The sequence below is a fragment of the Gordionus sp. m RMFG-2023 genome, chromosome 4 (assembly GCF_954871325.1).
Source record: "Gordionus sp. m RMFG-2023 chromosome 4, tfGorSpeb1-WG-v2, whole genome shotgun sequence".
Lineage (NCBI taxonomy): Eukaryota > Metazoa > Nematomorpha > Gordioida > Chordodea > Parachordodidae > Gordionus > Gordionus sp. m RMFG-2023.
In genome coordinates this window covers 21,005,118-21,149,296 of record NC_088778.1, presented here as the reverse complement: position 1 = coordinate 21,149,296, position 144,179 = coordinate 21,005,118, and the positions used below count along the sequence as shown (strand labels likewise).

Here is a 144,179-nt window from a genome sequence, read left to right as displayed (position 1 = left end):
CTCATATTATAAAGCTTAATAAGATTTCCTATTAATAATAATAAAAATAAGTCGTTTTGACCATGGACGCGTAGTTTTTGTGGACACGTATTTTAGTCATTCCCACATATAACATATGTCTTTTATTGTGCGTAATTAAATAAATAAATTTCTATATTTCAATAAATTTGGGCCAGGCCATAAATTTTTTTTAAAAAAATTTCGGGTTCGAGCCATGCAGCAAAACTTTTTTAAAAATTTTCAGATTCGGGCCAAGCTGGCAAAACTTTTTTACAAAAAAATTTGGGCCAGGCTGGGCTTGAAAAATTAGGCGCGATGCAGTTCACTATATGACATGACACCCCTGTTCTAGAAACATACTTTTATAAAAATTTGCATGGCCTATTACAATTGGGCCTTTGGAGATGCTGGGAAATGTTACAGATCTCTACAGTATTTATATTTAAAAAAATGACTATATTTTTATGATAATAATAATCATTCGTTTTTAAGCAACCCCAGTCTGGGCTCTAATAAGCATGCCAAATCAATATCTGACATGGTAACCAAGGTGGGAGGAGGCATCCTTTGGCTATTTATAGTTTTTGTAAATATCAAAGCTTAAACTATCATCCTAATCCAACTTTGCCCCTCTTCATATAATAAAACAAAGACTATAATATTTTTCAAGTGCAAAACTAAAATTATCTAAAAAAATGTAACTCAGCCAAAGACTTGTAAAAAGTGAAGCTAACATCATACAATGCCTTCCTCCCTTAAAAAATTCTGACTATATCTATGTCTGTTGTGACATTTATGAAATAATATTAATTAGTTTTGTCTGATGTTTAGCAAATCTTTCTACAATATAAGCATTGAGAATAAAATATCCAGAGTAGAAGCATGAATAAAAATATTATTAAAGTAGTAAATTTGTAAAGGTGATCACAAAGCCCATAAAAGAAAATTATTGAATATATAAAAAAAAGGTTAATCAAATCCATGCACATAATGATTTTTTATTCTTACATTTTTAAATAAGTTTTCATGACAGTATGGTTGCAAAAAACAATCATTTGTTGCTAAATAATCCTATTTAAAATCACAATGAAAATAATATTTATGTTATTTATGCAAACCTCAATATAATCTGATTTAATTAATTTATCAAGTATGTCATTGATATTCTTTGATAAATCTAATGAATTTTGAGATAAAACATGGGAAATAACTCGAATTAAAGTTAGTTGAAAAATTATAATGGTTGTTAATATCATTAATAAAATTTTTATTTAAGCCATTTATAGAAAATTTACCACTCCTATTAAAATAAATGTAATGACCATTTTTTACGATTATATAACGTTGGCGACGTTAATAATAGTAATTTGAGGTGTTTTTAAAATTAGCGCCACCTTATCACCTTATCTAAATAAATATCGATCATTCTTTGTATCATGATTAGGTTAAGCCAGATTAGTCTGATGACTAAAATAATGAGTAAGAATTTAAACAATGTACGCTATTAAATATATAATAATTATTATTCAATTTTTATATTATTTCTACTGTAATTATTTGTCAATGATATATATTATATCATTGTTATTTATATAATGGATTTAAGCATTATAATTATAAAGCAGTAGTCTGATTTATTTAATTTTTATTTACATATTTTAATAAACAACACTGAATCGTGATTTATATTTCTGCCTTTACATATTTTATTTCATTTTATATTACTTTTTATTAGAAATATCACAATGTAAATATTTTCAGAGAATAACATCTTTTGTTTAATTCTAGCTAGCCACCTTGTGTTTCTATCAAAATTTATGAATTAATTTAAGTGAACCTGTTTCATATACAGATTGTTATTTTATATATCTTAAATATGTATTATTTTCTTTTCAAAAAGCCTGTAAATTTATTTTTTTATTTATTATATGTGGAATATTAATCAGTAGAGTCATTAGGAGTAGGCGCTCAGGGGCTCGAGCCCCCTAAAAAATTAGAATTGTCCCCTGGAGCAGAAAATTTTTTTTTCTAATGGCTCCTTAATATTCCTCTGAACTAAAAATAAATAGAGTGGAGTAGGGAGGGGAGAGGCGCAGGGGCTCGAGCCCCCTTAATAATTTGAATAGCCCCCTGAAGCAAAATTTTTTTAAAAAATGGCTCATTAATATCTCCTGGATATAAAAATGAATTTTTTTTGATTGCCACCTGAACGATTTCTTTTATAATTCTATTATGTAATATATAGATTTAATTAATTAATTTAAAATTTATAAGACTATCTAAATTTTTAATGAATACTATTTTAATTATTAGATTAGATTAATACATATAAATTATATATCATTGGTCATGCAATCAAATTCTGTGTTAAAAATAGAATATCAATATAACTCACTAAATATTAATTTAGCATTATCAGTTGAAGCTTAATTGAATTTTATTATTTAAATTATTATATACCCTAAATAAATAAATATAATCATTTATTAATTGAAAATTAACAAATATTGTAATTAGCTGAGTTCAAAATTACTAATCAACTATATTATTCATTTTTAAATTTAATTACCATACCTCTTCCTAAAAATATTTTCAAGGTTCAAATAAGTATAAGAAATTTTTTATAAAAAGAAAGTAGGCATATAGTTTATCATAGGCGTAGGGGGGGTGGCAAGGGGAAATCCCCCCCCCCCTTTAGAAATTTATCACTTTTTAATATATCATTTTAGCTAATAAAAAATATCCCCCTTAGTCCTCCTACCGCTCCCTGACCCTCAAATATGTATGTATATATCTTAAATAATAATTTGAAAGAAAGAATGCAAAAGTTGATATTTTTTTATAAAACTATTCATCAAAATTTATAGATTTTGGGAAAATAAATTTATAAATATATAAAATGAACCAAAAATGTTTTTTAATAAATGATATATAAGCCAAAGATAAGTTTTAAGACAGAAGTGAAATGTATTAATTATTAATAATAGATCCATAAAATTACTAAATAATATAATATATCAAATATAATATTTTATAAAGTGAGTAATTTTAATTTATTTATCTTAATAAAAGTAAAATATAATTATAAACTATTGATAAAATTAAATCATAAATTAAAAAAATATTAAAGCACTATACAAACAGTGGAATATTATATGTCGTAGATTTACAGATATCTAATTATCAAATGACAATCAAGTAATTTTTACCAATATAGCGAATTATATATTTTACAGAAAACTATAAAATATTGATAAGGACATCAGAAAATATCTTTTAAAGACATTGTGGGATGAATAATATGAAGATTAAATTTAAATATCATTTTTACTTAAAATAAATAGATGGCGATTGTTGCTATATTTAATATCAAGAGCATTGATTAGTAAAATTTGTTAACTTATTAACTGTAATATATTCTCTAACTGTCAAATATGTCTGTAAAAGTGGAATTTTACCTAGTATTTTATAACTAATTCTATATAATAGAGTAAAATCAACTATATGTCTACTTACTTTTTATAAATAAATTTCTTATAATTGTTTGGTATAAATTATTACCATGATTTTATATTAAGGTATATACAATACAAGTAATTTATTATATTTTCATTTTATATAAACTAATAAAAATATATTTCATATTTGTTTCAGGCTTATATTTTTTATTAACATTTGTTATATTTTATGACTATATATAGACTATAGTAACCCGGCCGAAGGCCGGGGGGGAGGCTGAAGGCCCGCCCAAAAGAGGGTTTGGGGGCGAAGCCCCAGTAATTTTTTAATTCCCCCTCCCCCTTATGAAAATCCTGGCTACGCCTATGTAGTTTATAGTCCTCTGTTATATATAATTGATTATAAAATATTAGGTAAAATGCCACTTCATACGTATTTGACAGTTATATAATATATAACAGTTAATAATTTAATAAATTTTATAAATACTTTTGATAATAAATATAAGTAACAATATTGAAATCATAACCTCCTATGTTATATTCTACTTCTGTAGTCTTAAGGACATAGTACTATTGTCCTTAAGACTCTTAGTGAAGATGTGGACTAGAGGTTTATGGTCAGTAATAATTGTAAACTTGGTGCCGATTAAGTATTCCTGGAACCTCTTTATAGCGAATATAATAGGGAGAGCCTCACGCTTAATATTGGTATACTTCATTTCGGATTTTAATAAAATTCTTGACGCGATGGTTTTTCTTTGCCATCTTTTTCAGTATGAAATAATACAGCTCCTAAACTACATTTAGATACATCAGTAGTAATTCCTATAGGTAATTCAGGATTAAAATAAGTCAAGGCAGGAGGAAGACTAATCAACTTCTTTAGATCATTGAAACTTCTAGAGTGTTTTAAGTTCCAAGCTCATTTTTCTTTGTTGACGATTTTATATAGAGGATCGGCTATTTCTGCTGTTCAAAAATTTTCTATAGTAGTCAACCATTCCCAGAAATGTTGATAATTCAGCAGCTGATTTTGGTTCTGGCATTTTAATTATAGCTTCAATTTTATAGTGGTTAACATGAATCCCCTTGGCGTCAATATCATGGCCCAGGAACCTCACTTTGTTTTTAAAGAACACACCTTTGTTGAAGTTAGGTGCTAACCCAAACGATGATATTCTATCAAACACCTTTGTTATTTAGGTGAGCTTCATCGTTTTTTCCGGTTATAAGTATCAATATAAAATATCATCTTTCATGTCACCGAAGATTTGGTCCATGATCTGTTGGAAGATGACAGATGAGGTCTTTATCCCAAAAGGAAGTCTAGTAAATCGGTAATATCCCATGTGCGTAGATATAGTTAAAATATTTCTGCAACTTTTATTAATCGGGACCTATAAGAAAGCATTTTTAAAATCGATCTTGGTAAATTTTTTTTATTCTGAAAGTTTAGCTATTAGATCATTAATTCGTGGAAGTGAGTATCTGAAATCTTCTAGAACTGGGTTTACAGTGTCCTTAAAATCAGCGCAAAGTCCAATGCTCCCATCATCTTTGTAGACGTCGGTAATAGGACTTGCCCATCGAACATCATTCACCAGCTCAATAGTTTCATAATTTATGCATTTTTTAAGATCTTTGCCCACAAGATCAATTTTTGAATAAGGTAAACGTCTTGGTGGTATAATTTTAGGTTGGGCATCTCTTCTTAAGTGTAACTTGACACTTGCTTTGTTAATTGGTCCGTTAGTCAATTTAGATTCGCACTCTTTAATCAATTTTTTAATTTCATTTTCGTAGTTTGTGTCAATGTTTGCTTAAATTTATTTAAAATATTTTTGAAAGCGTTGATCCACGTAAGACCCAACAAGGCATTTTTCTTGACTCAACGACTGCCGCTTGTAAATATTTCGAGATACCTTCATAAGTCACTTTAACTTGCGTAATGCCGATGATCTTAATTAAATTTCCGTCATAGCCGGTAAGTTGTAACTCGGATCTTTTAACATCTTTAATACCAAGTTTTTTAGCCAATTCATGAGGTATAATAGCATATTTGGAACCCGTGTCGACTTGCATGGTTGTTATAATATCATTTACTTTTAAAGTAGTCATAAATGCCTTATATCATTATGCATGTCCCCAGATAAATTATTAATGTTAAAATCGTTATCATCTTTATTTTTTGTAGAGTCGACATTATCTTCAACAATTTCTTCAATATTCATATTATGGTCGTTGTTGTTATATTGTACTTGCTTTCTCTGATTGTTGTCGCTACCTCTATAATTATTTGAATTGTTACTATAGGATTGGTAATGATTGCGATTTCGATCACCTTATTGGATATGTTTCCTCTGATTATTATCATACATGTATTATTTCTACCGTAATTAGATAGATTATTATTGTTGTAGCGATAGTTGTTGTAGTTATTGTTATTATAATTATCATGGTATCTAGAATTATTATTATCGTAATTCCTATCATAGTATCTAAAATTATTATTACCTTAATTCCTATTTCTAGTGTTGTTAAACGACTCAACCGAGTCGACTTAACTACGACTCAAGTCGAGTTTTTAGTCAAAAAATCGACTCAAAACTCAAGTCGAGTTTTAAGTCGATAAGTCGACTTGTTTTTATGACTCGAGTTATGAACTTGAGTCGTGAACTCAAGTCGCGACTCGAGTTATGAACTTGAGTTATGAACTTGAGTCGTGAACTTATGAACTTGAGTTATGAACTTGAGTCGGGATCTCAAGTAGCGACTTAAATTATGAACTTAAGCCGTGAATTAAAGTCGAGTCAAGTTGTGAACTCATATCTATATACTTGAGTCGACTAGAGGACGAATAGTTTTATGAACTTGAGTCGACGACTATAGGACGAATATTTCAAATTAATTATTAAATAAGATATAATTTTTTTATTTTAGACTTCCTACTTGAGTCGTAAATAGATATACTTGTTGAGTCAATTAGAGGACGAATATTTATATAAATTTGATCGACTAGACTAATATATTTCAAATTAGTTATTTTTAATTACGATATTTTTGTTTTCTAAATTTAAAATTAGATAGTCGAGTAATCATGACTCCGTGTCGAAGTATGAATAACTCGAATCATTTTTACTACTTGAGTTCTGAACTTGAGTCGTGAACTCTATAAATAGGATAGGTTAATTTAAATTTTATGAAACTCTATTACTTATATAACTGTTATTTATTTGTTGGTTTTGTAGGGGCTTGGATCTTAAAATCGACTTAACTAGCTATGAGCACGAACCCCTAGCACAGATCAATATATCTTAAATTGATTTTTCTTGTCCTTATTAATATATATAAATATATGGTTATTAGAGGTATCAATCGCTAGCTAATTAGATCTATTGAATAGGTAGCAAACCATGTCTAGATGAGTGAAGCTATTTCTACGTAGGTCAGGAATTATTTTATCAGCACCAAATATTGATATGATAATGGGTGGGTATCAAATAAGTATAGTTCTACCTTTATATGGTGTATATAATTTTGACCTGGGAGCGGGGTTAAAAAATATGGTCTCAAATTTTTTCGTGAAAAAAATTGACATGTCTATATCTTAACATTTAATTATTAAAAGATAAAAATATCTGCTAGATTACCAAAAATTAGGGTTTAATTTAGGTTCAGGATTTTTAAATTCTATATAACGGAAATTTTGATAACATGAACTTAATCGAAAAAATCAATTCCTAAAAAATTATTGGAAATAAAAAAAGGTTGCTCGTAACATTAAGAACCGTTTGAAAAAACGTTATGTATGTAAATTGTCGTATTTATTATTACCTCTGATTGAAATTGAAATATAAAAGATTATAATCTTCAAGGAGGCAAATTTTGACGATTAAGATGTTTAATTGATATATATTTTTTTAAAAAACTCATAGAATTTATGAACCCCAAACTATCTTCTTTTTTTTCCTGAAATAATGACCTGAATTTTAGTAATTTATTGATTTCTTCAAAACAGTAAGGGCTTGCCTATTGAAAAAAATTATAACTCAAATTTAGTCGACTACGCTTTGAAATTTTTTCATTTTATTTATTTAAATCTTTATAAATCATGGTAAATAAAATTATACAATTACAATAAAAAAATCGAATAAAATATATTAAAAAATCGAATAAAATGTATTTAAAAATCGAATAAAATATATTTAAAAATCGAATAAAATATATAAAAATATCGTCTTGTTCATCTTCATTTGCCAAATCAATCTTTTTCTTCCGGAAAGCTTCAAAATAAATATAAAGATATATTGGAAGAATTAAATAATCATTAACTTTGTGAATTTCTTTGAATTCTTTGTCATATTTTTTATTTAATATGCATTTTGGCATATATTATTGTTTTGTTTTAGGATCTAGAAAGCTAGATATGTAATTTGTTAGAGTACAAAAAAAGCCTTCGTAGGCCTCACATTTAGTCAGCATCAATTTAGCTGCTTTTTTGATATCCTCATTATCATGTGAATTAGATGTTTCTTCTAAAAAATTCCCCATCGAAGCGACGAATAAAACCGCCGTCCCAATAGTTGTACTTTCCGATGAAACTTCACATGTAATCTGGAAAAATGGTCTTGTAGCCGTATGAAGACTGTAGATTTTATCACAGTAGACACATTTCCGTCGAGATTTGTTAGGTGTGTTTATAAACATATCTTTAATATTGAAATTATTATTTTGTATTATTGAAGAAGAAGACGTATTAGCTTCTGAAAAAGAGCTTTGAGTTTGACTCAAGTCATTGTCCTCTTGATCCTAATAAAAATTATGTTTTTAGTAATAAAATATCAGACCTGCCGGGCCTAGGGCCGGGCCGTATTTCAATTTTTTTAAATATATGGGACCGGGCCTATAAAAATTTTTAATAGATCCGGGCCAGGCCGGGCCTAACAAATTTATTACTTTTAAAAGCTAATAAAAGATTATAAATATTTTGATAGATCATTTAATTTAAATAAAACTTTTTGATAAAAAAATATGGTTTTGTTATTACTTGTTCTATATCTGTTTCTGTTTCCATTATCATCATATTGAAGAAAAAATAAAAATTTTAATCAAAAAAAACTATAAGTACGACGATGTTAAAAAACTTTATTTTTATATATTTAACTTAATTCTTAGTATATAATAAATATATTTTTTAAAATTAAAAAGAAAAAAGTTTTTTTTATAATTATAAAAAATTATTATATACTAAATAATTCTCTGAAATAATAAATTTAAATTCATTAACTCCTTGCTGGCACTTAATCATTTAGGGGGGGGGGGGGGAAATAATTTTATTTTTTTTGGATCAAATTTATAAAATTATTTTTTATATGCCCAGCCCCTGATGTTTTTTGTTTAATATAAATTTATTTTAGTTAACAAAGGGGGAAGGGGGGGGGGCGGTGTATTTTTATTTTAATTCGTTCCAACATAATGATGAAGGAAAGGAAAAGTTATTAATTTTTAGAATATACCAGACCACCTAAGGAAAGAAAAGACATTAATTTTTATTTTTAGAATATATATAATACAATACCCATATTTTTATTTAAAATTTTGTAAAAATGTAAAATTTATAATAAAAAAAATCAAGACAATAATTTTCCATATTATCAGGAAATAATTTCAATACATATCGTTTTTTTCAAACGGTTTTTGGGTAACGTATAGATAGTTGCAAATTACTCGAGAAAATTGGTTCAGGGGAAAAAAGTAAAAATGAGAGGAAATAACGGAAAATCAAAAAATAACCACAAAAATACACTTTAAACCTTTCAATAATATTTTTTATTTTTATTGAATAAATTAAATTCGGGGAACTAAGGGAAAATAATTTAACAAAAATACACTCTAAATATTTCATTTTTTTAAAAATAACTTACAAGATGTATTTATAAATTACATTAAAAATTCATGGCATGTTATTGATAAGCATCAACATCAACATTCTCATGGGATGTAATTGTAATATTATCACTTGATATTGAATTTTTAAGGAAGACTTATATCCTTTCAATATTTGCCTTTTTTTTAAAGTTACCAATAAAATATCATCAAATTTTATAATTTAATTATATGTTTGGCTTTTTTGATGATCTTCTTTCAATAAAACGTATTTGGCATAAATTTTTAATAAACAGATTCTAGCCATGCTGCACATCCAAAAGATTCAATAAATTCCTAACTTTGTAAATCGTCATAAATTAATTAAAAACCTAGGTTTTGAAGATGATTTTTGAATACTTTTTAGTCGGTCAATTGACCGGTCAAAATCAGTCAATTGACCGGAGGAGTATTTGACCTGGTAAAATACTCTAAAAAAATTTGAAGAAATAAAAATAAAATATGTTAGAGGGAAAAACGATATAAATATAGTACTTTCTTTCCTTTTCTATTAAATATAAACCCTCTCCCTCCCTCCCTCTTTACTTTAGTAATAATTTTTTTTTCTTCCTTTCTTATATTATTTATAGCTGGCGCCAAAGTTTTTTTATAAATAAAAAAAGTATTTAAAATGAGAAAATTTTCTAAAAAAAGTATTTAAAAATGAAAAAAAAAATATTAAATAACAAAAAATAAATTTTGATAGAATTTCTAAAAAACAATTATTAATACATTAAATTTTTTAGAAATTTTTTGAGGGATAGAGTTAAACAATAAATAAATTGTTGCCAATTCAATAGGTCTTTTAATTATCGATTGATACCTATAATAACCATATATTTATATCTATAATAAGTTCAATAAAAAATTACTTAAAATATATGGGTATCTGTGCTCGGGGTTCGTGCTCATAGCAGATTTAGTCGATTTTTAAAACCAAGCGCGAGGTCTGGATATAACATTATCAACCAATTAACAACACTAGTAATTTAGTTTCATAAAATTTAAGTTAACCTGTTAATTTCATAAAATGAAAAAATTTCAAAGCTTACTCGACTAAATTTGAGTTATAATTTTTTTTAATAGACAAGCCCTTACTGTTTTGAAGAAATCAATAAATTACAGGTCATTATTTCAGGAAAAAAAAGAAGATAGTTTGGGGTTCATAAATTCTATGAATTTTTAAAAAAAATATATATCAAAAACATCTTAATCCTCAAAATTTGCCTCTTATTACCTCATCCTTGAAGATTATAATCTTTTATATTTCAATTTCAATCAGAGGTAATAATAAATACGACAATTTACATACATAACGTTTTTTCAAACGGTTTTTGATGTTACAGGCAACCTTTTTTTATTTCCAATAATTTTATAGGAATTGATTTTTTCGATTAAGTTCATGTTATCAAAATTTCCGTTATATAGAATTTAAAAATCCTGAACCTAAATTAAACCCTAATTTTTGGTAATCTAGCAGATATTTTTATCTTTTAATAATAAATGTTAAGATATAGACATGTCAATTTTTTTCACGAACAAATTTGAGACCAAATTTTTTAACCCCGCTCCCAGGTCAAAATTATATACACCATATAAAGGTAGAACTATACTTATTTGATACCCACCCATTATCATATCAATATTTGGTGCTGATAAAATAATTCCTGACCTACGTAGAAATAGCTTCACTCATCTAGACATGGTTTGCTACCTATTCAATAGATCTAATTAGCTAGCGATTGATACCTCTAATAACCATACATTTATATATATTAATAAGGTCAAGAAAAATCAACTTAAGATATATTAATCTGTGCTGGGGTTCGTCATAGCTAGTTAAGTCGATTTTAAGATCCAAGCTCCTACAAAACCAACCAATAAATAACACTTATATAATAAGTAATAGAGTTTCATAAAATTTAAATTAACCTATTTATTGAGTTCACGACTCAAGTTCAGAACTAGAGTCGTAAAAATGACTCGAGTTATTGCTACTTAAACACGGAGTCAGGATTACTCGACTATCTAATTTTAAATTTAATAATAATAAACAAAAATATCGTAATTAAAAATAACTAATTAATTTGAAATATACTAGAGTCTAGTCTCTAGTTGATCAAATTTATAGAACTATTTGTCCTCTAATTGTCTCAAGTATATAATTCCTATTTACGAGTAAAGTTGGAAGTCTAAAATAAAAAAATGTAATAAATAACATATATCTTAATTAAAATTAATTTGAAATATTCGTCCTCTAGTCGTCGACTCAATTTCATAAAATTATTCGTTATCTAGTCGACTCAAGTATATAGACATGAGTTCATAACTCGAGTCGCGACTTGAGTTCAAGACTCAAGTTCAAAACTAGAGTTGTAAAAATGAGTCGACTAATCGACCCAACTCGACTATTTAACATTACCTATTTCTATTCCTATTATAATTGTTATCTCTATTATCATAATTTTGTCTAGAATTGTTTCTAAAATTATTATTAGGTCTAAAATAATTATTATCATTCCTGCAATTATATCTAGGAAAAATGTTATCGGAAGTGCTATGGTTAACTAAATCTTTGTGCTCATTATTTTTTATACTAAAGTTTTTATCTTTATCGGACTTTTTATCGTAATTAACATAACTTATAATATCAATATCTGATTTACTATTAATGCTATCTAATCTACTTCCTATCTCCATCATTTCATTTAAGGTTATATTAATATTTTTACTCAATTTATATTTTATTTTGTCGTTTAAGGTAGTTAACTTTTCTTTTATCCAACTTTCTTCGGAAAAATAACATTTTTTATCTACATTCTAAAAAAATTTCGTTAGAGTTTTGACATGCTAGTAAATTTATTAATTGAAATATTTTTATCCTGTATTGTTAAAAGGTATCGAAGTTTTTTAATCACTATATTAAGGGTAAAATCTAAATATTTGAAGAAATAGATTTAATATTGTCGAACACATCATCAGATAAATTAGCAAGTAAGGCATTTATTTTAACGGAGTCCGATGATGTGTCGAAAAGTAGTCAAGTACCCTTTCTTACACTTCTGTTAAAGGCTATAAGCTTAAAGAATTTGCAAGGTGTACAATAAGAAATCTCATTGGGTGCCAATTTAATATCCATCTAAAATTTATTATTATCTTTTTTAATTAATTCCTTAACATATTATATTTCAAACAAAAAATTTTAATGTATGTTTTCGTAATACAATGCTAAATAAAACTAAATTTATCATAGCTAATATAACTCCTCCATAATTAATTTTTTATTTAACAGGGCATGAGCTTTTTACCTCTCCTTTTATTTCACATGGGATGTGAGTTTAAGTAAGTACCTATTCCTCTTATGAAACAGTAATAATTATAGTAGAGAAAAATGATCCTATCATTCAGATAGTCCCAATAGGTAGTGTTTTTTAACATTATATTTATATTTTTTTAAGTTAATGTTGATGAAAGATCTGCAGTAAATTTTATTATAATAATTTATTGATCAATAATACTATCTTATAGATAATACATTCAAAAGTACAAAATTTGCAATCTGGTTAAATTTGCTTATATTTTAAAAATATGTATATAATTAATTAAGTAATTTTACCATGCTATTTTAAAAATAAGAAAGAATGCTAATTGTGAATTTAACTAGATTTTTAACATTTATTCAAAAAAGGTGCATTTATATAATATGATAATAAACATGCCAAGAATTGTATCAAGACAAGTACATAGGAATAATCTTTGCACATAATCAGTTGAGGAGTATTACAGAATTGGGATTTCTATAACATTTATAGATACATTTTTCAAATTTTAGCACGCCGCCCCATTACGACATGTACTAAGAACTTTCTAATTTACGAAGGCTAAGAACATATTTGCGAAATACTACCTCGCAAAATAGATTAAATGGCTTAGCACTCATAAATATTCAACAGGAATTGTTAATTCTGAAACAATTATCCAATTCTAAAAGAAAATAGATCCAACATTATAAATTATTACCACGTTTTTGTATTAATGTAAATATATGTAATTTATTATATATTATATAACCTAATAAAAATATATTTCCTATTTGTTACAGAGTTATTTTTTGATATAATCTCTTAACCAATTTCGTATATTTTAAAGATAAATATTTTTTTATTAAAATTAACTTCCTATCTTGTAAAAATATTTTACGAAGTCCCCTCCCCATAAATTTATTAATCCCCTCCCCCTTAGGAAAATCCTTTTCATCATATTACCCTGCTCCTTATTTCCTAATTACTAAATGATTCATTTCTATGGCATCCTTATCATGTAAGTAACTCATGGCGTCATTATATTTGCATAATTATTTCTACTAAAGATTTTTATGTTTTATTTTATCAATTTATCTAACATAATTAACACTGATGATATGAGTTTACATCATGAGCGTCTCCGATCCGATCCCGGTCTAAGACCGTTAGGACCGGACCGTTGACATTCACTACTCATGTCTTCTTAGATTATCTATATATTTTGCGAAAATAAAATGCATGTATACGCATTTCTAATTGAAGAAAAGGATAGGATATTTACTTTAATCTAATCTCAACATTAAGAAAAAAAAATTTGACTTATAATATAGTTGAAATTTAATAGAATATCTTATTTGATACAAAAACTTAAATTTTCAAAAAATAAAAAAATATTTTTTAAAAAAAGCTCTTAAATACGAGTAGGTGCATTTATCTCAAAGCCTCATCGTTTGTTTTACAGATTCCCAATTTATAATAACATTTTATAAAGAAACATATCCTCAAATGTTATATTTTATATATTGAATTTTAATTAAAAAAATTTTTTTTTTATTGTTCGGAGACGGCAAATAATTTATTGCAAAAGGGAGACAGAGAAACTAAAATAACATGATTATTTAAATATATTTTAAAAAATTTTCTGCATAATATAAAATATCAATATGTTCAGTCTATAATTGAATGTTATAATTTTAATAATAAAAAATCTAAAAATAAAGATAAAAATCTAAGAGATATTTGTATCGTTAACAATTAAATTTTTTTAAATTAATTCTAATTCAATTGCATAGTTTTGATATTATTTATTGATTGTAATTATTTAAATATTTTGAGTGTGAATTTATATTTTGATAAAAATAAGATTATAAGGAGCGATAGTGGCATATAAACTAATAATTGTCTGAATCTATATGGCAGCCAAATAACTCGATAAGTTGCAACTAGATTATTTGAATCTATTTGAGTAAATAAAATATTATTTAAAAAAATTGATATTATAATTATATGTTTAATTCAAATAGAAATTTTTTCATCTATTATTTTTTAAATAAAACTTGCTTTAAATGACTATTCAAAGCAAAACTCTAATAAAGGTCTTAAATGGCTATTTGCTTCTACTAATTTAAAAGTGTGTCTAGAAATTATAAAAAACATTATAAATTAATAGCTTACTGAGCGTCGTTGGGGGGGGGAGGCTAAAGCACGTTGAATTTTTTTATCAATTTTATTTTTATAGCCCTTTATTTTAAAGATTTTTTTACATTATATACTTATTAAATACTTATGGTATTTAATTAAAAGTTAATGTTATATAAATAATGTATAAATCAATAGGCGGAAAATAATTCCCGGGAAAATATTTTAATGAAGATAAATGATTAATAATTCCTTGGAAAATAATTCCAGGGAAAAAAAATCCCACAGAAAATAATTCCTCATTTTTTCGATTTAAAAAAATATAATATGGAAAATAATTCCCAGAAAAAAGTGAAAAATAATTTTATTTTTAAATATCAAAGATAAATCGATCAAATTACTAAAAATTACAAATATTTTTTATAAAAGTTCTTTTATATATAACTAAATATTTTGCAATTTCTACACATAAAAAATCTCTCAAATTGAAATCACAATTTATATTAAAAGTTAATCCTCCAAGATTTTTCTCATTTTCTGAAGATTTTTTTCATAACTCAATAAACTTTTAAATTTAAAAAACTATTAAGACAGCAAAATTTTTATAATAAAACAAATTTTCGCGAAATTTTTTATCGCGAATGTTTATTAAAACAAATTGATTTTATAGATAAATATCGCGAATCCACATTCGTATACTATTCATCGAGGACCATAGCAGAACTTTTACCGAGATCTCCTTAGAGCTAATACATAAGAGCGAAACTTATATCGCTAATTTATAATAGCAAAAATCTTATACAGAATGTGAAACTAAAATAAAACTATTTTGCGAATCATATATAGCGAAAATGTGAAGTCAATATCGGGAAAAAAGCACGCAATCAATATCGCGATAATTGATAATAGTGACTATTTTTTTTAAATCCATGAAAAAATTATTTTATTCTTCCATATATTATTATCTTTTAAGCTGATCCTTTTTCTGGGCAATTCCATTTTATATCTGAGCATATATAATTCTGGATATTCAGTATTAGTTCTCTTTGAGTATTCTCAACGTTTAAGAGGTGTGTCAATAAAATCTGGTGGTATCTTTGATAATTATTTAGCAGCGATAACATAAAAAGTATTCAAATAGATTTTTGACATTTTATAAAGCAGCGATAGCATAAAAATTATTCAAATAGATTTTTGACATTTTGTAAAAAATATGGCACCAAATTAAGATGGAGTGGTTATGACGAAAATAAAAAAAGCAAATCCTAAATTAAAAAAAAATAAAGGAGAAATATAAATATAAAACGAGAAGAATATAAGGTAATAAAAATGAGTCTTTGAAGCTTATGTAGTTCACTTTAAGGATGACCATGTTTCAGTCTTTGATGAAGGAAAAAACCTTCATGACGTTCTTCTGTAAGTTTACTAATTTGGGAGCTTATTTTTGAAGAATGCTAGGGCGAGTTTACCAAAAGTGTAGTGTCGATTTCATAGGTATGAAAATGTGTCATTAAAAATCTTTGAATAGAGATTTTATATTATTCCTCGTGGTCCAAGATGTTGAGTGCTTGGGATAGAGCCAGGGGATAAATATAAGAATAAATTACATACTAGTAATTTACCCACTCTTCCATGGATTTTGAGCAATCCCACCAGTAATTAAGAGTTTGATGAATTTTTTGCTTTTCTCAATAAATATAAATATTATTTTCATTAGGTATTGGTGGTATCAGCTTATATACTGTTAATGATTAACATAGGTATAATAATTTTTAATTGAATAAATAATAATTATCTAAAAAAACCAACAAAAAGAGAGAATTAATCTAAATCGTGATTTTTATTAAATTTTTTTAAAAATGATTTATCATTTCAACCTTATTATTAAATAGAAAATATTTGTGAGAATTTTAAGAATTACGAGATCTCACTATTATGAAAATTCAAGTAAGAAAAGGCACCAGGATACCTAAATGTAACCCAGTCGATATTGTTTAAAAAGAGTAATCCCTCGAGTTGGAAAAGGCTAGCAACAGTTTACTTTTCATTCCTTGTTTTTAAACACCATTTTTATTAATGAATTACAAAATGTTTTTATTGAAGTTCCACTCCGATGAGTCACTTAAAAATAAGAAAAGTATATTTTAATCAGAAATATTTCTTAAACTATTTTAATTTAAAAAAAATTCATATATTTTAAAGTCTACATTCCCCTCATAAGAAATTTCATTTTTGTCATGCTTTTATATACCATTCAAATGTAAATTTAAAACTCCTATTCCCGTTTTTTCGTATCCCATTCGATAATTTATAGAAGGCACGGAGATTTCATAAATGTATGTTTGATCGTTGGAAAGAAAAAATTTAATAGAAATAGAGGTTTCAAAATTTTGAACGAACGTTCCTTCAACTTTACTATTTTTAATTCTCCTATAAATGATTCGACTCTATGAAATAAAAAATAAATGTGTGTAAATGATTATCAAATTATACCGTATGAAGATCTCCTGATAGTATCAAATTGGGGGAATATATGCGAGCAATCTATAATAAGAAATAATATAAGATTAACTACTTTATATATTCTTTTTAAATTATCATATCTAATTAAAGCAAGATCAAATTAAGCCTTCCAATTTCTCATTATATTGCTGCTCTAGGTTTAATTATAATACAAATTCCCTAAAAAATTGTTTTTGTGATAGCTCACAATACTTTGCAGTGGCTGAGATTTTTTTTTTCTAATTTGGGCAAAAATTTTTTAGTGTATGTAGGCCAAAGTAAAATTTTTTTAAAAAAATGAAAATATAATCTCATAAGGTATTTCTTTTTTCTTTCAGAATTTGTATGTATTGATTTGAGGAATTTTGGCTATTAATTATAGAATAAAAATAACTCGTTTTGTAACTGCCAAAATGTAGGGGAGACCAATTTTAAGTGGCCATAGACGTCAAACCACCCCCTTTAATTTTTTATATTGGACCAATTTCTATCAAAATAGGATAACAATTTTTTTAATCCCTCTTTCTTGCGTTATTTGTTTTTATTTGATAAAAATTTTACACTTCAAATGTCTGATATACAAATATTATAAGGCTTTTAAAATTATCTATGTAAAATGATCGAAGTGGTATCTGTAGCTATCAATCAAATTTTGAGTATGGTTATCAAGGCATCATGTAAAAACCTGTTGTTTATACTTAAAATCAATTTTTGGAACCCATTCTTTTTTGCCTCTTATGATGAACCCCGATCTCGCAAGATTTTTAAATCAGGTTCGGAAATTTCATAATTTCATTTTTAGAATGGCGCCCCTAAAATTTTGAATATTGGCGGCGCTCTACACCCTCTGATTACTTTTGCAAAGAAAGCCTTGGCTAATCATACCTCGTTTCCCCTATACTATAGGTATGTTTAATTCATCATATTAAAGATATGTTTTCGGGTGTTTTTCCAATTTTTAAAAAAAGTTTCCATAAAATATGATTATAATTTATTGTGGCTCTCGGATTTTACAGGGCGATTTTAAAAAATACAATGTTATCTAGTTAACATAGAACAAGACTGTATAACGGGGGGGCTGAGCCCCTCGCTAATTATTTTGATTTTAGCCCCCTTAGAACTAATATTATAAAATTTCTTAAAAAGAATCATAAATAAAATATTGGAAAATACACAATATTTAAGAGCGAATATAATATTGTTTAAAAATATTATAGCTATTTAAACAGGTTATGTAAATCATACTAAAATATAAAATTAAACATTTTATAAAGATTTAAAAAGTTAAAACATCGTTCATTAATGAAAATTTGATCCTCTTGCAATTACCTCAACTTTTTAATAATCTGTTCTGTATTGGGAATTAAATCTCGATGTATATTAAGTAAAGTTAATCCATTCAATCGATTTTAAGATATCATATATTTTGAGATATGTTTTTATTTTTTTGTAATGAAAAAAAGGTCCTCTCATTTGTGTTTATACTAATTGTATCATTGCCAAAATATACACTAATTTTATTATATTTGGAAAAACTCATTAAATATATTTCAAAGCATGCATGCCTCCAATGTGTTTCTTGGAGAAATATCTACTAAAAATTAATTTTTTATATCATTTAAATTCTGAAATTAACTGGCCTTAGGATATATTTATATCCTCTGAATAAAATTTGGCTAAATATTTAATTTTTTTATATCATTTAATATATTCTCCAGATCAGAGGGAGTTATAAGATATATTTATAAACTAAATAGAGCCATTTGATGAATCATAAATAGTTCATTGATTGAGTCAAAAATGAATCCAAAAGTGGAATAAAAAGGATAATTTTATAATAATCCTCAATTTAAGTACATGTTGATATTGAAAAGATTTGCTTGTCGGTGAAAGTCGAGGCTTGCGAATCTCAAAATCATATAATTTCACTTACGCCTTAATAATCGCATAAATTTCGAGAAATTCTTAGTCGATATTATCTCTATTTGCGATTTCCATAGTTTTGAAAAATATTACATAAAATTGTTTGTGTAATAAATAATTTATAATACATTCCAAAGAAAAAAATAGACATTAAATCTAATAATGCAACAACTTCAGGTGAAATATTTGTTTCAGGCCATTCTTATACTTCTCTAAGGGCACTCAAAATAGACTCTTTTAGATCCAGAAAATGCTGTATTAGCTTGTTGTCGAAGGCTCTATCTAGCCGGGCATGCTTTTTTCAGTTTATTTCTTCCTGATTTACAAGAAGTCTCAGAAAATTATATTCAGCAAATCTTGTCTATTTAGATATCTGAACATTTCATACATTCTAGAAATTTTCTAATCATAGTTATTAGTAGAGATAAATTAAATAGAACTTTTTTAATTGATAAAATTTTCTTATATCTAACCGTGGACAGTGTTTAAGGTTTTAAAAAATGTAAGAAAATAAATTTTAAATTCGTGAAATAAAATATTAATATCAGACCACGCTGAGCCGGGCTGTACATGGGCCGGTCCGTATTTCTTTTTTTTAAATGCCAGGGTCGGACCTAAATTTTTTTTTAAAAATACTCGGGCCGGGCTGTATATTATAAAACCGAATATTTTAAATCGTCATTATTAGCTATAAAAATTAAAAATAAATGTAATATATTTTTAAAAAATCTGAGCAGGAAAATATAAAATAGGGCCGGGCTGAGCCGAAAATTATTTTTAAAATAAATCCAGGCCGGATTGTGCAAAATGATATCTGCAAGTTTATGATTAATAAAAGGAATAAGTATTTAAATTAATTTTAACTTTTTGCTAATATTTATAAATAGAATATAACCTATTTGAAATATAATACTTTGCAATTCACAATTTATGAAAGCCTTTTATATTTTTTCAAAAAAATTTACTATGCCCCTTCCCCGCTGGATACGCGTATTTAATTAAGATTTTATTTATTCTTTGTTTTACACGTGTTGAAATAAATACAATAAAAAATAATTCTAATACTACACTATAAATAAACAAAACAATACAAAAGAGCACAATAGTAATATATTTAAAAAGACAATTATTAATCACTCATGTCATGACATGACTACAATTCACAAGCTATATGGAAACGATGAATATTAATATCTATTATAAGGTTCCACGTCTTTATAGAGAAACCATTATAGAGAATGTATTTTATAGAGAAACATTTATAGAGAAAACAATTATAGAGAATGCATTTATAGAGAATTGTTTTATAGAGAATGTAATTTATAGAGAATGATTTTAAAGAGAATTATTTTATAGAGAATGTCCTTTATAGAGAATGACTTCAAGGAGAATGATTTTATAGAGAATGCCGTTTATAGAGAATGGTTTTATAGAGAATGTCGATTATAGAGAATGATTTTAAAGAGAATTATTTTATAGAGAAGGTCCTTAATAGAGAATGACTTCAAAGAGAATGATTTTATAGAGAATGTTGTTTATAGAGAAGGATTTTAAAGAGAATTACTTTTATAGAGAATTATTTTGTAGAGAATTTCATTGTAGAGAATTATTTTGTAGAGAATTACATTGTAGAGAATTATTTTGTAGAGAATTTTTTCTAGATCTTGATTTTATAGAGAAATATTGTATGTTCAAAAAATTTATGCGGGATTTGAAAATATATCAAAATTAACATTTTAATAATACAATTCAGTTTATTTGTTAGTATTTTTTCGATGACTTTATTTGTTTCAACAATGGTTTTTTTGTAAAATCTTTTTAGTTCATATCAAGGTTTAGCTTGATTATTAACTCAGCTAAACCAACCCTGAAACGATTTGTTAAATATGTATTAACCGTTATTAAAGAGAATCTAAACTGAACCAACCATTTTTAAAATTTTTATATATTGCATTTATATGTCAGCTATCTAAATTAGCCTTTAGAAGGGTTCTTAACTTTACCCTTATGGATATATGACGGACGAGAATCTTATTCTAATTTTAATTAAGAAAAGGTTTTAACCAGTTGTTTGGGTAAAAAATATGTCACATTCCCGTTCGTTCTGCGTTTCGGAACACGTTTCTAAATATAATTTTCTTTCTATTTTATTATACAAATTTTATTCATAAATCTTTTTAATATAGATAACTAAGAATTCATTAATCTCTAATGATACACATTTAGATGTATGCGATGGCTTTAATATATTGAGTGTCGAAAAGTGCCGATCTCTAGGGGTTCCACATATTTATAGAGAAACCAATATTTTTGATTAAATAGAAGCACCACAATTTTGTCCTACCTAAAAAACCAAAACCGTCAATTGAAGGTTTCTATATAAGATATTATAGCGAATGCATTACCGCGAATGCACTATCGCGAATGTATTATAGCGAACGCATTACCGCTAATGCATTATAGCGAGTATAATATAGCGAAAATATTATAGCGAATGCATTATCGCGAATGTATTAGCGCGAATGCATTATCGCAAGTGTATTATCGCGAATTCATTGTCGCGAATGCATTATCTCAAATGAATTACATCAGTTGCGATATCTGGAATGGAGTTTGATGAAAACTACAATTTTATATTTATCGGCCTTTAGACAGACTTAGTTGAACCTGGAAATTAAGTTAAAGTCGGGCTTGGGTCTAAAAATATTTTTTTTTAAAATAGGGTTATTGATTTTTTTGACTCAAAAAATGTAAAAAAGATTATAAGCAATAAAATAGATTTCTCTAAAGATTAGGGTAAAGGAATTAAATTTTTATATTAATTGATTGTTTAAATATGCGTTTAGTTATATTTTCCAATTAAATTTGGGACAGGACAGGCTCAGGCCTAAAATTTAAAATTATGGCTAGGGTCCTAAAAATAAAGATTTTGGATGGAGCTTTGGCCGAAATAAATAAAATTTGCAAGGCACTAAGAAAAAAAGTTTTATTTAAAACATTGAGCCAAACAGATAATTAGACCTTGGATTTATATTATTCTTTGACAAAGAATGCTTTAATTAGTGAGGGATTTAGTATGGACTTGATAAGCATTTTATGATAATAAATTTGTATTAATTGTTTAATCAAAACGACAAGGTCAAAGCTTATCACAACAAGACATGAAACAATATTCAGCATCATAGGTAGATTGTTGAATTGAATTTCTATCCATCTCAGTACTTAATTCGTGTAATCTCTGATGATGAAATTGCCACTATTGTGACTAAGGAATTATGAAAAAAATAGATTATTGATTTCCTTAATTGATTCTTGCTAAGTTCTTGCTTCCTGACGAGTCTTTTTTCTAATTATGTGATCAAAGACAAAATTGTATAAAAATGGATATAGAAATATAAAAAATATAAGTAGAGCTAAAATTGAATGAATTGAACATGCCTCATATATTATTAAAAATAACTTAGCTATTTTTAACACAAATTACAGTATATTTCCATTTCAGTTCAGTTGCTATATTTTTTTAATCTGATGAATGTCATAAATTTTATTAATGTGGCGATAAAAGTGATTGGACATTACTATCATCGCTGAAGATGAGAAAATTTAATGGAATAAAAAATTTACTTTGTGAGTTGTACTTCAAGGAGTAGATACAACCCTAAAAAATCGAAAGGTGGAAAATATCTCTTTTTTACATTTTATATGCCTTCATATTTTTTTAAATGTGTAATTCTTCAAGACTAAAAGAGGGATTTAAAATAAAAGTTTTAAAAGCAAGCATTGATGGATATAAAAATTAATTAAACAAGCTGAAGCGATCATTTATGACTCCTCTTTTTACAGTAGAAAGCAAGGCCCTATAAAAAATATATAAGAAAAGTAAGATATCTGTCTCAGGAAGCGTAGATAATGAAAATCCTTATGTTATGCTGAAAAATAAAAATATTGCTTTTATCATGAAAATTTTTTTATTAAGAAACACCCACCCCTTCCCCCCCCCTCCCAACAGAAAAGTTTGAATAAATAATTAGCCCTAATGATACGAAGTTAAATATTAATGATAATTATACTTGCTTATAACCAGATCTATAGACCGACTACCAATAATAAAAAGACGCTTAACCATTCAAACAATGTTAAACAGGACCTTTTACCACAGGAGAAGGGGTTATAACTCAAGATTGGCATTGAAATTAAAATGGGTAGTTTGTATTTGGTCCGTTGTTCTAATTTTGATGTGGTATAGGAAATGAGTGAAGTGGGGGAAGAAGGTGGTAGTATTATAATATATGATGCAAAATCTTTTGATAATTAGGTATTTAAAATATCTTCTAAGTGTAAAAGAGTTAGTAAATATTGTGCAATCTGCTGCAAATATCAAGCTTAGATATTTGCTAAAGAAAGACATTACAATGCGATGGAAATCAGTGTATATCATGATACAAAACTTCTTATAATCATATGATGAAATTCAAGTTTGTCTGTGAACCAACCATATTTAAACAAATTGGTATCAATAAATATAATCCCTATATGTAAATAAAAAATTTCTTATAAATATTAAAAGTCTGATCTTCGGAATGTTTAACAAGTGCAAAAAACCTATAAAACATTTTAAAATTTGATTCATCTTTCTCTACACTGCTAAGGAGTTTAGGCTTGTAATAAGAAATTTTCATTTTACTAAAATCAATTTAGAGAAAAAAGTGTATTATTTTAAATTTTGTCGGTGTATAATTTTTAGGTAAGGGTTTGAACTATCATCTTGTAAATTCAGATACAATTATTTTCGGACCTTTGACGATTTTGACAGAAATGATCTAACCACCCCCTGGTCTTCCTTGCTTACCCTGTGAATATTAGACAGCTCTAGTGATTTTTTAACTAAACTTAATTTTGGTAAGGCTATAGTTTGATGGGTATTGTTTGTTTTTGTTATTATTTGCATTTAAAATCATTAATTTAGTGCGTTTTATTAAATTTAAAAATCTGATTTTGTCAGAAATGCACCTGAATAAGTGTAGAATGCCCACCCTTAATGTTGCGCAATCGGTTAATTTAGGCAATTCCAAAACGGTTAGCCAAGTTTTTAGGTTAAAAAATCGGCTAAGCATAATTAGGCTTAGCATTAAAATAGGCGAGAACTAATTATTCAAAAATTAGGCAACGGCTAAGGAGCTCGGTTAATCGCCCGTCATATATCGTTACATAATAAATATATTAAATAATTTTAATAAAGGCTAGGCTTAGTGATGCGTAACGCTGACGGGCGATTAGCCTAGCTCCTAGTCCCTACATTTTGTCTAATTAGTTTTAGGCGATTTTTCGGTTAAGCCAAATTAGGTTTAGCTGATTTTTAGGCTACTAACATTACTTAAATTTCAGATTAATGTAAATTAAAATTTCTTCAGAGGTTCAATATAAGATCTTCTGAAATTTATAGGGTGGGTATTCTATACATATTATAATGCATTTTCAGCGAAATCAAATTTAAAATTTAATAAAACGCGCTCAATTTATGATTTAAAATGAAAAAATAAAACAAAATAAAATTATTAAATACAAAAAAATATTGGCGCAATCGTATGAAATTCCCAGGGTAGATTCTCTTCGGAATTGGTAAAATCAGATTTATTAGGGAAATTATAAAAGCGCACTATAAATCAGAGACCTGCCCGACCTTAAGCCCGGGCAGTATTTTAATTTTTTTAAATATACCCGCCGAGCCTAAAATTTTATTTTTTTAAATACACGGGCCGGGTCAAAAAAAGCTTTTTTTTAAAAACTCGAGCCGGGCCATATATTTTAAAACCAAATATTTTAACACCATTATTATCTAGGCAAATTAAAAATATATAATATATTTTTAAAAAATCGGGGCCGGGCTAAGCAGATTAAAATAATGCACAAAGCAACTAAATATTGACAAAATTTTCTAAAACAATTGGTGTAAGGCTGGCTTTGTTGCTAATAGTTTTTTTTTAAATGGCTACTCTACTAGTTAAAGCAAAGCACTAATAGAAACTGATAAAGAAGGAAACATTTTCATAATTTTAGCATTACTACTTCTAATTGTTCAGCGTATTTTAAAAAATAACAACAGAAAACTCAAAAATATTATCATAATTATTCATAAGCAATACAAATCAGGAACGTGAATAATTTTTTTTAAGATTATTTTTTCCCTTTTTTTATTCAAGGGTTCCGAGAATTTATATGACGGCATATGGCTTGTTTTTTTTGAGAAAATTTATTTCTAAAATAATACTTAATTCATTTTCTATAAAATTCTATAAAATTATTCTCTATAAAATCCTTCTCTATAAAATAATTCTCTCTAAAACAATTCTCTGTAAAATATTCTCTATAAAATAATTCTCTGTAAAACAATTCTCTGTAAAATATTCTCTATAAAATCATTCTCTATAAACGACATTCTATATAATTGTTTTCTCTTTAAAAGTTTCTCTATAAAATAAATTCTCTATAAAATCATTCTCTATAAACGAAATTCTCTACAAAATCATTCTCTATAAATGAGATTCTCTATAAACGACATTCTCTATAATTGTTTTCTCTTTAAAAGTTTCTCTATAAAATAAATTCTCTATAAAATCATTCTCTATAAACGATATTCTCTACAAAATCATTCTCTATAAATGAGATTCTCTATAAACGACATTCTCTATAATTGTTTTCTCTTTAAAAGTTTCTCTATAAAATAAATTCTCTATAAAATCATTCTCTATAAACGATATTCTTTATAAACGACATTCTCTACAATTGTTTTCTCTATAAAAGTTTCTCTATATTTGCATTCTCTATAAAAGATTCTCTGTAAAGACGGGATACCCTATTATAAGATGCAAAATAAGCTAAAAGATAGAAATGGTACTTACATCTCCGCCGCCCCGAAAATTAAGATAAACAGGTGGAAAAACTATCGATGAATATTCCCGGAATAAGTCATAAAACTTCTGGGATCTCACCTCCAAATCAATAATATCTTTTATAATATAATACAAATTTAACAAAATTTTTTTATATATTGTTAGAATTAATGGAAAAGGAAAAAATATTATATAAGATAAACTGGATTAAAAATTTTTTAAGATTTAAGGTAAATTATAACAAATACGACCAATATTTCATTTATTATATACTGAAGAATGAGTACCATATCTATATAAGTTTTTCTTTAAGAATGCTACCACCTATGGAAAAATTTGTCTTTTGCTAGAACCCGGAGTTGCCAAACATCTTTTCGCCAGTTTTGCCATAACTAGAAATTGGCCTTGATAAACCGACAGCCACAATAAGTTACCCCCCCCCCTTAAATGGTTGTATATTTGTTATATTTATCTATTCGCCATAAAAGGACTAAAAGTATATTGTATTTAAGATACTCATACATACTTTTGCTATTTTTAATAAGATACCTGTATTATATCTAAGATATATTTTTTGATAAGAATTTTAGATTTTTTTAAATGACCTAACCAACTGTTTTGATTTTTTTAAATGACCTAACCAACTGTGTTCAGGCATTTTTGGTTTAAAAAGACACTTAACAAATTTTACCAGAAATATATTACATATTAGGTTATGATATGACCTAAATATCAAAAATATAATTAAAAACTTTCGTAACCTAAACGAAAAGAGAAATAATCTCTTTTCAATATAAAAATACCTAATTCATTTTTTCGAATTTACCAAAATTTATTAATTTTTTGAAGTTAAAGAAATTATAAAAATTTAATAAATTTTAGCTTAATGAAATTTTTTTGGGAAAAAAATAAGCAATATCAATTTATATTTTTTAAATTATAATAAGAAATGGGCAGTTATATTAATCAAAATGGGAAATATAATAAAATAATCCTTTCTTTCACTCGGACAAGGGGAATCGCTGTATTTATATAGTAAAATTAAGAAGAAACCTGTATGGAGGGAGTTTGGGGTAGCAAGCTGGAAGAGGGTGATTCATTACATTATATTAAGCGAAAAGATTTTTGTTATATTTATACAAAGATTGCAGATTTATAATGCTTATCAGTATCATTAGCATCTATGTGGACACCTTGGCAAGTGGGTGGAGAGCGCTAGCTCAGTGATGAGGTCAGTTTGCTGCCATATAAGCCATCAAATTTTTATAAAATTTCAACCCCCATAAATATTTTATAAGTCGACGCCTCTACTATATTTACGTATAGAATGAGGTTCATCACCAGCAAGTGGTAGTGATAAATGGCCATATTTATAGTAAATTGAGCCGGTTCTTAAAAGGATATAAGCACAATTTTTAAAGAAAAGTATCACCCTAGCCTCGATCGAAGTTTAAACTTAAAGGAGAGTTCAATCTTGAAATCAATCAATTTGTGCAAAAGCGTAGCTAATATTTTATACCCTTAGGATCGAGACGGTTTGACAACCTTCAGGCAAGAAATAGCTTAATTTAAACAAAACCCTTTAAATGTTTAAATAGGAATTTGAAATGTTTAAATAGGTAGGTTGTTAGGATTACTCAATCAACTTTGAAAGAAATAATAAATTGAGATATTAAATATATCTACTGTAAACGAATGCGTTCATTTTGAACGCGTTAGTGCAAGTTCGTTTTTTTGAAATGATGAACGGCGTTCCTTTATTTTTGACAAACTTTGAACTTGAACGCGTTGCTTTTTTTTGACGAAAGCATTCGATTTTAACGTTCGTCCAATTTTAAAAACGTTTTTTATTTTTATTCAAAAAATTTAATATATTTTTTAATCAGCTGTTTTTCATTTTTCACATTTCAATTTTCTTAAACACGCCATTATTATATTTTTTAATTTGAATATTATTGTTTATTTTTAATTTAATAGATTAGCATAAGCATGGATATTATTATTTTATCATCTCATCATCTGATCCTGAAAATTCAAAATCAGATGAATTAACATTACCATGGCCCAAATAAATATTTTACAGTAACATCCTATAATGAAGGAACTAATTCAATACTTACCAAATGCAAAATGTGCACAAGTATATCAGTTTCAAAATCTTCAAGTTCCAATTTAAGAATAATTTATTTTAGATTGTTCTAAGTAAAAATCATTAAATTTTATATATTTATATACATATAAAATGGTTGATTTTATTTAGAATTTATTTTTAAAGTCATTTTTCTGAAATTATAATCTAATCACTATTATTATCAAGGTTTTTATATTTTAATTGTTGAACACCATTTGAAGTATAAATTTATATATTGTAGAAATAATTAACTTTATATGATATATAAAAGTTTCAAAAAATGATTTCTTTGAATCTACTATACCTAGGATTTTATATTTTTATTTACAATATTAAGAAGCTAAAAATGATAAATTTAATATTTTTATAAAAATATTTAACATAAAATAATGTTTATTGAATTAAAAGAATCTGAAAATATCTAATATAATCTCCGTAATCAAGAAATGAACGTTATCGTGTATAATCTTAATGTTATTTTTCTATTAACTTTCCTATCATCTTAAGTTAATTTTATTTTTTCTATCAACCATTGTTAATAAATCGAAGGAAACAATATACCTCTAATGTTAAATTATTTTTTTTTAAGAAAAGAAATATCTTTTTTTTAATTTTTTTATACATCAACGAGATTCGATCTCCAGACTTAACGTTCCATAGGCAAACGTTCCTTCCAACTAAGCCCCCTTCTATCTTAAATGTTGTAATACAATTCTTCTTATATATCAAACTATATTTTGATAAAGTAATTTAATAATATCAATATTTTTTTTTTTATTGGAAGCTCCAGGCTTGGTAAAAAAATTTCAATATTATTATTAGTTGGCAAGGTTTGAGAAATTTTTTTTAAAATTATAATGGGCTTGGAAAATATTTTTATAAATAATATTGGGCTGGGCTTGGGGAAAATTTTTCAAATTATTATCAGCTTGGACACTTGGGGATTTTTTTATTATTACCTATGGATCAGACATTGACCTAAAACAATTTTTTTTGCAGGCCTGGGATCGGCCTGGTCAAAAAATCAAGGCCCATATTTTATTCGAGTTCTCAACTACCAAAATTATTATAATCTTTGGTTGAGGTTGGGAGAATTTTTTCAAAATTATTATGGCCTTGGACCTTGCTTGGGAATTTTTTCATTATTAAATATTAGGCATAGGTGATCAGTAATATTTTAACAAGTAATATTGATATGGGTATCAAGTAAAAGCTTAAAATATATGACTCAAAACATAGCATTTACACTTAGTTTTAATAAATTGGACTTGGCCTGAGGGGGGGGGGGGGGTTATAAAGAATAAAAATTGGATATTATTTTTAAATAAGAGGTAACAACTGAGTAAGAAGAAAATTCTCCTAACTAACGGGAGCTCTGGTACTCTTAGTTATATATTTTCCATTTTGCCCATCAAGAAAGACGGGTTATCATACTTTAAATTAAATATCTTATGAGAGACATTTATTTATATTATATTAAAAAATTTATCATAAAGTTTTGAAGGAACGAATGAACGTAAACGTTCCTTTTTTTTGAAAGTGAACGAGTTGATTTTTGTCAATGAACGTTGAACATATTCGATTTTTAGAAATGTTTACAGCACTAAATTTATCAGATTATTGAGTGTCCTTTTGACAATGAACCATTTTTTACAGATTAACTGATATTTATAAAAATGAAATCATTAAGGTAGTTCTAATGAAAAGTTTAAATATTGTAGATACTTATTCCTGCATTGGTAGATAATTGAGCGAATTTAAGAGTAAAATTTGTTAAATTTTATGTTCATCTATTAATGAACCTTCGATATCGGAGTGTATTCTAGATCCATATATAAAATAAGGAAAAGGAATAATGGCGAGGAAAATAAAATCTTTTCAAAAAATATACTGCCCAAGGGAAAGAAAGAAATGAAATATATAGAGAAAATTGTTTAATTCATATTTATATATTATTTTTTTGCAAAGATATCGGTAGTGTTAAATTTGTAACATTATTTTTAAAATATTATATAAAGAATTTATTCATATTAGCAAATAAAAATTATTTTATACATATCATATTTTTAATAAATATTAAAAAAATATAGACCCCCCCCCCCCTTCTTTCTTTAAAACACTTTAAAAAAATTATACTTTATTACATATAAAAACATATTTAAACATTTTAGATTTTTCCTAAGCATAAAATCTTGACCTTAATTCAATTTCTAGCTCAAACAGAAGTTAGAACCATTAATAAAGCAAATATAAGTTTATAAGATAATTTATCTAAAATGACATTGTTACTTGTTCTATTAATAATGGGTCCTTTGTCAATATCGTCATATGACTTAATAATATATTCGTACTATTTGTTGAAAATATATTTATTTGATTATTTTTTTCTGCATTTGTGTCCTGAGATTTTGAGTATAAATTTTGATAATCTAAAAAATTGATCTAGGTATTAATGCTTATATATGGAAAAAGAGATCTTACTATTTTAAAGCAAAAATTCGGAGCTGCTGAAATTGTGTCTCTTAAAGGAAAATTATTTTGAAACCTTGCTACATTAGTAATTACAGGTAGATAATTGATTTCAAATACATCGTTATCCCCATCAACATATATTCCCTAAAATAAAAGTAGTGTTTTTAGAAGTTACTTTAAAAAGTAACTGTTAAATAGTTACATCCTACATTTGTATTTCAAAATTAACAAGCTACATTGCTAGTTTCGTTATTATTTATATAATTCATCATTTATAATTCAATTTTTTTTTAAATACAAAGTAATTTTGCCATCTATAATATTTTTATAATAAAGTTAATTTAATTGAAAATAGATTTGAGTAAAGAGATAAATGCACTGAAAGAATCATTCGAAATATTATATTTATTTGTACCAAAATATAATATAAATAATAAACTTTATTTATTTTTTCCCTAAAATATAACTTATTAAATTTTTATTTGACTTACAATATACTATTTTCAAATTTGGTATTTAATAAAAAGTATGCTCTTTAGAGAATTGGGTAGGCGCTTAATATAGTGGGGCATTGTATATTTATTAAACAATAATTATAAATATGGGAAATCGTCATATAAAGATAATGAATGATATATATTATATATAAATTAGTTACTCTTATAGTTGCATTCCAAAAATGTGGTTATTAGTTACTTCTGTAAATATTCCAAAAAATGTATTTATCAATTTTAAATTTTTTTAGATAATATTAATTGATTATTATACACTTTCATAAATGAATGCAAGCTTAGTGCTGAAATTTAAGGAACAAATTACTATAAAATGAACAGATATTCAGATACAATTAGCTTGCTACTAAATATGTCACTTTTATCGAGAAATTTTATTGTATCAGTTAAAATAGATCCCTAACTTGCTAAGTTCCTAGTAGTATTATCAATGGGTTTCATTTTTAAAAATGGTTTGATAAGGATTTTAGCCAAAATAATATTATGTAAGCCTGGAGATTTTAATCATAGATAGCATAAAGTAGTGTTGTTAAGAATTCCTATTTAAGTAGATTTTTCAAAACGGCCCGATTAAGATATTAGCTAAAATAATATTATATAAGTATCGAGATTCAAATAGATGTTCAAGCATTTCTGCCTTCTATGAGCAAAATCTTAGGCTTAGTTAATGTTATTTTGGCTATAATCTTAATTGGACCGTTTTTTAAATAGACAAGAATTAGGATTTTAAACAATACTAACAGAAAGGTTAGGACTTCTATTTGCAAAATCTCGCTTACATAATATTATTTTGGCTATAATCTTAATCGGACCGTTTTTTAAAATCGACCTAAATCGAGCCCTTTAACACTAATTCTAGGTCTCTTGGTTACAATACAAGTAAATTTTTTTAAGTATAGTAAGTAGAGATCTGCAAAACTCGGCCATACATGTCCAAAATCCTCACTCACAAACCGGGATATGCAAATTTAAATCAAATTTTAAAACGCCATGCCAGACAACATTTTATAACAAGCTGGGATGGGCCAGACAATGCATAATAAAACACTGTCAGGATGGATTGGACAATTTATATATAAAAAATCAGGCAGCGCCTCACAAATCTCTGATTATTTGTAAAATTTTAATAGGCCAGCCTGGGCATTAAAATTTTGATATATAATTTTTAAATTTCATATTTTGAAATTTTTTTAAATAAATAACCATATGCTTCTTTTATATTTTAAGAACCGTCTAACTAAAATATTAAAACTATAAATAAAGTATTACTTCATAAAAAATCAAACAAATTATTTATATTATTAATTTACAAATACAAAAAAACAGTTATTTTAAAAGAAATTAAATAAGCATAGGAAAGATAAGAGCCTTAATTAATATGGGAAGACTTTTTATAAAAATTTAACGAGCCAGGTTGAGCCTGAGACCCCGATCCTACTTCCATATGCAAGTTTGCATCCTTCATCTATCATAATAAATTTATCACCACTTGGATTTTCTCTAACAAATCATCCAAAGTAAGAATAACATGATGGTCATAGAAAGGGGGGGGGCAATGAAGTATAAACAGAACCTAAACTTAGTTACAACCATGTGTGGTGAACCTGAAAGAAATTGCTAATTTATTATTTTATCACATCAGATAAAGGGGTTACTGGTTACTTGAATAATAAGTAACAAAAGATCCTTTAACACTGCGTTTTTGTTTTAAAGAACTTTTACAGTTTACCTTTTAATACTTAATCTCCTTAAAAGATAAGGTATCAATAGAATCTGGATAACATCCACGATCTACTAATTCTTTTTTTTACCAAAAATTTTTAAAAAGAGGTCTTTATATTGATATTTAGTAAGACTTAAGTTTTGTAAACGAAAATTGGCTCCCCAAGTAGAAAAATAAGGATATTGACATCGAATTTATTAAATTTAACCTTGATAAATTAACCAGTTTTTTTTATCCGCTAAATTACGACCATATGAGGTTAAAATCCATATAAATATTTACCTGTTCATCACCAATAGAAGACTATGGTAGGTTAACATAATAGCCAGTAGATACATTATATTATATTTCATAATTAATTTTAATCAAAGACCTGCAGACCCAACCATGAGCCTGCCTGGAACACGGGCTGCTCATTAATTTTTTAAAATACCCAGGCCACGCAGGGCCTAAAATATTTTCTATTAAATGCATGGGTCAGGCCTAATATTTTAAATTGCCATTATTATCTATAAAAATTACAAATAATATTTATTTAAAATTGTGTATCATATAGAACAATATATCATTCACTTATCATATTTCCATTTTTTGATCCTTAGAAAATATTTCTAATAAGCAACAAAATACACTCAATATTTAATTAATTCTCTTTCTCTTTGGGTTATTCCATGTCAAATGAGCAAAAAAATCAAGATTTTCGACCGACCCCTTTCAATTTCGATAAAAAGTTGTAGACTGGTTATATATGTTCCCATTAGATTATAAACAAAATTTTAGCGCATTAGCAACTATATTAGCGGAGATAATCGGGGTTAAAGGTCCAAAAAATGTCTTTTTTTGCTTTTTACTGATGTCAAATAATTAGTTTTTAATTTAAAACTAAATATGATCAAATATTGAATATAATATCAATAGCTAAGTTAATAATTGATGATTATGGCGAAAACATCAAAATTAATTTTTGATAAAATATGGGTCATCTTATGGTCAGTTGAAAACTTGAAATTAATATTTCGAAATGTATATGATCTCCGATTTTTAATTTTTTTAAGTAATATTATCCGTTTACTATTTTTCTAATAATTTCTTCAACAATTAGCATGGCTGGATATTTATTTAAAAAAATATTGCGATTTTTATACTTTTAAAAAAATAGATGGCGCTATTTATAATAGTTTTAATATGTTAAAATTCATTTTTTTATTGATTAAAAATATTTTAATGTATAATATATCATAAAATTGGATTATATAACTTTGTAAACCTTATTCCCCTGAGATATTCGCAGGATAAAAAAATTTAATAATTTTTTTAATATTTCAATGTAAATTAAAAATAATTAAAAAATCCGACTAGCATACGAGCAAAAAGGCAGGATTAAAGGAGTGCAGGAAAATTATTAAGGGAAAAATCGAAAATCACATTAATTATCAGGCATACCCCCCCCCCCCTGACTAAGTCATACCCATCAAGATCAAGAATGTTATGAAATTGTCATTATCTTAAATTATTAAAATAACCAGAGATAAAGAAAATTTCGAAGATTTTGAAAAATTTTTTAAGTAATAAAAATAAACAAAATTATAGTTCTGATGAAATAAGCCGACTCATGCCTGGAATAAAAGATTGTGTATCTGTTAAAGGCGAGAAAGAATCAGTCCAAAGATTTATATTAAATAAGCTTAAATAAATATTCAAGATGTTTAAGGAAGAATACCCAAATATATCAATTGGATTCTCTAAATTTGCCGAACTTAGACCAAAAAACTGTATTTTAGTTGGAGCTAGTGGCACACACACTGTTTGTGTCTGCGCCATTCATCAGAATGTGAAATTGATGACAAATGTAGAAAAATTTAATAGATGGGGAATTTTTAACAATTCTAGATTATTCTGAGAATTATTCCTTCATTTTACAAGATGAAGTTCAGGGATTTCATTGGAACAACGTGCAGGCCACTATACATCCATTTGTAGCATATTATAAATCTGGAGAAGAATTAAAAAATATAAATTTTGTTATTTTATCCAAATTTAATTCTAAACCAGAAAAAATAATATATTTTTCAGATGAAGCCGCGTCTCAATACAAGAATCGCAAAATTTTTCTGAACATATGTCTTCATAAATACGATTTTAATATTCCTGCCGAATGGCATTTCTTTGCCACTGCTCACCGCAAAAATGCATGTGACGGTATTGGAGGAACTGTCAAAAGATTAGTTGCCAGAGCTAGTTTTCAAAGGCCAAATAAAAATCAAATCCTAACCCCATTAGAATTATATAATTATGCTAAAGAAAATATTAATGGAATTCAATTTGAATATGTATCCAATCAAGAATATATCGAAGAGGAATTAGCCCTTCGTAAAAGATTTAATGCACTGCTTATACATCGGACCCAAAAAATTCACGGGGTTATTCCCATTGATCAAAATAGACTAAAAACCAAAATATATTCTAATTCCAAAAAATATAATATAAAACAAGTTTCGTATTTAAATGAGAAAATTAATTTTTAAAATATTAATGGATATATAACATGTGTATATGATGATAAGTGGTGGTTAGGATATATAATCGATAAAAATGATATAAATAAAGAAGTAAAAATCCAATTTTTACACCCTTGTGGACCTTCAGCCTCATTTAAATTTCCTCTGAAAGATGATATTTTAGTGTTGCCTAAATCTCATATACTCTCGCTGGTCAATCCTTCTACTCCTACCAGTCAAACATATATATTATCTCCCGAAGAAATCTCAAAGCTAGCCAGGCTTTGTATTCCTTTAGATGAAGTAAGATTTAATTAATTTATAAACTATCTAAATTAGGCTAAATTTGTTAAGATTTTAAAAATTTATGATCTGAATTACAAATAAAAATATATAATGGACATTGTAATCGATTTAGTATGATATATATACATTAAAATATTTTTAATCAATAAAAAAAATGAATTTTAACATATTAAAACTATTATATATAGCGCCATCTATTTTTTTTAAAGTATAAAAATCGCAATATTTTTTAAAATAAATATCCAGCCATGCTAATTGTTGAAGAAATTATTAAAAAAATAATAAACGGATAATATTTCTTAAAAAAATTAAAAATCGGAGATCATATACATTTCGAAATATTAATTTCAAGTTTTCAACTGACCATAAGATGACCCATATTTTATCAAAAATTAATTTTGATGTTTTCGCCATAATCATCAATTATTAACTTAGCTATTGATATTATATTCAATATTTGATCATATTTAGTTTAAAATTAAAAACTAGTTATTTAACATCAGTAAAAAGCAAAAAAAGACGTTTTTTAGACCTTTAACCCCGAATATCTCCGCTAATATAGTTGCTAATGCGCTAAAATTTTGTTTATAATCTAATGGGAACATATATAACCAGCCTACGATTTTTCATCGAAATCGAAAGGGGTCGGCCGAAAAGTGATTGATTTGACATGGAATGACCCCTCCAATATTCAGAAAATCATGTATGTTGACATGGAAAGAGTACTAAATGACTGATACCAGTGGCGTATCCAGGATTTTTCTATAGGCGGGGAAATTTTTTGGGGAGTCTTCGCCCCAAAACCCCCTTTAGCTGGCCTTCGGTCAGCTTTTTCCCTGCCTTCGGCCGGGTCATATCTTTGAGCTATTTTCTTAAATTATTCACAATTATAATAATTATATTAATATTTTTAGCTTTTATTTACTAATTCGCGCTTATGAATATTTAAAGGAGAAATAAAGGTTATAACCCAATTTTTTATTAATTTATGTTAGGTATATTATATTAAATATATTATTTTTTTTAAATATAAAATTGAAATAAAGTTTAGTGTCATTTTTTTTTTATAAAATTGGCTTTAAAAACTAGCTTCAGCTTAAATTCTCATACAAATAGAATAAACATTTCTTTATTAAAAATAATAGTTGTGTGTGTAAAATATTGACTAGAAAATTTTTTAAAAACAAGGTTTTATAACATAATCAAATCAATATTATACACAAAATTTATTAAATACTATAATTATAATGCGATTTATAAATTTCGTGGGAAATCTGCCAATTCATCAAGAATTTGGTATTTCGTTGGAGCCAAATCTCTGTGAATATTTAACATAGCTTACCCATTTAGCCGAGATTCGGAAGTAGTATTTCGTAAATAAGTTTTCAACCTTCTCAAGTTGGAAAAGGTCCTTTTATTCGTACATGTTGTAATAGATAAATATGCAAGAATATAAAACAACTTCAAAATATTTGGAAATTGAGCCAAGGTATCCTTACACCGATTGAGCGCATCAATAGCATGATAGCCCAACGTAGTAAACATTTATACTACAATTCGAATTCCCTGCTTAAATGATTTTAGTATCAATATCATATGAATAAAATTTTGCTAAATATTTTACCAATAGTGGCATCAGAAAACGAAGAAGGGTCTTTAGGTAATAAAATTTGAAGATTGCTAAAGACTTGTTTTTTATCTAAAAACCCTATTTTGATTTGCGATAAAAAAGTATCTAAGAATGGGATGAAAATGAATATTTTATAATATTCATTAGTTGATTCAACATTTATATTACATCAATTGCCTAGGTGCTAGAAGAGGATTATATCATAAGACCAGATACATTTAGACATACTTTTATTTAACGCTTTTTTATATTATAAATAAAAATATTTGAATGCAAAATTTACTATATTTTAAATATATATATTAAAAAATATTAAGACTATTATAATAAAAAATAATTTATATATAAAATATTAAAACTTATATATAAAAAAAATATATATATAAATATTCATTAAATATTATGCCCGAGTCTATCAATAAACCAGACAAATTTTGATATTACAATGCATCACAAGGAATCTGCCATTTTTATTATCAATGGAATTGGTTAATTTTATTTTACAAAACTAATTTTTAAAATTTATAGTGATGAAGAGGAAGAAGTAACAATCAATGAAGCATCAACAAGTTCATATATTGTTTTTCCATGGCCAATTTATAGAGCATATTTTAAAATAATATCTCAAAATAAAGAAAACAAATCTGATAGTAAAATGTTTGCCATGTCTAGCAAAAAATATGAAATTTCAGTTAGCATTATCTCAATTTACAACATTGTAAAACATTTAAGGGTATAGATGCTAAATAAATGTTTACAATTGTAATTTTAAATTTTAAGAGAAAACATCAAACACTGTAAATTAAAAAACAATTAATATAAAAATTAGTTGATGAATTATCAAGGTCTTCAACTGATTGCAAACAAATAACCTGTGAAAAAAAAACAAATAATTTATTTCTTTCAGTACCCCACAGCAGCACATATGATTGTTAATAATGATTTAAATCTTGATACTCAACATATTTTAAATAATTTTTTCATTAAAGAATATCCTATATAAAATTGTTATTCATAAAATATAACACCACAATCCCTTCAAGAGCTCTGGTATAAGGCGTTTTATTGTGGCTAAAAATGTCTTTACAGATAAGCGAGGATGCCTGAATGATTAAAATTTTGAAAATATTACTGAAATTTAATAATTATTTATAATCATTTAATCATATATTTTCATATATTATATTATTATATTAAAATCTAAAAATCATTATATTAGTTATATTTTGATAAATGTTATATCTTGTCAATAAAGTTTTTAGCTCATTTCAAGAATTTTCACAAAGAATCCTAATTTATTGTGCAAACCTTGTATAAGAGTATAATAAAAATAGTATCTGTATTTAGATAACTTTTTAGACAATTAGATCCATTTAAAAAGTATCTTTTAACAACTATGATATTAAATTACAAGAGGAACCATCAATCAGTTGAATTAAAAGTCAGGTGATTTAAACTAGAGATCTGCAAAAGTAGGCCCAGCCCATACCCAGCTTGAACTGGGCTTAATTTTTTTAAAAATATTAGGCCAAAGCAATTTTTTGAAATATATTTAGATTTATCAATTTTATATTGAATTTTTTAAGTAAAATAAAAATATTTGATTTTATTTATAGAACTAGGGGATATATAACATATGTCTTTTTTTAAGTAATTATTAAAATTAATTTCTATATTTAAATAAAATCAGGGCTGGTAAAAACCAAGGCCATAGAAAAAATTTACATCCTGACCAAAAATTTTTTTAAAGAAATCTTGGTGGACATCAGGTCAAAATTTTTTTTTCCAAAATAATCTAGGCTGGCCATTCCGTGCCATGCAAATGCTACCTGCCTCTAGTTTAATCAAAGCCAATATAATAATTTCTAGATATAAGATCTAATAGTAATCATTCTTTTTTAATGTTCTCTTTTTTAATAATATAATAATCACATTTATTCCAATATTAAAACCTGACTTTCATATAATGGGAATATTTTCTGAAATCTCTCTACATATTTATTATATGTAATATTGTCTGCTTTAGACCCCTGGTCCATCAAATCTCCCAAAAATATAACATATTTTGGTTTGGTTTTTGTAAAGGCATACCAATATGCCAAGTAAAGATATCTTTATGTGAATATATTTACTTATAAAAGTTAATATATAAACCTATCAGAATCCCATATTGCTATAAAGTCCAAAAAACAATTGTTAAATTCTTTGCCTAAAATTTGAGGATCAGCAATTATTAAATAGTTAGATGAATTTATTACATTATTAAAATGATTTAAAAAATAAAAATTTATATTTTCATACAACATAATTAAAAATATCAAGGATATTAACCATTTTAATATAAGGTACAAATTGATTTTCTTTCTCATGGTAAAAATGACTCCTATTAACATATGCTACTAACAGCTGTACGAAAAAGTTTCCAATAAAAATTTATTTATAATCCTGTCAGATATGACAGATTACTAATAAAAATGATAAATCTTATTAAAAAACCTTTTTAATATAGATTAACCCTAACCCATGTATCTCAAACCTTTAATAAATCCTAACACATATATTTATAACCTTTAATCCTACATACTTTTAACTTTAAATATATTTCATCCAATTAAAAAATTTCTTTGAGTTCACTAATATAAGGTATCAAGTCAATTCGGCGCGGTGACAATTTGGCGCAGCCTCAATTCGCCGCGGCGACAATTCGGAGCATATCTAATACAGGTGCAATTTATTATAAATTTATTGGTATAAAAAAAGGATGATTAAATAGAAGTCATTTTGAATGTTGGTCCTATTAATTGTTTCTTCATATTTTTTGTACAAAAATTTTAATTTTATTTACTAAATGAGTAATATCAATAAAAATTTAATAATATCAAAAAAAATTAACAACCAATATTCTAGAGATTTTGAGCATAGATGTAAGAAAGGTTTATACCTCTATTTCGAATCTTACATATTATTTTGTCTAAAATCTTAATCGACCGTTTTTAAAAATAGACCAAATCGGCCATTCACAGAACTAATGTTGATCCATTTTCAAATTAAGACTGACTCATTTTTTTGATTAATTAAAAATCCATAAAATATTTCTAATAATCTTTTTAAGAAATTTATATTATGTTTAGGCTAATTTTATTTTATTATAAAATAATCAAAAATGAATTAAAGCACAAATTTTTTATTTATTTATAAAATGACTATAGAAAATATAAATATACTATATAAAAATTGCTAAAATATGTTTTTTTTAATAATATTATATAAAAATTAGTATCCTTTACTTGGAAATAAAAAAAAGATTGCTGGATAAATTACCCAAGATCCGCTTAGAAAAAAGTTCTGTCTGGAAATGGTCTTAAGAAGAATTACTATTATTTTTACTACAATAATAATTTACTATTATATTTACTAATTTAAAAAAATATACATGAGGGAATTAAATTTAATATTGCTTATTTTTTTTAATAAATAAAGAGAAAATCATGCGAATGAATTGTGTAATTCTACGTTAAAAAATAAGCACAAGGAAGTAAATAAATAATGCTTATTCTTTTAATAAATAAAAGAATTTTTTTTTCCTTTCTTAAAAGCAATAATTAATGTTTAATTGTAATTATAAAAAGTATCTGTATCACTATTTCAGAATCTGTATATATTTATAGATACTTTTAAGATAATTTTGATATGCTTTTATATAACGCTTTTTTATCTAAAAAATAAAAATATTTAAGTGCAAATTTTATCTTATATGTATGAGCCAATGACATATAATATAAATAATATTATTAAAATATTAAGACTAAAATATATATACATATGTCATATTGGGATATAGAATCCACGGGGATTCAGAATCTCTCTATTTTGAATCATTTACTATGGGTGATTTTGAAATTTAAAAAATCTGATTTCACAGGAATTGTGTTTCAGCATGCGTAGAGTACCCGAACTATAAATTTCAAACAATTTTTTCATGAACTTTAGAACTACTCCTAATTTATATTAATTTTTATATGGATTTTTCATATAAATTAAAAATATAAAAATGTCTATGGCGGAAATTTATAGGGTAAATATTCTACACATGCTAGAATACATCTCCAGATAAATCGAATTTTAAAATGTTTTAAATCTCCCTCGGTAGAGGATTTAAAGTCGAGAGATTCCGAATATCCACGGATTCCATATCCTAATATGACTTATTTATAATATTAAAAAAAGTTATATATAAAAACAAGTTATAAACATTATATTTTTCCCATTATTATCTAGTTCAAGATTGTGAAGGATATTTTTATCATGCAAAGGAATTTATAAGTCCTTACTTAGCCATGATCCCCCATTAATTATAAACAATACCATTGATGCACAAAATTATTTTAAGCAAATAAATTTATTTAGAATTGTGTAAAATAATTTTATAGATATTCCGTAACTTTTAATGAATAAATTATAAGACTAATGTAAAATTTTTTTTTTAAATTTTGAATCTATTCTTGATTTCGATTGAAAAAAACTTATTGAAAAAAACTTATTGAAAAAATTAAAAATCTAGCAATAACTTTTATAATTCAGTACTTGATCATTATACTCAAAAACAACAGTTTATAAATAAATATAAATTTTCTATTGCTTCTTTAATACTAAACTTGACGCTTTGTCACTGTTATATAATATGCATAAAGATAGTCAATATTTTAAACAAATTTATTTTTAATGTGATTATTTGAAATTTCGCTATTATTTTTAAGTTTTTATCAAGGGTTTTATCATTAATAGTTGAACACAATTTAAAGTATAATAAAAAAAATTTTTTTGAAACTATTAGTTTTAACATTCCTAATATATTGGGTTGAAAGATATGATATTTATTTATATTAAATGAAATTTAAAAAAAAATTTATTCATAAAGTTTTGAACGAATGTGAACGCGTTCCTTTGAAGGTGAATTTGAAAGTTAACGCGTTCGATTTTGTTAATAAACGTTAAAGGCGTTCGATTTTTTTTGGGAAATGTTTACAGCACTACTTCCTGATCATTAATTTTTAAAAATATTTCATCAAATAAATAATTTCCTTCAACTAATTATTGAGTTGTTATCGTATTAATTGCAAACCTGGAAACCGACTATTTAAAAAACGATCGGCTAGTGGTGGTAATAAAATTATATTATCTTTAAATATCAATTTAACTTTTTATTAGATAATAATTATCAATTATAATTTTTTTTATTTAGATTTAAGTGAAGCCAAGAAAATTCAAAATCTAATATTTCTATTTTTCATTTTTCATTCCATCAATTATATGAGATGTGAAGCGTAAATAATGATTAATTTTAAATAATAAAAACTTTTGTTAAATCAAATTGTATTTGTAGCTCTAAATTCTGATGTTAAATTGATTGTTTATTTTTATTAGCTGATAACTTAAGATTCTCTGATTCTTAAGTTACATTGGCAGTCACATTCGGCTGGTTTTTCTATGCAAGACAGCATAGATGCAGCGTTTTGTCAGATAAATTGTATTGAGGTAATCATTCACAATTATTATCAATTGATATGTTAATAATGACGGGTTTTTATTATTTCAAAAAAATGTCAAATAATAAAATCATTTTATATAATTATATTTATAATACAATTTAAATAAAATACCTAAAATATTTTATTTATATTTAGCATACTGAAAGAAACTTCTTTTAATTAATAAAACCATAACAAGAATATGATTATCGCTGCCATATTTTTAGCGGCGGCGTTGGCTTATAAATCACTGGTGGAGGCGGATCTGAGCAGTGGCGCATAGGTCTAATTATACGTATTCGTAAAACAAATAATTCAATTTCTTTTTTTTAAAAAAAATTTCAGATTTTTATTTACATAATTTTTTTACATTTTGGCGCAAAATTCATAATCAGACGTAAAATACAATTATGATAAAAATAACTCAATGTCATTTCAAAATAAATTTATAAAAAAAAACATAGGTTTCCCAAATATTTCTGCATTTAAAGATTTGCTATTTTTTGTATTCAACGTCTAAAATAGAAGCTAAGAGGTTAAAAATAGTGGAATTATTTCCTCTTCTATATATTCTTCTAAATATAGATAGGTTTTATTATTTAATTTTGAAATGAACATTGAAAAGTTATTATATAAATAAATTATTCATTACGCGATTAAAATTATATAAAATATATTCTAATCATCATGTGAGATGAGGCTGCCAATGAAGCTGATGCAATTGGCCCTGTGAATAGCTATTGCGAGTCTTTGTCTTAAGAAGAGGCCTTCACGAGGTTCATCTGTTAGTTTGCGGATTAGCGATCCAAGTTCCTTGAAGAAAGAAAGAGCACGATTCCCAAAGGTAGTCAAGGTAGTGGAAATGATGGGAATGAATAAGTGATCTTGGGATATTTCTGAATATTTTTAGAAGCTCCTTGTTCTCCAGAATGTTAAGGGATTGATTGGAAGGAGCCAATGGATCAATACAATAGTAATCCCAGACCAAGAATTGACCTCGCTTCCAGGGAATTTGAGAGATCCCGTCAGGGCGTTTCCCATCAGATCTGAAAAGACCAGAGGGTGCGTGAATAGAAGGAATTTGAGCGGATCTCAGAGCTCTAAGAATTATAGAATTGCAAATGTTATGTCTAACGATGCGGCCTTTACATGAACGACAATGTAGACTATGCCTTCCATTACTCAAAACAGCAGAACTGCAGCCGGCACAGATGTGGGATTGGGTTACTAAGCAATTTAAACGGATGCCTATAGCATGAGTTAGCTCATTTTGGGTCAATTGTAATTGTAAGTTCGCGGATGGAATGGCTTCGAGAAACTCATGTCCAGAACCATTAAGCAGAGAGGAGAATAAGGGACGGTCCAATGATTGCATACTGGAAAGGAGAGATTCGACGCAGCTTGCAATAATGGGCTTATCCCAGTCCTTCTGCTTGTTCGTTTCTGGAATTGGGTGGTCGGCAATGAATCGAGATTTCCATTCAATTATAAAACTATTAAAGGAAGGGTCAGAATTTAAGGAATTAGGATTGACTAAATTTTTGGTTAAAAGACTGCTCGATATAAAGGCAGTTAAGGCAAGATCGGAAGGGGATCTGATGCCTAGTCCTCCCATCTTGGTAGGAAGGGTGGCTTGTGTTTACGCTAATTCATGGAATTTTAGATTAAAAATACTTTCAATTAGGACTTTAATCCCATTTTCATAAATGCCTAAGGAAGTGGGAAATTTAAAAATAGGGGTAGAGCGGAGCGCGTAAAGAATTTTTGGGATATTGAAGAAATTTTTCAGGAGAAAAAAGGCTTTATGAGAGGGGAGAATAGATCAGCCAACTCATTAAGGGTTTCGAGTTATTACATATTCTTACAATAAACATTTATATTAATTTTGTTTTAAGAAATCTTAGATAAGAAATTATAATCACAATCAAAGAATATTAAAGAACTAATTGCATTAAAAGTTAAGATCGACATCAACAACAGTCTTCGATAAATCAATTATTAGGCCTCTTTTAAAAAAAGGCTCGGATACTTAATATTTCAGAACCTTGGAATCTTTCAACAGATTATTGCCTAAAACCTGAATACTATCCACTGGGCCATAGAGAAACCATTTATTGTAAAAGTAACACGCCATTCGTTACCTTCTTATAGAGGTAACGAGTAACGCGTTTCTTTTTTTTAAACGCTAACGCACAACGTTACTTAAAAATTTTTTCTTAAAAAATATGGTAATATTTTATTGTATTATAAAACTATTTTATTTATTTTTTAAATTTTATAAATAAATTGAGCCAAGTTTTTAAGTCAGATTAACCACCGAATTCCTTTATTCTTATTTTAAACTTTCGTTGTTATATTTTCAGTCAAGATTGTTAATCTAATTAATATTGAGTCAATCAAGATATGTTAATCTAATTAATATTGAGTCAACCAAGAACTTATATTCTCATTTTCTAATATTATAATTTATTTTATAAAGAATATTATGTCAATTGTACATATTTCTTCAGATGAAGATGATTTAACCTGCCCTGGCCTCAATATGAAATATTTTACGCACCAATAAAAGAAATTAATAAATGATATATTCAATATAATTTTTTTTTTAGATAATTCGAATAATTGATATTTATGATTTTTAAAAATTTACGAATAATTTTAATTTATAATTCACAAATATTATTTTTTGTTAACAAAAATTTCAGTTTATTTATATTTGGTGATAAGGCATGTCCTTAATTTATTTAAATAAAAAGAAATATGATTAAATTAGTATTTCTTATATAAAATTTATTTTATCTTATATAAGCTAATTTATTTTTTAAAAATATATATTTTATATAAATAAAACATATGTAATATGTTCAAAAATTAAAATCAGATTTTAAATATAAAATATTAAGTAGAAAACTACTCAACAAATTATGTAACTCCCTTAGCAAAATCCAGAGAAAATTATCATTCATTTACGAAAAGCGAGTGTTGTATCAATATTATAAATAGTGAAATAATTGATTATAAAAAATATTTAGCGAGATTAAAAAATAATACAAAAAATATGGGTAAAATTATCAGGAGATTTCCGTCATAACTGAATTAAGCCTAGAAGAGCGCATCTTTTCTAATCGCCTTTCCAAATGACCTATTTTTGTCTCGTATTCTTCTACATTTTGTTTGGTGTCTCTCAACTTTTTGTTATATATTTAAATATTATTTAGAAAAGTCAATAAAATAAAAATAAGTGGGAATTTTGATTTTCTAAAATTATACCTATACCTATAACGAATTATTCGTTACTCGATTCGATTCGTATTTTACGAATAATAAAAATTACATATAAGGAAAGAATATATTATATGAGATTTTTTGCTTATTATTAGAAATTATTTGTAAATATTAGAAATTATTCGTATATATACAAAATTATTATAAAATATTTGAAATTATCCTATATTATTTAACATTTTCTTTGCGGAACCTTTTATTTTTACGTTTTTTAATTTCTAAAATTAAAGAATTCAATTTCCGATTAGAATATTCGATATATCAAATAGAATAATATTTTTATTATTCGTATAAATACGAATCTTGATTTATTTGCATATTCGATTCATATGTTTGTATGTATAATTGAAATTAGTAATTACTCAATTGTGCATGAGTTAAATAATATATGAACATTATTAGTAATAGCAGGTTAAAATGCGTGAAAATTGTGTACCTCTCTTTTAAGTTTTCTATTTTCAGCTTTAAATTCGGATTCACTATTTTCAACCGTTTCTCTGGCTTTCTTTTGGCGCTCACAATTAGCTTCCGATCTTTCCAACTATAAACATATATTAAAAAAATTAGTTGATAAAAAAATATATTCAAAAACATCATATTAGGTTTTTTTATCAAAAAAATTCAAATATGTGTAAAAGGTAATATAGTATATAAACTAGAGATAACTGATTGTAAAATTTTATAGCGACAGACAAAATTATTACATTGGCAGTCATGGTGGTAAGTTCTTGTTCGTAACGTTGTAATTTATATTCATATTCCAATAATTTTCGCCTGGTTTCCTCTTAAAACGGACATAAAAAATTCACATTTAATTTTTATTGAAGTAAAAAATATCTGCCCATAATTAAAAATCAAAATTAAATAAAGAATAAATATTAAACGATAAATTTTTAATTGTTTATTATTTTATGACATTAATTGACAGCTAAATTAATTTAAGAGCTTAGGTAAAAAAAATGAATTATTTTATTTTTCATAAATATACTTTTACTAATTTTAAGCTTATCAAACACAAATTAGACATCAGATCTAAAAAAACATGAATATAACTAACTTATGTCCATTTCAGAGGTCTGGGTTTCTTTATTAGCGTTTAGAGAAGTTTTTATATTTTGAGATAATGTTGGTGAAATTTTAGCTTTAATGCTGAATTCTTTTGTAATTTCATTATCCGTGTCAGTATCGGAAGAATTATTCGATGGCAAATATTTCTGGCGATTCATTTTAGAGGAATTAATTGTTTTATCGGAAAAGGGAATTTGAGCTTGGACTAAGAGATGTTCAAGTTCCCGTGTTTTTGTTTGGAAATCTTCTCGAGAATTTATTAGAATACGAAGACATGAATCTTTTTAATTTGATAGAAAAATGCTATACTATGTTATATGAAAATCATAAAAAACACCAAAAAGGAATATATCATTAATGAACTATAAAATTAGATATATAAATACAATATGATAATAGAATTTCATCAATAGTATCAATAGATCCAAATTAGTTGGACGAGAGGCGAACATAAATGTTTCTAAAAACCCTTTTCTCCATCGTCTTATTTAACGCGAATTTTATAAATAAATGTTTGTAACAACAAATTTATCTATTTTTTGCCGTTTAAAATATTATTAACATTCTAAATAAAACTGTATAATGAAAATACAAAATTCTTATAATATATTAAAAAATAAATAAATTATTTGTAGATAAAAAGATTAATTAAATATATTAACCTAAAGATTCAGAAGTGGTGTTTTTTTTGCTAAAATCACGTAAAATAGATATAGTATCTGTAGTAAGCAGGATTTGAGGTGGCCAAAGGATGCAGGAATCTAATTCATCACGTGAATTATTATCATCGATATTTGTTGGTAATACTGGTGCTAAATATGATTCTGTTTCGTTTACATCAACAATCACCATTCCGGAATTCTTTTAATAAAAAGTTTACAACATGCCAAATTTATTAATTAATATAATGGAAACGTATTATCAGATTTTTTAATTTATGTATTGAGTAGTGATCTCTATTAGGCCGGCCTATTTTTTAAACCCAGACCGATCTGAAATATTTAAAAAAATATTTGTTCAGTCCGGTCTAATCTAATTAAATTTTTTTAAATATTGTCCAGAAAAGCCCGACCTGAAATGTAAAATGATTTTTTTTAAGTTTTTACTAACCTTTTGTTTGTTTTTAATTTTTTATTTATTTATAAAGTATTAGATATCAGGCATTATATTATTATACCCAAAATAAAAGATGGATAGAGCATAGTTTCCTACAAACAAATAAAATGTAATATATTTTAAATAGTAAAAAATTATCTTCTTCATCAACATTTTTCCCACATACACCACATGACCAAGTTTCAGTTTCTTCCTTATTTCTTGGTCCTTCTCCTCCAATCACCAATCATTCGTTCACTTTTAAACTTTATCTAAATTAACATATCCTTTAGCTCTATCTCACTTGTTGCAAGCAGTAAATAATCGTCAGCATATAGAAGTTTCTAAGGTAGTCTTCCCTGCACTTCTCTCGTCACCAAATACATTACTATGAATAATAATGGGCTCATCCTTCTTAATGTAGCCTAATATTTACTTCAAAGATCTCGCTATCACCACCATGTGTTCTAACAACCATTTGGGCATCCTAGTGCATTTCCATCACTTAAGTCCATTTAGTAACTTTATGCGGGACCTTTTCAAACGCCTTCTCGAAGCCTACAAAAGCAAAATAAAGTGCCTGTTTCTTGGCCTCATATATTTATTGCATTTGTCTTCCCATGAAGATTGAATACTTATTTCCCCTCCGGGTGTAAAACAAATCTCTATTACATCGATTTTTACATGATTTCTGTTTCTCTCTTTAAGCTTCTCTCGAAAACTTTCATTCTAAACTCCAGAAGCTTAATAGCTCAATATGAGCCACAATCTAGCGGATCACCTTTTCCCTTGTAAATCGGTATAACTACATAGTACATACACCCCTTTTTTAATCTGCTGGAATACTTTCTTTGAATAGGATCGCATTACATAGTTCTCTATCTATTCCACTCCAATTTCATCAACTGCCTACCACCTTTGTTGAGCCAGTTGCTTTAGCTCTTTTCATTATCTTTAACACTTTCCCATTTTCTTCCCGAATCCAACTTTATCACATCGCACATCTGTATCCCATTCATTTTCCTAATTTAGTAATTTTTCCATACTTCTACGTCTCCTTAATCTCTTTTTTTTCAATAACAACATTCTTAATCGAATTTCACAAACATTGAACCGCCATTACATCCTGTCTCTCTTTCTCGTCCTTTATTTTCAAAGGACATTATAAAGTTTTGATTTCATGGAGCGCACGAATCTAACCATAAAATTTATTTGTCTCCTCAGTTTCCAGTTCATTAACGATTTGGAACCTTTTCAATTCCTGTATCGCCGCCTCCTGGAACCTTATTTTCTAGTTTGTATGCCTCCTTATTGCCCTCCGTCTTTGATTTTTGCCATTTCTTATAACTTCTTTTCTTTTACTCAATTGGCCTTTGGTATATCTAGACGGCCGTTGGCCGGCCGCCGACCTTTTTTGGTTACGCCGAAAACGCCGCCGAAATTTCTTTCTACCTTTTTATTCTAATAATTGGTCAACATCACTCTTGAATTTTTTAATGTCAATCAGGATTTTGATGAATTTTTATTTTCTACTATTTTAAAATCTAAATTATATTGACGTCATTATAGAATTCAATCAATCAAAAATCTAAAATTCCAAAAGTTACCATAATTTTACATATTTTTAAAATGGATGCATCTACTTTAATAATTTAAATAATCTTAGTATCCTAACTCTGGATAATAAAAAATCCATAGTCTGGAAGTTTTTTGCAAAAGAATTAGAGAAATTATTACTGCTCTAAGATATAAAACTGCAGAGGTTGAATTTGAATTCGAGGAATATCAAAGAAAATGCCTAAGTACAATAGATTTAATATCAGACATGTTAGATATTGACAGCATTGATCCATACCCGGTTTCAAATTGGCAATTCAAATGATAATAGTAACAATAATTCCAAGCATATGAAAACCTTAAAATTAAATATCCCAACACATTGGCATAGTATATTAATTATGCTAGAAAGCATATCTAGATTAAATAAGAATTTAATTAATAATGTTTTGAAAAGAATTGGGAAATCTCAAATTATCAAATTATGAATCTGATCTAGTAGAAGAACTATTAGCATTTCTTTCAAAATTTAAAGAAACTGTCGAATTTCTTTCAGTACCAAAAGGGCCTACTTTAAATTTGGCGTTACTTTTTAGAAGTGAAATTGAAACACATTTAATAGTAAATGATAGTGATAGTTCTGAAATTATTTCACGTTACGATTTCCGGTTTGTAATCTGCAAGTAATATTATATAAGTATATTCTTTTATTTTTTATTTTCTCTTTTAGATCCAAGATTTTAAAAATTGACAATTGTGTCAAAGTATTTAATAAAGCAAAATTGCTCAGCTTAGAATTTATAATAAAACATCATAAACTTATAGAGAATGATGATAATCAGGCAGTTATAAACATAGAGAATGATGATAATCAGGTAGTTATATATAGCTAATGAGGATGAAGATGAATTATTAAATTCAAATTATTTGACAAAATTGGCAAATAAACATTCAACAAATATAAATTTTGATTCCAAGTTAGGTGACTTAGAACAAGAATGCCACAGTTTTTATGGAAAACGACATTCACAAGATATGGAGGTTCTAAATTTTTGGAGAGAAAAGAAGAGTGAACTTCCCAATCTTTCCAGGCTCGCCAAAAAAATTCTTTGCATTCCGGCGACTAGCACACCTAGTGAAAGAGTTTTATCTACCGCTGGATTGACGTTAAATTCAAGAAGATCATCATTATGTCTCAAAAATTTAAATAAAGCAATACATGATATTTAAATTACGAAATCGATTTTGGATATAATAAGTTTTCTATTAAATGAATATTAAAAAATATGCCGAGATATATGTAAAAAAGTGTATATTTATTTGTTTTTTTGTAAAATTAATAAGCAATTAAAAAAAATTCATATATGCGTCGATTTTATTGACGGCGGCTAAAAATCGGCGCGTCGCCGGCCGTTTATTAGATTTTTAAAAATTGCGCCGGCCGCCGAAATTTCGTCGGCGCATAGGTCTAGGTAAATCCAATTTCGACCACCATGTCTCTTTGTGTTTAATAGGTCCCTTACTGCAAATCTCTTCCGTAGTTTTCAGCAATACCTTCTTCATTGCTTCTCATGTCAGATGCTTCGGCATAATTCTCGGCCAGGATCATTATAAATTGACTTACAAACTTTATGCCTTGGCACATAATTCCTTCTGATTTTCTCACACCTTTAACCTGGAGGTGTACAATTAAGCCAATTTCTCCTTACCAATAAATAATCCACTATAGTTTTTGCATCACTAAATTCATAAGTCGTCAATTTGCTTTTATCTTTCTTGAAGAGTGTGTTACATATAACTATTTCTATAGCATCACCAAAATCTAGTATCTTCTCTCCTTTTATATTTTACATATCAAAGATAAAGCCTTCATAAACTCCTTCATATCCTTAAGCATGTTCTCTAACAGGTCCATTTAAATAGCCATCTATCATAATTGCCTCCCCATTTGGCACACCTGATATCATTTCTAACAGTCTGTGCCCAAAAAATTCTTAGTTTTCTCTCCTAACTTAAGATGGAATGAGATCATGCTAAAAAAATCTTTTATCAGACTTTTAATATTCGATCTTTATTTTCGCATCCAATGTTTTACGGCCCATTTCTCCGCAACAAGCATACCAATGCTAGAATTGCCCTTATTATATACCGCCAGAAAAACTTGTATTTTAAACCCATACCGCCAATCATTCTAGTACTTTTTCCATCTTGTCTCTTGTATACAGCATAAGAGAAAATAAGGGATTTTTAATAGTTACATCTCTTTTTATGTTTGCAATATATAGATTTGTATTCATTATGTTTTTTTGTAGTTTTGGTGAGTTAAATTAAAATAAAGCAATAATCCAATAATTTGTCTTAAGTTGACTAGAATAAAGTTAGTAATAAAAAGCAATAGTTGAAAATTAAGTAGTTATATAACTCAAAAGAATAGTATAAATAAAATATTTAGCAATTAAAAATCTAAAATAATTATAAAATATAAACATAACTCATCTTTTATTTGGTTAAATAATAAGGGTTTTTAAACATTTTCAAAATTTAAGCAAGGCCCGGACATTTTTTTAAAAATATTAGGTCCTACCTCGTCTGAAATTGATTTTCAAAATTTCTAATTGATAGAATCTATGGTAACCAAGAAAAATTTTAGATTTCAAACTCACCCAGGGGCCGAGATGGTGGCTCAGAATAAAAATTAGTAGATAAATTTATCAATTTTTAAAATGTAAATTTCACTAAACCCTGTATTGCATAGTGTGAATCTCATTCCACATATCACAAATTATATAAATATCTTATAAATAAATTGTATGGTTTGTAATTGAAGCCAAAATCTGTATCTTCGATTCAAATGCTAATTTGGGCCACGTGATCTATTATATATTTTTAATTTCGCATTTTATTATGCCCTATTTTTAAAAAATGGCTATTTTTAAAAATGGTATTTTTATAAAATTGTCTACTCAATTTTCTACACATCGGGAAAAGATAAATAAAATATTTGACAAATTTCAAAACATTAAAATTAGATAAATAAAAGTTAAAAATAAATGTTTAAGAAATTATTTTATATTTATTTATTATTTTTGATAATTATATTTTGTAATGATCATGCATGGTTTTAAAGCCCCATTATGTAATTAAAGTATTTAATTTGAGTTTAATATTTTTAGAATTATGAATTGTGCTAACATACCTAACAATTTTAAAGATTTAAATTTAAGTCTGATGAGGAGTTTTTATAAACACAAAATAATGATTTTGAAGCAATATAACACTCAAAACATAAAATAGGGCTATAAACTCTTTTTAATATTCGGAGATGATAGCCTTCTGCACAATTATTAAGTATATATTAGGAAAATACTACCAGCGGAAGGATTGCCTGATGTTGGAGCAAGTGACAATGTGTGCTCCTTTTAATTTCTTATATGCCGCAGCAAATTAATTATAAATTCTTTTTTGATACTAGTTTTGTTCCCCAAATTAGCAGGCCGTACTCGCTCAAAGAGGGGATATTTTGCGCGGCTATAGTCAGAAGTAATCGACTTCCAAATATCAACTTCCCAACAGTTTAGGAGTTGAAAAAAAGGGCGAGGATTTTTTTTATTTAAAAAAACAATAATAAACGGAGTAAAGCTAAATTCAGTGAAGTGGCACGACAATCGTGCTGTGACTTAATTAAGCATTTTTGTAGGTGCACATCCACTAATAGACTGTGAAGGATATGATAGAAAAAAAAGGATAAAATCATGATAAAATGTCCATATTGTTAAAATTTATAATAATGGATTCTATACTTTCTTTATATAGAATTCATACGAAATCAAGAAAAGAATTTTACATATATTTGACATGTTATAAATTCATGGCTACTATATAGACATGATTATAATTGTATATCAATAGCATACAAAGATCAATTTAGTTTGTACAATTTCAAAATTTCGGTGGCGGAAGTCCTTAGCAAATATGGCAACTTCAAACAGTGTACCAAAACGAAAGTCAGTTCAAGCTGGTGATCGAGAAAAATGTAAAAAAGGACCGGAACAATATTAATCAAATGAAGAGGTTAGGAAAGACCTAATGGCTTTTTGTCCCAAATATAATGATAAGAAGGGTAGATGTAAAATGCCAGGATGCTTATTTACAACAAAAGTATCTTGCAAAAAATGTGGTGTACATTAATGTTTTACGCCCAAAAATAATTGTTTTATAGATTATTTAAATAAAGTTATATATATAGTTTATAATATAATAAAAATTATTGTGGAAAAAATTGAAACTTATTCCTTAATTGCATAATGTGTATTTTAATACACATACCGTTCATCTTCTAAGAAATTTAGAATTTTTTTTAAAAAAGTGAGCCATGATATTATTAATAGTATCGAGAGAAAGAAAAAATCTAGTTTGGTTAAAAAAAATTATTCTAACATAGTGCATGCAATACAGGGTTAAGATTATTGTGATAAAATTATTCAAAGTAGCTCAATACTTTAAAATTATATATAAATTTAATTGACCAAAAAAATTGAGCTAAAATTGGACATCGTTATAAGATTAATTGATACTTTTCGTTGATTTTTTTATAAACGAAATTGATATTCGATTGAAATTACATATTTAAAAAAAATAGGATATATTTCACAAGATTTGGAGTTATTATAATGCAAAGGGATATAGATCAGCCCAGTTAACAAATAATATTATAAATTAAATGCATACTAACTATAATGAGTTGATCCCTTTTGATTATTTGTTCTTTGGCACGCTTTAACTCTTCCGAAGAGGCTTGGTGTAATTTACGCAATACTAAAAGTTCCTAAATAATCATTTCAAATCATTTATATAACACAAAAAACCTTAATAAAATATAAAAGATTTTGAGGCTCTAAAAATAGAATTAAATGCTCACTTTATATAAACACGAGTTTTGAAGATAGAATGAAAAGATTAATCGATAAAATAATTTAGCAATGCAAATTTAAATGTTTTTAACATTGTGTTCCCTTTTGCTATCTCGTTCCAATTGAGAATTTTTTAAGCCAAAATCGTCGACGTCATCTTTGAGAGTTTCAATCTGATATTTGTAGGATTCAATTTCGTTCGATAATTCGGCGTTCGATATCAAGGAAGAATTATATTTCTTTTCTAGGTCTTCATATTTCTATATTAAATGAACAATTTTTATAAATATATTAATAGCCACATAAATTTTATTATGTAACTTAAAAATATAGTGAATTCACCAGTATAACAGATATATCCTAATTACTCGATGTATACTTAGAGATTTAAATAATTGATTCGATTTCGAACTTAATATTTGAAATCTAGACTTTTTGACAACATATTCTTAAATTTCGTGAAAATATAAATAAAACCAAAAAAATTATGAGCATTTAATTGGTCTTTTTTATTGGAACAAATCTTGGCCTTTTGAAAATGTACTCGGCATGAAAGAGTAAAAAAATTATCATATTTATGAAAAAACTTTAAATTCATAATATTATTCAAATCTAATTAATCAGCAAAAAATAACACAATTTCTCTATAAAATATACCATAATCAAGGTTTCTAGGTCGTTTTCTACCCTGATTTTATCACCATTTTGCCCATTGTTTGGCGCATCATAAACATTGCTGTCTACAATCTCGTTTGATTCAATGTCTCTCTTTTTGCGATTACTGTTAGAATGATTGAGAGATTCGTCTTGATCGATCTCTTCAGAATTTGAAACAGGATGGTCATAGTCGTGATTGAATTCGGATTCGTATTGTTGATTAAAATGGAGATTGGAATCGTACATTTGGGCCGATGAGTTGTCATCATTGTTATGATGACATAAGGATTCACATGAAGCGTAACCGTTCGTCAACTCTTCCTGGTGATTAAAAAATTTTTATATTCTACTGTACTTTTTTTATCTAATAGCTTTTTATATAAAAAAATTTAAAACGCTTAACTATTTTAATTCGACTCCGCCTTCTTATCTCAAACTATTATCTATCTAATATTAACCATGTTTGAAATCTAATTTAGAAAAAAATGGAAATAATTTTTCTTAAATATATACTATATATATATTCGCATAATCTAAAAAATGTATAATATAACATTATGCAAAGCATTTTGTTAAAGGATCGCCGATCCTGGATTTGAATTGTCTGGATCGACGATCCTTTTTAAAAATGAGGATAGTGCGAGATCCTTTCAATATTTATTTTTTACTTTTACACAAAATAGAATTAAAATCTATCTTCGTCATATTTTAATGTCCATCAAAATCTACATTAATTCCAGGTGGATTTTTCTTAAAATTTTAAACCAGAATATAATTAACTCAGAGCAGGGTTTTTAGAGAGAGCGATATTGTTGCCAAAAAAATAACAAAAAGTTGGAATTAGTGGATCTCGAATTTCGATTATATTTTATCTGCTGATATCCTCAATAATTTTGTCACCATATATCGACCAAAGCACAAGCCGGTGCTATAATAACCGTATTACAACGACCATTGTATAAAAAGCTGAAAATTTAAAAGAATATCAATGTTAACATTGCCAAATGTTCAGCCGATTAACAAACTGAATATATTGCCTATAATGGCGGATATTCTTTTAGAGAAATTTCCCTAAAAGACTAGAAGGAATTCTTAATATCAGCCTGTCAAATTAATGGATAAGATGCCTATGGGGGTGTGAGACTGGGGGAAGTTTGTGATGAAATCGGATTTAAGATGTTTAAACAAGAGTAATGTTTATTTATTAAAGAATATATTTTATAACGAGAAGATAAAATGAGCAGAGGATTGATAACTGGTTATGGCAATCCTAATACATAAATTGAGCAAATTTGATTGTTTATGGTATCGCCAGCCCCTCATCGTGCCTTCTTAGAAGTATTGATAAACGGTCTTAAATTATCAATTTGGTGCAATAATTTTTTTATTTGTATGAATCCTTATTTTATAATATTTATTAACTTTTCTTAATAAAGATAACCTTTTACGATGACCGCAATATTATTGTAACAACAATGACCCACCCAAGATTCAAGTTCAACTGATTATACATTAATCTGGCAATGAATAAGCTTTTAGAAAACAGTCTCATTACTCATTTGGAAACCATCTCAACCAACCATAGCAAGATTCAAATTCCAATGATAATTTGAATGAGAGAGAAACTTTTTTGGGTAAAAATTTATCGCAAAATGCTAATTCACTTAATAGATATTTTTGTTCAAATGTGAAATCAGTTAGTATTTTTGAATTATATAAATTTGTAAAAAAATTTATACAATACATCTTTGCCATCATGTATTCCAGCAAAATATGTTCTTAATGGTGTGTAGAAAAAATCTTATTATTAAAGGTTTATTTAGAAAATTATAACATTTTTTAAAAATATTTTAACAATTTATTATAAAATAATATTATATAATTAAAAAAAATAACTTGTTTACAATAAATTATTTGCATTGGGCATGAATTTTCTTCAGGTTTTTTAAAATAAGTTTAGATTATAAAGAAAAATGTATCATAGAAAAAACTGGTAAGGATCACGATCTTTTAAAATCGATCCTTGATCACGATCCCTTTATTGAAAAGATCGTGATTCGACCCTTTTAAAGGGATCATTTAACAAGCCTGATTATAGTATGTTCATATATACAGAAATTTATCAAGGCTATAACTAGGGGAGAGGGCAGTAGTGATCTGCAAAATTTGGGCCGGGTCGGGCCTTGAATTTTTTTTTAAAAATATATTTTAATTTATCAATTTTATGTTAAATTTTTTATGTAAAATAAAAATATTTGATTTTATTTATAAAAACTAAACGCCATATAACATATATCTTTTATTTTGAGTAATTATAAAAATTTTAAATAAATTTGGGCCGGACCGGTAATTTTTTTAAAAAAAATTCGGGTTAAGGCAGGACCGGCAAAATTTTATAAAAAAATTTCGAATTCAGGCTGGCCCTGCAAAATTTTTTAAAAAATATTTCGAGCCTAGCCGGGCTTAAAAAATTAGGCTTTAGATCACTAGAGAACAGGGGGGGGGGAGTATCTAGGGTATAGTCTCCTCCCCAGAGATATTACATTTAAAAGTGAATCACATTAAAAATGCTTATTACCTAATTAAATTATTTATTACAAATTTGCATAAATATATATTACCTTAAAAATTATTTTCTAAACTATTCATGAATCTCTTTCTAAAAATACCTAGCGTAAGAAAGAGATAACAATGCTCACATTATCTTATTTTAAATGTTGTGCCCCCCCCCCTCCAGTTCGAGTCACGATAACATTTACAATTTAATCTGGCTTTTCACTTTTTAAAAATATATGTTCTTTATGGAATTTATAAAAATTAATTTAAAGGATTGAATTAATTAGATTTAAATACAAGTATTTAATCCCCTAGTATCTATTAATATTAATTTCAAATTTACTTTAAAAATTTTCTAGGAGATATAAACCAGGTTCCCAATTTTTAGCGATTTTTGTTTTAGCGATTTAGAACGGGAACCGTTATTTTTCATAATATCCTTCCTTAAAACTAACACAAATTGACTATTTTTTAAAAATTTTTACACCGTTTTTAAATTTTATCGTTAATTAATTTAAATTTTAGTAAAATTTGTTTCCAACTCTAAATTAATATTTTAAAAAAATTAGAAACCAATAATGTGTGAGATCGAACGCGAAAAACTTGGAATATTTTTTATACATTCAAGAAAATCTCGAAGACAATATTGATAGATATTAGAAGAGGTAATACTTTAAATTATTTTTTTTTAAAAATCCCAATTTGGAAATTTTTATTAGAAATATCTAAAAAAAAACTCCATATTTTACGATTTTTTAAAAACAATCTATCAATATTATTATCGAAATTTTCTAAAATATATATATGCAACATTCCCAGTTTTTCTTTCCCTGCGACTTCGAACCGAAACCAAGTATTCGTATTTAAAAGGGATACTTCCGACATGCCAATTTTTATAAAAAAAATCGTGAAATATTTTATTTATAAGTATATTATTTTATTTTAAAAAAACTAACATACTACAAATTCATTGGCTATGAAATTTTTCATAAAAAACAAATTAAATTATTTAGCATCTTGCAAGTCGTAACCTGTTATTGTACTTATATTATTAACAACTATCCTTTCAAATAATAAATATAAACCAAAGTAAATATCTGATTTTATACATAGTACTCAGCTAAAGATAATTCATTTCTTCAAGATTTTTCAACCGTAGAATTGTTAGCTAAGTGAAATGTTTTTGAGCCAACATCATCGACCATTTGTTTCAAGGAAGGAAGATTCGCGGTTCGGTTCGACACAGGGTTCAGTAAGCAAAAAATCCATTTAAAAATATAATAAAACATCCATTTCATATTGCGAAATGTTAAAAATATTATTTTGAGCTACTATAATTTTGTTTGTATAAAAGTCAGTGTTGTCATCAGACGGAAAATTGCAAAAAAAGCGCTGCCAATTAGCGCCCTAAAAGCTACCAATTTCAAAAAAGTGATTTCTTCAAATATTATATATCATTTGTGATTATTGAAAAAGACACCCTTAACAATATTATCAATTATAAAGAACTTCTTCCTCTTCTAATATAATATCGTTTCATCACTCTTTATACATCCATTTAATTTATGGGCATATTTTTTTAATTATTTATATCAGATAGACGATTGGATTTACAGTAATAAAACATTTAAAAAATAAAACAATGTGTTTATATTTTTGCACATTACTTACAAAATAAATAATATAACAGTAAGAACTACATAAGCTAAAAAAATTTACATCAAATGTATATTAATATGGTATATAATTTTAGTTTTTACATGTTATATATTACGTAGAGGTCTGCAAAGTAATTTTTAACAGCCCGAGCCCGAATTAAAAAAACATTTTTGTTCGAGCCCGACCCGAGCACACATTTTTTAGTCCAACCCGACCCGAGCTTGAATAAAATTTTACAATTTGAGTTGAATATTATAATAACCAAAAATAAATTGTGTATTTATTCATCGCCACCTTAATTAAAATTTTATTTGACGGCCATGATCTAATCAAAATATATATTAAGTTGAATTTTATTTTATTTGATTTGTAAAAAATATTATAAAAAAGTTAAAATACAATCGAATCTAAAAATTATAAAAATATTTTCATATATTTGTTATCAGCACATCGACCCTTTTTCATATATGCGTTTAATTTTGGAAATAATTTATTGCGTATACCATCAACAGTGTCTATTAAATTTCTAGAATTTGTCGTGACATTTGGAATGATGATTTTAACATCAATATCATATATTGAGCCAATTTGCAACAATCAACAAAGCCATCCCGAATTGCATCAAATGATCTCAAATCACGTCCACAAAACATGATCTTTTTTTAATTTGGCACAATTGAGTTTTATGGGATCAGTACCAAAAAGGCTATCAATTGTTAATTGAGTCTTTTTACTCTCTATTGTAAATATGCATTTATGCCTTTTTAGTTGATTTGTGCCTAAAATAATTTCATAATATCATATTTTTATGTATGTTGTTATAGAATTATAAGTTGAAAAAATTGTAACTTACATAATTAGTTTTTCTTTGTTTTCATCATATTTAAATGAAAACGTTTTCCAGACCGCAGATTTGCCATTGGCATTTTCCCTTCCTTCATATTCATTGTTTATAATCTTTTCACCAATTTTTTTTAATTTGGCATCCATTGAAATAATTTTTTTAATATGAAAATATGAGGCTATTTAATTAAATAGATATTAGTAAAATATATTTTATTTAACTTGATAGAATATGATGAAAGTAAAGTATACAATAATATCGCTAACTATGCAATGCAATGTACTAAAATGTAATCACATAAAATAGTTTGGGATATGGTTGTTATGTAAATTATAAAATAATAATTGAAAATGATATGTTATTCTGATTGATATTTTACAATTATCATTATGAATTAAAATGATAATTTAGGATATTTATATAAATACTTTTTTCGGGTAGGGTCGGGTTTAAGATCGGACAGCTCTTACAACCCGACCCAAGCCTGAAAATTATTTTTTAATGTCCTCGGGTCGGGGCTACGGACAGCCCGTGCAGTTCTCTAATATTACGGATCGTCATTTATTTTGTAAGTAATGTGCAAAAATATAAACACATTGTTTTATTTTTTTAATGTTTTACTACAAATATACTATTTTACCCTATCGTCGCCTGAGTATTATACTATTCTATCTCCACATTTCCCAACTTTACAGGAGAACGTTTTTAAAAAATGGTCATCCTATTTTCAAAACGGTAAGAGATAGAAATTTAGTTTTTTTATAAAGATCACACTGAAAATAATATATGAATTAATTTTTATATATAACTTAAATATAGTTTTCCGGAAAATTGCAATATAATTTTTCTAAATGCGGACATAATATTTCTAATTGCAAAAAATTTGTAAATGTTTTCTATGTCCTGTAGATAGAATATAAATGTATAAAAATCAAATTTCAAATTCATGTTTTTTTATTCTATATCCATGTAAAATTAGCATTTTTTTTTAATTTTTCTCCAAAAATAAATTTTAACAGGTTATTTTTTATTTATCGGTTTTATTACATGCCATATAAATATAATATAACGTTTGAGGAAATTTAAATGTAAAAATATTTTTAAAATTATTTTCCTATTGAGAAGATAATGTATAAATTCTATCAAATTCTGGGAAAAATTTGAACAATGACTAGGTCTTCGACCTTTTCCTTGCTTATCAAAGCAATTTTTTTACTAGTCGCAATCTTGGATATCTGACATCATAATATTTATTTTTGGTTTGGATTTATTAATGACTTAAAAACATATCATCTTTATGATTAGTTTTATAAAATACGGTCATAGAGTGACCGTGATTATAAAATTTGTTTGATAGATGCATATGGGATCTTTAAGGTTAAAACATTTGGAACTACTATGATATTTCAAAAAATTTTCATGATTATTTAGGTGGCATACCTTAAATGGATTGGATCTATTCAAAATTGGTAAAATACGCTATGCTTTAAAGGCTGTAAATTTCAGAATAATTAAAAAAAATTAACTTTTAAGATCCGACTATACGTTGTCGATCTCTGGCCCGTTTCCGAGTATTTTTGTGTTATGCTTATAATTGATGGATACTTCATCAAAAAATGGATCAAACTAAATGATATGATGGAATTACTATTTTGCAGAATACATGAATCCGACCACAAAATAATTTCTTTAAGGTAAAGTAAATCTTCTAAAATTAGATTTAAAATTTTTATTAAAGCTGAAGTAAATATCATTTGCACTCCGTCCTGAGATTCCCTCTAACCATAGAGGGGATTATTCCCTTTTATTGATGTTACAATGGACTGTAAGATTGTAAGTGTTTAATTTACGCTTATAAAAAATAAAGTTTGAACGGTCCAGAACTTTTTCTAAGTTAAAACAAACAGCGACCTCTTTGTCGGTATTCAATAGATCGAAATTTTGTTGTTCCCAAGAGGAATTCTTATTATTTACATGCTTGTTATATTTGATAAAAATTATATCGGACTGTTTAATTTTAAACTCCTCACATAGATCAAATCTATTATTTTTTAGTTTATGAAATCCTAGATTAAAATCATAATTAAATATTAATCTATAAGGATGTTCTAAAACCGGTTCTATATTTTCTACTCTGCATTTGTTTTTACATAAATCAAACATCATCTTCATAATATCTTCCTTCATACTAGAGATATATAATCGTAGACCCTGTCTATCTTTTCTTCTTCAATCACTTGGGCCATTTTACACGAAAAATTAATTAAAATTGATATAATACAATATAATCCTCAAAAAAAAATTTCCAAAAAGCATATTTTTAATATAAAATAGCACAATATAATCCTCAAAAGGAATAAAAATTACCAAAAAATACATATTTTAAGGATATAGCATAATAAAATCCTCAAAAAAATAAAATGTTGAAGATAGAATATTGACAATTTATCCTTTTTTGGCTATAGATAAATATAATTCTAAACATATTAACCCAATTAAATAGGTGATAAAATGATCATATGGTTATTTTATCAATCCTTTTAGTTGGATGAATATAGAATATAATCTAAAAAGCGCATAGTACAATTTAATCCTAGGGATCCATGGAAATCTAGATTCATTTTTAACATTTTTATTGTTAGGATCGATAGTTCTGACCTTAAAATATACATTTTGCGAAAAAAATCATTCTTTTCAAAAAGTAAAAAAAATAATACATATATAAAATAAATTTCAAATTTAATTACAAAATATTTCATGTATATTACGTTACAAAAATCGTTAAGTGGTGTATATTTTCAAAAAATAGTGGCAAGGTAATGCTACCTTTTAAAAAAAGAAGCACGCTAAGAAGGGGCATTTAACAATTGACAAGATCAATGGGTTTTATATTCTAGTGATTGTGCTTGTTATGAGGGAATACCAAAGTGTAAATCATTTTTTATATGAGAAGGCAGTTTTATCTTAAGTAGAATCATCATTTAGTGATCTGCATCGGGTCTAATTTTTCAAGCCCGGCCCGAAATTTTTTTTAAAAAAATTTACCCACCCGGCCTGATTTTATTCAAATACAGAAATTAATTTTTATATTTAATTAAAATAAAAGATATATGTTATATGGCGTCTAGTTCTATAAATAAAATCAAATATTTTTATAAAAAATTCGATATAAAATTGATAAATCTAAATATTTTTAATTAAATTTAAAAGGCCCGACCCGACCCGGCCCGAAGCCCTCTCTACATTATACTATGAAATTATCTCAACTCCATCTGATTCAGACTATAATCGTTTGCTGTTGGGTTGGCTAATAAAAATCAACTTGAAAAAAATTGTGATTTAAATCAACATTATTAATACTATTTTTTTTACTAAATTTATACTTAATATAGCGAAAGGGCGATTTCAATTAGTTAACCATTTAGTTTTTTTTAAATCTAAAATACCAAATCGCACTAGTAATCATTACTTATGAAACAAAATAAAAAATCTTGATTTATTTTAATTTTCATTTTCTATTCCAATTTTTGAAACTATAATTTTTTTTAAAGTTTCCTTTTAAATATTGGTATGGTATGTTAATATTTATAATCAAAGATTTATCTTATTGTAATCTTTTTTAATGTTGAATTTGAATAAATTTTTAATTATAAAATAATTGTTAAATCTTAATCGTGAAAAATTATTTATTATTACGAATATAAAACTTATATTAATTAATATTGATCTATACTTTTTTATTTTTTAAAATATTGTAAATAATAAAAAAAAACATAAGTTGTAAAATTAAAAAATAACATTCCAATAAGCTTCTATCAACGGACAGCTTTAGTTTTTTGAAAAATTTGCTCATAAAATTAAATTACAACTTTTTTATATGCTTTATGTAATGTTTTTATTTTCGTATCAGGTCAATTCAGTGAAACTTTTATCGCGTAACACTTTTTCGCGAAACTTTTATCGTGAATGTCGTTTATTGCGAAAAATTTTTTATAGCGAAGGTAATATCGCGAAACCAATTCTGCGAATTTTTTTCCGCTAAACATTATTAGCGAAAACAATTTCGCGAAGCCATTGTCGAGAATTTATTTCCGCGAAACCTTAACCGCGAATTCATTAGAGCGAAACTTATTATGAGAACCCATTAGAGCGAATTTTTTATGGCGAATATGTTTGCGCGAAATCATTATTTATTTGATAAATCAAGGTATTCCCCAATATTCGTCTTAGCAAAAAGTATTGTGACTGATCCTTCTTTCTGACTAAAATACTGATATCGACTAATTATAGCGTGCATTTATTTATCGGAATTGTATTCTAGCATCTTGTATATAAATTTCAGACAATTTTTAATAAATTTTAATTTAAATCGATTTTTCCTAGAGTTTTATGAATTAATTTTAAGTTAACCCAAAATTTTATAGCAAAATTGTTTGAATTTCCTAAGATAGGTACTATACACATGCTGGAATACAATCCCATACCTAACTACATAGTTTCGAAAATTAGACCCATAATGATAAATTTACCTCCAAAGTTCAGGAATTCCAAAATAAGGAAAAATGGCAATTAATAAGTTAGTAATTGCATTAAATGAAACGAGTAATTGTGGGTTGCTTTATAAAATACAAAAGCTTAAAGGCTATAAATTGATATAATTTGATTAATTTCCGATAATCTATATTATATCATCACCGTAATCAAGAAATGAACGTTTTCGTATAATCTTAAATGTTAATTTTTATTTTTCCTATCAACTTTCCTATCTTCTTAATGTTAAATAAATCGATGTAGACTATATATCTCTAATGTTAAATTTGAAGAAATTTTTTTGTACATCACGGGATTCGAACCTATGACTTAACGTTTTAAAGGCAAACGTTCTTCCACTCAGCCACCTTCTATATTAAATTTTGTAATATAATCTTTCTTATATATGTTATTATTTTGCTATTAACATTTATTTTTCATTTAATTTATATAATTTAGATCTTTATATTCAAAGTAAAATTATTTTTATATTACAATTTAGATTTAACAAATAAATTTAAATTATTTACCACCCCAAAATATGGCAGTAAAATTTTTTTAACTCAACCACAATATGGGATCTCTGCAAATAGTATAAAATACCTATTTATCACTATCTTCCCATGCCAGAAAATTAATCTCCCCTAATCCTAATTACTTATTACAATTTAGATTTAACAAATAAATTTAAATTATATTTAGCCAATTGAAAAATAAACATTTATTTCATATTACCACCCCAAAATATGCCAATATAAAAATTTTATCTCAACAACAATATTTGAAATTTGGAAATGACATACAATACCAATTTATCATTATCTACCCTACATTTTGATTATAATTTTATATATTTTACGCTAAATTTAATAAAATGAATAAATAATCACTAAAATTTGTCATTTATTTTTTATAAAAAAATGTATTTAAAAAAAAATTTCATATAATAGTTCAAGATTTTATTATTCCCGTCATTCTTGACGGGTTATCAACTAGTTAAAATATAATTTATGAGAAAAAAATTAATTACTTCTTCGGTAGGTTCGTTAATTTGGTGAGATAAGTTGTTATCGAGGGAAGGAGGGTATTGTGGTTTTTTGATAGAATTGTTATTAATTTCTCTCATGCGCAAGGCTCTCGCTTCGAACCGAGCCAATCTTTTAGCTGCCAAACGGGCCTCGGCCTATTTAATAGGAAAAAGTGTTAATTTTTTTAAAAAAATTAAGCATAAAGCAAATGGGACAAACTAAACCCTGCTTTCTAAATTCAATCTGTTAAACTTCCTTTTTCTTCAATATCATCAAAAAGAAAAATAATCCAGCCCTGGTCTGTATAGATAAAAAGATAAGTCTGAATTTTTAGGTAATTTCGTACTATTTAGAGGTGCCAGCTATCCATGTTAAAGTATAAAATTTATCGTTTCACCATATAGATATGGCTGAAGAGAATATTGAAAATATCTTAATTGTAGGGCACAATAGTAGGTTTTAGGAAAATGATTGTATCAATTTTTTTGTTTGGTTTTTATTTTATAATAGATATAGTAAATTATTTTAAAAAATCCTAATCGTACAAAAATTGGAACAACCCTTATAAATTTTGAAATCGATATAGATTTATTCAAAATTAGAACCAAACTAAACCGTTATAAATTTAAACTAAGAACCGAAATGGAATTGACCATAATTTTTACTATGAAAAACTGGAACTAGCGATAAAAATTATCATGTGATTATGCAGGAATCAGAAATAAATAACGAGTTCGAGAAAATAAATTAATCATTAATTTGAATTGTTAATGTTAATATCAAAAATAATAAGTTTAATTTTTAAATAACAAAATTTTAAAATAATATATTTTATATTCTCATTTCCTTAATCTAATGCTGCTTCCAAATATGTCTAGTTTAATGAATTCCTCGTGGAAAAGGATATTCATTTTTCTCCCTTGATTTATTGGAAGTAGAATATTACTCAATCATAACGAGATTTATTATAATATTATATTGTTCATGATAATACCGAAATAAATTTTTTCTCGCCAGCTAGCGTATTAATTTTTTTAAATATACCCGGGCCATGCCGTATATTTAAAACCAAATATTTGAAATCGTCATTGTTAGCTATAAAAATCAAAAATAAATATAATATATTTTAAAAAAATCCGGGCTGGGCCGTGCAAACGGTACCTCTGCTGATCTCTGATATTTACAAAAAAAATTGTCATTTATTTTATAATTTCTTTTCTTGTGTTGAGTCTTAAATTTAACAAACCTAATAAATAAAAAATATCATTGTTCATAGATAAGTAAAACTAAAAATGAGTTGGAAAATATATGGTTCATAATACTAAATTTTTTTTCATTTTGCATGTATTAGAGGAATAATAAAATATAAAATAAGAATTAAAATTTTTGTTAATATAAATTCTTATATATAATTTCTTTAATTTTAAATTCAATCCTGAAATTCCGGTCTTTGCTTACTTTATATTTGACCCAAAAATCTAATTGAAATTTTCTTATTTATAAAAATTAGAGGTATTATTACTTGCTATATTTTAAAAAAAAACACTCTTAGATCTTTCACAATACGACAGGTATTTTATTTAAAAAGTATTTTAACAAACAATTATGTAGTCTTAGTAGATCACTAATTGAAGGGAGGTCGGGAAGTCAATAATTGTTAAAGTTTTTGATTTTCCCCACTTTGACTCCTAATAAATATCAATATAAAATAAATGTTAGAAAGGCTAAAAAAATTGACCGAGTGGTCACATTAACCGTATGCTTATTAAATTTAGTAAAGGTAAGATCGATTTTGGCATAAAATAATTGTAGGCCGAATTTGCTGTAATATTTCTAAATGATTTTAGGTATAATATTCATAAATATTTCTATTAATATAATAATAATCATGTTTTAGTTAAAATTATAATATTGTTATTCAAACTTAAATGTCAAAATGATTATTTAATTTTTTTTGGCATAAATATAATATATACTTAATGTCTTAAACATTTGAAAAAGGATATGGTATGAGGAAATTTAAAAAAATTACATAAAAATTTGAACCAAATGTTTACACAAATTTTTTTTTTAAATATAAGAAAATCTTAACAAAAATAATTATTGAAAGCATAATGTAAAAATAATAATTGAGAAATATCATTCGAGAATGTTAATTTTTAAAAACAGTGCAGAACAGGTTTTATTCTAGTACTTAGAGTTGTTAATAGATATTTTTCAAATGTAACTACTATCTTAAATCAAAAATAACGCCAGTTTTTAATTTTATGCAATGCAATATTAAAGTTTTATTAAGATAAAACGAAATATTTTATTTATTTATCAATTATAACATTAAATTTACATATAATCGTGCATATAAAGAAGAATTTTTTTAAAAAAAATTAAATATGTCAAGAATTATAGCATAAACAAAATTATCATCGATTCGTATGGATATAACACATATTAATAATATGGGTCAAAATTTAGAGATGTAACCTTTAGCTTCAATACGAGCTGAAACCTTCTAGATATTGTCATGCTTAGACATTTTATTTTCCCAAAATTTTTTAATTTATCAGGATGGAAGGCTTCATTTGCCTCGCGAATCATAATATTGCGAATACTCTCAAGTTCCAATAAACATAGACCCGTAGCCAAACACAACCTTTGACCATTTGGTAAAGGTTCAATCTTGACAATTAGGTAAAGGTGTAATCTTTATATTTCTTCGCGAAATCTTTTGGTTGGCTAAATTAAAAAGTAGAGTTAAAATTTTAAAATTAAAATCACTTTATAAAATTTCCGTGATTTTCCCCGAAAATTCGTGGCACATTTATGTTTATCCCTGAATGCTGTTACTCTTTTGAAGCTAATGGGAGAACTTGACAGGATCAATTAATCTATGAATATTGTCTCTGACCGTTTCACAGTTTAAGTGAAATTTTTCGGTTAGGGCTGATTCATTCCTTCTTCGTGTAAATCAAGAATTTTTACTGGGTAATGGGATCAATTGAAATACCGAAACATTTGAAAAATATGATAGTAAAAACTAAAGTTTAACCTTGTTATGCAGATGGTTAAATAAACGATCTTACATTCACTCTAACATAAGTTGTTATGACTATTTAAAACAATTACCAAAACACAATATTCAAAAAAGGCATAACTTCGAAATTAGTTATCCAAAATAAATTAATAAATCATTATTGGAATCTTGAAACTTAACTTACCATATTAAAAGCATTTAGATCAAAATATAACTATATACAATTTTTCGTGCAAAGATTGGTAATAAGATAAATTTAAAACCGGCGTTATTTTTTATTTTGGATATATACAAGCCTAAAAATCTATCTAAATATAAATCTGCAAAGCCCGTCTCGGCTGAATTCCTGGCCCAAGGGGTGGGTAATTCGTATATAAAAAAATTCCGCCTAGAGGTAGATAAATGATGCATATATAATTGAAAATATATTTTAGACTGTGTCCAAAATTTAAAAATATATATAAATAAATAAATTTTGAAGAAAAAAAATAACATAAGCTCTATTATTAATGTAAAAATATTGTCTAAATCATTTTAATTTAAAAAAATTAATAAATTATGGATAAAAATTTATTCAAAATTTATTTATTTAGGTAATTTTTATGAAAACTAGTAAGTAATATTAAAGTATGTTATTTTAATTTTTCGTATTTTATTCTCGTTTTTTTTGTTGAAAATTTCGGATATGTTTAATAATTTTATTAATTTGCTAAAATTTATAAATTTTGAAGTTTTTTTCAAAAAATTTAGGACACTACCTTAAGACCTAGCATTTTCTATTCAGTTTGATATTTTATTAGCTTTAAAAGAACATTTTCAAAATTTTCATAAATGAGGCATCCTCCGCGAAATTTTTATACAAAAATAAAATCTTTTAGTGGTGCCGTGCTGTTCTATGTGAAACTTTATAATAAGATAATCTAAAATATTCATAAATCAATTTATTTGGCATCTAAAAATATTGTAATAAGCCGAATCTAATTATTAAAAGGCCAATAAAAGAATATTATATTGTAGATGTATATTATATTATAAAAATGTTTCCACCTATTTAACATACATAATATAATAGAGTATAAGGTCGTGTGAACATATATCTTTTAATATTTTGTTAGCCAATATTATTGTACTTTTTTTAAAAATATATAATTGACTTTTAGGTTTTAAAAAATATTAATTAAGTATTAATAATCGTGGGGGTTATTTATTTAAATAAATTCCATTGACTGATTATGTGATTTGAAATCTAATCATGTGCGATACTATCGATTATAGTACAAGATTATTTTAAGAATTCAGATCTAAATAATTTATTATATGCATACTAAACACTATGATTAAAATTTTTCGGTTAAATAGTAAATGAGATATCTTCAATAATATCAAACATCATTTAATTTCTTTTAATCATCATGATAGATCAACCCAATTTCGAAGACAATAACTATATTTTACTCTCTCTTATTATAATCACGGTTTTTCTGTAAATTTATCACAGAGATTTCTTCGATATTAGCACATAAACATGGCAAAAATGCGTCTTTTCTGGCATTGGAAATTATAACATATTATATCTTTTAAGGAGGGATGAAAAAGATCATAAATTTTTTAGCTTACAAAATGGAGATGTAAAATACATTTTAAAAAGGGTGCATTTAACGAAAAACTATCAAAGATCCCCTATAATTTGGGACTGCAAGAAAAACAAATTTTATTTATCCTATGTGCGGCGTTTATACTGTGACGCATGGCAACAGTAATAATTAAAAATGATTTATAAAACAATTTATAATGGAGCAGGTATAAAATGTTAAATATTAAACCTGACATTATTTATTGTCATCTTGAAGATCAATTCATATGATGGTATTTAATTTTTCATATAAAAATGCCAAAAATATTTATTAAATGTTTAAAAGAAAATAAAAAATTTATACAAGATAACTAACAAATCAGTTAAAAAAATTGATATATTATTACCTCTAAGAATTTAATCATATTTTTTTTTAAATTAAAACATGTTTCACGTTTCAAAAAACAGGTGATAGAAATAAAAATATTATTCAATTTTTAAAAAAAATCAATAATAAAATATGAAAAATTATGTTAAGCATCATATTTGAATTAAAGAAATTCTAAGAACTTTCAATAATGTGATTTAAATGTAATAATAAAGAGGTAATAATAAAGAGGTAATACTTCGCTATCAAATGGATACTAATTAATAAATCCACACATGGACCTGTCCAAGGTTCGGTCAATTGTTTTAAGATTTAGTTGAGCCGGGACGTTGATTTATATTTTCCATTTAAATCATGCAGGAATCAAACCCTTTTAAATTACTGTTTCTCTTTAGGCTGAATTCAGAGTAGTGTCGATTTCTATTCTGTCAAGAGTGAATTTCAAACCATATAAATCAGAACAGAATTTTATTGTGACATTTGAGGGAATGGATATCTATTGCTATTATGAATCCAATTTTATAAATATTTTTTTAAGAAAAACGCTACCTTATTTTTTTTTAGAATTTGAAAATTAGTGGGATTGGAGATTGGAACAAAAAAATTTTAATTCTTTTTTTTTTGAATATGACCAATCCTGAAAAAGTAAGCCCAATACAGGGACTCTATTAGATAGATATTCCCTTGGTGGTTTATCAACAGTGATATTATAGGAAAATGGTCGGCTAATTTTTATTTTCATAAAAAAAGTTTTTAGTGTGATGCCTCTAATTTTTAATGTATAAATAAATATGAATCAGAGATGACCAATAATAACCGTAATCAACATAGTATCACATCACCTAATAACACTGATGCCCGACACCAAAAAGTAATATAATGTAGTATGTTTATTGAAAAAAGAAAAGATGGTATTTATTAAAAATGGCATTTATTAAAAATGGCATTTTTTATTTATTTTAATCTAGGTCTCTTACTTAATAATAAATAGTTCAGAATTGCCATTGGTCTTTGATTATAAAATTGTAACATAATCATGTGCCCTCTGCAGAGTTGTTAATCGCTACTTTTAATAGCGCGCTACTGCTATCGCTATTTATCAAAAAAAGTAGCGCGCTATTAGCTACTATTTCTTTAAAGTAGCTTTAGCTACTTTTTATAAAAAAAAATTTAGAAACAAATTTGTTTTATTTTTTGCTTATGTTATTGTATAGTAAATATATAAAAATCAACATTTATAAATATTAATTTATGTAATAAAAATAAATATTTATGGTAATTTGTTGCATTTTATAAGTTTTTATCTTGTGATATGTGTCCAACTATCTACCGTGGTACATATATATATGATATCTCTGATAACTCTACTATTAGAGCATCTTTCAACACTTTAAAGTTATCTGCTATTTTATTCATTAGTGTCTGGCGACATAAATGGTAAATGATGAATTATCAACCAAGGACATTGGCTGAACTGTATCAATTATATAATCAACAATAACTATCAGCCAATTTCTTAGAAATATTGGCATTTGTATTATTTATTAATTTGGTTTGAATTGAAGACTTTTTGGATGTAGAGTGGCATATACCAAAATTATTTAGATGTTTCTCCATTTCCTTAAAACTATTGGCATGAACAGTCTTATAAAATAAAAAATACTATTAAAAATGACAATTTACCTTTAGGTGTTTCTTGAGGTTATAACTGGATTGATTTGAGGAGATATTTTTTTTACATTTTAACCCTTCAATACTCCGGTGAAAAAAATGACGTTAGTACTCGGGTGGGGTTTAATATTCAAATGTATATATCTCTAGTTATATTCATAATTTTCATTTGATATTTGGATATAAGGGGCTGCGCCAATAATAAATATCGGATCGGTATCGATACTTAGTGTTTTCCGAGAATATCGGATGGGGCCGATACCTGTAAAAACTCGATCCGTGTTATTTTATTTTATGTTATTTTATTTTACATTATTATAATATTTTCTAAATAATTTTTTAAAATTTTATTTCTTTTTTAAAATAGATTTATAGTATTTTAAAAGTTTTTTTTTATAAAAATAGAAAGAAACACCCAACGTTTTATTTATTTTAAATCTTTTTAAATAAAATTTTTTTTATTCATACTTTAAAATAAAAAAATTTTTTTAAATATGGTATCTGAATTATGGAAATATTTTACGAAAGACAAAGATTATTTTGCAAAATGCGTTATCTGCGGAATCATCTGAGTCTGCCTTGGTAAAAAAAAGGGAAATAAATCAAAATAAGATATTAAAGGGTATAGGGGGTGGGCAGGAGGTATAGATAGTCCATATCATAGAAGCTTATTCCCAGAAACTGGAGGGTCTCATATTTATTAAAAAATCTAATATATTATAATTTTATATATTAAATATTACAATTTTATAATTCATACCAACATAAAATGGATATATTATTAAATATATATTTTTTTATTATAGTCTTACTTAATTGTAGAAATAAAAAAATTAAATTAAATTCATAATTCGCTTAATTACATTTGGTTCAAACGGGGGTGATTAAAAATCAGTATAAATATTGGATCGGTATCGCATCGGTTTTGAAACAATATCGGAAAATATCGGATCGGATAGGTGAAAAATATGTGGATCGGCCCTAGATCTAACCTTAAGCTTGATAAAATATTTAAATATTTTTATTTCTTAAGCCTAGATTAAAGATGATGAGGATAATTATAATTTGTGCCAAAATTTTTTAAAAAGCTTTTTTTTAAATTTAAAATATAAAATTAAAAAAATAATTTATCCATCATATAATCATGATAATTCATAATATGGATCTTTATTCTTCAATATAAAAAAAAAATTACACTAATATATTTTAATATATAAAAAATATAGAACATTGAATAATGCTAAATTTGACATGCAAAACATTTATTACATAAAATATTAATGTGTTCTAAACATAAATTTATTTGACATATTTGACAAAAATATTTTGTTTTTTTTATAAGGAGTATAGTTTTATGCCATATTTTGATGGTTTATTTGGCATGTATTGCCTGAATTGGCATTTACCATGAAATGCTGGAAGCATTTCATCTAGGGTTGCATATTCTGATATTGTATAAGATCTGTAGCAGTTATCAACAAATTCTTGAAAAATATTTCTAATGTGAGTTGCTTTGTCTACCATTTTCTTTCTTCTCTTGTTAATATGTCATCAAATCTTATTGTATGAATTAGAATTCTGAATCTTTTGAGTGTCATTGTTGCTCAAAATATCTCAATTCCAAACCCATCAGATTTCCATAATTGAGTCACCTTATTTTTAGCTAATTTTACAGAGAAATAGATATAATATATAATTTCATATAAATAATATTTATGTTTATTGTCTGGTAAATGATAAAAATAATTTAGAAATGAGCCAAATGGTGAAAATAAGAATAAAACAACTCTACCAAAAAAAATGTTTAAGTTTTCTTTTTCATATATCTCAATCAAAATAAAAGATATTTAAATTTTGTTTTAATAAATTTTATAATATAGTAGTATATATTTATAATTTAAAAAAAATATATTCTTAAAAAATTACAAATTTACTCTGGTGGGGTCTCACAAACCCCAATCAGTCACAAAATGCTTATATCTTAAAAAATACTCAACCGAAATATGTGAAATGTGGAATATAGATTCTAAGATACATTTGATGAAGCTACTGAAGAATCCAGATCATAATATTTAACCGTTTTTATTAATATCATTTCTAGCATGCCTGGGGTTTCATATACCCCACCAGAGTATTGAAGGGTTAGGCAAATAAATTTGAAGCCCTTTTTGGTTTTTAATTTATTTTTAAAAAAATTTCAAATCTAGGGAATGGGTGTATTATAGCTATTAAGAACATTTTCTTCCTTGGTATCTTTCATTTCATTAATATCATTGTCTGACTCTGAATCACTTTCAGCAATTTGGATATCCATAGGCGATGACATTTTAAATGATTAACACATGATTTAGGTTTATAATACAAATGAAAATATAAATTACAAATTAAAAATATATTTCAATTTCAAAATAAAATAATAAATCATAAAAATTATAATTAATTATGATATTATATTTAAATTTTCATGTTTATACTTACCTTCATTATATTTTTTGAAAGTAGCTAAGTAGCGCTACTTATCTAATTTCAAAAAAAGTAGCGCACTAAAAAATTAAATAATTACAAAAAAAGTAGCCACTATTAGCTATGGCTACCTAAAAAAATATCGTGTAACAACTCTGGCCCTCTGATACACCCATATTTACCTAGGCCATAGACCTCTACATTGTCACTTTTCAAAAGGCAGACTACCCAGGAACTCTGTCATCAATTTGAATAGGACATTGAGAGCTACAACCCTTCCACACTAGAACCTTCCAACCTCAAGCCAACAATCAAACCAGGCCCAATGGGATGACCCTAATCCCTTGGAACCAAGGTATACCCTTTAATTGTGAATACAAATGATTAGATTGTTTTGCCGTGTATCCTTTACTACCAACTCCATCATGACAGTAGAAAACTTAAAAACTAATAAATATTCCTATCACCTGTGATCCATTTGAACCTCAAGCTCTAAATTTTTCAAAACAATAGGGCAAAAACATGATAAATCACAGGCAACCCTAAGGAAGGGCTTTATCTATGGCAAAGAATGTCCATCATAATTTTCCAATCCAAAAATATCTTTAACTCATACAATGTCTAATTACTCTTAAACAAATTATCACATAAAAAAATGTAAATAATGTAAATAATGCAAATTAAAATATTCACAACTGGAAGATCTCATAAGTAGCAATTTTTCAAAAGTACCTTTTTTGGATAAATTGGTTCATCAATACCAGTTATCATCTCTCTCAAAAGATTGTGTCTCAATAACTAGTAAAAAAACTAGTTTTTTATAACATAACCACATAATATGTGCGAAAAAAAACAAGCTATCAAAATCTTGTAGAGCTGTGCCAATATCTAATATTGAATGACACAGATATTTAGCGTTTTAAAAATATCAGATTGGAAGATCTTTTTAAACCCCCTATCAGATCCAATATTTTTTATGTTTTTGGTTATTTTACAATTGTATATATAATTATATAATTTTTTTTATTTTATAAATAATTTCATAATAATAAATTATAGTTATTTGTTGTAATGTTTAAAAAAATAGTATAATTTAAATTTTAAACTGTTTATTGTTACATTATTTGAAAAAAGAAAAGATTTAAAAGCATCTAATGAGTAACATTAATGTTGCTAATCGGCTCGATTTAGTCAATTTTAAACGATTAACTCAAAATTTTAACCTAGAGTAAATTATTCTTGCTTATTGATTTCTCCAAGAAAATTTTGGATTTCTATTATTTTAAGGCATAGGCAATAATATTTTAGTTAAAATTTTGATTTGGCCCTTTTAAAAATAGACCAAATGAACAACACTACATTCACCCATAAACATTGCAAATATTATAAATGAGAATATTTAACTTATGAAAAATAAAAAAATAAAATACACTTAATCATTCATGAAAGTTAATTGGTTTTTTTTAAAGTAGAAAATATTGATATATTCATGACATTGATAAAAGATAGATTGTAAGTAAAAATCAATATAATCAGTTTTTAGTAATATCAGATTGGATAGGTAAAAAATTTGTGGATCGGCACAGCCATAAAATCTTGTAACTGATATTTTTAGCTTTTGTATTTTTTTTAAAAAATAGTAAAATAAAATTCTTAACGTTATTATATTTAAAAACAAAAGCTCATAAGTGATATGAGGGTCATATACGTAAATATATTTTTTTAAAAACCATAATTAAAAGTTAAAATTCATTAATAAGTATATATTTTATAATTATAATAACAATTAAGATAGTTTTTTCTCTACTGAACAATTCCAAAAATGCTACTTATGAAGTCTTGTAGTGATGACAACAATTCAAAATCCAAAAAAATATTATATAAGTAATTGATAAAAATTAATATATTTGCTTTGATTTTAAATTTTCATAAATTTAGTTATTTATGATAATTTTTCAAAAAATAACATTATTAAAAAAAGCATACAAGGCAATATTTCTAGTAATTATATAGCAAAAAATTATTGTGATTAGATTATGCATATTAAAAATAACATAAGAAAAATTAATAAAATTCTAAGCATAAATAATTATGATTTACAAATAAATTCTTTATGTCAAATAATTTTTAAGATATCTAATTTAAATATTTATAAAAATTAAATTTCACATATAAATATAATTATAAATTTATCAAATATTCTAAGGAAACTAATTTTAAAATAATTGAACTAATAAATTTTTTTTTTTACCTCTTTAGCAATTTCATCTAGAGCTTGATTTTCTTGTGTATAATTTCGAATATGATTTTTACGATCATTTGAACCATCATTCATATTTAAAAACTAAGCACATAGAAATGGTATTTTTAGGCGATAGGTGAAAAGCGTAAAAAATATGTGAATTAATGAAAACAATTAAGATGGGTCTTAGGTAATTATTTGATTTTTCATCTAGAGTTCTGTTTTTATTTTTGCTTATAACTACGAAAATACATAAATCAATATAATTATCAAATATATAATAATGTTGTAAAGCAAAATTTTTTAATTAGATTTAGGTCTGCAATGAGTAAATCAAAGAAATACTACCCAAAAAGGATTCTCACCCTTATGATTGTTTTAACTGTGCTAATGATAATATTCATCATGCCATTTTCTTGACAACGATCATTTGTCAAATTGCTAATAACCAAATTTTGTGATTTAATATATATTAACGGGTCCGAATCCAAGATGGCCTATGGCAACTCTTAGTTGTTCATCTGATAATAGGTTACCTAGGCTACGACTTGGTAATGCTTCCCAACCATTCATAACCACTAGTACAGTCAGCTTTTTGTAATAGTTGAATATACTCCAAAGGGGGTTTGATGAGATTATTTTTAAAAATTTTTTAATTAAAGGTTGGAAAATAGATTGGTGTGTGTGGATAAAATAGCTTCAGGTGGAGCTAAAGATACCCAAGCTGTCAAGTCTGAGTTTAAAAGGTTATCTTTAGGGGAGATAAAAGAAGATATCATGGCATTATTCAACAAAACGCGATGCCAAAAATGGAAAGAGATATAAGATTTAAAGGATATAAATCTAAACCACCCATTTTCGAGGGTAATTGTGAGAAACCCCAATTAAAATCTTCCAATATAATATTTTCTAATAAACTTCTAAAAAATTCATGAACACGATTAATGATTTCATTATTTAAAAAAAAGGAAGATCTAAAATTATGTAAAATATTTGGTAAAAATAAATATTTTTTTAAAAGAAAAAAGCTCTGGTGTGAAGGAATTTCTTTTAAAATATTTTCAAGTCCTAATAAGCCTTTGAAAAATTCTTCCACGAACACCTTTGAGTTGGAAAAACTGCTTAAAAGTGAACCTAGAAGATTAATTTAACTTTTTTTAATGATTTTAAACCCTTGGACTTCGAGTATTTGAATTTAAAAATCATATTTCAGATTTACCTTTATTTAGAGTAAGGCCTATGTTTAACTCTTCTCTATATATTCTATCGCTGCAAGAATATTTTTAGAAGGTCCGCAAATGGTACCATCATCTAGATACCATATGTTTAAATCTAAATTAAAAAAGGATTTTAGACAATGAATTAGGTTATCTATAGATCAGAGGACCCAAAGAGTCTCCTTGTTGAATACCTTTGTCAGATGGAATTGTATATTCCCCGAACTTGAGAGGGGTTCTACCACCATAAGACTGTTCAATAAATCTTGCATAAACTGGGAATTTTTCTTAAAAAATGTTCAAAAATGCTTTTCCGGATAAAGAATTAAAAGCATTTTTAAAATCAAGCTTACAGACTACGGCGTCTGGAGGAGGATCTTCGATATATATGCGAAGAGAGTGAGTGGCTATTTCGTATCCCCCTTTAGTACCAAAGCCTAGTTGATATGTTTGGAACATTTTTGAAGCATCAGGTTTGATGCACTCAACGATTATCTTAGCTAATAGTCTCCTAAAAAAAGACCCATTGCAATTGGCCGAACTCCACCATCAGACTTAGAAAAAGAAATTAATCTTGCGCCAAAAGGAATTTAGTGAACTTGGCGAGGTAAATCATTGTTCAATATATTTTCACTAAGTATTACCAATGAATTTACAAATGAATCTAAAATAAGAAAAAGGTAACCAACAAAGGAAAAGAGTTATTTTTGTAGTAGTTTTAACTGTCATGTAATATTTTTTTTCTAACTTTTTGTGATGGCTTTTTAAATTTTATGTCATTTATAATCATTTTTATCATATTTCCTCTATTTTTATTTCTCATTTAATTTCCCTGTTCTCTTTTCTTTCTCCATTTTTAATCATTCCACTTTTAGCAACTTACCATATAGCCTTTATCTTCTTTATACAATAGAAAATAAATTTTCCCAATTGAAAGATTTTGTTAAAAATCAAAATCCCATACATACAACAATGGTCCGTAGCACAACAGGTACTTCAGCAGGCTTCACAATAGCCGAAGGAGTTCATCAAGGGTCGGCTCTCAGCCCACTTCTCTTCATTACAGTAATAGATGTATTAGCACAGTCTATACCTCAAACAGTCCCGTGGAATATGATATTTGCAGATGATATTGTGATACTTGCCGAATCCAAGAATGAAATGAAAGAAAGGTTAGTGAATTGGATAAATATCCTAGAAACGCACGGATTAAAAGTAAATAGAGAAAAGACGGAGTATATGGTGATAGGAGGAGATGAAACGGAGAGTAATGAATGATTGGCAGATATCCGCATATGGAAGCTGCAAATATTTGGGCTCCACTATACAAACAAACGGCACAATAGAAAAAGAGATAAAGAATAAGATTAATCAAGGGTGGTTAAAGTGGAGATCTTTATCTGGAGTGCTATTTGACAAAAGAATCCCACACAAATTAAAGGGAAAAATCTACAGTTCCATAGTACAACCAACTATTCTATATGGTTCAGAAACATGGCCAACCAAAGAATCAGACGAGAGAAGTTTACAAACTATGGAGATGAGAATGCTGAGGATGATTGCTGGGGTAACAAGAAAGGATAAGGTGCGCAGTACAAAAATACTAAATAGTTTAAAGGTAGTGCCCATTAAGACTAAGTTAATGGTAAACAGACTTAGGTGGTATGGGCACACAATGAGAAGGCCTATGAACTACATAGGAAATAAAGTTGAAAGTTTGGAAGTGATGGGCAAACGTAAAAGAGGAAGGCCAAAACTTCAATGGGGCCATAAAGTTAGAGCCAATATAAAGAAGTATAAAATAGATAAAAGAGATTGTATGAATAACATAAAGTGGAGAGAGATGTTGAAGGAGCTTACCACCAGAAAAGGTGTTATAGAGGGTGGGGAGAGAGGAATAACCCAAAGACTTATTTTAAAAATATAGAAATCTATATTCCAACATTTAGAAGAGAGGAAATGATTAATGATTACTATAATTTTTTGTATCTTATATCGTAATTATAATGAAATATTTTGATATACAGACAATCACTCAGGTTAGGGAAAATTTTCAAAAAAAAGTATTCGAATATAAAAACAAATATGTTTAAAAAAAATGTTTCTTAAATAAAAATGTATCTTAATAGCTTGATGAAAACAATCATTTTGCACAAATAAATAATTTGACGAATACTTTTTGCAAGTTTATTTTTTTAGTACCACTATCATTTCCTTAAGCAACTATATTCTTATTATTAACCATTTTCTAAAATTATGAAGATAAAAATATACGAAAAAAGAATGAGAAAAAAAAATATGAAATTGAGAAAATGACAGGGATAAACGATTTATTTTAAAAAGACAAAAGAATAATTTTAAAAAAATATATAAAAAATTGGAATAAAATTAATTATAAAAAGGGAAAAAATAACAAAATTAAAGAAAATTGACATATCAGGATCATTATAACAAATCTTTTCCTTTTTTTAATTGACACTATTTTTGATTGACCCTTTTTTTGTAGAAACCTTTTCTTTTTTTTTGATCGTTCTTACTTTTTTTTCTTTATTGATCAAAAGATTTTCTTTCTTGAATGAAAAACCTTTGTGAATTGTCGTATTGCCTACAAAAAATGTTCGCATATTAAAAAATCATTTAATAAATTTACATGAAACTTTGTATATATATAATATATATATGCGGGCATAAAATAGAAGACCACTGAAAAAATTAAGTTAAAATATTAGGAGATTTTTATCTATTTAAAAATCTCAGGAGTGTTGCTATGCCACAGTATACTACTCAGGGGTATTCTATTTAGCCTTATAAAAAAGTGATGAGAGAAAAAATCAAATTAAGAAAAATATTTCACAGTAGATTTTATTTTGAACATAAATATAATATCAACATTGATATAATTAGTATATAAATATTTATAAATAATAAAAACAATACTTTTAAAATAATCAAAAATAGTTGAATATACTATTTTTCAATATTCTTTTTTTATTTTTTCTGATACTTTGATGATTATATTCGGATATTTTCTGATTTTTCTAAAAATACATAAATAAATAATTTCATGTAAAGGTGTACAGTAATTGTTGATAAAAAAATATAACAAGATGGGTTCATGAGAAAATTGATTTGCCTTTATATAATTCCATATTCTTTCAAAGAATATTAGCAAATAAAGTGTTTGAATAAATAATTTAAAATTTGATAAATTTATAAAGTAAATTTATTAAATTATATAATACATTATTGATTTTAAGTTAACCTGGTATTTTGTGAAGGGTGATGATTTACAGGAAGTAGAGAGCGATTTAGAAGGCGACAGTTTGCGAAAAATAAAATTAGTATTTGAAGAACTGTTACTTTCTACGACACTGTTAAATGACGACTCACCAGTAGATTTCAAAAATTTATATATATTTAAGGTGTTTTCTTTATGAACTGTAAGGGTTTCCTTTTTGCTCTTTTTGATAGGTTTGTTTTGGTTCTAACATAAATCAAAAAAAATATATAAATAGTTTTAAAAACCATAACGTAAATAAATATTTTTTTCATCTTTCTTAAGACGATTTGATATAAAGAATTCAAATATCTTAACTTAAGTGATATCTACTTTTATTATGTGTCCTTCTTATATATAGTGGCAACTGTTTAATTGGGCATTATAGTTGTTAGTTTCAGAAACTTCCTACAAGAAAGGGGTGGGGTGACAATTTTAGCCCAACAAATATTACCAAAGGCTAAAAGTTTTGTCAAAGGGTTTATCTGCCATATTTTAGACAAATTAATATTTGTTAGGCTTAAATCTTGGTTTAGCTGTTAATTATCGACTAAATCAAAGTTATTAGCAAAACTAATAAAACTAATCATCATACAAGATTTACTATAACTAAACATATTTTAAAAATTTCAAACAAAATTGGAAAAATATTAATAAAAGAGAATATAAAATATTCATAATATTGTTAAAAAATATTATATGTAATATACCAACAAGTAAATCGTGTATAAAATATAAAATTAAACAAAAAAATTAATTATAACATCATTCATAAATGGAAATTTAATCTCCTTTGCGATTAAGCCAATTTTTTATTGCAGATCAAATTGTATAGTAGGGTTAATCCCATCAATCTATTTTTGCTTGTGCTTTTGCCAATATAATAGTATTCTTAATAAATTTGGGAAAACTCCAAAATATAATTTAAAGTATGCATGCTTGATTTTCATGAAAGATTTTCTAGAATTAATCTTCATACCAAGATTTAAATTGTAAAATAATTGAGCCAGATATGTGATTTTTTAAATATTAACTGCGTTGAGAAAAAACATTAATGCAAAAAATTTTTTTTAATTAATTTTACTTTCTACAATAATTTAAAATAGGGATACTTGCAATTCATGAATGAAATTCTTTTATATTTCTTTAAAAATAATTTACATTTTCAGTCTACTAGAGAGAGGAAAATTGTCCCTCTATTCCATCCCGGCTGGGTACGTGGGTTAGTTGATACCAAAATTTTTGTCATAATTAACAAATATTCGGATTATCAAGTTAAGGACTGTATTTGCAATTTTATGTTTATTATCAGCTTTTGTTTTATAGTCAATTAAATTAAGACATTTACGATAATAATTAAATTTACGTTATTATAAAAATATGAGAGTAATATGACTACCAATAATATTAATATTAAATTAAATGAACATATAATAATTATATGATTTAAATAAAATACAAATGTAATAAAGTCAAAAAGGGCAATGATTATATATTTTAAAAATAATGATTATTGAGTATTAAAATAATAACAAGCCAACTAAAAGGAATAAAATATTAGAAATTTAATAAAACAAAAATGGGAGTGAGAGTGAGTTCTACTCATATAAGGCAATTGATATAACAAAACCTTCATAGTTCGCCTTAAGGATAGCTATTGTATCCCTTGCCTTAAATAGAAACCTTTGCAAGACTCCTTCAATTTTTTTCTAATTTGATGATCAAAGTCTTTGTATAAATTCTTTGCCATATCACCATATTGTTAGGGTAGAACTGACGTACAAAAATATACTTGATGAATCAGATGAATGTTTCGCAATTTTTAATTCTGAGCTCTTTATTACATTCTTATTAATATTGGAAAGGGAATTGAATTTGTATCTATGCACTAGAAATCCCATATAAAATTTTACTTGTATCCGCGGAATTCATATAATTCCATATGGATTAGATGCCTTCTAATGAAATTCCCTTGGTATGCAAAGTTTTATCAAAATTAAAAGGGTCAAGCCGAATAGTTAACGATATGTTATAGAATTACCCCTAATTAAAATAAAAAATTATGTAAATATAAAGTTTGTCAATAGTTTGGCATGTTTAATTTTGTTTGGTGATTACTTTTTGGATAAAAAAATAAAATGATTGTAAGATAAATGATTTATAAATTTTTGGCTAGTAAACTATGTTTATAGAGTTGAATAATAAAAATAAAGTTATTTTATTAACATTTCTTTATGCTCTTTAAACACCTAGAATCCAAACACCATTTGAAATTTTTAACTCTAAATCTGGACCTTGTTTTTTGTCGAAGGGTACACATCAATGCTTGATCACGAGTAGTGCTGTAAACATTTCTAAAAAATCGAACGCGTTCAACGTTCATTGACAAAAATCAAATGCGTTCACATTCAATGTTCACTATCAAGTTCGTTCAAAACTATGAGTAATTTTTTTAATTTAATTTAGAGGGTTTCCCATTCAAAAAAGGAAAAGACCCAATCAAAAAAAGGAAAAGACCCAATCAAAAAAAGGAAAAGGACCGATCAAATAAGAAAAGTGTCAATCAAAAAGGAAAAGTCCCAAAGGTTTAGGAAAAAGTCCGATCAAAAAATGAAAATTCCCAAAAGGAAAAGTGACAATCAAAAAAGGAAAATTCTAATTCAAAAAAAGAAAATCGTTATTTTTTTAAAAAAATTATAAATTTTTATTTTTCTTATCTTTTTTCAATTTATTTTTCTTCTCATTATTGATAATTCTTTTATCTTAAAAATTATTTATAAATTTTCCGTTATTTTTCTTCACCTCTCTGCTTCATATTTTTAACAATTCTTTACTTTTATTTTGACTTTTTCTCCTTATATTTTAATCTTTTACATATATTAACATTTTCAATCTCTTTAAGTCATTTTTAATCTATTTTTTTGATCTTTTCTTAATTATTTTTCCTCATTTTTGATAATTCTTTTTTAGAAATTATATTTAATTTTCACTAAATTTTTGGCAGACAATTTATTTATATTAGAATTTTTTACATATCAAATTATTTAATTACAATTGCTAAATTAAATTAATCGTTTGGTTATAATGTATCTGTAGTAATTGTGGTAACATGCAAATTTACTAGATTAAGAAAAACGCCAGACAGGCAAATAACTTTTAAACAACGAAGCCGAAAGATATTCAAATCTACTCAAGAAAAAAGAATTAAATCTCGGTACAAATTGAGACTATGCTAATGTTGGTTAAAGAAAAAGGATATATAATGGAGAAATTATGATGAGAAAAAGATGATTAAATTATATTATTTTTAACTTAAATTTACGTTTTAATTTTTATTTTTTATATTATTTTAATTTCTTATTTATAATTATGTAATTAGTATTTATATTAATTAATAAAGTATTAGTAGTTAATTTATTTATACTATTTATTTTATTCTCTAAATTCTTTCAACCACTATAATTGTTGGCCGAAACATTATATTCTATGGACATATTCAGTCTACTTAAAATACTAAAATGTTACAGTACCTTTTTAAAATTAAATTCGAACTGTAATACCAAACGATATGTAAATTAATAAAATATAATCATTTTTAAATTCTTATTCTTAAAATTTTAATATTTATGGAAGAAGCATATTTTTGAGTAAGTAAATAATTTTTTTGTAATTATTTTTAAAACTATATTCTTTGATTTATGAATAATTAAACGTAAAATAAAATAAATGTTATAATCTAAAGGATTTTAGTCTTGTCTTTTTTGTCATTCCTTCCATGAGTATATATTTTAAAAAGAAATTTTTTTGTTTTAAAAAATAAAATTATGAAGATATGGTAAAAAACATTAAGTGACAAAAGCTCTAATTATTGACGCATATCAAAAATACAACATCATGTTTTAATGTAAGCTATAAGACAGTGACAAATATTAAATACTCCCATCTCAAAAATGGAATAAATATAGTTTGCCCAAAGGAGGTTCATGGGTACGCAAGAAATCAAATCAAGAAGAGGAAGAATATATATTAAATTGAATAAATTTGGATTGCACTTTATCCTTAAAGAGGTTATGTGAAATTATCAAAGAAAGATATGATGTGGAGATATCAAAAAATACGGTATTAAGGTTGATCTCAGGTTTTAGCAGTGACGAAGCGTCCATAAAAGGAAGGGAAGTATTGCTTCCCTTGAAATTTTTCTTACAAAATTTTTAAATAAACCTAATATAATCTTTGTACTATGCTAAATAAACTAAACTGACTTCGTTAAAAAATTAATATAATTTTTATAACGTTAAAAAGATTTATAATTTTTATAGAGTTAAAAAAATTAATATTATTTTAACTATATTAAGAAATACTATTATTTTTACTACGTTAAAAAGTTACTATTAAAAAATTTACTATTATTTTTACTACGTTAAAAAATTTACTATTATTTTTACTACGTTAAAAAATTTACTATTATTTATACTACGTTAAAAAATTTACTATTATTTATACTACGTTAAAAAAAATAAACATGAGGGAAGCAAATTTAATATTGCTTATTTTTTTTAATAAATAAAGAGAAAATCATGCCATGGTCAATGACATATAATACCTAGACTGACAATTCATTCATTAAAATGCATTTTTAATCGTCGTTAAAAGCAAATCAGCTGGACCCGCCATTTTGGTAACCTTTATAATAATTATTTTCATGTTAAAAACTAATATTAAATTGATAACTTACTTTCTTATTATCTCGATGATCAGGCAATTCTTTAATAAAGTTTGCATCAGATATAATATAAAATTAGGCTCTCGTTTAAAATTTTAATATTTATTACAGTAACTAAGATGGCGTCTAGCTGATTTGTATTGATGTACACTTTTAATGAATGAATCGTCAGTCTAGTTATTATTATATGTCATTGGCCATGGTATTGTGTAATTTTACCATTAAAAAATAAGCATTGGGGAAGCAAATAAAAAATGCTTATTTTTTTAATAAATAAAAGTGAAGAAATTTTTTTTATATAATATTTTTTTCCTTATTTTATTAAAATAAAAAATTTTTGGTTTTTAAAATCCTTAAATGTTTAATAATTGTAATTGTATTATTGAAAATTTATTAACATTATAATTTAGCGCAATAAATTTTGATGCGAAAAAATTGATTATTGAAAAAGGAAGACCAAAACCAAAAAACTTAAAAAAAGAAATCAAAACTTGCATACGTAATTTTTCTATCGAAAAATATGAATGGCTCACTGGATGTGAATTTTCTAATTCTCTATATTGTTGGTCATGCCTATTATTCCCAAAGGAAAAATATGTTTGGAATGATAAAGGATTTACGGATATGAATAATTTTTCAAAGGCAGTTAAACGGCAAAGAATCAACCGCTCATTTGCAGTCGATGATTCAACTAAAAACATTTGGCTAAAATCGTATAAAAATATGATAGATTCGGTGTGCAAAATATCAATCGAACAGCATAATTCTAAAGTCAAATCAAATAGAGAAATATTGAAAATAATGATCAACTCTATATGTTTTCTTGGAATTCAGGAGATCGTATTCCGTGGTGATGATGAATCTTCTAATTCAGTAAATAGAGGAAATTATATTGTATTAATTTATTTGCTCGCGGAAGAAAATTTACTATTGTAACATAATTTAGAAATAGTGCAATTTTTATTGTACAAGCAATATTCAAAATGATTTGATTAATTCTATTTCACGTGTCTTACACCAAAAAATATTAAATTCGTCGAATTGTTAGATATTAGTAAATTCCAAATAATCAATTTCCCAAAATATTTATTAGATAATTTAAACGACACTTATTCTCAATTTTTTGACTTACACAAGGTGGAAACCTAATTAAAGGTAGTGTTTCGGGATGTAAAATTTAAAAAGAAAAAGAATGTTAATGAAATACTTGAATTTTTAATATGCACCGATTTGATGAAAAGTTTTAAAGAGTTTTTTAAATTATGCAAATTCATCTTAACTTTGGCTTCAACAACAGCAAGTGCAGAACGGAGTTTTTAATTAAAAAGAATCAAATCTTATTGTAGAAACAGGATGAGCCAACATCGATTCGAATCTATCTTTGATTTCGATTGAAAAAAAATTATTAAAAAATTTAAAATCTAGCGATCTTTTATAATGCAGTACTTGATCATTTTACTCAAAAACAAAGACGAATACCACTTATTTATAAATCTTAATGTTTTTATGGTTTGAGTTTGACTAAAATAAAAATATTTTTTGATTGCTTCCCTAGTAGTAAACTTGACGCTTCGTCACTGGGTTTTAGGTATAGCTTTAAAAGAGTATCACTACGTTTAATTAGAGATAATATAGAATCAAATAACGAGATTCGCAAAGAATACGTGAATTGGTTTGTAGATGTAACCTATATAAAATAAAAATTTATATTTATCGATGAGAGCGGGTTTTTCAATATCAATGAGGCGGTTATATAAATATTCACAAATAAATAGAAAAGTTATTAAAAATTTTCAAGGGGTAAAGACAATGAATTATACTATCATTGCTGCTCACAATTGCAAGAATATTCAGATTCGAAGTTCTTGATGGCCCATGCAACGTTATATACTTTAACAACTTCGTAAATGAAATATTAAGTCATTTTGAAGAAGGTAACATGATGAATATGATTTTTGTGATGGATAATGTTCCATTGCATCATAATCATACAATTAGGAAATCGTTAGAAAAAAGAGGGCATACATTGAAATAATTAGCCCCTTGCAGTCCTTATGTTAATCCCATTGAAAATGTGTTTTTTCAATGGAAGGATTTTGTCAAAAATCAAAATCCCAGTAACGAGATTAATTCGTTTGATAGAACATGGAGAGAGAGGAATATCTGAGGAGATTGCAAAAAATTATTTTAGAAATATGGAGACCTATATTCCAAAATGTAGAAGAGGGAAATTATTAATGATTATTATAAATTTTTATTTCTTACTGTGTTATACATCGTAATTGTAATTAAATAATTTGATATGCAAAAAATTCTAATAAAAAAAATTGCCTGCTAAAAATTTAGTGAAAATTAAATATAATTCCTAAAAAGGATTATCAAAAATGAGGAAAAAAAATTGAGAAAAGATCAAAAAAATAGATTTAAAATGACTTAAAGAGATTGAAAATGTTAATATATGTAAAATATAAGGAGAAAAAGTCAAAATAAAAGTAAAGAATTGTTAAAAATATGGAGCAGAGAGGTGAAGAAAAATAACGGAAAATTTATAAATCATTTTTAAAAAGACAAAAGAATTATCAAAATGAGAAGAAAAATAAATTGAGAAAAGATATAGTAAGAAAAATAAAAATTTTTAATTTTTTTAAAATAACGATTTTCCTTTTTGAAATGGGATTTTCCTTTTATGATTGAAGCTTTTACTTTTTTGATTGGGACTTTTCCTTTTTTGAATGGGAAACATTGTAATATAAATAAATACTATATATTTTTTTATTTATGAAAAAAAAAATTTCTTATTAATAATTATTTATAAAATATACAAATTTATAATATTTTATATTGTGTTTAACCCTTAAAATAAAAAATGATATAAACTTAATATAATTGTGAAATTTTAAATAACCACACTAAAAATAAATAAATTTTAAATAACCACACTAAAAATAAATAAATTTTAAAAGATATTATATAAACTAGAGATCTGCAAAGTTAGGCCCGGGCCCGTACTTGGCCCAAATGGGGTTCGAGCTAGGCTTGGGCCTTAATATATTTAAAATAATCGGGTTCAGGCCGGGCCTTATATTTTTAAAAAAATTCGAGCCGGGTAAGGTTGGACCTTGAAATTTTTTTTAAATATATCTTAATTTATCAATTTTATATTGAATTTTTTATGTAAAATAAAAATATTTGATTTTATTTATTGAAACTAAACGACATATAACATATGTCTTTTATTTTGAGTAATTATAAAAATTAATTTCTATAATTAAATAAATTCGTGCCAGGCCGGCAAAACTTTTTTAAAAAAAATTTCGGGCCAGGCTTGAAAAATTAGGCCCGATGCAGATCACTAATATAACTACTTTTATCCATGCATATAATATATAATATTTGATGATTTTTACTTTATGTCTATTATAATTATCATAATTATTTAATAAGCCTTTGAAATACAGCAATCTAATATAAATTTTTAACTGGATACTTAAAGTTATATTATATAAAATAATAAATATTACAATCAAGTATTTCTTTAAATTAGAACTTGAAGATTTTGAAATTGATAAATACTTTTTGGAAACATTTTATATTTGATAAGGATAAAATTAGTTTATTATATATTATGTTACTGTAAAGTATTTATTATATTTAGCAATACATAGTAATGTTAATTCATCTTATTCTGAATTTTCAGAATCTGACGATGATGAAATAATAACATCTAAGCTTATGCTAATCTAAAAAATATAAATTATATTGAAATTAATAAACTATACTATAGGACAGAAATGTGGCTGGCTAAACTGAAATATGATAAAGGAAACAACTGATTAAAAAATAACCCTTTTTTAAAAAAAATTTGGAATAATATTAAATTAATATTTATTAATTTTCAAATGAATAAAAATAAAATTTACTAAAATTGAACAAACGTAAAAAAGGTATGCGTTCGTCAAAAAAAGGAATGCGTTCACGTTCAAGTTAAAAATAAAAGGAACGCCATTCATCATTTTTTTCCAAAAAACAAACTTCGTTATTGAGTGGTTTACGATGAAAGCACATATTGAAAGAAAAGAGATAATGGATTTAAACCAAAAACACTATGATTGGAGGGTCGTGTGGTTGTATGTTTATATAATCAGAGATTTTTCTATTCTAGCATCTCACTCCAAAAATATTGTGGTAAGGAATAAAAAATTTTAGGGATGTTTAAAAAGATTTAATTAGGATAAATGTCTTGAAAATAGGTTGAATATAATGTGCATATTGCTAAATAAATTAGTAATAGGAAAGACCAATTGAGATAAATTTTCAAGCGATATGTCTGAACTCAAAAATATATTTATTTTAGTATCATATTAGTTTCACAATATTGTGTTTTACTTATGTTCAGTATGAGAGGCCGAATATTTCATAAAGCTAGTTGATTTTTGGACATTTTAGAAATTTCCAGAGATGAACTCAACATACAATATTTAATAAATAATTATATAGTATCATTTATTAACCTCGATCCTGGAATCGAAATAATCTAAGGATAAAGTTTCGTCGTAGTGTCTAAATATAGAAAAATAAGATTCCTTTCCAATTTGATCGACATCTATATCCTGATCATTTACATTAATTTTAGCAGTGGATTCTGAATTTGTATCTAAACCCTTGTAAATAAAAAATTAACAATCATATCGTACTTTTAGCTATTAAAATTATTTTTAATTAATATTTGCTAAGATGCTAAATATCTGTTAATAATGTTAAATTAAATTGGTAATCAATCTATCTATATCATGTATAATTTTATTCTCTAAATTTTGAGATAATAAATCAATATTTTCTGCTTTTATAAAATATCAATCACTGGTAAATACAATAATAGTTATATGTAAGAGTTATGAATAGATAAATATATACTCACCGATCTACTATTTAACCATTGTTCCCTTTCGAATCTAAACTTACGCCTGGAAAATTCTAAAGAGAAATCAAGGTCCAAATTATCTTTTCCATCCAACTCATCTTCCATATCTTTAGAAGCATTTTCTTCTAGCTCATCTGAGCCATCATTATTCTCGTTAGTTTCGAGATTGAAATCTTTATTGTTATCTATATGAAACAGTATATAAAATAAATTTTTGTAAAACGCATATAAATTCGATATCATCAAATTCTATACCCAAATTTTCGAAATTCCATTGAAATTTTTTGACTCTTTTGGTTTTGTTGTTTTCGGGATCGTCAGCGTCTTCAAAGAAAATCTCTTGCAATGTTCTAATTTCTCTTTTGTCTTGGTCTAAGGTCACTTTTCTTTAAAACATATATATGTAATGTTTAAATTCACAATTTGGGCATTAATTATTTTCACACATTTTAATCTAAAATTTAAAATATTGCTTTAGTGATTCTAAATTCTATATGTATGTAATAGGATTATATCGAATTCGGGACTGTTTCATAGACCCAGATTTTTAGTAGTTATAAAATAGCCAGTAACTCATATATTAACGTATTTAATTTAAAAAATTAAAATTCATAAAGGATATTATAGTACTAGTGAAAAAATTTGATCCTATAAATCTATATTGGCCAATTCTTAAAATATTTTTTAAATTTTGGACCTGATTGGTTGGCAATATATATAGAGCGCATCTTATTTAATTTGAGACAATTTCCTCGTATTTTTTAAGTTATATGTAAAAACGATATATATAAAATTATATAGATTAAGAATCGTTTTTATTTTGTCAGAAATTTAGAGGATGCTGATGTTGCGTTTATAGTAAGCGCGTGCAAAATTTTCGCTACATAATTTACAAAAGCAATTCAATAATAGGTATAATTTATAAATACTGAGCGAAATGATAATCGCGACAGCTGTTTACCTATATTTCAAAAAGTATTATAGTTGTGACAAATCAGCTCTAATTTCGCTAGCGATTAATTTGGAGTTGCTTGAGCGAATCCTTACTATAAACAAGGTGTAACGCTAAACTTATGGATTGAAAATTTAAGTTCTAAAAAAATAAGTAAAAACACTGTTCAATTAGTCCTTAATTTTCCAAAACTCTATGAAATATAATAGGCAGACATATCAAGTTACCAAGGTTCATTTTTTACTTCGATAAATCTCTATTCTGTCTATCTAATAAAAAACATCAGGAAAATTCAAACCGAACCTGAACAGACCCGTTAAGCTGGTATTATTTGCCGAACTTAACTCAAAACGTTAAAAAATTTATCACCTGAACCTAACTCTAAAAACGCCTGTCAATATTGTTTTAAAAATGATTAATAATCAGTTTTTACCGAAAAGTATCAGTAATTAATTTTGATATACTTCTATAGTTGTTTGACAGTGCCATTAGTAAAGTTAGCACATATATGTGTTCTCGGATCTAAAAAATTTTCTTACTCTTAATAGATATAATTTGATAGAAGAGAATCTTGAAAATATTTTAATTGTATATGGCTTATATTATATTTTAAATAGTGATATAAGTTTAAAAATATTCTTTTCTTTACATAAATTATAATATGTCTGTATGCCGAAACATTTGAACTGTTTTAAAGGTCCAAACCGAACAGATATTAATTTTGAGAACCATCTGAACGATTATTTTTATCATAGCCTAAATTTGAACCCATATTCGTTACGGTTTGGACCCTGGAAAATATTAAATTACCGATGAATTTTCCCGAGTTGATTCAGTTCATTTTCATCCATTTTATCATGTTCCGCCAAAGGATCTATTTCGTAATAATCTTCACTTCCTTTAAAAATCCAAAATTATAAATTTGTATGTTATAACGTTTCATATGGGATTTATGATAATTAAAAAAAAAAAATAATATTAATAGAAAAAGTGTCAAGCATAAAATGAATATAAGTTGTAAAATTCTCGTGAATCGGAATTGTTGAGAACTTTATAAAATGTCACAAAATCAAATATTTACAAAAATAATTTTTACCTTAAATTAGTAACATATGATTCCAAAGAACTAGGTATATTCACAACTAGAAAAATAAGAAAATACTATAAGTGTTGAGACAAATTTTATTTTAAATTCTATGTCCCACTTATGTTGAATGATTATTTTTAGATTGATTCGATACTCATGGTATATTTTTTGCAGATACCAGGGACTAATACCAAATTATTCAATTCTGAGTTAGCACTAAAAATTATTTCTTTGTTTTTTTCATTTGGACTAATTTATCTTAATTTAATATACTTAACGTTGCTTTTTCTCGTAATTCCCTGTTTTTTAGAATGATATAATAAACTAATCTTAATATTTTTCCGTTAACTTTTAAAAAATGAAAATTATGTTATATTTATTATTTTCCGTTGGCTGGTAACTCTCTAAAAACATGAAAATAATCATTTAAAATATTGACTATTTTAGCTGATTGTTTTAACTTAAATATTTTAAAATCCTTTTCTTGTTTCAATTCATATTTCATTTTTAGCCACTTTTATTATAATAATTCGATTTAACATTAAAATTTTATTATATAAAAATGTACTATATTTAATATATTTAAAAAGATAACATTCATTAATTTAAATAAAATGTCGTTAAGTTATAAGTAAATTTTTATTATTAAATATCGGTGGCCCAAAGATTATCCTTGATAAAAATATAATTCGACATACAATGTCCTAAATTCTTATTGCAAATTTTTATTTTAAATCTTAATAGATACATATTAACCTTGTTTATTAAAAAAAATAAAAATTTCAGAAAAAAAAAACTTTAAAGAAAGTTTTAAGAAAAAATATCACGGGAAAAAAACCCCAAGTTGGCCGGTTCCATGTCAATTCAGCGAAACTTTAATCGCGAAACACTTTTTCGCGAAACTTTTATCGCGAATGGATTTTATAGCGAAACTTTTATCGCGAATCCATAATAGCGAATACTATTCCGCGAATGCAATATCGCGAAACAAATATCGCGAATTTTTTATAGCGAAACCTTTATTGCGAATACATTACCGCGAATGCAATATCGCGAAACAAATATTGGGAATTTTTTATAGCGAAACCTTTATCGCGAAACCTTTAATGCGAATACATTACCGCGAAACTTTTATCGCGAAAATTTTATAGCGAAATCTTTATCGCGAAACCTTTAAAGCGAATACGTTACCGCGAAACTTTAATCGCGAATCAATAATCGCGAAAATTTTATAGCGAAGTTATTAACGCGAAACATATATCGCGAAGATATTATAGAGAATTTAATATCGCGATAATTGCTAATAAAGACTAATTTATTTTGAATCACTTTTTTATAATTAAATTATTTGAATAATATTTTTTAAAATAGGTTGAAGATTGATTCACAATGATAGTTTGTAATTTTCTTCTAACCTTAAAAAATTTATATAATGATTAATAAACTTAGATCTGGTTTATGAAATTTGTTATTGAAATACACTTTTTCGCTATCCTATCCTTTTCTTCGAAGTTTTTATAATAATCGCGCACAAGGAACTCAGCTTTATCAATATATTAATCATTGAGTTTATTAGTTAAATCTTGATATTTACTGGCGAAATTGATATCTGGGTAGCATTCCTATTTAATGTCTGATGACCTAATTAGTGTTGTTAAACGGCTCTTTTTGAGCCGATTTTTAAAAACGACTAACTCAATATTTCATCCTGAATAATATTAAGCAAGACTGAAGATTTTTTTTGTAGAAGGAACAAAGGTTTGAACATCTATTAAAAAATCTCAAGGCTTAGGCAATATTTTTCTGGCTAAAATATTGAGTTAGCCGTTTTTAAAAATCGGCTCAAAATGAGCCGTTTAACAACACTAGCTAATATTTATAAATTTATCAATCAATTTTGGCCAGGGTTAGCAGTCAGTCTATTAACCAGTCAAATGACTAGATTTTGACGGGTCAATTAAACGGGGGAATATTTGACCTGGTCATATAGTCAAATATTCTATAAGATCTGAATATAAAAATATGTTTGAAAAAGAAAAAACGATATAAATACATGTGATCACAATACTGCTATTTATTGAGTTCCTAATATTAAGGAGAGCATTTTACTCATAGTGAATTTAATGAAGTATGTAATATAATAATTAGGCATACTACAGGTGGTGATCAAAATATTTCAAGTTATATTTTACGATCTTTATAGATATCTTTTTATCTTTTCTGTTTATTTGGGAAGGGGGGGGGCGTGATTTAGTATAATATCTCGGCATGAATCTCAATTAATTTAAATATAATATTTTGATTTGGGTTCTTATTGAATAAATAATTTTAAAATATAATAAAAATATAGCCACACTTATAAAAATTAACAAATAATTAATGACATAATTGATAAATTATAACTATTAAAAAATAAGTATTGCCGAAATTTAAAAAAAAAAATTTTCTCGTCTGGCTGGTGCCATTCCCTTGGTTATAAATTATAAATATTTTCGCCATTCTTTCCTCTTTATTTCAGAGTCTTATAAAATACAATAATAAATTTTTGTTTGTTTTTATATTATAGGCTCAAATTTTTTATATTTGCATTATTTTTTGTGACAAAAATATAGGAAGGTCTACTTTGGTATAAAATTTAGCAAGCTACATACCAACTCATTCGTCAAGATACAGATTTTATGAGGGTATTTACAAATTCTTTTATATGTGATCTTTCTATACCACATCAATCCTACGATTAATATTTCAAAAATAACTACCTTTCGTCATGCATTATAAACTATTTTAAATTTCATATTCCTAGCCCTTGAGTCATATAGTTGTTTTCCCTTACAAATATGATCACTTTTGATGAGCAACATTATTAGTAAAATATTATAATAAATACTCAAGTATTACACTAAAGGGCAAAGTTTAAAATGAGGATTACATTTTCCTTTTATTCATTAAAGCATGTAATTTTTTTTATATTGGGATGTTTTTGTCCGATGTTTTTTTCCCATGGTTATTTTTAACCAGTCTTTGTCCAAATCAGTGATTCTTTTAAAATTTTACACTTCAGTTATATATTTAACAAACAAACTATTGGCTTAGACGATATGATATGACAATGCTCTACTTTTTCCTTCACATATTCAATAAATAAAAAAATCATTTTTTAAAAAACTTTTTATGATTAAATTTATTTTGTAAGGATATTTATTCTAAATGTGAATTAGATATCAAAAAATATGGCCTAAAGGAATCTATTAAAATAAGATAATACGCTATACCATTTCCTATTTTAACTTAAGAAAAGGACTGTGGAGAATATAATCAGGGGCTTGTATACTTATCTATAAATGATATCAACCCTCTCAAAACTTTTAACCACCTACCAAATAAAAATAATTAAAAAAAGAAAATACAATTCATCCCTTTCCAATTTTATTCAAATAATGATAATTATTTCATAACTAACTATCCTTCCTCTAATTTCAATGATGCTCCTCTAATGAGTTCTCAGTTCAAGTTACGATGGAAAAATAATTGCTTGAATTAATTTTGTTATATTATAGCTCTAAAATTCCTTAAGGTTCTTAATTATTTAAATATTGGCATTTTGTTAACTTTTTTAAATATACTATATTCTCATTTGATTAACAATGTAATTGAGCTTAGGTGGCTTCATGTCATGAATAATAAAAATAAAACTAAAATTAAAATACATCATTTTTTTTGGTTATATTTTTTTAAAAAATATTTTTATTTACCCGCGAAGAGTGGCATTAAAAATTAAAAAATCTCGCTGAATAATAATAAATCTAAATTTTTTTATGAAAACTAGATTTAAGAAATTTACGTAAGAAATGTATATGAGATGTCTTACCTTTTCACTTATTACAAAGAACTTATAGGAATTTTAAGTTATTTTCTCTAAAACATCCACCAATAATTTTAAAATCATTCTTCGCTAGGCTTTATTTTAATTGTATGCGGTTTTAGATGATATAATTAAAATGCTAATGTAATTATAAACGATTTATTATTAATTATGGAGAATATGGTAAGAATAACTCTTATCAGCTTGGATTTTACAGTTTATAAAATCGTTTTTAAATAAGTGTTCTGAACAGTGGCGTAGACAAAGGGGAAGAGCTAAACCTCCCTCACTGGGAAATATGATTAATGACAACTTTCTTGTAAATTGATAAAACTCCTTCCATAGTCTAAAGAAAATTCTTATTTAAAAAACAACATAAAAAAATCTTACAAATCTAGGAATAAACAATACCATCATTTTATTTTATAATCCATTTTCACAATTTTTTTTACAAATTATAATTATAAAACGGAACGCTTCTCAGAGAGGTTAAGCGCACTTAATATTACGTTATTAAACAATAGCTCAACCTATTCACTTGATGAAAATAATTAGCTATCCTAATTGTTTTAAATTTTACCATAACCAATCCTTCTCATTTTGATATAACATTTTCCAAAGTTGCCGCAAGTTATGTCATCTGTCGGAAAAGTTTCCAAGCTTAATTTTCTTTTGGCTAAAATATCGAGTATCTTTAAATCCTCATATTTTGAAATAGGAAAAAAGTTGATTTTATAAATAAATATAGTAATATTTTTTTAAGATATTTCATTTAATTTTTTTTATTATAATTGCTTTCTTTAGATTCTTTGTTTAATCTTATAATGTTTCAAATTTTTGAAATTCTAATACTTTTTGGTTCATACTTAAAGGTTTGCTATTGTCTATTTCGCTTATTAAAACTAGTTTTTGTTTATTGACTGGAAAAACTGATTGATGTAATACTAAGTAATAATCTGGCATTTCATATAGTAGAGCTTACCCAAAAATATTTGTTTGTTTTCGCATGTCGTTAATCTTGGCAATTTTATCTTATTTTGTCAGTAAAAACTATCTACCAAATGAATTGAAGAATCAATGTAATAATTATTGATTTAAGTTCCAGATTTATTGCTTCCAGAAATTTGGTTGATTTTACGCTTTAATGGGTGATATAGATTTTATTTTTCTTATAACACGGTTGCCTTTTTGTGTGTGAAAAAAATGACTGAAGAATTAATAAATATTAGCGCAAACCAGCTATTTTCCATTCTATCAATAATGCCTGAATTAGGCAATTTTTCTTATTTAGCTAATAAACTTTTTCTTTATACTGTCTAAACGAATTAAATTATAATTAATAAGGAACATCGATAAAATTTTCGGAAAAAATTATTTCAGTCGCTTAAATCATAGATTTGCCAAAATTTTGTTACAAATAGTTTTTTTCCTTTTACTAGCTATTATACTCGTTTAAGTACTCAATTGGTACTAATAAAACAAGAAATATTCATATAATTTACAATTAGTTCGTAGAACTATACAGTCGCCAAATTTAACGGCGATGATATTAAGTATAAAAATCCTGTCTATGCCACTGTTCTGATACACAAGTTGAAGCGATAAAGAAATTTCTCAGAATTATCAAATTATTATGGTAATTATAGATATAAATATCTTAAACATGATATTTAAAGAAGTTCGAATAATGAGTAAAAGTGCTTACAAATTGAGAAGGAGCGTTTAGCGGTGTTTTCATAAAAACTCCTGATATTAATTGAACTGGTATTATTTTATAAAATGATGAAAACTATTATACGTTTTTTTAATTTTTATATTGTTTAGTTAGACTTGTGAAATCAGCAAAAATAAAAAACTAAAATAACTGAAGATCTAATGATTTATTTCCATAATTTATTCTTCATAAATATTACAATGTAATCCAATAGAATAATTTGAATTTTTTTTTTGATAATCATAACTTTGCAGTTATTTCTATTTATTAAAATGCGAAAAGAAGAAAAAGGAGAGGTCAAAATATTCAAATAAATTAGTTACTATTTTATCAGAAAGTTATATCGATGTGCATTATCTAAAAATTATAATTAGGAGGCATTAATTATCAGTATAATCTTCTATAATTTTTAAAAATAATCTGAGAAAATCAATAAAAAATTCTTAGCTTTCTATATAATTTTTCATCTAGATTAGAAAAAAGGTATATCAGATAATTTTCTTTAAATGACATAAAGCACACGGGGGGGGGGGGGGGGGTTAACTTATTCTGGTAAAAACTTAACCCAAAATGTCCCCTCCATACTTACAACCATGAGTGAGTGAGGCCAGAAAGAGTAATGTATTTTGTATCACATCAGATAAATGTTACATGCTTATTAAATAAACAATACGTAATAAAATATTCTTAAAACATTCGCGTTTATGATTTAAGAAACTTCGGTTGGTAAATTGATATTGAATATATCAATTTCACTTAAAATGAATTCGTAATTTTCGAAGTCATGCGCTAGCTATAATAATTTCGCGCACATACATTCGCGGTAGAAAATTCGCTATAAAGAGTTGGCGATTTAAGTTTTGCTATAAGTTTCGCTATAATGTATTCGCTATAAAGTATTCGCGGTCAAGGTTTCGCGGAAATAAATTCGCGATTTTGTCTTCGCTATAAAAGTTTCGCGGAAAAAAATTCGCGGAATTGGTTTCGCGATATTGCCTTCGCTATAAAATTCCTTCGCGATAAACGACATTCGCGAAAAAGCGTTTCGCGATAAAAGTTTCGCTGAATTGACCTGATACGAAGTTGGCCTGCTACCTAAAATCAAAAAGATACCTTAGGGCTGTCAAGCAGACATAACCATTTATATCATTTTATTGATTTTTGATAAAGGCCTGATTTAGGTTATATTTGAAGCAATATTAAATAATAGTTTCTAATTTCATCGAAACTAGGCACGTGATAAGGGCTGACAGGTAGCTGGTAGTTGGGGTGGCTTTTTTCCTTGAACAATCGATCTAAATATTTTTGAGAGATTTACAGAGGCCGAAATTTTAAGCCACTTTCAATTTCAAAAAAAACTTTCATTTTTAAGTCTGGATTCGGATTCAAAAAAAAATAAAAAATTTTTGGTATATTTTCTTGACCTGGTTTGGATTTTTATTTTGATCATTTTACAGTATGGACCGAAATTATTTAAATTTCGTTTTTGAATAATTTTGGCTGTATTTTGCAAATTTTTCAGGAAAATTGAAAATATGAGCAACAAATAAATTCCATTATACGATTATCCAACATTTCCTTACTGATCAATTATAAATATTTTTAAAAATCAGTTCGGCCTAGATGTTTAAGTCTTGTCCAGACAGGATTTTTAAAATCATATAATTTTTTGGCCCCTTGCAGGTCAGGTTGAAGGCCTTCAGGTCTCTGATTTTTTTCAAATAACCTATTTTCAATATAAACATTTTAAATTGCATTTTTAATCACATTTTCATTTTATCATCATACTTCAGATATGTAATAAAAAGGAAACACATGAGTTATAAATACACTTTATGCATGTGATATCATATTAATGAGAATAGCTAAATTTATATAGTTCTCAGTTGAGCTATTAAATAAATTAAATTAAAAACCCAATTATGTATAAATTAAAAAAGAAAGAAAATGGGATTAAATGAATCTGAGGCAAAAAATAGTTTTATGGTAAAAAAATAATAAAATCTTACAAAAACTAAGATGGGAAGGGTAGGAAGGGTGCGTAGACGCTATAGTCGTTAGAATATATTTTCTCATTTTGATTTATTCTAATTTTCATTTGGTGAAGAGAAATATCGTTACTAGCTTATGGAGGGATAGATGGCCTGATTTGGAGATTCAGGAGTAGTCAAGTTTCTAGTGGTTAATTGCTTCTTCCTTTTTTAATTAAGATCATCCCAAAAATTTTATTACAATTATTTACATAGGTTTTATTTTTTCTAAGAGTAGATGTTTACCATATTTTAAGATATAATAACTAGAAAAGTTACAATTATCATAATCGTATTTAGAGGTGTCACCGCTGTGAATAAATTATGATCAGTGATTGGGCATATCGGGATTTTCCAAGAGAATTATTGGGTAAGATCTAAAATTTTGCGCGAATCATAGTAATTTTTAAAAGATAATATCTTTAAAATGGAAAAATCTAATTTACCTTGTTATCTATTTTGAAGTTATTTAAAAATATAGCAAGTCGTTTTCCCCCAATAAGCTACTCAAGTAGACTTATCCAAAAATATATTTTTTCAAAATTCAAGAATTTTTACAAATTTAATAAAAAGATTGAATAAACTATAAGAATTTTATATTTTATATCAGAAGAATTTTTTTATGCTAAAATGTCAAGGATTTTGTTTTATTGTTATATTTTTCTTAAAAAAGGATATTGATATTATGTTGTGTAATAAATAAATATTTTCATTCTTAGAAATTATAATATTTAATAAAAAAAATCTCACGTATAATTTTAAAGAAATATAAATTCTGAAATAAAAAAAATCGTATTCTCCCCATTTGTCAAAAGGAATGAGTTTGAATAACCACACACAATTCAACTGGCTGATGGTAATTCCCTTATTTCCTGTTATTTTGTAACCTTTTATATAAGTATCAATCATTTTGCGCTCTCTCCCTGACAAGAGATAAAGAGAGATAAAATGATATAATTTTTCTCTTAAAAAGTGTATTATATTTTTAATATAGTTTTATTACTTTTAATTTGATTGATTACACCTAAAATAATGATTAGGTGAATAATTAATTTGAATAATATTTTACTAGAAAAAATGGAAATAGGAAATATGATATATTGTTCTCTGATACACAATTTTTAAATATATTTTATTTATTTTTAATTTTAGATTATAGCGACCCAGAGTATTTTCAATTTTTTTAAGGTTATTTTTTAAAAAAAGGCCTGGCCCATCTGGGCTTAGGACCGGGCCTGCAGGTCTTTATTTTATATAAAACGCTTATTTCATTATTATTACAGTTTTTGTATTTTGTCAATTACGGATGTTTTCTTTTTTCCTTTTCAAAAAATTAGCCACTAAAAATGGGTGAATGATTATTTTCTATAGCCAATAATCGTTTGATAGAAGTAAGGTGAACGCAAATATAATAAAATAGAAAAATATGACTTAATTAGTGAATTTTTAATTGTCGCAAAGATGTATAGGAAAATTTTCTTTCATGTAAAATTACGAAAATAATTTATAAATAATCCATCAATTTTTCGGGCATGATAAAAAATTTTTGCCTTTTGAATGGGCGAGGGGCAAAAAAAATTGAACATCAGGCGTGAATTTTTTAGTGTAAACATGAGTGAGCAGGTCGCTAATAAAAAATTTTCCCACATCACCTCTAATCCCCATCTTAAAACTTTAATAAAAAATTTTTAGTAATTGATAATAAATGTTTATAATATTAAATCAAATCAAAAAAACCGAGTTAAAAACAATCATTTTCAAAGTAATCTTTAAGATAAATTATAGATTAAAAGCTATTTTTCAAAACCGTCAGAGTCATCTTCAGCTGCTTCCGAACCAGAAAGTTGTGCTTCATCTTCTATGTAATCGTTCTTAATCCTAATTTTCAATATGTATTCGATCATATAATAAATGACTCAAATAAAAATTTTAAACTAACTATTCAATAAAACTTAAAAAAATATATTAATATGAAAAGTTTGAAACTATATGAACTTGTTATATCCTGTTAGGTATTGAGCAACTTCGTCCTCTTCATCTCCAAACCCTCCTTCGTGAATATCAATGTCATCGTGCTCATAACTTTCGTTATCGTGTGACATTGATGAAAATAGATTTGTATTCGAATTACATGATAAATGTTGATTAAAATCATTAGAATTGTCCTCCTTGTTCGTCGTAAGTTTTTCAGGGCTTAGAATAATGTTTATAGGATTAGTTTCTATAAGCTTATCATTGTCATCCTCATCATCTGAATCCAGAAATAAGTTTTTCATCTTTCTATAATATATTAATCAAAAAAGATTACTCTAGGATCTATGATTATTAATTTTCTCATTTCTACAAATATATCATTTAAAATTCAATTGTTATTTAATATTTTAATCAATTTCACCGGTCCGTATTCTTTCCAGACTTTGTTTAAAGGTTGAAGTTCGGAATGCTCACCGTGACCCTCCCCCCCCCCAACCCTCAACTAAGTGTTTTAAAGAATTAATTATAAACCTTTTTTTGATATGATTCAGTTGATATTGATTTAAATCCTTTAATTCTTCTTCACATTGGTCATTTTGGGAATTCTGGTTTTCCTGAGTCTTTGTCCAATCAAATATGCCATGAAATGCTGAAGTAAGGAAAATGGAGTATTTTCACAAAAAAATAAATGATTAATATAGATTGGGAAAAAAATTTTTTTTAAAAATTAAATTCGTTTTATACAATATTTAAGCAGTTAAATGTAAATTGTAATTAAGAATAATGGAAATACATAAATTAGTCATTTATAATTAAGATCAATAGTTTGGTCGGTTTGGAGGAAACCATGCTGGTTTATTCTTTAGAATTTTTTTTTGTCATTTTAATGGACCTGGACCGAAAGAAAAATGATAAAATTTTGATTATGTACACTATCTCTTTATATTTATCAAATTGAATTTTGAAGCTTAATTATTATTTTTATTAAAAAAGCCTTATACGCGCATTTTCTTTAATTATGGGGTTTCCATTGATTTTTTTAAGGACAAATCTTTAGTCATGCAAAATATTATTTATCCTGAGCCCATTAATGGTCTGGTAACAAAAAAAATTAAGGTATTCATTTGGCTCATAGTGCTTGCAAGAATTTTTAAAAAAGGTTTATAAAGAAGAAATTGATATAGAGAAGAAACCTCAAATCTCAAAATATTTATTTTACTCTCCATTTTAAAATTACACATATATTCAGTTCTAAGTTTGATAATTTAATTGTGTTAACTTCTTGATTTTTTTTATAAAATTCCTTTTATAATTATTATATTTCAATAAGGCAAAAGAGGAAGAAAATATAACATTAATATTTTTCGGGCAATTATTAATGATGTTACTCCCGGCCCGCAGGCCAAACCTGCAGGATTTTTGTTGTTATAATAGGTGCTAATAAATCTTTTAAACAACTGTAAATTTTAAAAATAAAATTGAGGATGCTCAATAGAAAAATGACATTTTTTATTTTAAAGGTGATAAGCACCAATTCGTTTCTACCTTTAAAACGAATGATTGATACTGTTGTTAGTTGTCATATGTTATTATATTGATATTTACAAATAAATGAAATTTTTTTATAATAGTGTTTTATTAGTGAAGGCCATTTATACAAAAGCCGATTTTTATTTTTAAGGACAGCCATATAGGGCTGACGATATTTGACGAATTTAAGGACCGCCATCATTTGTTTCTTGCTTGATTTTATTTAAAAAATGCAAATTTATTAAAGTCAATGGAAAAAATGGTCATATTTGAAAGAAACCCATATTAAAAATCCAGTCAAAATATAATTCATTTTGTACAAGGCTCATAATAATAAAATTGCATTAGTTTCTCATATGATAAAATCGAAAAATATTTACAAATTATTATATTATTTTCCAAAATATAACGTCTTTATACAAATTAGTTAGGATATATTTTAATAATTTTTAAAAATCTGATGTTTAAAATCGCCTAGGAGGCAATCTTTGGATGTTATGAATAGTTTTACGTTAAGATAAAAAAAAATTTTATATCCTATTAATCATTAAATAAATGAACTTAATTATTGAGTATTGAACTTTAAATTGCCTTCATTTAAATTGAGTCAATTAGATTTAGATTCAACTATTAGATGTTCAATTTAATATTTATTAAAGTTTCAGATTATAAAAAATAGTAGACTAGATTAATATAATCTAATTTAACATATATATATTAATAATTCCAAAAAAAATAAAATGAGTGTATATTACAGGGTTGGCATGTCGGTCAATTGACCGGTCAAATTCGGTCAATTGACTGGTCAATTGACCTTGATATTGGGGGTCCAATAAATAAGCAGCATTGTGAGCACATGTATTTATATCAGTTTTTCTCTTTTCAAACATAACCTTAATTTTTTTTTCTTGAGATGGAGAAAATATAGAATCATGGCATGATTGTATTATGTGTTTTTCCAAATTAAGCATCTCGTTTTTTACTTGGGCCAAAGTATATTTATCCCCTTGCACTTTCAACAATGAGGTAGCTAAAGGTTGGAGTATAGCTAAAAATTTTAAATTTTTCGTCCAAAATTCTTCGTTTAATATATTATTGGTAATTTCTATGGGACAATTATCACAAACAGCTTCTTCAACAACTGATGCTTTTAGAGCTTTCTTGCATATTTGAATTTGCTCCATACATTTTATTGACGATGCCCATCTTGTTTGGCTAATTGTACTTAATGTAGATGGTATGCCATGAAGATTCTTATTACGGGAAAATACTGCAGCTGGTATGTGTTTATTCTTGAAAAATTTAACAATTTTTTTAATTATTGAAATATGGTAACTGAAGGCGTCCAATCGTTCAAAATCGTGAAAAACTGCAATGTATGCGCTGCACAACCATAACATTGTATATGATTATAAATAGATTCAGATTTTAGAATTCTCCAGGCTGCTTTCATGTTAGCGGCATTATCAGTAACTAAAGAATATACTTTTACCGGATTCAATTCATGAATTACATTTTTAAATTCCTGGGCAATATAATCTGCCGTATGGCGATTTTCCTCAGTATTTAGAAATTTGTAGAACACTGGAACAGGCGTCATCACCATAAAATTAATAATACTCTCGTTTCTAATGTTGCTCCAGCCATCTGATACAATTGATAAGTAAGGAGCTTTATCTATTATATCTGCAACTCTCACCTCCATATCACCTGACGCTTTGTCTAGAAGATATCCAGCCAGCTGCCTTCTCCTGGGTAATGTGTAAATAGGACGTATTTTTTTAAAAAATTCTTGGATGTAGGGATTTTCAGTGATGTGGAAAGATAAATTGCTCGCATATACAGCCTTTGCAAACAATTGATCCAGCTCATTTTTTTCTTTGGGATTAATTCTATCTATGAAACCGGTTATACAAGATTGAGATTTATATTTAATCGCCTTGCTTGTAGATTGATTAGAAATAAGGGAATCAAATTCTCCTGAGTCACAAGACAAAATATTGTTCATTTGATAATCATTCTCACTAATTTCACCCAATTCTTCATTAGAGTTAGACTTAGAAGTATTACAAATTACATTTGTGATATTTTTTGTAGAGGTTGATATTTTGGAATTTGAATAAAATTTTTCCTTAATTATAACAGGGCACATAGTACAGCTGCTTAATAAATGTTTGACCATTCTATCAACGTGGGTGATATAGGACATCTTGCAAAACTTGCACACCGCTTTAACTGATTTACCATCGCGTACTTCTTGAAAATGTTTCCAAACATGATGCTTTGGTTTGACCATAATCCCTAATATATTAAAATTTAACAAAAAATGATTTTGATTATTGTAAAGTTAATCAATCTTAACTATTTTATAATTATCGACCAATTATTCCAATAATTTCTTAATATTATAAATATAATATAATAAACTTTTTACCAGAATTGAATAATATTCCGTAAATCTGACCAGAACAATTAAAATGAAAATTAATTTTAAAAACCAAATATAGCAAGTGTAAGTAAAACAAATGAGAATTAATATAATTTATACTCGGCTAAATATTAAATAAAATTTAAATTTATTAAAAAATAAGAATGAAAAAATTATATTATGATTATAATAAATCGGGTATTTTTATTTTTTTTAAGAAAAATGAATTGAAAAAAATAAAGAAGGCGAGAAACGGCAATGATTAGGCAAAAAAATAACTAAAAATATTACTATATTTAGAAAAATTACATATTTATATTTTAATAAAAAAATAATAAGATTGATAAACATGCTTTTAATGCATACTAGTTAATTATATCAAAATATTTATTCGCCATTAATATTTTAGAGTATTTGACCGTATTTGACCAGTCAAATACCGACATGCCAACCCTGGATTTTACTTGAAATATATATCTACATGTGTAGAGTACCCACCCTATAACAGACAATTTTCTAAATGAACTTGTGTGTTCTTGCTTACTTTGTTCAATATTAAGTTCAGTTCAAAAATTTTGGGAAAAATTGTCTTAATTAACAGTGAAATTGCCGTTAAATTCCATTAGAGATCAGCAATTGATGGCCCGGCGGGTACCCAGCCCTAAATAATTTTGGTTCGGGCTAGGTCGGGCTAAAAAAAAATTGGACCGGGCCGGGAAATTTTTAAATAAGATATTAAATTTTGTGAAACAAATTAATATATTTTAATATTCTTGCAAGAAACAAGGGGCTAATATTTTTAATTTTAATAAATTCGGGTCGGGCAGGCGGACAAATAATCTTTATCTTCGAGTCGGGCTTTTCAGAACTAATTAAAAAAAATTTGTTCGGGATCGGGCAGGACAAATTTTTCAAAATCAAGCAGATGAAGATCAATAAATTGTATATCCCAATAATATATATGACATAATACTATGAATTTAATATAAGATAGTTATCAATATAAATATTTAGGAAGGATGTAAGATAATAAATGTGTAAAAGTAATTAATGTACATAATTTTTGTTCAGTCATTGGGGCCGAGGCTTTCTTGAAGTCTAATTTACGTTTAAAGGGGGTAATAGCAATGTCATTGTTCATGGTCATGGGCACTGAACTTGGTCTTTTCTGTGTTTTATCATTTTCATGAAATATTTCTCGTGATTTATTCTCGCATGCATAAGTTCTTGGAATCTCAGGAGAATAGCTAACAGACTCCATTTCTTGATTACTTTTAATATCATCAGACTCCATTTCTTGATTACTTTTAATATCATTGTCGTTTAGATAAGTTTTAAGCACAGGTGAATCTGGAACATCTAAATCAATCCCTCTAAAAAATATTTATTATTATATAGAATTTCTAGATATTAATTGAAATTTAATTAATCGAGATGAAAATAGTAACAAGTTATTTTTTATATAGTATATATCACAATATCCAGGTGATGGACATATATCTTGAAAAATGTTTAGGTTGACCATAGTTGTATGATAACGTCATTAGAATTGTATAAACTCGGTTATATGACACAATAGGATCATGACTATTTAAGTTAACCCACCTAAAGACACCTGACTAGCCACCGCTCCAAATTACATATTAATTATTTATCTTTAAAGTTAGAATTTATATAAATTTAAATTTATTTAAAAATTTGATTGAATAAGATTTTATATATCTTTTTTTATTTTATTATGCCCAATTACAGTAGACAAGAAATATTAATGTCAGATAAGCGAATGTTTGTACAAAAACAATCGTTATAAAAATTTAATTAAACACTTTAAACAAAGGCATTCAAGCCTAAATTTTGAAGATATTCATGGACTAAGATCCTTTTGTATATGATTTGTAAATTTCCATATATTAGCAAATCAAGAATTAAGTAATTATTAGTTCAATTACTAAAATCTGTCAACGTTTTCATAAGAGAAAAAAATTGCAGGCCAAACGTTTAGATTTACTTTTGTACCCCAAAATATATTTTTACGCCACCCCCTTCCCTGAAAGATATATACATATGTAATGGCACCTATTCCCCTCCCCGGTTTCATTAAAAATATTTAATATTTTTGGAGTAACTTTTTATAAGGTTGATAGCTAAGATAATTTCAGGGAAAAAAAATTCAAATTTGTCGAGGGAATTATTTTCAGCTATATATTATAGTTATTGGCTAAAAGTGATAGAGGGGACTAAAGGATAATGTATTTTCAGAATTAACGTATCAAATCAAAAAAAGATGGCGAATTCAAATTTTTAAGCCTCCTATCGATATTAGGGCCTAGAAGCTATATTTGGTCATTTTCAAAATTGCGATAAAATTCGTATTAAAAACATTATAAATGTCTATTTTAGATAATTAATTAAAATGATAATATTTTTAAATTAAAAAAAGATGGCGAATTCAAATTTTTAAGCCTCCTATCGATATTAGGGCCTAGAAGCTATATTTGGTCATTTTCAAAATTGCGATAAAATTCGTATTAAAAACATTATAAATGTCTATTTTAGATAATTAATTAAAAAGATAATATTTTTAGGCGAATAATTTTTTTTCCTTATATAAAACATATTTTTCTGTTATCTACAAACAAACTTATATGTTTTCATGAATTATATGAGGTATTTTTAATTTTTCTTGCATTTTGTATTTTATTAATTTTTCCAAAAAATAAAAAACTTTTACATAAATTTTAAATTTATGCCATTATTATAAATTATATATTCATAATATGTTGTAAATTAAACCGCCATTTTTGTTACATAAAAAATATGCTAATTAAATATTTTAAAATGTCCATCTTGAGGAATTTTTACTTTATTTCCTTATATATAATTATACTTAATTTATAAAACTAATTTTCTACATTCATTAAAATATGAATTTTTAAACAATAGTTAATCATTTTCATATTATATCTTTTGGAAAAATGTTATATCTTGCAATTTATATTATGAGATTTAAATAAAGTAAAAAAAGATTTCATATACTATATATGAAATATTTAACGTTAAAATCATTATAAACATAGACTTATTAAAATAAAGGATGCTATTTTGCAAGTGATTACTTTAGATACGTTTTTTTGAGCAGTCTATATATATATAAGACTATGATCGAGTGAAACCTTTATACTTTTTCTTGAAGAATGTATTCTCTAAGATATCACATATGATCATAATTGTTCGGCACTAAATTGTTAGAATTTACTTTGCCGTTCACTGATAAAAGGGACAAATCAGAATAAACATGCTTCCAATTAAATAATTAATATCCATTGGATGTTTGCATTAGGTTCCAAGACTTGTTCGTTCTATCTCATCTCAGAAATAATGGCTATTGTCAAAGATATATATTTCTCAGTAAGGTATTTTATATATTAAATTTTATCAAAATTTTAGATAGTTGGTTGCAATAATGACCCAATGTCAAATAGATGAATATGCTTAGTCCAAAGGTAGGGGTGGGGGGGCAAGGGAAAATTTTACTCTACTTTTAAAATATATGCCTGTTCTCGTAAATATCATAAGCTAATAAAAATTGCCCCCTACATACACCACTCTCCTTTTTCCGCAAAAGTGTATACAATATATCACTATAAACAAAAATTTGAAGAAAAAAATTTGTAAATTAATAACTATAACAAATCGAATTCAAAATTTTAGGAAAAAAAATGAAAACCAAAATTATTTTTATAAAAATCTAAAATAGCTTATGGCCTATAATAAGTGTATCTAAAGACCTCTAAATAGGCAATTAACCCATCTAATAGTGCTTCCTTAGCAAAATTCTGGTTGTGCCTATGTTGCTAAGATTAATCAATCTAATTTTAAAGAAATAATAAATTAGGAATGTTTTAAACAAGTTCTGAAATATCCTTTTGCCCAATGAACGATTTTTTTTTGATGATATTTTAAAAAATTAAACATTACGAACATGTCAATAATATTTAAATATCGTGTAGGTTAATATAATATTTATAGATGTTGCTCGATTCAGAAATTAAACTTTTATTTTAAAATTTATCATTAAAAATACCCAAAACTAATAAGATAATTTATGATTTGTCTAGAAAGTATGCAATCCTGTCTAATATAGATAGCTTTAAAAACAAGGATAAAATGACTAAATTTTTATAAAATATTATTACCTAGATGCAATTTTGTGAGAAGCAAATAAAAAAATTTTGTATATTCAAATTAAATAAATATTAGGGATGTACCAATTATTTTATCGGATCAGATTGGGCCGATATTTCACCCATTTTAAAATATTGGTTTTCGGCCAATATTATAAAAATTTCCGATACGATATAACATGGCTTAACAAAAATAAAATGTCATAAAATTTTTAAAAAAAGTTATTTAAAAATCATTTATTTTTATAAATATAAAAAGTTATTTTAAAATCATTTATTTTTATAAATAAAATCGAAATCCATTTTTATGTATATTTTTTTAATAATAATAATTAATAAACATTCTGCCATATTGTTATTTTTTTTGAGCATTCTGTTTATAAAAGTGTGTGATAATGTCTTCAGAATCTGTTTTTAGTGAAGCTGGTAATATTGACAGTTACCTGATAAATTGGAAATTTTGGTATTTCTAAAAAGAAATCTTCTATATATTAATGTTAAATATTATTTTAAATATTTATTTCAAATTTCATAATATATTTGTTTATATTATGTATATATTACTTATTATATAAAAGTTATTTAACAATAAAAATAATTTATATACTTTTAGAAATGCAATTGAATTGAACATAAATTATAACTGATCATTATAATATATTTAAATGATATATGTTATGGTATAGTTAAATTATAGATGTTCTAATAAAAAGTATAATAAAATTAAAACCATTGGTATCTTTACAGAATACAAAATTAGAATCGGCTAATATCAATTTAATATCGGGAATATCAGATGGGATCGGCCTCCAAAAAGTGGTATAGGTACACCCCTAGTAAATATATTACATTTGTGGACTTCAACAATGTATTTGTGGATATTCCTAATGAATGATATTTTAAAAATTCCATAAATGAATGGATAATTTATCCCGCAAGCCGAGTGTGAATTTTATCTTATGAATTTGATCATGATAGCTAATTGAGCATGTTTAAGATGTCAGATTTAATTTCATAAATAGTATCATAGAAAAGAAATCATCTTAAAGCCAGTGACATTTTTTCATAAAAAAAATACAGACTATAGAAAACAGAGAAATGAAAGATTTACAGAGAAATGAAAGATTTATGGAATTTTTTTTAGTTCATATTTAATTTCTAAAGATATTAGTGGTATTAAATTTGTGATATTATTTCTAAAATTAATATAAATAAAAATTTATTCATATCTGTAATTTAAAAAATCAATTTTATATATCATGTTTTAATAAAATATATAAAAAATTAGCCACCCCCCCCCCTTCTCCACAAAAAATATCTATACCCAGGGATGTGACCCCGGCAATTTTTGCCAATTAATTTTTTATTTGTTTGACAAAATATAGTTAAAAATACAAAGCATAGTCATGTCTCAATTTTAGAAATATTTCTTTAAATTAACAATATCCAATATAATAATTTTTACTTTGACTTGTTCACTTTAATTTTCCTCTATTAATAATCTTTGAGAATAAGTTAAAAATTTAAAAAAAATGGTGTAAATGAATTTAATTGTTTAAAATATATTAACACTCCAATAGGAATCTTTGGGAACAAATTTTAAAAATGGTGTAAATGAATTGAGTTGTTTAAAATTTATTAATACTACACTTAATTGGTAATTTGAAAATATTATAAAATCTCTATTAAATTATTATAATTTTTATTTACAATTATACATATATCATAATTTCAAACAATACACTGAACCCGGGTTCAAATAAAATTCCAGGGTTCTGTTCGGGGTTTTGAAATTTTATAAACGGGGTTCCGGTTTGGTCCGGGTTCAGATTTTATCCAAAAACCTGGGTTTTCTTCTCCAGGTTTGGGTTTGAATCCCTGCCTATACCTATTGGGTTCATCAACTCCAGCTCAGGTTTGGTCATATAAAACCTACCATAGGCGTGGCCAAAGGGGGCTAGGGGAAATCCCCCTTCAGAAATTTATCACTTTTTGTGAATATCATTTTAAGCTAATAAAAAATACCCCCCTTAGTCTTCCCCTCACTCCCTGACCCTCAAAAATGTATGCATATATCTTAAACAATAATTTGAAAGAAAGAATGTAAAAGTTGATATTTTTTTATAAAACTATTCATCATAATTTATACATTTTTGGAAAAAGGCATTTATATATATATAAAGTGAACCAAAAATGTTTTTTAATAAATGGAATGTAAGCCAAAGATAAGTCTTAAGACAAAAGTGTAATGTATTTTAATTATTATTAATAATAGGTCCATAAAATTACTAAATAATATAATATATCAAATATAATTTTTTATATAGTGAGTAATTTTAATTTATTTATCTTAATAAAATAAAATATAATTATAAAAGTATTGATAAAATTAAATCATAAATTAAATAAAAAAATTAAAGCACAATACAAACAGCAGAATATTATATGTAGTAGATTTACAGTGTATCTAATTTTATCAATTATCATATGACAATCAAGTAATTTTTACCAATATAGTGAATTATATATTTTACAGAAGACTATAAAATATTGATAAGAACATTAGAAAATATCTTTTAAAGACATTGTGGTATGAATAATATGAAGATTTAAATAATTAAATGCTAATTGTTGCTATATTTATTATCAAGAGCATTGATTAGTAAAATTTGTTAAAATATTAACTGTAATATATTCTCTAACTGTCAAATATGTCTGTAAAAGTGGAATTTTACTTAGTTTTTTGTAACTTATTCTATATAATAGAGGAATATCAACTATATGACTACTTACTTTTTATAAATAAATTTCTTATACTTGTTTGGAATAAATTATTACCATGCTTTTAAATTAATGTATATACATGTAATTCATTATATTTTATATAAACTAATGAAAATATATTTCATTTTTGTTCCAGGCTTTTTTTAATTAAAATTAACCTCCTATCTTGTAAAGATATTTAATAACTATATATATACTAAGGTAACCCAGCCTAAGGCTGGGCAAAAGCAAGCCAAAGGGGGTTTGGGGGCGAAGCCACCAGTAATTTTTTGATCCCCCCTACTTAGGAAAATCCTGGCTATGCCTATGAAACCTAATTTTTAACAAAACTAATCATGATCCCATTATTGGGGGAAGGCAGGTATTATGATTCAATTTTTCATAAAGGATCATTTAACAAACTTAGATATACATTAATATAGCAAATATTTTTTTAAAAAAATATTCTAAATTTTATAGTTTTAAGCAGGGTTTCGAACCGTTTAGTATAACGGTTAGGTTCGTTCCGGTTTTTAGTTTAAAATTTTATAAAGGTTTTGTTCCATTTCGGTTTTTTAAAAAAAATCATATTGGTTCAGTTCGGTTTATAATTTATAACGGTTCTTTTCGGTTTGTTCCGGTTTTTATAAATTTAATTTTTAAAAAAATTAATCATTAACCATGTATATATTAATTTTAGAGAAAAATCTTTTTAGTTTATAATTTCTTATTTAATTTATCCATGATAATCTAATAGATATTTTTATTAAATTTAAGAATTATAAATTAGACAAATTAGTTTTTTTTTATTTCATAAATAAATAAGATAAAAACAAACATGCGTAAATACAATAATCAATAAAATAATATGTATACTATACTATTTAGGTTTAAAAAGAGAATACGAACGGATAACTAAAATATTTTCTAATATTTCAGGATTTAATTTAGTTCTCTGCACAGAGAGTATAAACTTAAGGCTAGAAAATGCTCTTTCTACAGAGACCTGCGTAGCTGGAACTGCTAGCACAGTTATAGCTAACTTATAAAGTTCTGGCATACTATTCTTTACATTTTCCCAATAATTCAAAAGATTAGTATCTTTTTCTAATCTCTCTATATTATCAAATGGCCGAATTATATATTCTATTTCTATACATTTATTATAATTTTCGATGCCCTGAGAATTATTCTTATTAAGACTTTCATGCGACTTTAATAAATCTTCAAAATCATCATCTAAATTATCCTTTGAATACGAACACGTAGGGTATTTAGAATTTCAATATTCTGATTATTTAGATTTTATAATATTAGAATTCTGAATTTAAAAAACAATGATTATAAATAAAAAATTATTATATCATTAAAATATTGCTGACTATTTTATTTATTGTCATTTAAATTCTATGATCCATGTTTTTATAATGAGATAAAAAATAAACCATATGATATAAAAATGAATGTAAAAGGTACTTGATTTCTATTAGATGTTATTTATTAATAATAGAATTGTATAATTTTTTCCTAATTATTAGCAGGTATTATTCTAAAAGCTTATTAATATCTTATATATAAATTTGTTAATTTAGCCAAGAATAATTATGTCTGATTTTAAGATATCTTATCTAATTAACAGATAAATTGTCTAATCTCTTATAAATTAAGTATTTAAAGAAAAAACAACAAACCTGGTATTATTTGACATATAATGTTGATAAAATAAAAATATTTAATTTGATATATAATGTTGATAATATAGAAATATTTAATTTGAAAAGAAATCACCAATTTAAAAAATGCCCCCAAGGAAAATTAAAATTTTAAATTTAAGTTAATAATTTAAAATTAATTATTTTTAAAACCGTTTTGAACCGGTTCAAAATATTTATAACGGTTCGGTTTGCTCTTTTAATATTTTCTTCATAACAGTTCGGTTAAGGTTACGGTTCAGAAAATCATAACGGTTCATTCCGGTTTTGCGGTTCGGTTCGAACCCCTGGTTTTAAGAATTGAGCTATGTATTAAAACAAATTATATTCGTATATTAAGAAGATCTGCAAAGCCCTAGCTGGCTTGTTAAAAAAAATTGCACAAGTTGCCTGGCATAAATTTTGCCTAGCCCAGTCCATCTCAATTTGATGAAATGTCAGGCCTGATATTATATTTTTATAAAAAGCTTATCCTGGCTTTAAATTTTTTGGCCATCACAATTTAAATATGTATTTCTAGTTTTTTACCAATATCAATTAAGACTCTTACATCCTTCCTTTATGGCTATCTATTTCTATAACATTTTATAATTCAATTGTTTGATATCTGTATTGTGTAATTATAAATGGATCATATGATAAATAACTTTTTTTTGTAAATTTACTATATTATTCAAAAATTTTATATTTAGATAAATAGATCCTAAAATATATAGAAATAAGCTAATTATAATTTATCTTGTCGATTAATCAAATACTAGCTTATGCTTGGGTAAGCTTATTAAAATTTAAAATCAGAAATTTGAGGCCTAATCTGATTTATTTTATACAGCCCAAAATATAAGTATAAATCTAATAGCTTGTTGAATTTTTTGAATGGCCTGTTATAATATCTTTTTAATTTTTCCTGAGCCTGCCAGACCCTTTACCTGGCTTTGATTGTTCAGGCTTTGCAGATCTCTAAATTATATCCTAAATCATGACAATGTTTAATAGGTTATATTTATCTATTACTTTTGACATTGGTCATTAATATTCTTTCCCAAAATCTGAGGACTTTTATATGAATTGAGATTTTCAAAAACAAAGTATGTTTTAGAAGGTGATTCATTATCTGCTGAATTTGATATAAACTTATTCCCATTTTTGTATTCATCATTTGGTGTTAATAAATTCAACTCTTCATTTTCAATTTGAGAAAGTGATAATTTTGATTGAACATGATAAGGAAAATTAATTTTCGAGTCTGATATTCAAAAATAATATCATTTTTTATAATATTTAATACTTCTTATTAATTCTTGAGTTTTCCCATGAATTTTTTGAACATTTAAATTTTTTATATGAATTTCTTTTTTTGTTATTTTTGTAGTAATATTTTTTAGGCTTAAATTTGGCAAAATTGATGTATTGTTAGATAAAGTATGACTTAGTTCGATATAATGATCTAATTCATTATCAAATATATCATCTATATAGCAATCTAATAACTGATTTTAAAAAAATATTAGAAAATTTATATCACTTTTTCCATTTTGTTTTTCAAAATTTGTATTATCTCCCTCTTTTTTCAAAGCAGATTCCTCAGAGTTTTGATAAATAATATATTTATTTCCTTTTAATTTCTCTTCAGGATAAGATGCTAAAATTTAAATAAGATAACGAGCTTAAGTAATTAAAAACAAATATCTTCACTATTTTCGAGATCTTCTCCTACCAGACTACTTTTTTGAATTAGCATTTTAATTTTGAATACAAAAAAAAAGGCGGGAATAAAATAATATTTTTAATTTGATTGGCAATTTTGACATTTTATGTGGTATGTATGAGTTATCTTATATTAAATATATTTATATTTAGCATCTGAGATTAATTGAACCCTCTTTTTAATAAGTTAATTATCATTGGCAGCTTATTAATGATAATAATCTAAAAATATATAAAATCATCATATAAAAGCTTAAGAAAAAATTTAAAAAGCTTAAAAATAATATTTTAAAAAAAGTTTAAAAAAAATAAAGTATTTAAAAAAACGTGAATGTTATGCAATTAAACAAAAACTCATCGTGTTGAGTAATATAGAGCACCCTTATAATTAGGTTACATTTTATGAGTTTTTTATTTTTTAAAGTTTTTTTAAATTTTCACATCATGATTCATTGGCGAATAGTATGAACGCGTTCGTGAATGAAGTTCGTTTTTTTGAAAAAAGGTGATGAACGGCGTTCCTTTTTTTTTGACGAACTTTGAACGTGAACGCGTTCCTTTTCTTTGATGAACGCGTTCAATTTTACGTTCGTTCAATTTTAAAAACACTTTTTATTTTTATTTATTTGAAAAATTAATATTAATCCGCATTTTTCAACAAAAAAGTCTTATATTTTTATTTATTTGAAAAATTAATATTTAATCCAATTTTTTAACAAAAAAGTCTTATATTTTTTTAATCAGCTGTTTTTACTTTTTCCTTTTTCTTATTGCAATTAACGTACCATAGTGCTACTGCTAGAGAAGATAAGATTAAAGTTTATTAATTTGAATATTTTATATTTTAATTTAATAGATTATCATTTGCATGGATATAAATATTTCATCATCAGATTCTGAAAATCAAAATTCAATATTAGATGAATTAGAATTACCATGGCCCAAATATCAAAAATATTTCACTGTTTTAAAATCAATTCCGATATATCCTTTTTTTTTGACGTAGAAGAGGGCAGATTGGAGGATGATAACATAGCTCAATTTTTTGAAACAATGGATAAAACATTAAATGTTTTTAATAAATTCCCCCTTTTAAAAGAATTGTTTATCAAGTATAACACCGCAATCCCTTCATCTGCCCTTGTTGAGCGAGTTTTTAGTATAGCTAACGCTATATTAACTGACAAGCGTTCATGCCTATCAGATGAAAATTTTGAAAAGTAATTATTATTAAAAATTAATAAGATTTTTTTTATAAATTTATTTTTTTATCGCTCTATTATATTGTATTTATAATTATATTATCAAAATAAAACTATTATTTTTTATCATGGCTAATATATTGTGTTGAAAAATATAAGGCATTTATTTATATTAAATTTTGAACGTATGAACGCGTTCATGAACTTGAACGCGTTCCTTTTTTTGAATTTGAACGTGAACGCGTTCGATTTTTGTCAATGAACGTTGAACGCGTTCGATTTTTTTAAAAATGTTTACAGCACTAGCGAATAGTGTTGTTAAACGGCTCGATTTGAGCCCATTTTTAAAAACGGCTAAAACAATATTTTATACAGAATAATATTACACTAGCCATAAAAATTTTGCTCATAGATGGCACAAAGTCTAGACATCAATTAGCGGAATCTCGGGGCTTAGGTAATATTTTTCTGGCTAAAATATTGGGTTAGCCGTTTTTAAAAATCGGCTCAAAACGAGCGTTTAACAACACTTAGGGTTTAGAAATAAACCAAAAATTTATTGAGGTAAATTATTAAAATTGCATTTTAATTTTATTTTTAATGTCAATTACTAGTATTACATGTGATTAATTTAAAGATCAAGAAGGTACGGCTTATATTGATATAAGATCTTCCAAATTATTTTGGCTTAATATTGTATTCTAAATACATAGACAAAATCTTTATTTACTTATTCCTCTCTTAATTGGTAGATTATATTTTACACTTATTTGCAAATAAAGGAAATATAAATTAATACGATAAATCAAGAAAATTGATACAAAATATAAGTAAGCATCTTAAAGTAATTTTATGTATATAATGCATATGTTTTTTAAAGTAATTCAATAAATATTTTTAATGCAATTCATCATTGAGTTCCATTCTTCATAATTTTAATTTAGGATTATATTGATAAAGATCTTGCAAATTGTTTTGACAAAGGAGTAATTTATTGTAGTATTCTATTTACATATTATGTGTGATATTCGTCATTTAGATATGATTATATATATATATTTAGGATTAATATAATAGGTGTTAGTTAACTTCCTAATTTGAAATCACTTATCCTTTCATGACTTCCTTGTATTACGATTGATAAATAAAATATGAATTGTGATTGAAATATAAAAATGAATAAATTGTAAATGATGACTAAATTACTAAGTGTAAATGATGAATAAATTACTAAAGTGTAAATGATGACTAAATTACAAAAACATAATAGTGTATAATTGCTAAAATATTTTTTATAAATATATGATAGACAATGTTTAAGTTAAGACTTAATCTGAATATATCCTTTAAAAATCTAAAGTGAATATTTATCAGAGGTGTCACTAGCTTTTACAATCTTAGGGGCATCAAAAAAAATTCAAAATTTTTAGGGAGGAGCTTCAAATTTTTCCTAGTGACGCTACTGATATTTAGAAATTATTATCAAAATAAACTAGAAAACAACAAGTATCCTTAAATTTTCAATTCAATCCTTAGAAAATCTTCAACTATAACCTCAATATAATACCTTGCGTTTAATTTAATTGAAATAAAAATAACTATGTACATACACAAATTAATTTTTAATAAATTTATTCTGTTATGGAAAAAAATATATAATTAATTTGTGATAAATGCAGCAATATTATTTTTAAAATAAATTTATTCAATTATATAGATGTATAAGAAAATATAATGTATATTAGAGATCAGCAAAGAAGACTCGACCCGGCAAAAAAATCGGGTTTGAGGTTGGGCCTAATATTTTTTTTAAAAAATTTGGGCCGGGTCGGGACTTTGAATTTTTTAAAATGTATATCTAAATTTATCAATTTTATGTTGAATTTTTAAAATAAACATATTTTATTTTATTTATTGAAAATTTATGCCATATGACATGCATCTTTTATTTTGAGTAATTATAAATTTAAAAAAAAATTAATTTCTATATTTAAATAAATTAGGGCCTAGTTTTTAAAAAAATCTCCGGCTAGCTTGAAAAATTAGACCCAATGCAGACCACTAATATATATAAATAAAGTTAAAAATTTATAAAAAGAGTTGCAACAAATATTATAACTAAAATAGATATGTAAATAATATAAGATGATAATATTACATTTGCATTTTATCTTTTGTATTCTTTCTCTTCCAGCTTTAGCTGTAGGTTATACATGGATCATTGATCCCTTTCGATAATAAGTTTTTTTATTTAAAAAATAATGGTGAAATTAAGTTGTTTTTTTAATTTATTATAAAATAATTTTGGTCCTTAGAATATAATAGCTTTATTGTTTATATCTTTGGATAAATCTACATCATACTCTGATCTCATTAATTCTACTTCAGTAATTATATTATTATTATTATTATTATTATTATTGGAAAATGTTTAAATTTCTAGAAAGCTATTCAACATTGTTATGATGATTGTTTTTAATTAAATCAGGAAGCTTAAAATCATTTTCAAAATTTTTTAAGAGTAGATAAAATGAGAGACTTGGGCAACATTCACCTAAAGCTAAAATGGAAAGACTATAACTGTCTTGTGTAGTAATCGGAGGTGCATTTACAAAACTTTCTTTAATTTCTTTCATAATATATGACTAAATAAAAATATTTATCAAATATATTATTAACAACATATACCTGATGCTACCATTGTGCACCATTTGAGCCCTTTATACAATTGCACATTCCCAATTCAACATGGATATGATATGTATTAATTATGTGATATTGGTAATTTTTTAATATCATCATGGGAAAAATTTAATAGATATCTCTTTGGTTATAATTCCTATCAATGAGTTGTGAAATCTTATATTCTAAATATGGTTCAAAAATGTTAATTATGGTTTCTGTATGAGAATAAGCATTGAAGGATTTTATTCTTTGTTGAATATTGTTTTTAATTACCCTAATCATTGATTCTGTATGCATATCTATATTATAATTTTCTGATGTCCTCACTACTTCATCGTCATGTCATCGCTACGTCATGTCATCGCTACGTCATGTCATCGCTACTTCGTGTCATCAGTACGTATTTTTTTTTATTTTTTTTATTTGTTGATTTTATTTATTTATTTTATACAAACAGATGAATGGAATTTCGAGAATTGATGGTGTACACATACCTAACATGGATTGAGAGATTTGAAAAATTGTCTTTGAATTGATAAAAACAATATTCCCTCAACTTTGTAAATATGAATGAAACTTTTTATTTCACTTAATCCTTTCTTTATTTTTTAGATTACCTTATCAATTTTTATCTCATATTATCAATTACACATTAATGAAATCTCTACAAGATACTCAACTTGTATATTTTTTTGAACATACTCACAATTTTTGTCAGTACTTACATTTTTTTATTATCACATTTTTCTTTCATAACCAATAATTAAGAAGATAACCAAGTATATTCAAATATTTAAATATTCTTATCCTAACCTATTTATAATCTCCAATCCTTATAAATAACTCTTTCTTTATTTTTTTTCCCCTCCCTTAATGAATTTATTTATCACTAAATTTATTATCTCATTCTTTTCTGTCTAACTCTATTATCTATTAACCACTATTTCTCAAAACCTTATCAATTCCTTTAATTTAATTTTTATAATATAATAATTTATACATTCTTTCCCCCCCCCTTTTTTAATCTTATTTTTTAATTACCTTACAATTAATTAACCTTAATCTTAATAACATTACATTCATCATGTTATTTTTTAACTTTTAGAATATCATAATAGGCTTGATAAGTCCCCAAAAAATTGTTTTTGATGATAACCCTCCAACTACTAGAAATATGCATTCAATATTGACCCATCTACTGGTTTTACATTATTTTAATGTTTGTTTAATTTCAACAATAGTTTATTTATATTTTTGCCTGATTTCTTTATTTGTCTAGGCTAACCCTAATCTCTCACATTGCTATAAAACATGATGAATCTATTATTAAAGATAAGCAAAGAAAATAATGACGATTAAACAAACGCCTTACCCATTCTAGAGTTACTGGTAGATAAAATAATAAAGAACTACGCTTGAAATGAACTCATCTGGAGGTTTATTTTGTTTTTTTTATCTTATGTTTTATATCTATGTTTATTTTATTTTCACCCAGTTCTCCAAATTATACTATCACCACTACCACAATCCCTATGCCTCCGCCTATTTTTTAACAAATATAAACATTTAATTCTGTACTATCATTCACTTCACTAGGAGTTAATATAAATATTACTTTATCCGATTCTCTGAGAAACTTTCATGAATATTTAGAGGAATGTTCAAACTTGAATGTACAGTACGGCCAATTTCATTAACTTTATTAATGGAAAAATATGCAGTAGTTCTGTCGTGGCCTTTAAAACAATCCTACGACCGTTTTATGGTTGAGTTAACATTGTCGTTCATGATTCTATTTTAGAAGGGGATACCAATGCTGACATTGACAGAAATATCGTTTTGCGTGTTCAAACTTGAATGTACAGTACGGCCGATTTTATCAACTTTATTAATGGAAATATATGCAGTAGTTCTGTCATGGCCTTTTTAATAATCAGAGACCTGCAGAGGTACCATTTGCACGGCCTGGCCCGGTTTTAAATTTTTTAGGCCCATCCCGGATATTTTAAAAAAAAAAATTTTACGGCCCGGCCCGGATTTAAAAATTTAAGGCCCGACCCGGATTTAAAAATTTAAGGCCCGGCCCGGATATTTTTTAAAAATAATTTCAGGCCCGGCTCGGAATTTTTTAAAATTATATTCGACCTGGTATATACAAAAATTCACCTATGAGGTATTTTACCATATTTTTCAGCGAGTATTATCGCTTATTATTTAAAAAATATATGTAAAAAGCTAATATTTTGAAAATATTATATTGAATTTATAAAAATTATAAAACTGTTATTTATGAAAATGGATATTTTGAGCATATACTATATTTTATATTGCATTTATAAAAATAAAACTAATATTCATAAAAATGGTAATAATATTTGTCATATACTATATTTTATATTACATTTAAAAAAAATAAAACTAATATTTAATTTATAAAAATGGAAAATATTTTGAGAATAAAATATATTGTATTTAATTTACTATTTAATTTATAAAATAAAAATAAATCGCTATTTAAAAAAATGCATGAATAATAAATAGTATTTTGAAATATAATCTAATTGCACAATATTAATATAATTTATTTTATAATATAAATTTTTAACAAAAGAAGATAATTGTATTATATAATATTGTAAAAAAAAATAATGAAAAATGTTGGATTAAAAACTTTCATGACTCAAGGTAAATATAATAAATGCAATAAATATTTGACAGTTTGCAAAGTAAAAAACCAGCATGATTGACGAAACCCTATACTCAAGAAAGATATTAAAAATTCACAAATTATCATGAAGAAAGAGAAGCATATCTACCTTTTCAGGTTCTCCCAGTAGTGGAAAAATTCCGCTCACAGCTTGCACTTAAAGCAGGAATTGCCAATTTTGCTGAAATTGGAAATTCGCTTTGATGAGCTGCCCACCACTCTAACAAATTATCCACCTTAAATGTTTTATCTATTATTTATGTAATTATAACATTCATCATCGGGTATTGACATATTACCAGAATTACCATCGCCCCATTTGTCATAAAACGATTCAGTTTGTTTAACAACAGTCGTAATTTGACTGGTCGATGGTATTTCATTTACTTCCTGAGCCTCTTGTAATTTAATATAATCTTTTATATAGTTTTCCGTCATTTTGCGATCTGTCCCTGACTACATACGTAATTGCTTGAATTTGGGACAGAGAAAAAGAGATATAAAATGATACTTGTGTAAAACAAATTTTTCAATTAAAAAATGCTTTATATTAAGTAAAATCAATTACAAACTTTAAGAAGTGATATTCCTTTATTTGATTGTTTTGGTAAAATATATTCTAAAAATTTAGATATGAATTATAAAAAAATATATTAATACTTTAAATAAATTTGCAGGAAATTAATAATTAGATCGATCTGTGGGTTGTTAGGTAGTGTTAACCATCACCCAATATTATATTAATCATAACTATAATATAATATAATCATATAACCATTAACTCATAATGTAAAAATTTTTATAAAAAATATTAAGACCTATCATCTTTATCAGGTCGTTATGTGTTTTGTACACTGCTTTATTAATCCGTCATCACTTTCATCTGCAACCCTAAATGATATAAAATTATACATCAACTATTTCCTCTCCAGACGACCGCCCAGGTTTATTTTGTCGCCTTTTCCATCAAAAATTAAAATGTCAACAAGGATTTGCTCTTAATTTTATAAAATACATAATAAATAATCCTCATTATTTTTTAAAAAAATTATCCTAAATTTATATGTCAATAAAGAATATTTTCTTAAAAAATATATAAATAATTTGCATAGTTTCATTAGTGTTTAATGGAATTTTTGTAATTTAAATAGACAGTATTTTTTTTTACTTAACATAAAAAAAATATATATCCCTTATCATTTGACAAATAATTTCAGAAACGCAAGACATACATTAAATTTATTAGAAAAACAACAATAACCCTATATAATAAACAACATATTTTTTAGATATAATTTTAATTGATTATATTACAAAAAAGTATAAGAGTCGGTTATTTTTATTTTATTTGTCATGATTCTCTAATAAGTGGTTGCCCAGGCCTTCCCAGTTTCCCTTAGTACGGAATTTACATGTTTTTTTTCCATATTAGACTAATTGGTAAATCAGATATTTCCCGTTCATGTGATGATATTAAATATTTAACTATCTCCGAGGCGGGAAAAAATTTTCAAAATTATATAGGACTGGGCTTGGAACCTCAAAATTAATATTAGCTTGCACCTGACTTGTGGAATATCTTTTACTCATTATTAAGGGTTGAGCTGGGCTTGATAAACTTTTTTAAAATTATAAGATCATGTTTCCTATAATTATGAGCTTAAACCTGGCATGACATCAATCGTAAAAAATGAATAAAAATCTCATTCCCCTTCATTTTTGACAGGCTTTCTACTAGTTAAAAATAATAATATACGTATGATGAATTTAGATAAACATTTATTTATATTAATGAGTTTTAAATATTGTGATCTTAATATTTAAATTTTTAACTTGAACTACTTTATAATTAATTTAAAAAACTAAAAGTATTTAAAACTTTTCTGAGTATTGTAGTATTGTTATATACAATAAATGAACTTGTGGCTTCTTCTATATCATAATAAAGTTTTCTGGACTAATATTGGATGTTCTTAGAATTATCTCATCTTGCATTTTAATTTCGACAACAATATTGTTTTTCTTTATTAGACTTTATTTTTTAGTTCCTATAAAATAAAAATATAATTTTATAAACAGAAATAAATTATTTCATTTTGCTTCAACTCACTTGATTGCATTTTGTTTAAATTATTGTAGTTTAATTGTATATAAAATAAATTTTGAATCGTAAGCAGTTAAAAAAAAAATTATTTAAAAAAAAATGTAAAATGCAACCTAACTATAAAAGTGCTCCATAATATACAGTACGATAAGCTTTTGTTCACATGCAAATATTATAGGAGCCCCACCCCCTCCTTACATCGCAAAATTTAAAAAACTTGCATGTATTGTTTTTATTATTCTTTATCCAAACTCAGATTTTATTTGGGAAAAGTTCAAACAATATAAATTACAAAATTTCTTAATTTCACCGAAAATGGGCTTAATATAAAGTTCTTATTGATCGACTTGCCATAAGTCCAAATGGGTAAAAGTGTCTAGATTTTAGACCGCTGAAAGAAGAAACTGATCAGAAAAAGAAATTTTTGGGGATTAATATTTTTTTTCATAGGTTATTTTTTTATTCCCTTATAAAATTAATTTGAAGGCCAAGTTTCCCATAAAACAATAGGGGAGGGGGAATCCCTCTATGCCTGTCCCTCATGCTTATAGGGCTATCACTTATAATTAAAATACTAAAAATTAATTAAATAATTTTTTTTTGGCGTCAGTGTCTAGATTTTAATAAAAAGGGCTTAATTTAAACCTGTCATTAATTTTTAAATGTGGTATAGTAACCGATTTAATAGCAAATGATAATGATAGCTGGAAAATTCACGTAAGAAAAATATATTTAAACTTGCAATACAATTTCTTGTTTACGATCTGCAAATAATATTATATATGTATTATAATTTAATTAATTGGAGGTGTCAGCTTCTCTGCTAAAGACAAGATTTTAAAAATAACAAATTTTATCAAATTATGTACTAGAACAAAACTGCACATCGTTGGGATTGATTATTAAATATCTTAAACTTATGAAGTATGGTGATATTAGATTGTATATAGAAAGAGATTGAAAACCAAAGGGAAATATAAAAATTATTTTACAAGGTTAGCAAATAAACATTCAGCAACAGGCACAACTTATGATTCCACTTTGAATGGCTTAGAACTGGAATACCATATTCTTCTAGTATAATGATCATTCATAGGATATGGATGTTCTAAATTTTTGAAAGAAGATCGAACTCCTGAATCTTCCCAGGCTAGTCAAAAAATCTTTTTTTCATTTGTTTTCCGATATAGCACACTTAAAGGTTTTGAATTTTCTTTGAGATTATTATTATTTCTGACAAATTAAAATAAAATTATTTTTATACATTATGACTATAAAATTATAAAATCAATTAATAAATATATTTTTTATAATATATATCTAAAAATATATAGATATATCTGTAACATATATATCTTATTTCTAATATAATTTCGCTTTTCTTGAAAAAATTCAATTAGCAATTTAAAAAATAAAAATATATGTCGGTGCACTGATTTACTCCACTATGACAACGGCTATAATCGACGGGCCTTCTACTATAAATCCATTTATGTTCTTAAATGCAATTTAATATAGTTTTTTTTAGTCCAAATAAAAATAATATAATTTAAGTATATATTTTAGCCTGTTTCTTATGAGTTTTCCTATAATAACCCATAGAAGGATGCAAAATATTATGATTTTTATGTATGTTCTAGTGTTTTTTAAAGCTTCTCAACAAAACACTTTATGAAACCTTAAATTCTATTATTTATGAATATTATATAAATAAAACAAGCTGAGAGTCCATCAAGAATGTCGATGAATTATAATTTTCTCCTTTATTTGATGATGGGTGAATCATAAATTTTCCTATCTTATGAGGTGTGAGTCACAAATTTTCTTTTATTTTGATGAGAAATGAATCCTATATTTTTAATTATTTTTATAAAATAAGTTAATTATGTATATGTATATTTAGAACCTTCAATAAAAACAAATACAGTCAAAACCGTTTAATTGCATATCGCTTAAGTGCAAACACTTTTAAATGCGAAAAAACCTAGCGATTTTGATAAAAATTACAATGGCATAATGTTAAATTACATTTATAATTGCGAATCGGTTAATTGCAAAATATCGGTTAATTGCGAAATTTTTCAGATCTCATTTATATGACAATAACGTTAATTTAATCGGATAAGTGAAAAAATAAAAAAAATTTATCGAAATAAATTATTCGTGATTTTTTTTACATGAACTGCACCTTTAACTTTTTTAAATACAAAAATGGTAATTTTTATATATTATAATCATATTTAAATTATTTTTAGAGTAAAACATCATTCCAAACTAACCCTCAAGCAAAAGGGGGGAATCATTGAAAAATTAAGCACTACCTCAAAAGCACAATTAGCTTTAATTTATAAATGTCATATTTCGACAATTTATAGATTAGAAGCTAATAAAGCAACTATATCCTCACAATTTCTACTAAAAGAGTTCGACAAAGACAGAAGCAGCTTTATTAGTTTGGTTTACTCAAATGCGAAGTAAAAATTGCAGTCTAAATGGGCCAGTGATGTTAGAAAAAGCTAGGTTTTTAGCCAAACATTCAATGAAGGTAATTATAAAATATATATATATAATATGATTATAAATTATAGGTATTCCTACTAGCAGCTGGTTGCAGAGATTTAGGAAAAGTCAGAATATAAATTTTCATAATGTTTGCAATGAAAAATGGAGTGCAGATATTATTGATGCAAATGAATGGAGCAGACTCCCATCTCTGATTAAAGATTATCAGAGGTGTAATATATACAATTGTGATGAGACAGGACTATACTACAAAGAATTACCAAAGGGTACAATGGAATTTAGTGGAACTCAACTGGGCTTCAAGCCAGACAAGGAAAAGGTCTCAGTTCTATATATCATAAATGGGGATGGATCTGATAAAAAGTTATATGTTGTAGGGAAATTTAAAAATCCTAGGTGCTTTAAAAATAAAAAATTATCAGTGAAATACTACTACAATAAAAGCAGCAGGATGACAACCTCAACTTTTGAAGATATTCTAAAAGAATGTGATTCCTCATTAAATAAGAAAATTTTATTGTTTTGTGACAATGCATCTTGTCATAAAACAAAATTAACATTTAATAATATAAAATTAATTATTTTATCAGCAAATACAACATCCCTAATTCAACCTTTGGACATTGGTGCAATTAGATCTTTTAAATGTCATTATAGAAAGGGTATCATGAGAAAGATGATAACATTAAAGGAAGAAAATGATACCACCACTTTTTATAAAAGATTCACACTTTATGATAGCCTCTATCTTATAAAATTCGCATGGGGTGAGGTGACAAGTACCGCGATCATAAAATGCTTTACTGAAGCTAAATTTTTTGATAAGTCTATGGCATTAGGTTGGGAATCAGAGGATGATATAGCATTAACTGACAACGAAGATGAATTTGATCCCATATTTGTAGAATATGCGTTGCACGATGATGATGCTAGCTACCATGGAATATTGGATGATCAGGATATTTGTAATCAGATAAGATTAGAATTGGAAGGTTTAATTACTTTAAAAGATTTAATTAATCTTATTTTTTTATAGAAGGTTATGAAAGCTCTGATAATGACGAAAAGAATCTAGTCAAATTATTTAATTACAAAAAATCAGGCTCTTAATGGTTACTATACTTTTCTTGAATATGCTCATCATCATCTAAGGGACCAAGATTCACTAAGAAAGCTAGAAAATATAGTAGAAAAAGAATTATTTACACCAGAGTCTAGCCAAACTCATATCACAAAATATTTTTATTAAATCTTACATTATTTTATAATTGTGATGCATGTATGTATAATAAAATAAGTTCAAATAAAATATTATATTAACAAAAGCATTAATAATTCATTCCAGCGTGGCCTGTTTATACATTTATAATATTAGACATACGTTCATTTTAAAAATATTAGATAATATAGAAGGTAATTAAAGTTATGAAATGGTGAAGTAAATCTCCTTATATAAAAAAAACAAGCTATATCTTTTTTGAATAGGCAGAGAATTTCAAATCAAATATGTGAATTAAAATATGACACTTTTAATAAACTTAAATTTTCAAGCCTAACCTGCTTTTTAATATTTATTTTTTAATTACTTACCATTTAAAATTAAGTTATGTAAATTAAAATAAGAACCATCTCGTCAGTTTATAAATTTGTAAAATACTTAGCTTAAAGATTATTATTTTTCTGGATTGCTCTATGATAAAAATTGTAAATATTATTATTGGTTATATTATTTAAAACTTTTTAAATAAAAATTGCAAATTAAGAAAACCAGCAAAAAAATGTTTTGCTTCTTTTTTTTACTAAAATAAATATAATTTTAAGTTTGGGACAGAACAATTAGAATTGATAAAAATGTGCTATTGTTGAGCTTAAAAAAAATTAAGACAGATTGGCTTTTTTTAAATATGATAAAATATAAAATTTATTACAATTGTCTTTATTTTATTGGCATATATATACACAATTAATTGATATAAATTTGTAGTTATATATATGAAATCAAATATTTATATTTTTCTAATTAAACAATTTTTTATAAATTTGAATTGCTTGTAGAAGTGTTTCACATTTATAAGCATGGGTTATCAAGAAAAATTATTACTGTCTAACTACTATACTATTGTTCTACCTATTATTCGATTTTTTTCTCAAAATATGGAAACATTTGAATATATTTATAAATATAGCGAGTTATCATGTGAAAACAGGGTTTTGAACCGTTAAGCACAACGGTTCGGTTCGTTCTGGTTTTTAGTTTAAAATTTTATAAAGGTTTTGTTCCATTTCGGTTTTTTAAAAAAAAATTCATATCGGTTCGGTTCGGTTTATAAATTATAGCGGTTCTTTTTTGTTCCGGTTTTTATAAATTTGATTTAAAAAAAAATTAATCATTAACCATGTATATATTAATTTTAGAGAAAAATCTTTTTAATTTATAATTTCTTATTTAATTTAACCATGATAATCTAATAGATATTTTTATTAAACTTAGTAAATATAAATTAGACAAATTAATTTTTTTATTTCATAAATAAATAAGATAAAAACAAACATGCGTGAATACAATGATGAATAAAATAACGCATAAATATAATAAAATGTATACTATTTATGTTTAAAAGGATAACTTTCTAATATTTCAGGATTTAATTTAGTTCTCTGCGCAGAGAGTATAAACTTAAGGCTAGAAAATTCTCTTTCTACGGATACCTGCGTAGCTGGAACTGCTAGCACAGTTATAGTTAACTTATAAAGTTCTGGCATACTATTCTTTACATTTTCCCAATAATTCAAAAGATTAGTATCTTTTTCTAATCTCTCTTTATTATTAAATGACCGAATTATATTTTCTAATTCTATACATTTTTTATAATTTTTCTATGCCCTGAGAATTATTCTTATTAAGACTTTCATGCGACTTTAATAAATCTTATGATAAAATTAAAAATGTTAGTTATTATTATAATCCGAATAAAAGGGTTATAAAAATTTTAAATGGGAAGAATCTATATGTATTGTCAAATATACAAATAAAAAGGATGTTAATAATTTCATATGGGAAAAATATCCTAGTGATATTGTTAAAAAACATATTAATATTGTTAATGAGCAGCTTCTAAATTCCGAATTGAATTTATGTGAGAATTTAGATTCTAATGAAATTGGCATTTCAGATAGAATAAATATTAAACAGCCGATTAAAACATGTAAGAATGACTGAAAGAATAATTGAACTATGCCCTTGTCCTATGGTTAAGTTGAGGATTGACCATAGGTACATTAATATGTTGTTCGATACCGAAGCGACGTAAAATCTTTTATAAATATTGGCCTAATGGCATTATTGAAAATGGAAATATGTGTGTAAAACAATTTGAAAGGTCGGAAATTGTTTTGGATAAGACCAAATTGGAAGTGGTTCTCAATGATACAACATTTTTCCTGGATTTGTGAGCAGGGTTGCTAGGCCAAAATTTTCAAATTGCGGGAGAAATTTGGTATTATGTGGGAGAAATATGAAAATTGCGGTAGAAATATAAAAATTGCTAAAAAAACGGTCCGCAAAGTGCCGGCCTTAGGCTGGGATTTTGAATTGACTTAATTATCCGCCTATTATTTTTATAATTAGTTTATATAAATACAAAGTCGGTAACTATTTTTTAAAAATAAAATACGTCTTGATTTATTAGAATATATTAAGTTATAAAAAAACCAATCTTTTTTAAATATAAAAGAATATAAACAAGATAAAATTTTATTAAAAAAAACGATTTTAATTTTGCAATTAAAAATATATTTTATGTGAATGCCCCGCAAAACGACCGCAATTGGAAATCTACCGTGTGTGTGTATAACATTATAGAGATAGACGTTTAATTATCATGTATCACGTTTAAATACATAATAAGATACTCCAAAAATAAGAAATAATACCAATGTAACTACAGTTGCAGCAATTTTAATCACTTATCTTGTAGTGCAACATTCACATAGATACTTATCATCACAATTTTGGTAGAATCTTTTTCCCATAATATTTAACGACTCTAATATAAATGAAAACTATACTTGTAGAACAAAAGTGAGCAAGGCTATCATCAATGTTTTAGGACCTAATTCCAGGAGATCAATTCTTGACGATTTAAAAGATGAGTATCAACAAAATTAAGGTCGTTTCAATAAAACTATTAAATTTTTTCCCCTCAAATAGTGAAAAATCCAAAGACATAGTTAACCATATAATGGTAAATATAGCAGATTCAAGATTATCAATAAATTGCATGTCAGCTTTCTGATCTAATAATGCCTCAGTTAATTTGGTAGAAACAGAGGGTATTTACAGAATTGAGTCAGCACAATGTTGGTTGCGATATGTTCCTAATACCCGCCATTGATAGAATTTTAAAATTTTGTAAACCCTTAAAAATATATTTCTTAAATAAAGATTATAAAAGCTGTCCTAACATTTTGAAAATTCTTTTTAATAATGAATGGGAGAGGTATATTTAGGAATGATTTTATATGTAGGAAATCTACTACATGCTGTTAATGTGTAGTTGCAATCAGAAGAATCTTAACAAAGATTCACAAAATTATGCTGCAGATGTGTTCATCTTTTAAAAATTGATAATAAATTTTATGGCGCCATTGCTAAAACTTAATTATATTTTATTTGAGATTTAAATAATAGAACTAAATGTTTACCGTCGTTATTGAGATATTTATAAAATTCCTGGAATGACATATTCTATATTTGTTTAACCATTAGCTCGGCCTCTAATGTTGTTAAATCAATCCCATTTCTCTCATTTTCCAGGCAGTCCTCATCAGGCTAAAAATGGGCTAGAATGAGGCATTAGAATGAAGTAAGGAGAAGACATACTCGCATATATTTTCCAAGCATGGGGATTTATCGTTATTACGAAAAAATTCTACCTATTTCTCCTCTGCTTTTAGACCATCTAACTTTAAGTATTTTGGCGAATCATAAAAAATAAAGAGAATTACTATCTCCTCAAACAAGGCATCAATGTCTTTCAGTATTTTTAATATATTTATTAAATTATAAAAACCATCAATTGATGGTTTCTGTTCCAAGGTCATAATATTTATACATTTGTAAATAGAATTATTAAAATCAAATTTTGATTGTAAATATTCTAAAATTGTCTTAATAAAAATATCTGCTTCATTTAAAATATAATATTTTTAGCAATAGCGCCATAAAATTTATTATCAATTTTTAACTGTAGAGATGAACAGAGCTGTAGCATGATTTTGTGAATCTTTTTTAATAAAGAATATTTTGATTGCAACTGAATATTACATGAAGTAGATTTCCCACATGTGAAATGAATCCCACAAATATGCTTCTGCTATTTCATACTCGAAAAAATATTTAAAAATTTTAGGACACCTTTTAAAATCTTTATTTAAAAAGTATTTTTTTTAAGGGTTTGTAAAATTTTAAAATTCTATCTATGGCAGATATTAATGACAACCACCTGATAGGTATATCAAGTCAGACCACTTCATCAACTCTTTTAATTCATTAACTCTTTTAGTTGATGAACTAAATTCGTTAAAACATTTCATCACAATTATTTCGACATCCACGGATAGTACATTCATTGCCTTCTTGCAAGAATTATGTAGTATATGGCGTATACAGACAATTAGTGTTAATTCATTATAGTGCTGCCTCATTTCAGTAACTTTGGTTTTTGCCAAAATTTACAGAGGCATTATCAGTGCAGAAAGCTGACATGCAAATCATTGATAACCCTGAATTAGCTATATTTACCATTATGTGGCTAACTATATCGTTGGATTTTTCACTATCCAAGGAAAAAATTTTAACAGTTTTATTCAAATATTCTTATTCTTGTTGAAATAGCGAAGGATTGAGGGAAATGTTTTAATATTTCCTTTATTAGATGCATCTGTTAGAATTGCATATGGATGCCCAGCTTTCAAATCATCTAGAATTGACCTCTAGGATTCCGGTACTAAAACACTTGTGATAGCCTAAGGTTTGCACTTATATTGGAGTCGTTAAATATCATGAGAAAAAGATTCGATCTACATTGTGATGATATAGCTTTATGAATGTTAAACTACATGATAGATGTATACGATTTCCGCAAATGTAGTTGCATCTGTATTATTTATTATTTTTGAGAATATTTTTATATTGCAATCATTGTTGATATACTCCCCTGTACTGACTTATATGAATGAAATGATGATAATTTATTATTGGATAAAAATAAAACAGGATAGAAGGAAATTTACAAACTAGACATGTTTTTCGAATAAATATTTTTATTTTAAAAATATAAAAATAATCAATTAATGTCTCTCAAAATCATTATTTATATATTAAAAACGTTAAAATACTTTTAAAAAATTTTGCGGGAGAAATTAAAAAATTGCGGTAGATTTTTGTGGAAGATTGGGTAGGCAGGCGGGCGGGTAAAATTTTTTTAAAAACGGGCAGGCAGGCGGGCGGTCGGGTTAAAAAAATTTTTAACAATGGGCGGGTGGGCGGTCGGGTTAAGAAATTTAAACAATGGGCGGGCGGGGGGTTAAAAAATTAAAAAATTTTATTTTAATTAATAAAAAATTGTTCTTACGAACTTAAAAAATAAAAAGCCTTTTTCTGGTATAATTTTTATAAAATAAATCAACTTTTTTCTTCTATTAAAAAAACTTTTTCTACAAATAAAAACAAACTTTTTTCTATAAACAAATTAAAATCTCCTTTTATGGTAATGAAATAAAACTTTTTTCTTAAAATATATAATTTTTTAGATATTGAAAATTAAAATTTCCTTTTTTGGGAATAATGAAATTACTCCATTGTATTATTTTATTTTAGTAATGATTGTTTATCTTTATATTGCCCTTTTTATTTTCATTTTTATTTTCTTAAAATTTTATTTTTTATAACATAATTTTAACAAAATAATATTTTTTAATTTAATTTTAAATTATGAATAAAGAATATATTGCTAAGAAAATAAAAAATAATTTTTATAAGATAAAAAACAATGAAGATAATAATAATAAACTTAAATCGTCTATGTGGAAACAATTTAAAATTATTTTTGATGAAAATGACAAAAAGCTAGATTGGATTCGCTGCAATGATTGCGAGTCCATCTTTAAATATAATAGCAAAAGTGGCACCTCCATCTTCCTTCGGCATCAATGTTAATCTGCAAATTATGAAGATTTGATAGATAATAAAAAAATAACTGGATATTTTGAAAAAGACAATTCTCAATTAAACAAAACGATAAAATCTGGTCTAATAGCGAATTTTGTAGAATATTGCTCTAGAGACATTAGGTATTTTAATTTAATAAATTATTCTTTTATCTTTTTTAGGCCATTTCAAGCAGTTCAAGGACTTGGATTTATAAATTATTTTACAAAGATTTGCCGACTTAGGGACAACATATGGTAAATTGGATGTTAATAAGATCATCCCTTGTGCTACAACAGTTAGCCGCAACGTATCCAAAGTTACTGAGGATCTTAAGAAAATATTATTTCCTAAAATTGTAGAAATGATAAAAAATTCCATTTGCTCATATACTACTAATATGTGGTGTGAAGAATTTACCAAAACCTATTACATATCTCTATCAATCCATTATATACAAAATTGGAAATTAGAAAAAAAATTTCTTTTTATTTCAAAATTTCAAGATGAAAAAAAGACGGGAGAAAATATTCTTAAAGAATTATTAAAAAATTTTTAAAAATTGGTGTTCCCCGAGAATATTTTTCCAAGCTCATCTTTGTTACGGATCAAGGAGCAAATATTAAAAAAGTTTTGGAAGGGTAAATTTTTTATTAAATAAAATTTAATTATTAGGTAGATATTATAATAATTTCTGAGAGATTTTGTATACACCTAAAGAAAAAACATTCATTTTTTAAAGAACTATATTTTCATTTTATTTTTTCAAATATTAGCTTTAATAGACTAAACTGTTCAGCACATATGCTGAACACAATACTTCGTAATACCTTCCAGTTAACTTTTATTTTAGAAAATGCTCCCGAGATTAATAATATTTTGGTAACTGCAAAATCATTGACGACTTATTTCAAACAAATGGCAACGTAAAATATCTAAGCAAGACGTTACTACAAAATATTGATATAAGATGGAATACATAATATGCTACAAAGCATTTATATAATGTATGATGAGATTTTTTTAATCTTACAATCTCGTGATATGACTGAAAAAATGGGATCTATGGGAAAGGAAGATTTAAAAACACTAATAGATTATTTGGAACCATATAAAGATGCAACTAATGCTCTTGAGGGTGATTGCAGGCCTACACTACAGAACGTTCTTATATGGTATGAAAATTAATATTTTGGGATTTATGCCCATTTTTTATTTATTTATAAAAAAATTAGGTATAATCTTCTACATGAGCATAATGAAATAAATATGAATATAATGGAGAGAAAAACAAAATGCGAAAAAGAAATAGATATAATAAAGAAAAGAGCTAAAAATTTTATAATTGAAAAAATTAAAATTCATATGCTCCATAAAGTTTCAACATTTTTAATACCAAAGTTCCGACAAATGAGGATTTTGTTTTGTCGTCGGAAGAAATTAATGAAGTAAAAAAACATATTAAAAACTTGTTAGATTTGATTTGCATAGAAGAATGTAACATCGACGTAGATGAAAATTTGATTTTATAAATTTCCCCAAAAGCAAAGAGAATCCAATTAAAAGGTATTAATAAATTATAAATTCGTTTAGCTACTTATTAAATGTAATATTTGAAATAAATAGAATCCACATCAAAATTAAACCCCAACAGATGGGAGGATGAGGTTGTTACTGAGGATAGTACCGTACATAATGACATAACAAAATATTTAAATCTTAAAGTAACCATTTTTGATAAGTATAATTTAGCATAATTTTAAGATGCATATATTACAATTAATATAAATTTAAATTACTTTTATAAATTTATTATTATTGGTTCACTTTTATTTAAAGATTTCAATTGAGGAAGAGGATATACTTCAAAAGGATCTCGTACTTGGTGGAAACGACAAGAAAAAGATTTGCCAAAGCTATCAAGATTAGCAAGAAAAATATTAGCAATTCCTGCAACTAGCGCTACTTCTGAAAGAGGATTTAGCATTGCCGGAAGGTTTTTAGAACAAAGAAGAACGTGTTTGAATCCCGAAAATGTGGATTCATTATTATTTTTGCATTATAATTACTTATAATATTTTTTTTATATTTATATTTTATAAATATTTTATTTGATAAAATAAATTATCCATAATTTAAATTGAATATTTTTTAAGCTTAATATAGTAATTTCCTAAATTATAAAACTTATAGAAATGTAATGTTGATACTATTTTCATTAGATGCTTAAAATAGCGGGCTTGGATAAAAAAATTTTTATAAATAATGGGCGGGCGGGTAAAAAAATTTGACTAATGGGCGGGCGGGAAAGAAATTTTAGACTAATGGGCGGGCGGGTAAAAATTTTTAGATTAATGGGCGGGTTGGCGGGTATATTTTTTTTGAAAACTATGGGCGAGCTGGGCGGCGGGTTAAAAATTTTTTAAACATTAAGTTGGCCGGCATATTATCCAAAAACCAGCCCATGCCGTACCCTTATATAATTATTATAAAAGGGGGTTCATTTTGAATGGGCAAGTGAGCAACAAATTGCATTTGAGCCGTTAAAGGAAAGAACCTATTTTGGTGTGTTTTAACAATGATTTAGAAATAATATTAATGTTGATGCATCTAACAAGTGTTGGAGGTACATTAATGCATTTATTGAAGTGTGGAAAGGCCAATTTTATTTTTCTCGAGAGTTTTCCCGGAAGTAGAAACGCGATATTCCGTTATTGAACAGGAAGCGTTGGGAGTCATTAACCAAATGTCACGAATATTATAATCGGGAAAAAAATTGTAATTTATACCGATCTTAAACCATTAATTCATTTATTCAAAAAGTATAATCGAGAATTAATGTTATCTCCCAGATTACAAAGTTGGTTGTTATTTTAGTGGGAAATTTCAATGTGGAAGAAAATTGTTTGCCCGATAATATTTTATCCAGGTTGGGATCGAGTGAAGAAGATCTTGACTTTAATAAAAATAGAATGGAAAATGAGAAAGCATTGATTTGATCTCTTTCACATACGCTAAAAGGAAGTCCTACAAATTGGAAAGACCTTATATTTAATACTTTAAAAAATAAAGAATTGAATCAGATAAAATTATTTTTAACGGGAAAAAAACCGTGGAAAAATAATTGTAAATTTTATAAGAAAATAGAAAAATAATTGTCTGTGGTGGATGATTGTCGAATGCGAGGAAATAGAGCCGTTATTCCTTTTAAATTACATAGTAAAATATTTGATTTATTATATGCCGGACATCAGGGTAGGAATAAAATGAAATATAGGGCTTGTGAATATGTATTGTGGCCTGGTATGGGTAATGATATTGAATAAATTACTATAAAATGTGTTCCATGTAATACCTGTTGTGCTTCTATGCCCCAAAGATGTAGGACAAATTTGGCCCAAATCAAAGTAACCGTGGAAACGTCCACATCGATTTCTTCGATCTAGATAAAAAATCATATTTTTTGGTGATTCATATTCAAAGTCGATAGAATATCAGAGGTACATGGTTGTACTACAAAAATTGTTATAAGGAAATTACGGGAATTATATACCCGATTTGATTACCTGATATAATAGTTTTTGATGGTGCAGCGTTATAAAGTGATGATTTCAAACAGTTTTGTGCTGAGTCACATCCAACACATTTTTGTTCCACCATATCACCCCAGCTCGAATGGACAAGTTGAGATGATGGGTATTCCGTAAATAAAAAAGAAAAAAAAAGTGGTTTGCTCCATTGAAGGATGTATTTTTGATATATTGGTGAGGTCATTGATTTGAAAATGAGCTTTTAATGTTATGGCTATACATAATGTTAAAAGAGAAAAAAATTTTTTTTATATTTTTATATATAATAATTATAATTTTAACCGAAAGGATAAAGGAAAAAACGGAAGTGCGTTGTAACTGTTTAATTATTTAATTCTTCCTAGAAAAGAAAAATAATAATTGAACTTTGTGAAGCACATGTCAGTTTTTTTTGTTGGTGAAAATCTTTTTTCTCCTTTGTCCTGGTATGTGCTATGTTTATTTTATATCCTCCAATTAAAAACCTTTGATAATTTAATTATTTTTAATCTCAGATGTTTATTTCTATTTTTTTCCCCCCATTTATTTTTCTCCAAGGAAAAAAAGATAAAATTTTTAATTATATCTCGTAAAAAAAAAACTTTTATTTGTATGGTTAACCAAGTGTCATTTGTATTTAACTGTCCAACTAAACAATGTACAGTCTTTGGATGTATAAAGAATATTGTTATAAAATTAATTTTCATCAAATTTATTAATTGTTAATTATTAAATTAATTTTTTTTATATATAAAATTTAAATTAAATTATCAGTCTTATCAGCTTATAAATTTTTATAAAATAAGTTTGAATATCATCCAAAATCTCTCCCTAAGTATAAAATAATTGATCCCAAAGAATGATGACATAAAAATTCCATAATTCTGGAAATAAATCGGCAATAGTTAAAAATAATAAATAAATAATTTTTGTCCAAATTTTGTATCAATTGTCAGTCGGTGTGTCCATGCCAGCAAATACTACAATATAACATAACCGCTTATCTAGACAGCTTGGGAGCAATATACCATGATCATTGACCGTTTCACTTGATTTTATTGATGATAGCTCAACAAATATCATTAACACTAAATGACGATACCATATCAATTAATCTCATAATATCAATACTATTCACCATGAATATGATCTAGGAAATTATTATTAGATGATGATCGTCTTTACAAGCTAGTGATCAAACCAACGATACGTCCATATAACCATTTAGCCATAAATTTGGGAAACAATATACTCTCATTTACCATTACATCTAAGTTTATTGATTGCGACAAATATTTTATTGACGCCGAAAAACGATTTCATTGTTATCATTCTCTTAATATAAATACTACTCACAGTGAATATGATTTGGAAAAATTATCTTAGTTTATTTATTCGAAATAATTTGTAATATCTCATTTATATTATTGTTTAAATATTTAATAGATATAATATAAAATTTTTAGGGAAGATCACGTGCCCATAAAGAGGTGGCATGTCCTAGTTTTTGTTCAATTTATTACTAGTTTTCGTTTATTGTAAAAAGTTATAATATTTTTTTTATTCAAACGCCAATCAACAATAAAACAAAGCATAATCATAAATAGTAAATATGGATTATTATATTTTTGGGAACTTACTTTTTTATAATTTATCATTCTTCGATTTTATAATTCTTCGATTTTATCATTCTTCAATATTGATAAATTCTATTTTTTTGATGCTAAAATTTTTAGTTTTTTTTTTTTATAAAAACAAATTCTTAATTTCAATGTATAAAGATTTCTTAATTTTTTCGGTAGTATAATACAAAATTAATAAGAATAAACTTTCAAAAATATTCAAGTGTCATTATTGTAAGAAATTTGATGGAGACTTTGCCCCTACCTCTAATTTGTGGGCCTTCGGCCGGGTTTTATATTAATAAATTATATTAAAATTTGCTAACTCTGAACAATTATTCTGAATTTAATATTTTGTCATTTATTATATGCATACAAAATAAACTAGCATATAAATAATTAAAACAATACACGATATTTCTAAAAATATTATTTTTTAATACAAAATCTACTTATTACAGTATAAAATATTTTCGATTGCTGATATAAAAAATTTTGCGTCTAAAGAATTACAAGTTATAAAAAAGGTTAATTAATTCATAAATATGCCTCAATTGATAATGGTTTTTAAAACCACGCAATATAATATAATTCTTAGCAACTTACATTGATAAAAGGTAATGAAACTAATATAACTCTCTGTTACAATAGAAAATGTTTTATAGAATGGATTAATAAGGAAAAATTTATAGGCCTGACCAAATCAACAATTCTTGAAGAAGATATTATAAACGACCAATCCAAATCATAATACTATATGGTGGTTAGAACTTCCTCTTAGATGATATGATATAGATTATTAATCGAGAAAATTATTGTGAGATATTAAATTTCTAAAATATTATCTTCCATTTTTAATAATATATAAACAACTACACAGTTGACTTAGCTAAAATATGCAATCATATGCTCTCAGCAACTGTAGTAATAATCTTAACTTACATTGCCACACAAATAATTGATGCGGGTTAATTTGCAGTAGGGGCGTCGCTAGCCTTTACAATCTCAGGGGACTCAACTAAAAAAATTTATGGAGGGCTTCTCCCCCCATACCCCCAATTATATTTATATATTTTTTTAATTTGTTAAATCTGAACAATTATTCTGAATTTCATATTTTGTCATTTATTAGATTATGCATACAAAATAAACTGGCATATAAATAATTAAAACAATACAAGACATTTCTAAAAATAATATTTTTTAATACAAAATCTATTTATTATGTATACAATATTTTCGATTGCTGATATAAAAAAAATTTGCCTCTAAAGAATTACAAGTGATAAAAAAGATTAATTAATTCATACATATGCCTCAATTGATAATAGATTTTGAAAACCACATAATGCAATAATATAATTCTTAGCAACTTACATTGACAAAAGTTTATCAAACTAAGGCTGTATGATTTCATGTCAAAACATCTAATTTGACTAAACTGAAATGGTACTTAAAATGATATAATTATAAAGCAAATATAAAATTCATTTAGCAATTATAATAAATTTATTTAAAAATAAAAATATATTATTTTTTTATTTGACTTTTATATAAATAAGCATTTGTATAATATTCATTTTTACCTTATCCTTGTGGTCTTCTGATAAAGATGATATTTCATCATCTATAAATTTAGCAAAAGAGGATATCTCTTTTTTATCCTCCTCAATTTGTAGTATTTTTTCAAGTATTTTTTCAAATATTTTTTCGGTTAATGATGCTTACTACCAAGTGATTGTATGGAAATATTTTAAATACCAATCTAATTTGCTAAATACCGACCAAAATTTTTTAAAATGTAATAAGACCCTTATTATTTAATATATTAATACGGAATAACGTGGTCGAGTCCGGCCTTCTATATATCATCCCCCCAAGGATGGAACTACCAAGTTAGAATAAGAAAAAAAACATGATCATTCCTGGGATTCGAACCCGGGAGCATAGGATAAGTAAGCCAAGCTCTTGACTACTATACCATAGAGGCTTTCCAAAAATCACGATTTTTCAAATATATATTATAAATATATTTGGTAGTGCCTATCCAAATGAAAAATGAACAAAATTCAAATTTGATAGATGGTACCTTAAGGTACCAAGCATCATTAACCCCGCAACGCAATGGATATAATAAATTTGATATCTTATCTTCTCTTTTTTACTTGTTTTCAGGAAAGCTATTTTTTTCTTCTTTGAAAAACAGTTTTGAGTTAAATTTTTATTACGAGTATATTTTTGATATTATTACAAACTACTATTATTATAAGATATAATATACCAACTAGAAGTGGTGATAATAATATATAAAATCTTGCTTTCATCATATCACTTAGATTCTTATCATATAGTTCAAAATGTTTCATTTTTAATATGGCATGTGTAAGTAACTCATAGCTTCAATATTTTTGCATAATTTCTTCTAAAGATTTTTAGTGTTTTTGTTTTATCAATTTATCTAACATAATAAATTCTGATATGAGTTAACATCGTGAGTGTCATGGCTATGACTGCAAATTAGTGGCGACGCTAGGGGGTGTGCAGGGGCTCGAGCCCCCTGAAAAATTTATTATTTTATTAAGTAAAATATAGATTTAATTTTATTATTTAAAAATTAATAAGACTATCTAAATATTTATTAAATGAATACTATTTTAAATATTAGATTAAATTAATACATATAAATTATATTTTCACTATGTCAGCTAGCAATCAAATTTTGTGTTAAAAAAAGAAAATCAATATCACTCACTAAATATTAATTTAGCATTAACAATTGAAGCTTAATTTACTTTTATTATTTAAATTATTTTATAACCCTAATTAAATAAATATAATCATTTATTAGTTGAAAACTAAAAATTTAATAGTGTAATTAACAGAGTTCAAAATGACTATTCAACTGTATATTTATTTTTAAATTTTATTCATACCTATTCTTAAAAATATTTACAAGGTCCAAATAATTATAATAAAA

At 25.8% G+C, this 144,179-nt stretch overlaps 5 protein-coding genes across 9 annotated transcripts in view; 1 reads left to right on the top strand and 4 right to left on the bottom strand.

The window, feature by feature from the left end:
* Positions 1 to 1,244, bottom strand: part of LOC135929187 (uncharacterized) — a 41,789-nt gene extending 40,545 nt beyond the window's left edge. Inside the window, exons 1-2 of the mRNA XM_065465734.1 lie at positions 1,119 to 1,244; positions 1,009 to 1,071 (exon numbers count right to left, since the gene is read on the bottom strand). The gene's annotated coding sequence lies outside the window, so the exon portion shown is untranslated. The remainder of the gene's footprint in view (positions 1 to 1,008; positions 1,072 to 1,118) is intronic.
* A 13,015-nt stretch (positions 1,245 to 14,259) lies between these two features.
* On the bottom strand, positions 14,260 to 39,795 carry LOC135928235 (metallophosphoesterase 1-like). Of its 5 annotated transcripts, none has more exons than XM_065464637.1 (8): positions 39,746 to 39,784; positions 39,569 to 39,623; positions 39,367 to 39,526; positions 30,755 to 30,889; positions 30,563 to 30,715; positions 17,321 to 17,371; positions 17,079 to 17,274; positions 14,260 to 14,646 (listed from the first exon to the last, which is right to left on the bottom strand). In XM_065464637.1, the coding sequence occupies exons 3-8, from the start codon at positions 39,451 to 39,453 to the stop codon at positions 14,507 to 14,509; spliced, it is 762 nt and encodes a 253-aa protein (XP_065320709.1). In that variant the 5' UTR covers positions 39,454 to 39,526; positions 39,569 to 39,623; positions 39,746 to 39,784; the 3' UTR covers positions 14,260 to 14,506. The 5 variants fall into 5 exon arrangements, with proteins under 5 accessions (XP_065320709.1, XP_065320710.1, XP_065320707.1 ...); XM_065464638.1 differs by lacking the exon at positions 39,746 to 39,784 and adding an exon at positions 39,673 to 39,720; XM_065464635.1 differs by having other exon boundaries at positions 39,569 to 39,794.
* A 5,936-nt stretch (positions 39,796 to 45,731) lies between these two features.
* Positions 45,732 to 77,669, bottom strand: LOC135927917 (leucine-rich repeat flightless-interacting protein 2-like). The gene is made up of 10 exons (XM_065464185.1): positions 77,509 to 77,669; positions 66,134 to 66,286; positions 55,515 to 55,835; positions 54,950 to 55,117; positions 54,680 to 54,772; positions 47,958 to 48,156; positions 47,285 to 47,575; positions 46,932 to 47,011; positions 46,664 to 46,768; positions 45,732 to 46,130 (listed from the first exon to the last, which is right to left on the bottom strand). Exons 1-10 carry the CDS (start codon positions 77,590 to 77,592, stop codon positions 46,014 to 46,016), a joined length of 1,611 nt encoding a protein of 536 aa, XP_065320257.1. The 5' UTR covers positions 77,593 to 77,669; the 3' UTR covers positions 45,732 to 46,013.
* A 3,995-nt stretch (positions 77,670 to 81,664) lies between these two features.
* On the bottom strand, positions 81,665 to 121,483 carry LOC135928709 (claspin-like). Its single transcript, XM_065465166.1, has 12 exons — positions 121,471 to 121,483; positions 116,888 to 117,119; positions 108,271 to 108,587; positions 103,788 to 103,905; positions 103,278 to 103,562; positions 103,090 to 103,160; positions 93,400 to 93,487; positions 91,893 to 92,023; positions 91,635 to 91,822; positions 91,228 to 91,377; positions 81,979 to 82,200; positions 81,665 to 81,754 (listed from the first exon to the last, which is right to left on the bottom strand). Exons 1-12 carry the CDS (start codon positions 121,481 to 121,483, stop codon positions 81,665 to 81,667), a joined length of 1,905 nt encoding a protein of 634 aa, XP_065321238.1.
* A 7,262-nt stretch (positions 121,484 to 128,745) lies between these two features.
* LOC135928708 (jerky protein homolog-like) lies at positions 128,746 to 129,911 on the top strand. The gene is made up of 3 exons (XM_065465165.1): positions 128,746 to 128,752; positions 128,867 to 129,793; positions 129,838 to 129,911. Exons 1-3 carry the CDS (start codon positions 128,746 to 128,748, stop codon positions 129,909 to 129,911), a joined length of 1,008 nt encoding a protein of 335 aa, XP_065321237.1.
* Positions 129,912 to 144,179: the final 14,268 nt, after the last annotated feature.

Excerpts from the sequence above, each read along its gene's own strand:
- LOC135927917 (XM_065464185.1), bottom strand. The coding sequence starts at position 77,592 with ATGAATGATGGTTCAAATGATCGTAAAAATCATATTCGAAATTATACA. Across the intron at positions 47,012-47,284 it reads GACCTCTGAAATGGACATAA|AGGAAACCAGGCGAAAATTA; the intron begins GTTAGTTATATT and ends GTCCGTTTTAAG. Across the intron at positions 46,131-46,663 it reads ATAGAAAACTTAAAAGAGAG|TTGAGAGACACCAAACAAAA; the intron begins GTACACAATTTT and ends TATAACAAAAAG.
- LOC135928235 (XM_065464635.1), bottom strand. The coding sequence starts at position 39,783 with ATGAGAAAGAAAATCAATTTGTACCTTATATTAAAATGGTTAATATCC. Across the intron at positions 39,527-39,568 it reads GCAATATGGGATTCTGATAG|ATATCTTTACTTGGCATATT; the intron begins GTTTATATATTA and ends ATTCACATAAAG. Across the intron at positions 30,716-30,754 it reads CGAATTTTTGCTTTAAAATA|ATCAATTTTTTAGATTATCA; the intron begins GTAAGATCTCTT and ends ATTAATACCTAG.
- LOC135928708 (XM_065465165.1), top strand. Across the intron at positions 129,794-129,837 it reads GATAAGATTAGAATTGGAAG|AAGGTTATGAAAGCTCTGAT; the intron begins GTTTAATTACTT and ends ATTTTTTTATAG.
- LOC135928709 (XM_065465166.1), bottom strand. Across the intron at positions 103,161-103,277 it reads TACCTAACAGGATATAACAA|GATTAAGAACGATTACATAG; the intron begins GTTCATATAGTT and ends ATTGAAAATTAG. Across the intron at positions 91,823-91,892 it reads ATGGAATTTCGAAAATTTGG|ATAACAATAAAGATTTCAAT; the intron begins GTATAGAATTTG and ends TGTTTCATATAG.